Here is a 144,179-nt window from a genome sequence, read left to right as displayed (position 1 = left end):
TATATTTGTCTGTCAGAGAGTCGATTCTGTGTTGCTTTAATCACCAGACACGCTGCATGTATTTTATCAATCTGTTCTGCAGATTTAATTAAACTAAGAAAACTCACAGAGATCTGTTTATCAAGATCAATTCCTCGAGTGTCTCCATATCCTGGAGTGTCAATGATTTTTAAATGGATTGGACTCTCTTGTAGATAAAACCCATAAACAGTGATGATGGATGCCTGAGTGTGAACTGATGTTCGGTCACTCTGATCATCTGTGATCTCAAACCAAACCTTGTCTTCTCTCTGAACACCCAACATGTAGTTGATCATCACATTGATCAGGGTTGTTTTTCCTGTTCCTGTTTCTCCCACCATCAGAATGATTTTATGGGGTTTGTTTCTGTCTCTCTGTCCAAAGGTCATTTTTCTGTATGGTTTAGAGTCATCATAAGAATATGTTGTTTTTTGCAGAAGGTATAGAGCAGTAATTCCATCGTTCATTAACATGCTTTTCTTGATGAGGTCATTTTTGTTCTGTATGTAAAACATAAAATAAACAACAATAAAGATGGTCATGTGTAAATGTTGTACAATGTTATGTTTTGAAATCATTAACAAATTACCAATATCCTCGATATAATAAATATATAATAATAAAAAAAAATAACAGCCCTTTCACATTAACTCAACAAAGAAAAGGATTAACATTATAAATGTATTTTGTCAATTTCCTCTCATATGCTAAATGTCAGTTTACAATTGTATTGTTTTCTGTTTTAAAACTTTCTGTTTTGTACAGTTTTGTAAGTCTTTTTGCATCCCACATCTTTCAGTGAGTCTAGCTGACCTTGTTACCTAACCTTAAATTGCCCTTTAATGAGATGCTATCAGCAATGATTTAATGTCATCATCAGATCAGTGATTGTGTTTGAGGTTCAAGTCATGTGAAAAGGCCTCAAGATTAGAATAACAGTGTTTAATGGTGTAAGAATAAATCCTATAGCTGATATTTCATGAACAATCATCATACCTTTGTGATAACTGTGGTGACATCAGATTCAGTGATGTAGTTGAGTTTTCCCACTGCTGCACATTTAATATTGTACTCAGTATCTGGTCTGAGATCAGTCAGAGTAACTGTATTCTGGTTCTTTGACACAGTTTGAGATCTCCAGTCTTCCTCTTCCTTCATTTTGTACAGTAGTTTGAGCTCCTCTGTAGCAGGACACGGTGGAGACACTTTCAGAACCACTTGAGTACATCTGACATCTTCAATGATTGGACAGTCTGGTTTTGATGGAGAAGTGAAGCAAACAGCTTCATTAGATCCATTTGTATACAGAAGAATGCAGGAACCTGGATTATTTTCATGGTCTTTTATGGAAACCATAAATTTAGTGCTTTTGTTGTTATATGAAGTCATCAGCTCTTTAAATGTTTTCAGATGTTCTCTCATTTTCTCCCTGATTCTTTCAGTGAGCCATGATTGAGACGCCACACCAGATTTCTTCTGTAGATTTCCCATCATTCGAGGATTCATGTAATTTTCTTGCTCATTAAGAAACTCATCCGGCTGCTCAAGAGAACTGAAAGTGTAACAAAACACGTTCTCCACCTGAATATCTGACAGATATGAGTCCAAACTTCTGTTCACTTCGGCTCCAAAGTCCATTAACTGACGAAGAAACTCATTAACTGTGTTCAATTCTTTTTCTTTCACTGTGATCCACTCTTTCAGACTCTTTTCATTGAATGGAGACTCATCATGAGCTTGTAGAAGATCCTTCAGAGCACAAGACTCTTTTTCACAATCTTTAACTGACTGGATCACAGATTTGATTCGGTCACTGAATTCTTGTCTGTATATTTGGCAGTTTTGCTGCATATCTTGTATTTTCTTATAAAGTGCACTTAAAGTTGTTTTTCTGGTGTTTTCCAGAAGTTCACTGCACTTGTTTTCAGTCCAGTTTAGATTTTCGATAGCAGACTCTTTGGCCTTGATGAGATTCTGGTTTATGACTGTGAGACGCGTCACATCACTGTCTACGGTGTAGTTGAGTTTTCCCACTGCTGCACATTTAATATTGTACTCAGTATCTGGTCTGAGATCAGTCAGAGTAACTGTATTCTGGTTCTTTGACACAGTTTGAGATCTCCAGTCTTCCTCTTCCTTCATTTTGTACAGTAGCTTGAGCTCCTCTGTAGCAGGACACGGTGGAGACACTTTCAAAACCACTTGAGTACATCTGACATCTTCAATGATTGGACAGTCTGGTTTTGATGGAGGAGTGAAGCAAACAGCTTCATTAGATTCATTTTCATACAGCAGTATGCAGGATCCTGGATTATTTTCCATTTCTTTTGATGCAACAATGAATTTGGCTGATGTGCAATCATTTAAATAAATCAAGTTTATAAATACCCTCAAGTTGTTTCTCATTGTCTTTTGGATGTCAGGTGCGAGCCAAGTCTTGTGTTCAGATTCAGAGCTTTTCTGTTCATTTTTTCCTTTTGTTGAAGGACTCAGGAAGGCCTTTTGTTTAGAAAGCAGCAGATCTGTCCAGCTCAAAGATGTGAAAGTGTAGCTGACCAAATGTTTAACTTCCAGATTCATCAAATTTTTATTGAGGTTGATTTCTACCATTGCTCCTGAGTCATTCAGTTGTGTGAGCAATGTTTTAATGATGTCAGATTCTTCCTCTTTCTCTTTCAGCCATTGTTCAAGAGCGCTTCTTTCAAATGGAGATTCCTCATGTTCTTGAAGAAGATCAATCAATGCTGAATCCTCTATGAATTTTCCACGGATCTTTGGTAAGAGAGAGCCAAGTTTCTTCACGAGACTCAATCTGCACTGGTAGCAGTTTTTCTTCATGTCATTGATTTTGTCATGAAATGCAGTAAATGTCGAAGCAGGCTTGTCTGTCAGAAGATCACTGCATTTCATCTCAGTCGTACTTAAACTCTCAATAACAGATTCAATGTCTGTGCTTAAACCTGTGCTGATTTCATGTTGAAACTTTACAACTCTTGAGAAAAGTTTGTCCAAAGGATAAAGCCAAACTCTCAGAGGAACCGCAAGCTCTTTGTTTTCTCCCAGAAGTTTCGGAAGATCTTCAAAAACCTTCATGGCTTCTTCAAAAGAGGTCGGGTTACATGGTAGCTGGAAGTCGCCATAAAATTTACAACTGAATTTTTGGACAGCAGTCTTCAGATTGTCATTTAGTCTCATACTTGCTCCAGCTGAAATGCCTTTTAACTGCTCTAATGCAGCTTTTACTTCTCCTGCTACCTCCATTTTGTCTTCATCTGAAGAAACTTCTCTGTCAAAAACAAAGCAGGCATCTGCTCCGTACAGCACTGCTGTCACTACATGTGTGGCTACATCATTCTCATAGTGAGCCATGTCTCCAGAAGCAAAGTGGTTTATGATCAGCTCTTCAAACTTAGTGGTTGAATGATAATGTAATGTGAGTCTCTGTTGACTGAATGATTTCTTGGTGTCTTTGAGAAAATTTGCAGCTCCACTTACACCGATGAGTCCACCTAAAATACTCAGTTTCAGACAACTATCAATATTCAGCAATCTAGATTTTTCTTCAATTGAGTCTAAAGATGTGACTGTGAAATCTGTATTAATTTGGGGTTTAATGCTTATGTTCTGCTGCAGCTGCTCTTTACTCCAAAGTCTGATTCCTGTAATGGAGAAAAATTAATAATTTATATCTAAATACTTTAGCCCCTTTGGAAAAGACAACCTTCATTTTCTCTCAGCCAAACAACACATTATTTTTTGTTTCTTGCCCCATTGACCATTCTCTTCCACTTATTTTTATATTTATTTACATAAATGTCAGGTGAATCGCTAAATATAAGAAACATCAGTAGATTATCACATCAATGTCATATCATAATGCAGAGCTACCAACTAGTTCAAATAATTTAAATAAACCAGAGTTTAAAAAATCAGAGTAAAAATAAAATAAAATAAATGAAAATCAGAAATACAGAAAAAAGACAATTCAACTAATAATACAATCTCATATATTGTATAACATGTCTGTCACAAGTGGTTGCAGGAAGAAGTATCTTGTATTGAATACGAAAGCGAATAATAGGCGTAATGTGGGAAGATTGCTTTTTATATGTGAGGACCCTATAGCTGCAGAGAGTCCAGATTAAACTTAAATGAACCTCAAGGACTGACTCTGAAATCGCCCCTATACCCTTCAATAGGGCATTATTTGAGGGAACAGCCATTTAATGTCCAAAACCATAGTGGAGATTATCGAGTGCACTCACTCTATCCCACATTTGACCGCAATAACGAGTGTACAGCCCATGTAACAGCTGTCTGAATTCACTCACTTCTTTTCATTAACACCTTCAAGTGAACTGTGTTAGTGAAGTAACGTAGAGAATAGTTATTGAGGGCTTATGGGACGATTTCAGATTCAGCCACGGACTTAAATACACAAATCAAACCATTAAGGATGAACATCTGAACAGAATGACAAAATCAAATTAGTAACTATAAAGACAAACTAAGGCGGGAAAACACAGGTTAAACAACACAGAACCGTGACAATGTCTGGTAAAATAGTATTATATTCGCAATGAGGACTTAAAGGTGCTAAAGAGGATGTTTTGTTTTATACATTTTTGCAATATTACTTGAAACTGTCTTTACTAACTGATAAAAGACTATTTATTAGGTGCACTGAAAGTAATAATATTAATATACATCATCTGTGCACGAGGTAGGGCCTTAAAAACATCAGCCAATCGTTTACGCGATCATCGCGTAAACGATTGGCCCTCTGGCTTGTCAATCACTGCCGTGACGTTCCTTGTGAGAGACGTGCGGCTGTGTGCTCCAATAACTTTCCACACTCCACAGGCGCCGCATGCAATGTTTTTGTCAGGAGACAGGAGTAACAACTGCAGATTATGAGTCACCTGCGGTGAGTCCGACATAATGAATCCACTAACACGACACAGCGAATGCCGGTGGTAAACACTCGTGTTCCAATACTCGTGCACAATTTTTGGGAGGCGTTCCTTTGAAATGGAGGGGGGCTGTTCTTACGCATGCGCTCATTTCAAAAACTCAGTAACAGTCTTTGGATTCTCAGTCGACGAAAAAATCCTCTCTATCACCTTTAAAGGCCATAAGACCTGAAAGAATGTTGAGAAAACTTTTAATTTAGGGCTGTAATAGTTTAATATTGCTAATTATTTTTATATTGTAAGTTCTTAAAGTCCCCCTGAAATCAAAATTTTAGTTTTTTTGTATGTTAGCCTTAATGTTATGAATAAGCTGTTCCAAAACAATGACAAAATTCACATTTAGGAGATATAAGCATTGTCTCTCACTTCCGCTAAAATGGATCACGGATTTTCACACTTTAGTTTCTCGTAAAATCTTCTGTCCAATCAAATGCTCTCTAGAATCTGAGGTCCCGCCTCCTCCTATGCTCGAAATTGGTGACTTGCTCACACATTTACTACTAGTTTCTACATGCTGTATGGCACATAATGAACTATATAGAGAATAGGGAACAATTCTTAAAGTGTAAATCTGCTTTCCTTTGACGAGAATGATGTCCGTTTTTGCTTTAGTGTCACATGAACCGCAGCAGCACAAGCACATGTGTTTAGCTTTACTATTTAATAGTCAATTTATTTTCAGCAGTCATCAAGCTTGTACACACTGGTCAGTGGACACAGAAGATAAATGAAGGTCTTACGGGTGTGGAAGACACGCAGAAACGAAGATAAACCTTTGATTTCTCCATGCTGGTTGCTCACTAAAAACCTGCGCAGTCATCATGTTTTAAGGTCATTTCGAGTTTGATTTTGACATGACATAAAGCAGGGAAATCTAAGTGACAGTTGTTTACTTTCTAATTAGTCTTCCCATTAACGCCATCACTGTCTTCATTCAGGCCGATTCGATGAAAATGCGCATGAAAACAAAAAAAGCAGGATTTATTGCACGAACCAATCATGTCCAACCATAATGGATCATATCCAATCATAGCGCAGTAAGGGTTCACGCTCTAAGGGTTCTGCTTTATTTCTGTGTGATCAAGGGAGGCACAGACTCACTGCTGTAACTTCACTTGCAGGTGTCGCTATTGGACAATGGTTTTTATTTAGAAAAAACAAGTGACTTTTACACTTTTTAATGTCAAATTTGGTAATATTTTCATTGTTTTATTTTTGTAAAATCAATTATTTTCTCATTCAGTTTTTTTTGTCTCCTCGGAGGAAACGCCCCTGTTCCACACCCGTAAGACCTTCGTTCATCTTCAGAACACAAATTAAGATCATTTTGATGCAGTCTGAGAGGTTTCTGTCTCTCCATAGAGATCCAACACATCAACCACTCTAAGGTCCGGAAAGGTAGGAAAAAAACATCAATAAAGTGTGACCCAGTGACTAACTCAATTGTATGAAGCAACGTGAGTGCTTTGTTTGTGCAAAAAAAAATTACCACTTTATTTACAAAATAATATTATCCAAAGCGCATACATTGTGAAGCTCCCATGAACCTACACTGCAGATCAATATTTTTCTAAGTGGTAAATTATGTTTTTATGCAAGCAAAGCACATTTCATAAAATTGAGTTTAAGACACTGGAGTACTTTAATGATGTCTTTTTCCTACTGTTCTGGACCTTTCTGGAGTAGCCTAGTAGTTGCATTGGATCTCTATGGAGAGACAGAAACCTCTCAGAAGATCTCAATTTGTGTTGATGAACGGAGGTCTTATGGATGTGGAATGATATGAGGGAGAGTAACAAATATTAGAATTTTCATTTTTTTTGTGAATTAACCATTTAAACACAATTTCATTCAAATAATAGAAGTTATTTTACTCTAATCATTCATTCATGACTGTACATATTTGGCCCGTTCATCACCTGGTATGAGAGCATCTCTCCTGCAGTCATACAGCATCCCCAGCTGGAAGGGTCTCCCTAGAGCTGCAGTTTCTATTGAATTCACTCCCACTGGATCCATGCTAGACAAAACACAGAAAAGAAGAGATCAACCACTGAGATTACTGATAGAGGTTTGACCTTTTTTTTAAGAGATATTCATAGCTATCAAATCGGAAGTTGGTTCTTGAATATCAGCATTAGCGCCATCTGGTGGGCATCTAAAATTAGCACATTGCCTTGAAATTCCTCAAAACTTTTGCAATACAGCCCGAATTCAGTCTATTTTTGTTTTTGGTGGAAAAAAGGTGAATTTAAAACATATTTAGCCTACATAAGGCATGATTGAATGGTTAGTCAAACTAACAAAACAATTAAATGCAGACAGAATTTACATATTATGAATAATAATGTAGTCTTGTCTTACCCTTTCTGAGACAGTTGAGTATCTGTCATGACTGATTCCACACATATGGAGTCTGTAGGTTGTGAAGCAATGAGTTCAGAGCTCGACGTGGGAAGCACTTTTATTTTTCCACTTCTGTTCAGTAAACGTAAATAAATTATTATTTTCACAAATTACACAAAGTCTATTGAAGACCTAACCAAATTGTTAACATATAGATGAAAAAAGGTCTTCATTATTAAGTTTCAGCTGAGGGACACGCAGAGATTTGTCATATTTGACATATTCAGTCGCGCCAATGAAATATGCGGATGTACAAATATGAGGAAGTACAGAATCACGAGAACAAAGGCATATTGACAAATGAAACAAATACGATTATGACAACGTATGATTTGTCTGTGTTTATCAAGCACTTTCGAACTCTCGACTTTTTAAAGAATAATGTATTGTAGCATTACTCACAAATCTTTAAATATATTATCTCTCAATCTGTGATGATCCACATCGGATCGCAATCGCATGTCATTTCAAACACTCGTCAGTGATTTATGAGTTGAGAAAATTGATTAAAATATCTTAAATGTTGACGCTAACTGAAATGAAACTGATATGAAAAGGTGAAATGTCATCTGTGTTGATTCAGTTCCCTTTCGTTACTTTGTGGTTGGGTCTTCACAGCAATCATAATTAAACTGAATCCACTTACTGGTTTTAGGACCCTTCCAGTTCCAGATGACTTTAAACTCTTGCAGGCAAATAAATCAACAGATGTATTTACAGTATAGAGGGAAACACCCTCATGGTCACGTGATTTATAAAATATGCTGTTTAGTGACATTTGCAGAACAACTGAATTCATTTCCCTTTGAAAAACTCAGAACAGATTCACAAATGTTGTGTCTTATTTCAGTTTTTACATGTTCTGAAATTGTAACACTGCAGTTGAGTATTGGCAATAACCTTTCACTGTATATCTGTTGAAGAATAAAAAATAATAACTTAATGACCAAAACATGCATTGCAAAAATGGCATTCAAAAATGATCTCTACTATATTATGCAAATAAACAATGTCTAAAAGCAAGAATAAAACAAATGTTAGGCTATATATATATATATATATATATATATATATATATACAGTACAGTCCAAAAGTTTGGAACCACTAAGATTTTTAATGTTTTTAAAAGAAGTTTCGTCTGCTCACCAAGGCTACATTTATTTAATTAAAAATACAGTAAAAACAGTAATATTGTGAAATATTATTACAATTTAAAATAACTGTGTACTATTTGAATATATTTCACAAAGTAATTTATTCCTGTTATGGCAAAGCTGAATTTTCAGCATCATTACTCCAGTCTTCAGTGTCACATGATCCTTCAGAAATCATTCTAATATGCTGATCTGCTGCTCAAGAAACATTTAATGTGTACAATTGTACAAAATATTTGTGTACAATATTTTTTTTCAGGATTATTTGATGAATAGAAAGTTCAAAAGAACAGTGTTTATCTGAAATCTAATCTTTTGTAACATTATAAATGTCTTTACTGCCACTTTTGATTGATTTAATGCATCCTTGCTGAATAAAAGTATTCATTTCTTTAATTTCTTTTCAAAAAAATAAAAATAAAAATTCTTACTGACCCCAAACTTTTGAACGGTAGTGTATAATGCTACAGAAGCTTTGTATTTCAGATAAATGCTGTTCTTTTGAACTTTCTATTCGTCAAGGAATCCTGAAAAAAAAAAGTACACAACTGTTTTCAACATTGAAAATAATCATAAATGTTTATTGAGCAGCAAATCAGCATATTAGAATGATTTCTGAAGGATCATGTGACACTGAAGACTGGAGTAACGATGCTGAAAATTCAGCTTTGCATCACAGGAATAAATAACTTTGTCAAATATATTTAAATAGTACACAGTTATTTTAAATTGTAATAATATTTCACAATATTACTGTTTTTTACTGTATTTTTAATTAAATAAATGTAGCCTTGGTGAGCAGACGAAACTTCTTTTAAAAACATTAAAAATCTTAGTGGTTCCAAACCACTTAGTGGTTTTGGACTGTACTATATATATATATATATATATATATATATATATAAATATATATATTTATATTTTTTTTTCTAACCAGTGTGAAAGAGACTCAAAATACTCTGTCAATGTTGTACATACAATTAAGAGCTATACACCATTTTAATCTGTGGAATATCTTCTTTTATTTGTGTACACTCAGAGTGAAAACTCTCGTCTCCCTCTGAACGAAGTCCAATCTGATAGTTCTCAGAAAATGAACTGTAACTTAGTGAATACTAATCACAAAAAAATTAGACTTATGTCTAAAGAAACGTTGACATGTCAGGTTTTAAATCGTGTAAGTCAAATCGAAAACAAATATTCTGTGTTTATGTAATCTGTATGAAAAGAGACACATGTCAGAAGTCCGTGATTCAGCTCATTATCCGCTAATGCGGCCACGCCCACGGAGCCAGCGCTATTCAGAGGCAAATTCAGAGGCAATACTTGTATGCATTGTCTCAATCGTGTATTTATTGTCCTGAAAAGTGTTTATCTGGATGTTAAAGCCATGGTTAGCGAACTCTAGAAGACATGGCGTTAGTTCCTGGTTCCTTTTCTTCTTTATATGAATTTGTGGACTAAAGGTGCACAGAGCGCCCTCCGGCTGCAAGTATGAATTGAAAACACAGTATCCAGCACTCATAGTGATGACAATAAATCCTGAATATTACTCCTCTGTATAGAAAATTGACAAACATATGAGAATCCATCAATATTTCTCCAAATGTGCATGCTTTTAAGCTAAAAGCCTACATGAAATGCCATAGAGGTAACATAACTGTTCAGGCACTTTGCATCACAGAAATACATTATATTTTAAAGAATATAATAGACTACTTTTATTTTAAATTGTAATAATATTTCACAGTATTGCTGTTTTTTCTGTATGTTTGATTTACACCATGATGAGCTTGAGACATGATCAACAGAAGGTTTTTTCACAGCCTACCTGTCTGAAAGAGCTCATTAATATGCAGCTCATTAGAGCTCTTTATGCGATTCTTTTGTCTTCTCAGGTGTAAATGACCCATTATTCACGATGATTCACGCCTCCACGCATACTGTGTTTCTTGACCAAAGATGTTTTAGAAAATTTAAATCTCTCTATTGTTTTATATGAACAAGCAGGCAGCATAATTTTTACCTCATTTTGAAGCAAAAACTCTAGTCTACAACCTCCAATACCCAGAAGTCTTGTGAACGCAGATTTAATATATATTTTTTGGCTTTATTTCAGTGACTTAAGTTTTTTGTTTTCTCAATAACCACGCATAAACGTTATTCCTTCAAAAACACAAACATGTACATACATGTTCCTCACATATTATTGTAGCCTAGTTTGTGCTGAATACAGTGTAATGACACTTTTTCCATTAATATGTTTATGAACAACTGAAAAAAGCACAAATGTCAGGGCATGTCAAACCTTCTCCAGGCCCCAAAAATCCTCAGACCCCAGAGGGTTAACACTGCTTCAGTGGGTGGAATGAAAAATATGGCAGGACTTCTACTTTCTGACCCCTGGACTATACACCTCTGCATAAAACAAGGGTAGGCAATATGAGTGCTTAATTGTGTGTTTTGATGATCAGTGGCAGGTGTGGGTGATGGCTGACTGAGTGCAGGTGAGAACCAGGAGAGATGATGGGAAATGGAGTCCAGAGTGTGTTTGAGGGAAGGAGAACCAGTGCACTTGTGACAAAAATGGCTTACAAAGTGTTTGTGTTTTTTGGCATATTGAGGGTTGACTATATTTTATATATGATGTAAAAAAAAAAATTGCACATCATACATTACCTATGTGATAACTGTGGTGACATCAGATTCAGTGATGTAGTTGAGTTTTCTCACTGCTGCACATTTAATATTGTACTCAGTATCTGGTCTGAGATCAGTCAGAGTAACTGTATTCTGGTTCTTTGACACAGTTTAAGAGCTCCAGTCTTCCTCTTCTTTCATTTTGTAACAGTAGTTTGAGCTCCTCTGTAGCAGGACACGGTGGAGACACTTTCAGAACCACTTGCCTGTCTGACCTGTTGGACTGTGATTGGACAGTCTGGTTTTGATGGAGTACTGAAGTAAACAGCTTCATTTGATCCATTTGTATACAGAAGAATGCAGGAACCTGGATGCTTTTCATGGTCTTTTACGGAAACCATAAATTTATCAGCTTCATCATCAAATTCATCATCAGCTCTTTAAATGTTTTCAGATGTTCTCTCATTTTCTCCCTGATGCTTCCAGTGAGCCATGATTGAGACGCCACACCAGGTTTCTTCTGTGGATTTCTCATCATTTGAGCATTCATGTAATTTTCTTGTTCATTAAGAAACTCATCCGGCTGCTCCAGAGAACTGAAAGTGTAACAAAACACGTTCTCCACCTGATTATCTGACAGATATGAGTCCAAACTTCTGTTCACTTCGGCTCCAAAGTCCATTAACTGTCGAAGAAAACTGTGTTCAATTCTTTTTCTTTCACTGTGATCCACTCTTTCAGACTCTTTTCATTGAATGGAGACTCATCATGAGCTTGTAGAAGATCCTTCAGAGCACAAGACTTTTTTTCACAATCTTTAACTGACTGGATCACAGATTTGATTCGTTCGCTGAATTCTTGTCTGTATATTTGGCAGTTTTGCTGCATATCTTGTATTTTCTTATGAAGTGCACTAAAAGTTGTTTCTCTGGTGTTTTCCAGAAGTTCACTGCACTTGTTTTCAGTCCAGTTTAGATTTTCGATAGCAGACTCTTTTGCCTTGATGAGATTCTGGTTTATGACTGTGAGACGCGTCACATCACTGTCTACGGTGTAGTTGAGTTTTCCCACTGCTGCACATTTAATATTGTACTCAGTATCTGGTCTGAGATCAGTCAGAGTAACTGTATTCTGGTTCTTTGACACAGTTTGAGATCTCCAGTCTTCCTCTTCCTTCATTTTGTACAGTAGCTTGAGCTCCTCTGTAGCAGGACACGGTGGAGACACTTTCAAAACCACTTGAGTACATCTGACATCTTCAATGATTGGACAGTCTGGTTTTGATGGAGGAGTGAAGCAAACAGCTTCATTAGATTCATTTTCATACAGCAGTATGCAGGAACCTGGATTATTTTTAATTTCTTTTGATGCAACAATGAATTTGGCTGATGTGCAATCATTTAAATCAATCAAGTTTTTAAAAACCCTCAAGTTGTTCCTCATTGTTTTTTGAATGTCAGGTGTAAGCCAAGTCTTATTTTCTTCATTTTCTCCTTTTGTTGAAAGACTCAGGAAGGCCTTTTGTTTAGAAAGCAGCAGATCTGGCCAGTCCAATGATGTGAAAGTGTAGCTGACCAAATGTTTAACTTCCAGATTCATCAAATTTTTATTGAGGTTGATTTCTACCATTGCTCCTGACTCATTCAGTTGTGTGAGCAATGTTTTAATGATGTCAGATTCTTCCTCTTTCTCTTTCAGCCATTGTTCAAGAGCGCTTCTTTCAAATGGAGATTCCTCATGTTCATGTAGAAGATCGATCAATGCTGAATCCTCTATAAATTTTCCACGGATCTTTGGTAAGAGAGAGCCGAGTTTATCCACAAGACTCAGCCTGAACTGGTAGCAGTTTTTCTTCATGTCATTGACTTTGTCATGAAATGCAGTAAATGTCAAAGCAGGCGTGTCTGTCAGAAGGTCACTGCATTTCATCTCAGTCGTACTTAAACTCTCAATAACAGATTCAATGTCTGTGCTTAAACCTGTGCTGATTTCATGTTGAAATTTTACAACTCTTGAGAAAAGTTTGTCCAAAGGATAAAGCCAAACTCTCAGAGGAACCGCAAGCTCTTTTTTTTTCCCCAGCAGTTTCGGAAGATCTTCAAAAACCTTCATGGCTTCTTCAAAAGAGGTCGGGTTACATGGTAGCTGGAAGTCGCCATAAAATTTACAACTGAATTTTTGGGCAACAGTCTTCAGATTGTCATTCAGATTAATGTTTGCTCCAACTGAAATGCCTTTTAGCAGCTCGAATGCAGCTTTTACATCTCCAGCTATATCCATTTTGTCTTCATCTGAAGAAACTTCTCTGTCAAAAACAAAGCAGGCATCTGCTCCGTACAGCACTGCTGTCACTACATGTGTGGCTACATCATTCTCATAGTGAGCCATGTCTCCAGAAGCAAAGTGGTTTATGATCAGCTCTTCAAACTTAGTGGTTGAATGATAATGTAATGTCAGTCTCTGTTGACTGAATGATTTCTTGGTGTCCTTGAGAAAATTTGCAGCTCCACTTACATTGATGAGTCCACCTAAAAGACTCAGTTTCAGACAACTATCAATATTCAGCAATCTAGATTTTTCTTCAATTGAGTCTAAAGATGTGACTTTGAAATCTGTATTAATTTGGGGTTTAATGCTTATGTTCTGCTGCAGCTGCTCTTTACTCCAAAGTCTGATTCCTGTAATGGAGAAAAATTAATAATGTATATCTAAATATTTTAGCCCCTTTGGAAAAGACAACCTTAATTTTCTCTCAGCCAAACAGCACATTATTTTTTGTTTCTTGCCCCACTGACCATTCTCTTCCATTTATTTTTATATTTATTTAAATAAATGTCATGTGAATCGTTAAATATAAGAAACATAAGTGGATTATCACATCAATGTCATATCATAATGTAGAGTAACCAACTAGTTCAAATAATTTAAAGCTGCAGTCCGCGATTTTTCCTCTTTGTCTCCATCTCTTGTTTGAAACCTGCGATTGCAGTCATATGCGGAACAGTTATCTGTTCGTGCGTTAGCTCGTCAGCGCGGATGAATCTAATGTTTGCTGTCAGTCAGTGCACCGGTGTGGATACTGAACTTCAGAATCACAGATTCTACGTCTTGAAAGTATCACTAATATAAGAATTTCCACTGGAAAATATCATCTGAACAAGTAAGTAACATGTCTGCCACTTTTGTTCTGACCAACTGAGGAAAAAAGTATTAGGCCTACAATAAATCATGCTGTCGATGATTAAATCTAACGATCGCTTAGCTCGGATCATGCCAAACCGTGCAAATTATTATTACTGTTATACTTTGTTCTCAAATCCTTATCAGCATTACTATGACTATGTGTATATTAGCATTACCTGTAGATTTCAATTTCTGTATCCACTTTACAGTCCAAAGTCTTTTGCTTTTTTGAATCTCGGCTGAATCTCCAGTTGTCACTGATGACTGTCATTTGGATCTTTCTGGATTACAATCCATCATCAAATGATAAGTTTAATTATTTCAGCTGCTGTGAGAAAAGGCTATAAATGATCTGCTACCAGCTGCGTCCTCACGTGATAAAACCGACTTGCTTGGACTCCTTCCTTTCTGTTTACGGACGTGACGTAATGACGCACAGAGGAACTGCTGCATGCTCAAATTTCCTGTGGAAATCCACCAGGTCGCTCTTATTATAAAACATTATTACAAGCTTACCGATGTGAATCGAGCTAAGATAATGAGATAGTTTTGAACACTGGCTGGTTATGTACTTGCTCAAAAATTGATTTTGGATAATTTTTAACCAAAAAAAGTTACGGACTGCAGCTTTAAATAAACTAGAGTTATACAAATCAAAGAGAAAAAAAAAAATGATTAATGAAAATCAGAAATACAGAAAAAAGACACAATTCAACTAATAATAAAATCTTATATATTGTATAACATATCTGTCACAAGTGGTTGTGGGAAGAAGTACAACGATGAAGAATCAGATGAAAACAGTCTTTATCAACAGTTAATAAAACAACAGGCAGACAAGAAAACACAAATGGACTAAACTACACAGATCAAACAGGATGATTAAGGAAGAACAGCTGACATGGTGACAAACTAAGGCAGGAAAATGAAGTTCAAGACTGTGAAGTGCTTTTAATGTGATAAGAAGTATCTTGTATTGAATACGAAAGTGAATAATGTAATGTGGAAAGATTGCTTTGTATATGTGAGGACCCTATAGCTGCAGAGAGTCTATTACATATGAGACCAGATTAAACTTAAATGAACCTCAAGGACTGACTCTGAAATCACCCTTATACCCTTAAATAGGGCATTATTTGAGGGAACAGACATTTGTAGTGGTGTCTGAAACCATAGTGGAGATTATCGAGCACACTCACTCTATCCCACATTCGACCACAATAATGAGTGTACAGCCCATGTAACAGCTGTCTGAATTCACTCACTCATTTTCATTAACACCTTCAAGTGAACTGTGTTAGTGAAGCAACATAGGGAATAGTTATTGAGGGCTATTTCTTTTCGACTGAAAAAAGAAAGACATGGACATCTTGGGTGACATGGGGGTGAGTAAATTATCAGGAAATTTTAATTTGAAAGTGAACTAATATTTTAAAGGGTTACATCCACATCCATAGGACCTTCGTTCATCTTCAGAACACAAATTACGGTCTTTTTGATGAAGTCAGAGGTTTCTGTCCCTCCATAGAGATCCAAAGCAACTACTACTCAAAAGTCCAGAAAGGTAGGAAAAATCTCCATGTGACTCCAGTGACTTAAACTCATTTCTCTTTATTTTTAAAATAATATTATCCAAAGCATGTTCACCCAACAGTGCCAGCTCTCACGTGAACACAACACGTATGCGTCGTGAAGCTCTCATGAACGCGCATTGCAGATCAATATTTTTGTAAGTAAAGTGGTAAATTATGTTTTTCTTTTTTCTTTTTTTTTGCACAAACAAAGTACTCGCGTCACTTCATAAAACTGAATTTAAATTACTGGAGTCACGTGGAGTACTTTATTGATGTGTTTTTCCTACCTTTCTGGACCTTGGAGTGGTAGATGTGTTGGATCTTTATCTTCATCAAAAAGGTCGTAATGAAGATGAGTGGATGTGGAACGACACAAGGGTGAGTAATTAATGACAGAATTTTCCTTTTTGGTTGAACTAACCCTTTAACTACAATCTCATGAGTTATTTTACTCTAATCATTCATTTAAAGCTTCACAGATTTGGGTCAACAGCCGTTCATCACCTGGTACAAGAGCATCTCTCCTGCAGTCATCAGAGGTGGAAAGTCCAGGGGTCAGAAAGTAAAAGTCCTGCCATATTTTTATTCCACCCACTGAAGCATTAATGAGATAAATAAGTGATTAATTGAGTGATGATTGAGCATTATTGAAGACACCTGATGATAACAAGCAGAATCACCAAAGGAGAAAATCACAATTTTTAAGTTACCATCATCGAGGTCAGGGTTTGTTTTAGTTGAGCTCTTGACCCTTGACTATTTAATATTAGATTTTGTTTGGACAATTTTAACTGTATTAAAACCAACCAGACAAGCAAAGATAAAAGATTATCAGGTGGTGTTGGTTATGTTTTCACATAATCATTATTTGATCTGAATCACTGAACTCATTTAGAGCCCAATCTCTGAGTTAGATTTACATTATTGATTACAGCAGCACTGTGACACAAGATCAACTTTATCAATACAAAAACATTTTTTTTTTTAAAAGTTCTGATTTAAAAAAAAAAAAAATCACTTAAACACAGACATCAAGAATCAGTCTGTGAATATCAACAGTGGTGAGAATAATAAAGCATGTTGCAGTGCATTCTGGGTGCCACCAATCAAAATTCATCCATGATTCCCATCATGCATTGCTGCATGAATAAATTATGAGCTGAATTGTCTTAGTAATTTTCTTTATTCTCACTATTTAAATTTTGCTGTTTTCCTGTGACTTTTTAGTAGCTTGTTTTCTAATGTTCAGAGTTGATCTGTTTATCAGAATATGTTGCTTGTCACCGTTGTTGAGATTTATACGCTGATTCTTGATGTCTGTGTGTGCCTAAGTTTTTTTTTTTTGTGGTAAAGACAACTTTTAAAAAATATTTTTATTAATAAAGTTGATCTTGTGCTGTAATCAATAATGTAAATCTAACTCAGAGATTGGGCTCTAAATGAGTTCAGATCAAATAATGATTATGTGAAAACATAACCAACACCACCTGATCATCTTTTAACTTTGCTTGTCTGGTTAGTTTTAATGCAGTTAAAACTGCCCAAACAAAACCTAATGTTAAAAAGTCAAGGGTCAAGAGCTCAACTAAAACAAACCCTGACCTCGATGATGGTAACTTAAAAATTGTGATTTTCTCCTTTGGTGATTCTGCTTGTTATCATCAGGTGTCTTCAATAATGCTCAATCATCACTCAAATTAATCACTTATTTATCTCATTAATGCTTCAGTGGGTGGAATAAAAATATGGCAGGACTTTTACTCTCTGACCCCTGGATTACCCACCTCTGTGCGCAAGTTCCAGAGAACGTTGCCTTCTATGTGGGTTCTGCCATCATCATGTGACTGCTTCACAACAGGTACAGGTGGTCATTGAACCACAATGGAGTTCTTGTAATCTCAACTTTCTTTGATATCACATGATTGTTAGTATAAAAAGACTTTTGACCTTTTAATGTTAACACTCTGGGTTACACCGTTTTTATAATCATGTTATTTAAAAGAAATCTTCCCAGATAAGATAAAATGTCACCTTTGGTCGATGATCCACACAAATCCCTGTCTCAGAGTGCTGAAAATATATTTTCCCTGAATACTATGATGGTCCATGCAGCAAAAACACAGCGAAGTGTTTCACATATAATATTGTTATAAAGTGAATCACTTTTACAACAGGTCTGACCATGTTAATTTTGGGATAACTGTAACAGACCAGTTGATTACACTTGAATTACTTTTAAATGTTTAATTTCTAAAATGTTTGTTATATGAGTTTAAATGTCAAATTAATTCAATATTTTTGAGTGAAAAATTTCACAAAAAAATGTAGTAAATCATAATAAAAGTTTTTAGAGTGTAGGCAAGTGTTAGATTTAAACTCATTCAGGGTTCATGAAACCACCAGACAATTGAGAACTTTTTGGACAAAAAATCCTTGAACTGACCTTACACTACTCCTTTAACAAGGGTCAAGAACTCAACTAAAGCCAACAATTACCACCATAATGATTACTTCAAGCTAAAAATTAAAAAGCTTTAACAGCTAAGCCTCCATTAACTTAAGAAAAAAAACAAACAACAAAAAACAGATCAGTTGAAATTCTGTTTCTTTTTGACAAATGAGCACTATATATTTAAAATAATATTTAATATTTAAAAAACTAGAATGAAAAATCAATGTGGTTGCAACTTATGCCCCGTTTATACTAGTGCATTTTCGTTTTAAAACACACAAGATTTGCTATGGTTACACCTTTCTTTTACACTACGCCGGCATTTTCGAACCTCAAAAACAAGAGACTTTCGAAAACGTTGGCATGTTATGAATAGTTTTAATTTTAAAACAAAAAAATGCACTAGTGTAAATGGGGCCTTACATGAGTGGTATAAAGTTCTATTAAACAAATGCAGCTGTTAGTTTTCTGTGTGTTGGTTTATATGCATATGTTGGTATGTACAGTGTAAACTTGTGGCATGTGCATGTATAGGAATAATTTTTTGATTATATGTACAATTATGTAAATATAGTTAATAACTGCAGAATGAATTATAACGTGGTTAATTTTTTGTTTGCATAAGAAAAATTGAGGATTTTGTTTTGTTTTGTCAGAATGCATTAACATTTTGAACAGAGATCATGTTTCAAACAAGCAAAAACTGTGAATTTTTTTCATTGGCTCTTGAGAAATTCTGAGACATCAACACATATCCAGAGGTGGGTAATCCAGGGGTCAGAGAGTAAAAGTCCTGCCATATTTTTATTCCACCCACTGAAGCATTAATGAGATAAATAAGTGATTAATTGAGTGATGATTGAGCATTATTGAAGACACCTGATGATAACAAGCAGAATCACCAAAGGAGAAAATCACAATTTTTAAGTTACCATCATCGAGGTCAGGGTTTGTTTTAGTTGAGCTCTTGACCCTTGACTTTTTAATATTAGATTTTGTTTGGGCAGTTTTAACTGCATTAAAACCAACCAGACAAGCAAGTTAAAAGATGGTCAGGTGGTGTTGGTTATGTTTTCACATAATCCTTATTTGATCTGAATCACTGAACTCATTTAGAGCCCAATCTCTGAGTTAGATTTACATTATTGATTAGATCAACTTTATAAATACAAACATTTTTTAAAAATTGTCCTTATCACAAAAAAAAAAAAATTAGGCACACACAGACATCAAGAATCAGCGTATAAATCTCAACAACGGTGACAAGCAACATATTCTGATCAACAGATCAACTCTGAACATTAGAAAACAAGCTACTAAAAAGTCACAGAAAAACAGCAAAATTTAAATAGTGAGAATAAAGGAAATTACTAAGACAATTCAACTCATAATTTATTCATGCAGCAATGCATGATGGGAGGCATGGATGAATTTGGATTGGTGGCTCCCAGAATGCACTGCAACATGCTTTATGATGGCCACCACTGTTGAGATTCACAGGATGATTCTTGATGTCTGTGTTTAAATGAACTTTTTTTTTTTTTTTAATTGTTCTGATTTAAAAAAAAAAGTTTGTATTAATAAGGTTGATCTTGTGCTGTAGAATCACAGTGCTGCTGTAATCAATAATGTAAATCTAACTCAGAGATTGGGCTCTAAATGAGTTCAGTGATTCAGATCAAATAATGATTATGTGAAACCATAACCAACACCTGATCATCTTTTAACTTTGCTTGCCTGGTTGGTTTTAATGCAGTTAAAACTGCTCTAACAAAATCTAATACTAAAAAGGCAAGGATCAAGAGCTCAACTAAAACAAACCCTGACCTCGATGATGGTAACTTAAAAATTGTGATTTTCTCCTTTGGTGATTCTGCTTGTTATCATCAGGTGTCTTCAATAATGCTCAATCATCACTCAATTAATCACTTATTTATCTCATTAATGCTTCAGTGGGTGGAATAAAAATATGGCAGGACTTTTACTCTCTGACCCCTGGATTACCCACCTCTGCACATATCATACAAAGAAACCTCAACAATAGTGACAATAATAATAATAAAAGATTCACATAAACAAATCAACTGTGTTGTTGCATCATGTTGTTGGAAATGCAAAATGTAAATGTAATAATCACAAAACATTTAATATCAATAATTAGACTTTAAATTAGATCATTGAATCAGAATGAAACCCACAAGAAAATCAAAGGAAAACCAAAGCAAAAAGTCAAGTTAGGAGCCCAACTGAAGCAAACACGGATCACCATAATGTTTCAAACCAAAATGTAATAGTATTGTTTACTTAGAAAACTTGAGGAAATGGATTGCCTTAAATTTAGCAAGTAAATTAGCTCATCATTTTCAGTTGATAAAACTTACTACCACTTTGTACAAAATATGTTGACCCAGGAACGCATCTAACTCAGCAATATCAGGACGTGCTTGATGTTACATTGAATAAAATAATAAAGTTTGAAGTCACCGTTCTGGTGGTCAGTACTTGCTTTAGTTGAGATCTTGACCCTTGACACTTTAACATTAGTGTTTCTCAGATTGCTTTAACTGTGTGTTTCTGATACATGTTTGTTATAGCTAAAAAGATATTCAGATCAGATGATGTTGGTCACATTTTAACTGATGATAATCACCATAAAGTGATCTGACTCACTGATAACAGAGTCTGTTTTCTAACTAAATTTTTTTTAATGTCAGTTGTAATTTAAAATGCCAAAGCTTATGCAGTGCTGTAATACTATAAACATTTATGCATAAAATGTTCTGTGAAGGTCATGCAGACTCACGCAAACATCAAGAATCAGTGTATGAATCTCAACAACTCACAATGTCACAAAACAAGCTACTAAAGTCACAAAAAAGCTTTGTTGATTGACCATTTTTTTACGCTTTTAAAGTGAAGGTATTTGATCGTAATAATTCAGGAAATACCTGTAAAAGTTTTTCGGTTTATTTAAATAGGATATTTTTCTTTAATTCTACAGGTTTTTTGGCTGCCATTCATTTGACCGTTTTACCATTTAACTGTTTTGTTACTGTTTAATTACTGATTATTTTTGTAATTTTACATACATTTGTTTGTAATTTAAGAAAACAGAAAAAAATACTGTATAAAACAGTAAAGTTTCAGTAAAAAATGTGAATTACTGTAATTTTTCATTAATGTCATAACACAAAATAACAGCAGAGTTGTTAATTTACATACATTGTTTGTAATTTTGTGGACTTTTAAGTATAATTTAAAATAAAAGAAAAAAAAATCTTTATTTTCCATAAAATTAGGATTTTTTTTTTTTTTTTTACAGTTTAGGAGCCATACAATTTACTGATGACTTAATTAAAAAAAAAAAAAATATATATATATATATATATATATATATATATATATATATATATATATATATATATGTTGGACTATTGGACTAACAAGGAAGTTTTCAGCTCTAAAACTTACAGGATATTCTTATAGCATGATGACCTCTTATATATCAAAAGCTCAAGGAAAATTTGATTTCTCAGTTCATCACCCCTTTAATGATGACATCATCCTGTAATGACCTGATTCATTTATGTCATTCAGAATCTAAATGTCTGACTATATGCTTGATTTGTAACTTTAGCATTAACGATTGTGATTTTATAGCTTGAACTCCAAAAACAATAGGAACAATTTCAAAAATACATTATGCACTAAAGTTTCAGCGTTTAAACACACATAGACATCAAGAGTCAGCATATGATTCTCAAGAACGGTGATGATAAATAAATACAAAATACTGACAAACAGATCAACTCTGAACATCACAAAACAAGCTACTGTCACAACAAAACAACAGAAAAATAAAGCAAACATGAACAATCTACGAAAATTACAGGACAGTTTCAAAATTCATCCATGAACTGCAACATGAAGCACTTTGTTTGATTGTCACCATTGTTGAGGTTCATATGCTGATTCTTGATGTCTGTGTGTGTTTGTTTTTTTTGAAAACTTCTGATTACAAAATCACTGTTGGATTTCAAGTGGTAACATCAGAGATTCACTGTAACAAATAAATATAATATTTATTTAATACGGTTGGATGTGATTCTGGCCATTACGCAATAATAATGTCTTGATCAAAACACAACCATCATCACCTAACCTGTGTTTCCCAAAACATCATAAGCCAAAGTTGATCATCAACTCATGCTTACGATGCTTTTGGGAAACACAGCCCAAGTTACTTTTTTTTTACCATAACAAATGACCAGAGAAAAACTAATATTATGTAAGGTAGTTATAGTTGTTGTGTCTCTCTCTTTTTCTCTTTTTGTTGTCTTTCTTTCCTTCAATGATTCTGCTTATTATCATCACTCAATCATCAATCAATTATCTCATTAACTTTAACACTGCTTCAGTGTTACTTTTTAACACCCGGTAAGATGGACTCATATGTACACTTTGGGTGTTAATTTAACACCCGGGATTTTACTGTGCACACAAATATAAATAAATGTTAATATTTTGTTTTTAAATCAAAATGTAACATTCAACTTTAGCATTATAGTGTGTATGTTTATGACATTGTCATCCATTTGAAGCACATTGTGTATTAATTGAATGCGATACAGTCCCACAGGGTTACTGTAGTATTTCACAGTTGAATCAACACAAAAAGACATAAATGCTGCTCCAAAATTGATTAAATGAATTTATTGATACAAGAGAAGACAAGTGAAAGCATTTCATATTTTCTTAGCATGCTCTTATTCATAAGACAATTGTTAGCATGTTTTTAAAAAGAGATTAAACAAATTAAACATGTTTAGATGATAAACAGGTTTCTCCATAGATGCCAGTGCTTAATAAAACAATTACAAACAGTCTCTGAACAGTCAATATAGTATTTTTGTACAGGGTAAGTTACTTTAGCAGATCATTTTTTCCAAAGAAAGAGCTTTATTCACCCCCACAAAAAAAAAGATAGAAAAATTATTCATAAAATATTAATGAACCATTACAATTAATGGTAAAATTGCTAAACACCACCACAAATGCAGAAAAAAATCACACAGCAGTGAAGGGGTGACTCTAAAATATTAAGAAATAGACACTCCACTCATAATTATTGCATAATATTACATAGTGCCATAAAATTATCTCAAAATACAAACAAAACAAAAAAAATATGACATTGATTTTACTGAAACTAAAAGGTTAAATTTCAGGTGTTCTGTCACTTTTGACCGTTTACAACAAGTGTGACTCTCAAATGAACAACACCTGAAGGTTAATAAACTATTTTCTCATATATCCCACTGCTCCTAGTTTTTATTTTCTCCTGCTCTCTTCTTCATGTTTTCCAGTGTTTCAGCCTTTTCAGGCTCTTTTATTTCCTTCATCTTCTCAATCAGAAAATCAATGTGCTGAAGTATGTACCGAGAATCAGTGTTGAGTGCAATCTTCCGCAGAGTTTCCACATAGTGAAAAGCTTTATTCACCAGCTTTATTTTCTTTATCTCTAATTCTTGCCCTTGTTTTTCCAGCACAACTTCATTTTTGAGTTTTTTTTTTAACTCTTCATATGTCTTCTTCTCTTTCTTTATCTTTGTTACATATATTTTTGCTGTTTTGATGTGTTTGCTATAGTGGCATTTATTTGTACACACTCTGCAGTGACCATCTTTCATCACACTGCACCGTGAGAGACCACTGATCCTCCAACATCCTGGATAATGACAGTTCTCCTCACAGACGGTGCAGCACACCGCCACTCTGGCTAGAGAAGGATCAATATCAACCCATTCTTTGTAGGGCACTTCAACTTCATACTCAAAGTTCTTATTTTCTTCTACATCTTTCTTGTTCTTCTCCAGAGCTTCTTGAGTTTGTTTCAGCTCATTTTGCTTTAGTTCTGTAATGTAAACACATGACTGTAGATTATTGATATATGCCTCCAACTGCTTCCGTTTCTGCAACACTTCTCGAGTCATCCTCAGGGATTTTGGTAGTATTGTGTCAAGAAACTTAAACAGCTGTGCCATTCCTTTAAAACTGCGATTCCATGATTGATTTAGCCTCTGTTCATCTTCATCGTCATCTTCATCAGCAGCTTCTGACTGACAGTTGTCAAACAGGAAATACACTGGCTGATTCTCGTCATTCACTGCACACTTGATTTTAGCCACTTTAACAGCCGTCAGGGCATTTTTAGGTGGAGCTCCAGTTGAGTGTGTGAAGAGAAAGACAATGTTTTCAGCAATATCTCTTCCAAATAAAGACTGAACAGCATCAAATATGTATTGTTGTCTGTCAGAGAGTCTGTTTTGAGTTGCTTTAATCACCAGACACACTGTGTGTATTTCATGAATCTCTTCTTCAGATTCACTTAAACTAAGAAAACTCTCAGCGATCTCTTTATCAAGATCAATTCCTCGAGTGTCTCCATATCCTGGAGTGTCGATGATTGTTAAATGGATTGGACTTTCTTGTAGATAAAACTCATAAACAGTGATGATGGAGGTCTGACTGTGAACTGATGTTCGGTCACTCTGATCATCTGTGATCTCAAACCAAACCTTGTCTTCTCTCTGAACACCCAACATGTAGTTGATCATCACATTGATCAGGGTTGTTTTTCCTGTTCCTGTTTCTCCCACCATCAGAATGGTTTTATGAGGTTTGTTTGTGTCTCTCTGCCCAAAGGTCATTTTTCTGTATAGTTCAGATCGATTCAAATTGTCTGAACTTGTTTGCAGATGGCATCGAGCAGGATTTCCATCTTCAATTACACTTTGCTCAATGATATTGGCCAATTCTGGTTGTAAACTATTCATATTTTGTCTGTAACATAAAGAAAAGGGAAAAAATAAGCACAATGATTTATGAATGCAAATGTGTATAAGACTTATTTTATTTTACCAAATGAGGCAAAATTATGCATGCATTTCAATATTATTTGGTAAACATTCAAGAAAACAATTATTGTACTGTATATAATTGAAGCAAATTTTCTTTACATAAATCATAGTAATTGGTAAAGTGTGCATTCACTATAATCAATATGATTTAACAAGTAAAATGCAGTCTTACACTTTAGTAGATTCAGTGGATGCAGACATTAATTCTGAAAGACAGTAAACAGTTCTGTTAACACAACTTGTATTGTTAAAAAAGATATCCTTTTCTTCTACTTCTGTATTTATAAGTAAGTATTAGAAAATAGTATTCTGTGTAGTGTGTACAATATGAGGCCCATAAGAGCAAAGTTGACTTACAATATTCCTGGTTTGCAACAGTGATTCTTTCTCCAACTCACTTCAGGAACTTAGAGACCGAAAGATCTACAGGTGTATTTATACTGAGCCAACACCTATTTTTAAACATCACATGATTTGCAAGAAACCATTTGTTTCAACAGGTTTCAAATATGCAATTCCCACAGAAAAAAAAAAAAAAAGATTATGAAAAAAACGATAAATGTTACTCAATATTAGTTATTGTTTATTGAACTATTTTTCTGAATAACAGAACAACTTTGATTAAATATATCCATTCTTTACATAGAAATAAACATTTAGGCACAATTAAATTTCTTGAAGATCAAGTGATTTATAAGAAAGTAACAAATGATTTTATTTCCCTTTATTGAAGGATCACATGAAATCTCCATAAAAGGAGCCTCAACAGTTTGCGTGATACACACCCAGCCAGCAGAGCCATGTGGGGCCCAAATGGGTTTGACCTGGGCTATCTAACTGGGACCCAGCCAGTTTTGCACCCAGTTTCCATGTAGGCCCCACATGGATTTGCCCAGATGAAATGAACACTGCTTAGTGTGCACACTACAGGCTGTTTAATGTAACACTTAATCAGTGTTGGAGGTAATGAGATAATTAAGTGATTGAATAATCATTTTGTATTAGTGAAGAACACCTGCTGTTAACAAGCATAATCACTGAAGGAAAGAGAAACACAAGAACTACTTCCAGCCACAGCCTTGGATGAAATCAACTGAAGATAAAATACATTACATCTCTCAAGATCTGATTAAACAACTCCACAAACAACATTAGCTTCACTTATTACTAACCAGACTGACTTTATTTCTGTCAGACATCTACAGAAGTTCGTATTAAGAATTAAGAAGAGGCTTAGATGTTGATTACTTATTTGAAAGTAATAGTTTGATTTGATGTTACCATTGTGGCGATCAGTGTGTGCTTTAGTCAGGCTCTTGACTTTTTAACATTAGTTTTTCTCTTGACAGCTGTGTCTGTTTGTTATGGCGAGAATTCTGAGTGCATCATACGAAACTTATCCATGGCTCCCAGAATGCATTGCACCATGAAGCATGTCACCATTGTTTTATGAATTAATAACATACTACCCATATAAACCTCCCACATAACATCAATGAGTTAAGCCAATATATGATGATTATATTCTTATCATCAATCAGCTTATAGCATCTGATTATATTTTCTCTTGCTGTTCTCGCCATAACAAACAGACACAGCTGTCAAGAGAAAAACTAATGTTAAAAAGTCAAGAGCCTGACTAAAGCACACACTGATCGCCACAATGGTAACATCAAATCAAACTATTACTTTCAAATAAGTAATCAACATCTAAGCCTCTTCTTAATTCTTAATACGAACTTCTGTAGATGTGTGACAGAAATAAAGTCAGTCTGGTTAGTAATAAGTGAAGCTAATGTTGTTTGTGGAGTTGTTTAATCAGATCTTGAGAGATGTAATGTATTTTATCTTCAGTTGATTTCATCCAAGGCTGTGGCTGGAAGTAGTTCTTGTGTTTCTCTTTCCTTCAGTGATTATGCTTGTTAACAGCAGGTGTTCTTCACTAATACAAAATGATTATTCAATCACTTAATTATCTCATTACCTCCAACACTGATTAAGTGTTACATTAAACAGCCTGTAGTGTGCACACTAAGCAGTGTTCATTTCTGAAAACTGGCTGGGTCCCAGTTAGATAGCCCAGGTCAAACCCATTTGGGCCCCACATGGCTCTGCTGGCTGGGTACAGTGCTTGAGTATTGTTGTCTTTTACTGCATATGATAATTCATACTCAGAAAGTAGAACTGAAATGACATTCATTACAAGATGATTAGTTAAAACATTTCAAATACACCTGCAGACTATTTTTTCTAGTTGTGTATTTCGCCATCTTGTCTCGTCTCGTGAACTCAATCTCGAGTCTCGTCACACCCCTAATAGTTTATATAGAATTAAGTTAGCATTAGCAGAGTTGTGTGTTTTGCAGCACTGAGCAGTTATTTTACATAACTTTATCATAAAAAAGTACAAAAGCAAGCCACGCCCCTCCATAAGCCCCTCCCCCATAACAAAGCCCCACCCCCAAGGTAAGTGCACGTATAGTTTCCTGCTTTTTTGTCCTTTGCCAATCACAGCTATGGTTTTAGTTGAGCTCTTGACCCTTTTTTTTTTTTAGTATTTGATTTTGTTTGGGCAGATTTAACTGCATTAAAACCAACCAGACAAGCAAAGTTAAAAGATGATCAGGTGGTGTTGGTTATGTTTTCACATAATCATTATTTGATCTGAATCACTGAACTCATTTAGAGCCCAATCTCTGAGTTAGATTGACATTATTGATTACAGCAGCACTGTGATTCTACAGCATAAGATCAACTTTATCATTACAAACATTTTTTTTTTTAAAAGTTGTTCTGATTTAAAAAAAAAAAAAAAAAAAAATCATTTAAACACACAGACACACGTGAACATCTCTGGGACACGTTGGAGACACTTTCAGAACCACTTGAGAACATCTGATATCTTCAATTATTGGAGTTGAGTTCATCTCTCCTGCAGTCAAACAGCATCCCATAGCAGCAAATTTACCAATTTTGGTTAACTTTGTATTGTAGGTATTAAAACATGTGCAATTAATTCAGCACAAATTTAGTTTTTTTTTTTTGTTTTGTTAAACAAAATGTGAATTTAAAACATATTTACATAGGCACAATTAAATACAGACTCAATTTCAGGGGGCGGATCAACCGGGGTGGCACGGGGTGGTAACTGCCACCCTAAGAAAAAGCTTTTCCACCCCAAAATTATCACAGAATAAAATATAAATGTAAGCAGTGTTTCAATGTGCAGTTCAATGTGATGACCTAAAAAAATTCAGTGTAACGCAAAATAATGGCAAGAAAACACGTGCATGATGGTTGCACGGGCACGCAGCGTGCTCAGTGTAATCCGCTTCATCAACAACTGACTCTTATGAACCGGTTCTTTGAGAGTCAAAAACACAGCACAGCCAAGTTCACGTATGATTTTTTCCCATATTTGTACATGAATCGGACAATTACTGCTTCCCGGAAGTCCTGTGAGAAATGTGATTCCATCTGAATATGTCTGAGATTAATTTTCCTCATTTTTTGGCGAGCCGATTCAGCGCCCGCTCCACTTTCATCATGAATAAAAGTCATTTTGTTGTCAACGAAACAATAACATGAAATCAATAAGAAGATCCCGATCACAGAAAATAATAGCAGAGTTAGGTAAGAATCTAAATGTATTTTAGCTTTTCTCGATTACTAACACAAGTGATTCAGTTGGTCCAGTTTCCCAAACCAGTTCTTAAAACAAAGACAGGGTCAAAAAAAGTCAAGGGTCAAGAGCTCAACTAAAGCAAACCCTGATCTCCATGATGGTGATTTAAACAATTTAATTTTCTCCTTTGGTGATTCTGCTTGTTATCATCAGGTGTTTTCAATAACAGTCAATCGTCACTCAATTAAATACTAATAATTATTTCATTAACTTTAACACTGATTCAGTGGGTGGAATAAAAGTATGACATGACTTTTACTTTCTGACCCTTGGACTTGAAAGGACCACCTCTGGTGATTGCTAAAGTGTTGCTAGGCTAGGTGGTTGCTAGGAGATTCTGGGTGGTTGCTAGGCTCTTCCTATGCAGTTGCTGGGGTGTTGCTAGAGTATGTGGTTGATAGGGTGTTCTGGGTGAACACACAGACATTCCCACCTCTGTTAATAACTGAAACTCAAAAATTGTTTTGTTGCTCTTTAACTTGCACTAAAACATGTGATTTATACCATCAAAGTAGCCTGTGTAATATTAATATATATATATATATATATATATATATATATATATATATATATATACAGAGGTGGAGATTCCAGGGGTCAGAAAGTAAAAGTCCTGCCATATTTTTATTCCACCCACTGAAGCATTAATGAGATAAATAAGAGATTAATTGAGTGATGATTGAGCATTATTGAAGACACCTGATGATAACAAGCAGAATCACCAAAGGAGACAATCACAATTTTTAAGTTACCATCATCGAGGTCAGGGTTTGTTTTAGTTGAGCTCTTGACCCTTGATATTTTAATATTAGATTTTGTTAGGGCAGTCTTAGCTGCATTAAAACCAACCAGACAAGCAAAGTTCAAAGATGATCAGGTGGTGTTGGTTATGTTTTCACATAATCATTATTGATTACAGCAGCACTGTAATTCTACAGCAGAAGATCAGCTTTATCAATACAATCTGAAAGATTTCTTAAAAGTTGTTCTGATCAAAAGAAAAAACTCTTTCTCTTAGGCACACACAGACATCAAGAATCAGCCTGTGAATCTCAACAATGGTGACAAGCAACATATTCTGATCAACTCTGAACATTAGAAAACAAGCTACTAAAAAGTCACAGAAAAACAGCAAAAAATAAAATAGTGAGAATAAAGAAATTACTAAGACAATTCAGCTCATAATTTATTCATGCAGCAATGCATGATGGGAGCCGTGGATGAATTTTGATTGGTGGCTCCCAGAATGCATTGCAACATTCTTTTTGACGGTCACCACTGTTGAGATTCACAGACAGATTCTTGATGTCTGTGTGTCTAAAAGAGAGCCATTTTTAGAACTTTTGATAAATCCTTTGAATTGTATTGATAAAGTTGATCTTCTGCTGTAGAATCACATTGCTGCTGTAATCAATAATGTAAATCTAACTCAGAGATTGGGCTCTAAATGAGTTCAGTGATTCAGATCAAATAATGATTATGTGAAAACATAACCAACACCACCTGATCATCTTTTCTCTTTGCTTGACTAACTATTACAACAGCCCAAACTAAAACTAATATTAAAATATCAAGGGTCAAGAGCTCAACTAAAACAAACCCTGACCTCGATGATGGTAACTTAAAAATTGTGATTTTCTCCTTTGGCGATTCTGCTTGTTATCATCAGGTGTCTTCAATAATGCTCAATCATCACTCAATTAAACACTTTTTTATCTCATTAATGCTTCAGTGGGTGGAATAAAAATATGGCAGGACTTTTACTTTCTGACCCCTGGACTTTCCACCTCTGTATATATCAGGGATGGACAACTCCGGTCCTGGAGGGCCGGTGTCCAGCAGAGTTTAGCTCCAACCCTAATCAAACACACCTGAACCAGCTAATCAAGGTCTTTAGGATTAGTACACAGCAAAAACTGCAGTGTTAAATTAACTCTCCTGGGAGTACATGTGAGACCATACTCAAGAGTGTTAAAGTGTTAAAATAAGAGTGTTAAAAGAACACTGAAAAGTGTTAAAGTTAATAAGATAATTAAGTGATTAATTGAGTAATGATTGACCATTATTGAAGACACCTGATGATAACAAGCAGAATCACCAAAGGAGAAAATCACAATTTTTAAGCCACCATCGTGGAGATGAGGGTTTGCTTTAGTTGGGCTCTTGTCCCTTGACTTTTTAAAATAATATTTAGTTTGGGCTGTTTTAACTGAGTTATGACATCCAGACAAACAAATGGCAAACATGATCAGGTGGTGTTGGTTATGTTTTCACATAATCATTATTTGACCTAAATCACTGAACTCATTTAGAGCCCAATCTCTGAGTTAGATTGACATTATTGATTACAGCAGCACTGTGATTCTACAGCAGATCAGCTTTATCAATATAATCTGAAGGATTTCACAAACAGTTCTGAGCAAAAAAAAATGTTTCTCTTAGGCACACACAGACATCAAGTATCAGCCTGTGAATCTCAACAGTGGTGAGAATAATAAAGCATGTTGCAGTGTATTCTGGGAGCCACCAATCAAAATTCATCCATGGCTCCCATCATGCATTGCTGAATGAATAAATTATGAGCTGAATAAATTATGAGCTGAATTGTCTTAGTAATTTCCTTTATTCTCATATTTTATTTTGTTCCGTTTATGCGACTTTTTAGTAGCTTGTTTTCTAATGTTCAGAGTTGATCTGTTGATCAGAATATGTTGCTTGTCACCGTCATTGAGATTCACAGGCTGATTCTTGATGTCTGTGTGTGCCTAAGAGAAAGATTCTTTTTTTTTTTTTTGCTCAGAACAACTGTTTGTGAAATCCTTCAGATTATATTGATAGAGCTGATCTTGTGCTGTAGAATCACAGTTCTGCTGTAATCAATAATTTAAATCTAACTCAGAGATTGGGCTCTAAATGAGTTCAGATATTCAGACCAAATAATGATTATGTGAAAACATAACCAACACCACCTGATCATTTTTTCCATTTGTTTGTCTGGATGTCATAACTCAGTTAAAACAGCCCAAACTAAATATCATTTTAAAAAGTCAAGGGACAAGAGCCCAACTAAAGCAAACCCTCATCTCCACGATGGTGGCTTAAAAATTGTGATTTTCTCCTTTGGGGATTCTTCTTGTTATCATCAGATGTCTTCAATAATGGTCAATCATTACTCAATTAATCACTTAATTATCTTATTAACTTTAACACTTTTCAGTGTTCTTTTAACACTCTTATTTTAACACTTTAACACTCTTGAGTATGGTCTCACATGTACTCCCAGGAGAGTTAATTTAACACTGCAGTTTTTGCTGTGTACTAATCCTAAAGACCTTGATTAGCTGGTTCAGGTGTGTTTGATTAGGGTTGGAGCTAAACTCTGCTGGACACCGGCCCTCCAGGACCGGAGTTGTCCATCCCTGGTATATATGAATGAATGAAAGTGTAAATGTGCTAAATGTGTTAAATGTTCAAATGTGAATAGCCTTTATATATTTTGTTGTGTTTGTTTTATGTTTGGTCTAAGAATAGAAATCAAACAGATCAGATGTCTGGATGATCTGGTCTTGTTGTGCCCTCATATATGTTCAGTTAGTTTGCATGTTTTCTTCAGTCGTGTCAGTTCAGTCCTCAGCATTAACTGTTCCAGTCTCTCAGGATTTGTTCCACATCAACCTCACCAATAAAATATAGGGATGTTGATATTGATTTAATATTATTCAAACAATCTATTTATTCCCTTTTACTGTATTTGATTTATTTAGAAAATATTTTTAATTGAAAGTATTTAGTTTTTGTGTTAAAAAAGTTTGAATTCAACATGATTTACTGCACTATACATTCAGGAAATTTTACACATGTGTTTCTTCACACTCTAACCCAAAGATGAAAATAAAGCTTTAACTTATACTTTTTCTTAAGTAACATTCTGTCTGAAAAGTGCTGCTGTGAGCACAAAAGATCAACTGTATATTTATTATTTGCAATCTTCATACTTACTGTAATTTATGTTGACTGCTGTAGAATTGTGTTGCTTCATCCTCATTCATTGTAGCATATTATTGTTTTTAATAAACCTCCCAGTGTGTAATAAGTGTTTAGTTTGTTTATTAGAGTCATTTATCAATCTCTACACTAAAGAAATGTTTTGAGTTTTGAGAAATATGATAGATTTAAGTAAAAATGTCTTTTCAATACAAAAATGTAATTTTGATTTACTGTAGTATTTTACATTTGAATTAACAGATACACAAAACGATGCAACAAAATCAACTGATTTATTGATATAAGCAAGATAAGTGGAAGCATTTCATATTCTCTCAGTCTGCATATTTCATTCATAAAACATCTTTTTATCACCATTTCAAAGAGAGCAATATTTCAATAAAGCAATAAACATATCAGCCATAAAATGTCATTGAAGATGAACAGCAGAATACAGATTGTCTCTTTTATCTGAAGGATTCAGGAACATTTTCTCATATCGGCCTCTAGATGGACGTGCTTAATAATACAAACTGTCTCTAAACTGCCTCTTACATGACATCATTTTATGATAAATTACATTATTGTGGCTGCTTGTTGCCTTTACAGTATCACTGCTATATTTTTAATAGTTTCTTACTGTAAACTTTACATGATGCTGCTGTCAGGAAAATACTTCTAGTGATTATACATTAATTCATATAGCAGATGCTGTTTAACCAAAGCAACTTACAATTGAGAAAATATAAGCATTTGATGATATAATAATGTTGAATTCATAAAACACACAAAGCAATTACAACCAATAGCTTTACATCATATGAAGGACATGTGTTTGAAAGCAGAAATATATGGATCCTGTTTTCAGTAGGGTTTGAAGTAATCATGTATCCTAATGCTCCTAGTTTTTCTTCTCCTGCTTTCTTGATTTTTTTTCCATTGTTTCGTATTTATTTAATGATCAGTGAATCAGTGAATCGGTCTTGAGTGCAATCTTCTCCAGAGTTTCCACACAGTGACAAGCTTCATTTACCAGTTTTATTTTCTTTCTTACTCTTGAAACTCTTCTTTCATCTTCTTGATCATAGACATATTGACCAAACCTTGCATTATATTCATTGTTTAATATTCTGTAATAATGTTTGAGTTAATTTTGCTTTTGTTCCATCATTTTAACCTATGCTCAAAAACTGGAGATATTTGCTTCCAACTGCTTCTGTTGTTATTATACATCTCGAGTCATCTAAAAGGTTTTTGGATTTATGTTGTCAAGAAACTTGAAGAATCTTGCCATTCCTCTAAAACTGAGAATCCATGATTGATCCGTAACTTCATCATCTTCATCATCAGCGTCTGACTGACAGTTGTCAAACAGGAAATACACTGGCTGATTCTTGTCATTCACTGCACACTTGATTTTAGCCTCTTCAACAGCCATCAGGGCATCTTTAGGTGTCCTTCCATTTGAGTATGTGAAGAGCAAGACAATGTTTTCAGCAATATCTCTCCCAAATAAAGACTGAACAGCATCAAATATTTGTCTGTCAGAGAGACAGGTTTGTGTTGCTTTAATCACCAGACACACTGCATCTATTTCATTGATCCTTTCTGCAGATTCAAATAATCTATGCAAACTCTCAGAGACCTCTTTATCAAGATCAACTCCACGAGTGTTTCCATATCCTGGAGTGTCGATGATTGTTAAATCAATTGGACTCTCTTGTGAATAAAACCCATAAACAAATGATGGAGGTCCGACTCTGATCTGATGTTCGGTCACTCTGATCATCTGTGATCTCAAACCAAACCCTGTCTTCTCTCTGAACACCCAACATGTAGTTGATCATCACATTGATCAGGGTTGTTTTTCCTGTTCCTGTTTCTCCTACCATCAGAATGGTTTTATGGGGTTTGTTTTTGTCTCTCTCTCCGAAGGTTATTTTTCTATATGGTTTCAGATTGATCCAGATTGTCCATCATTTTTTTGCATACGGTATCGAGCAGGAATTCCATCCCTAATTAACCCTCTGGAGTCTAATCCCGCAGCGGCGCGTTATGCAGGTTTTTCACATTGCAGCAAATCAGACTTAAAATACTCCGTCATTTTTATGTCTTTTGACATACGTAATATATCAATTGAAACTATAGAATGTCTTCTTTTATTTGAGTACACTCAGAGTAAAAACAAAATGTTGTGCTTTTTGTAAAATAAAGAAAACAAACATGATGCGTGATCTCTCATCTCCCTCTGAACAAAGTCCAATCTGATAGTTCTCAGAAAATGAACTGTAACTTAGTGAATACTAATCCCAAAAAAATCATACTTATGTCTAAAAAAACGTTGAAATGTCAGGTTCAAAAACAAACATTCTATGTTTATGTAATTTGTATGAAAAGAGAGCCATACCAGAAGTCCGTGATTCAGCTCATTATCCACTAATGCGGCCACGCCCACGGAGCGAGAGCTATTCAGATGCAATTCTCAAGTCAATACAGGCATACATCGTCTCAGTCATGTATTTATTGTCTTGAAAAGTGTTTATCTGGATGTAAAAGTCATGGTTAGCGAACTCTGGAAGACATGCAGTTATTTCCTGTTTTCTTTTCTTCTAAAGATGTATTTTAGATGAGTTTTTGTTTCTTTAGCGCCCTCCGGCTGCAGTATGAATTGAAAACACCATTCATGGAATAGCCTCTTCTTCTTTAGATGTATTTGTGGACTAAAGGTGTTCAGAGCGCCCTCCGGCTGCAAGTATGAATTGAAAACACCAGCGCTCATAGTGAAGACAATGAATATTAAAAAAATATAACTCCTCTGTATAGAAAATTGACATAAACATATGAGAATCCAATATTTCTCCAAATGTGCATGCTTTTAAACTAAAAGCCTATATTCAGACTCTTTGCATCACAGAAATACATTATATTTTAAAGTATAATATAAAACCATTATTTTATATTGTAATAATATTTTCCTGTATGTTTCATATACCATGATGAGCTTGAGCATCACAGAAGGTTTTTTTCACAGCCTACCTGACTGAAAGGCCTCATTAATATGCAAGTCATTTCAGCTCATTATTATGCAATTATTTTGTCTTCTCAGGTGTAAATGGCCCATTATTCAGTGGTGATTCACGCCTCCACGCATACTGTTTCTCTTGGCAAAAAGTGTCTTACAAAAACTAAATCAATATATTGTTTTTTATGAACAAGTAGGAAGGATAATTTTTTTTATAATTTTAAAGCAAAAACTCTACTCTACAACATACGATACCCTAAAGTATTTTAAACACAGATTTAATATACTTTTTTTGGCCTTATTTCAGTGACTTAAGTTTTTTGTTTTTTCAATAACCACGCATAAACGTTATTCCTTCAAAAACACAAACATGTACATACATGTTCCTCACATATTATGGTAGCCTAGTTTGTGCTGAATACAGTGTAATGACACTCATGTCATTAATATGTTTATGAACAACTGAAAAAGCACAAAATATCAGGGCATGTCAAAACTTCTCCAGGCCCCAAATCAGCCTCAGACTCCAGAGGGTTAAGATGCTTTTCTTGATGAGATCTTTTTTGTCCTGTAATAAGCAAGATGAACATATGTTATAATATTAACATCCCTGTAAACAATAAAAGCCCTTTCACATAAATCAATCTTAAAATCATCTAAAATCAATTTTAAATGTATTTTTGTCTCAATGTTAGGCTGAATGTTAACCAATATCACCATTCACTTTCATTGTGGATGCATTCAAAAGTTTTTAACTGAGGTTTGTGTTCCCTTGTGGATCTACAGTACATGAGGGTACATATGAAACTTTTTTTTAGTTTTGGGTGAACTATCCCTTAAGATTCCTGTGTGACAAAATCAGAAAACAAGGGTACGCAATATGAGTGCTTAATTGTGTGTTTTGATGATCAGTGGCAGGTGTGTGTGATGGCTGAGTGAGTGCAGGTGAGAACCAGGAGACATTATGGGAAATGGAGTCCAGAGTGTGTTTGAGGGAAGGGGGACCAGTGCACTTGTGACAAAAAAGGCTTACAATGTATTTGTGTTTTTTGGAATATTGAGGGTTGACTATATTTTATATATGATGTAAAAAAAAATTGCACATCATACATTACCTTTGTGATAACTGTGGTGACATCAGATTTAATATTGTACTCAGTATCTGGTCTGAGATCAGTCAGAGTAACTGTATTCTGGTTCTTTGACACAGTTTGAGATCTCCAGTCTTCCTCTTCCTTCATTTTGTACAGTAGTTTGAGCTCCTCTGTAGCAGGACACGGTGGAGACACTTTCAGAACCACTTGAGTACATCTGACATCTTCAATGATTGGACAGTCTGGTTTTGATGGAGGAGTGAAGCAAACAGCTTCATTAGATTCATTTGTATACAGAAGAATGCAGGAACCTGGATGCTTTTCATGGTCTTTTTTGGAAACCATAAATTTAGTGCTTTCACTCCTACATGACACCATCAGCTCTTTAAATGTTTTCAGATGTTCTCTCATTTTCTCCCTGATTCTTTCAGTGAGCCATGATTGAGACGCCACACCAGATTTCTTCTGTGGATTTCTCCTCTTTTGAGGATTAATGTAATTTTCTTGTTCATTAAGAAACTCATCTGGCTTCTCAAGAGAACTGAAAGTGTAACAAAACACGTTCTCCACCTGAATATCTGACAGATATGAGTCCAAACTTCTGTTCACTTCGGCTCCAGAGTCCTTTAACTGTCGAAGAAACTCATTAACAGTGTTCAATTCTTTTTCTTTCACTGTGATCCACTCTTTCAGACTCTTTTCATTGAATGGAGACTCATCATGAGCTTGTAGAAGATCCTTCAGAGCACAAGACTCTTTTTCACAATCTTTAACTGACTGGATCACAGATTTGATTCGGTCACTGAATTCTTGTCGGTACATTTGGCAGTTTTGCTGCATATCTTGTATTTTCTTATGAAGTGCACTAAAAGTTGTTTCTCTGGTGTTTTCCAGAAGTTCACTGCACTTGTTTTCAGTCCAGTTTAGATTTTCGATAGCAGACTCTTTGGCCTTGATGAGATTCTGGTTTATGACTGTGAGATGCGTCACTTCACTGTCTACGGTGTAATTGAGTTTTCCCACTGCTGCACATTTAATATTGTACTCAGTATCTGGTCTGAGATCAGTCAGAGTAACTGTATTCTGGTTCTTTGACACATGAGATCTCCAGTCTTCCTCTTCCTTCATTTTGTACAGTAGTTTGAGCTCCTCTGTAGCAGGACACGGTGGAGACACTTTCAGAACCACTTGAGAACATCTGACATCTTCAATGATTGGACAGTCTGGTTTTGATGGAGGAGTGAAGCAAACAGCTTCATTAGATTCATTTTCATACAGCAGTATGCAGGAACCTGGATTATTTTTCATTTCTTTTGATGCAACAATGAATTTGGCTGATGTGCAATCATTTACATCAATCAAGTTTTTAAAAACCCTCAAGTTGTTCCTCATTGTCTTTTGGATGTCAGGTGCGAGCCAAGTCTTGTGTTCGGTTTTCTCCTTATCTTTTCCTTTTGTTGAAGGACTCAGGAAGGCCTTTTGTTCAGAAAGCAGCACATCTGTCCAGCTCAATGATGTGAAAGTGTAGCTGACCAAATTTTTAACTTCCAGATTCATTACATTTTTACTGAGGTTGATTTCTACCTTTGCTCCTGAGTCATTCAGTTGTATGAGCAATGTTTTAATGATGTCAGATTCTTCCTCTTTCTCTTCCAACCATTGTTCAAGAGCGCTTCTTTCAAATGGAGATTCCTCATGTTCATGTAGAAGATCGATCAATGCTGAATCCTCTATGAATTTTCCACGGATCTTTGGTAAGAGAGAGCCGAGTTTCTTCACGAGACTCAATCTGCACTGGTAGCAGTTTTTCTTCATGTCATTGATTTTGTCATGAAATGCAGTAAATGTCGAAGCAGACGTGTCTGTCAGAAGATCACTGCATTTCATTTCAGTCGTACTTAAACTCTCAATAACAGATTCAATGTCTGTGCTTAAACCTGTGCTGATTTCATGCTGAAACTTCACAACTCTTGAGAAAAGTATGTCCAAAGGATAAAGCCAAACTCTCAGAGGAACTGCAAGCTCTTTGTTTTCTCCCAGAAGTTTCGGAAGATCTTCAAAAACCTTCATAGCATCTTCAAAAGAGGTCGGGTTACATGGTAGCTGGAAGTCGCCATAAAATGTACACTTGAATTTTTGGGCAGCAGTCTTCTGATTGTCATTCAGTTTAATATTTGCTCCAGTTGAAATGCTGATTAACTTCCCAAAGACAGTTTCTACATCTCCAGCTATTGCCCTTTTGTCCTCATCTGATAAAACTTTTCTATCGAAAACAAAGCAGGCATCTGCTCCGTACAGCACTGCTGTCACTACATGTGTGGCTACATCATTCTCATAGTGAGCCATTTCTCCAGAAGCAAAGTGGTTTATGATCAGCTCTTCAAACTTAGTGGTTGAATGATAATGTAATGTGAGTCTCTGTTGATTGAATGATTTCTTGGTGTCCTTGAGAAAATTGGCAGCACCACTTACATTGATGAGTCCACCTAAAATACTCAGTTTCAGACATCCATCAATACTCAGCAATCTAGATTTGTCTTCAATCGAATCTGAAGCTGTGACTGTGAAATCTGTATTAATTTGGGGTTTAGTGCTTATGTTCTGCTGCAGCTCTTTACTCCAAAGCCTGATTCCGGTAATGGAGAAAAAAGAATTATTTATATCTAAATACTTTATGCATTCATAAAACAATTTAATCAGCCCCTTAACAAAAGACAACCTTCATTTCCTTCCAACAGAGAAACACCACATTATTTTTTGTTTTTTGCCCCCATTGGTCATTCTCTTCCATTTATTTGTATATTTATTTACATAAATGACATAAATCACTACATATAAGATACATTTGTGGATTATCACATTAATGCCATATTATAATGAACTTCCAACAAGTTCAAATAAATGAAACCAAAGAAAACCAGAAAAAAACACAATTCAAATAACAATAAAATCTATATATATCTAATATATCATATTGTCACAGGTGGTTGCAGGCAAACAGATGAAGACAATGATTAAAGTTCCAACAATACTTTTAATAACAATAATCCTTGACAAGCAGACAGGCAAACACACACTATGGCAGGCACAACACACACTATACATAACAGTGATTGGACAGGGAATGATTGTGAGGGACTAACTTATAAAGCAAACACAAATGAGAATGATTAAGGACCACAGCTGATACATATGAACTAATGATGACTGTAACCAGGTAGACAGACGAGTGGTGGGAAACTGAACAAAGGAACATGTGACAAATGAAAAGCAAGTCAAAGTAAATGAAAACAACACTAAACTGAACACAATGTGGGCGAGGATGAGGTGAAGGGATGGTGGCAGACAGACGATGAGACCCTGGTGGCGATGATGGAGGAGGGTGTCTGGTGGCACAGACCCAGAGTTCCCCAGTGCCGACAGCCCACAGGGGAATCGATGGAGGGAGAAGCCAAGGTGGTATAGTGACTGACGACAGCTGGGAGATGAGAACGAAGCGTCCATAGGCGCAGACGGAAGACCGATGGTACTGAGTGAAGTAACTAACACTGGAGACCAAGGCGCAGTCGTGGCGACGAGTGATGGAGGTGGAGCTGGAGATCCCAAGGGCAGAGGCGAAGCCGGTGTGACAGAGGACAGAGGCAACGCCGAGGGATAGGAGGAACCCATTGCAGTTGTAGGGGTGGAATGCAACTGACAACCCGCAAGTCCGTGGAGGAAGAGGTGGGATGACTGACCCCACCTCGTCCCCCGACTCGTCTCTGTGTGACTCCTTAGCGGTCATCTGTGGTGGAATTTGCTCTGGGTCTGGCTGTGTTCCAGATCAAGATGCGACGCTCTCCAGACCCCAGGTGATTGTTTCCCTTCAGTCTGGGAGGTCGATGGACTGGTTGAGTGTAGCCATATTCAAGGGAGCTGGTTATAGTTAACCGTACAAACTTCCTTTTGAACTCCAAAAAAATATTGGTTCTCCTAGGTATGAACTTTGCCGGTTTGTCCACAACTGAACCCAACTCTGACACATATAATATGTTTGTCACAAGTGGTTGCAGGAAGATGCACACTGATGAATCAGATGCAAACAGTCTTTAATAGAATCCGCAGGTAATAATACAACAGGCAGACAAGGAAACAATGCCGTAATATAAGTGAGACCAGACAAAACTCAAATGACCCACAAGATCTTGAATACACAGATCAAACAAGGTGATTAAGAATGAACAGCTGAACAGAATGATGCAATCAAATTAGCAACTATGGTGACAAATTAAGACAGGAAAACCGCAAACAAAGATTAAACTACATAGAATGGTGACATTACGCCCCCTTCCGATGAGTTTTTATGTGCTGATAGAGGAAGAGGCTCTGGTGGAGGAACGGGAATCCAGGAGGGGTGACGACTGATAAAATCAAGGTGTTGTAGATGGTAGGAGGAGCCAGGGATAAACATGGAGAAGGGGAAACCAGGTGGAATCCCAGAGTCTAGCCAGGATGGAAACCCACAGCGGTGTCGAAGGAGGGAGGAGGAATCCCTTGACGTGGCCATGGCGACAATCGATGGTGACAGAGCCAATGGTTGTGGAGCCCTAGGTACAGACAGAGAGCTGATGTTCCATAATGACACCGTAGGCTTCAGAGGCATGGGATCAGGGGGGGCAGGGAATCATTCTCTACAAAATCAAAACAACAGTTCAAAAAGTCGAACAACAATTCACTCACAGTGGCGGGAGTGTGGGCAGGGCTCCAATACATTCCCTCGAACTTTACTAAAACTCCCATGGAGATGGACGATGTGGCCGGCTCACACACCTGGTCAGATGTGTCCTCAGACTCAGTCACTCCTTCTGGCGCTGGTTCTCCATCTGTGGTGGGCTCAGGGGTTGTGTCCTCCTCTTGTGGTGGTGTTTGGCTGGACTCAGGACTCAGGACTTGGGCTGGTATCCTTCTTGGGGCAGACGGTGAAAACCAGTCCATTCATCACCAACACCCACTCCACGTACGCAGCAAAATACCCCCAAAGACCATTCACTGACAGGCGTTCCTTCGCCTGCTCACTCAGATGGGTGTAGTAAAATTTGCTGAGTGAGTCATTGGTGCACACCAGTTTGAGGAAATCCTGTGTGTGATCCATAAGCGAACGGGGGTATGAAGTGCTTTGAATGTGATAAGGGGTATCTTGTATTGAATACAAAAGCAAACGGGTCTGTGTAGAATAGGAGTAATGTGGGAAGATTGCTTGACCCAACAAATTGTTATTCTGAGCAAATTGATGTAATTTTGCTCAAGCCCCTCCCATGACTGCTGACATATTAGCAAAGACCCCTCCCTGAGCAAGCTATACACAGTCTGCCATTTTCTCCAGGCTGGAGCAGCTGTAGTGACAAGAATGTCTCATAAGCGATTGAGGTGTTTTGTTGTTGGATGTAAGAATGAACATAAACAGTCTCAATGTACTCCTGTCCTGACATCAGAGCCGCTTTACAGATCTAAAGCTTACCAGTTTATTAAGCACCCCCCGAAAAGACATAAGGTCTGTATATATTTGTTTACTGTTAATTGTAACGGGGGTTTCTGTGCAGTTCGCTGTGTATGTTGATGATAATGCAAGGGAGAGAGAACGTTTATGGATAAGACTTTAATACGCACTTCTTGCCCTGTTTTATTAAAGGGTTAGTTCACCCAAAAATGAAAATTCTGTAATTTATTACTTATGCCATTCCACACCAGTAAGACCTTTGTTAATCTTCAGAACACAAATTAAGATAATTTTGTTGAAATCCGATGACTCAGTGAGGCCTGCATAGGGAGCAATGACATTTCCTCTCTCAAGATCCATAAAGGTACTAAAATTGATTCATTATGCTCCAAAGCTTCCTGAAGCAGTGTTTTGAAATCGGCCATCACTAAATAAGTCGGGGGTTTTTTTGGCGCACCAAAAATATTCTCGTCGCTTTATAATATTAATATTGAACCACTGTACTCACATGAACTGATTTAGATGTGTTTTTAGCACAATAATGGATCTTGAGAGCGGAAATGGCTATGCAGGCCTCATGGATCCATCAAATTTCAACAAAAACATCTTAATTTGTGTTCTGAAGATTAATGAAGGTCTTACGGGTGTGGAACGGCATGAGGGTGAGTAATAAATGACAGAATTTTAATTTTTGGGTGAACTAACCCTTTAAGCACTTACAGTGATTTTCTGGAGTGAAAACAGATGCCTCATCCTTTGTGTGAAGTACAATAAGCATTATAAAACTCATCAGTAAACTTTTGGCCAGAGGTGGAGATTCCAGGGGTCAGAAAGTAAAAGTCCTGCCATATTTTTATTCCACCCACTGAAGCATTAATGAGATAAATAAGTGATTAATTGAGTGATGATTGAGCATTATTGAAGACACCTGATGATAACAAGCAGAATCACCAAAGGAGAAAATCACAATTTTTAAGTTACCATCATCGAGGTCAGGGTTTGTTTTAGTTGAGCTCTTGACCCTTGCCTTTTTAGTATTAGATTTTGTTTGGGCAGTTTTAACTGCATTAAAACCAACCAGACAAGCAAAGTTAAAAGATGATGAGGTGTTGGTTATGTTTTCTCAAAATCATTATTTGATTTGAATCACTGAACTCATTTAGAGCCCAATCTCTGAGTTAGTTTTACATTTTTGATTACAGCAGCACTGTGATTCTGCAGAAGATCAGCTTATACAATACAGATTTTTTTTTTTTTTTTTAAAGTTGTCCTTATCACAAAAAAAAAAAAAAAATTTGTTTAGGCACACACAAACATCAAGTATCAGCCTGTGAATCTCAACAACGGTGACAAGCAACATATTCTGATCAACAGATCAACTCTGAACATTAGAAAACAAGCTACTAAAAAGTCACAGAAAAACAGCAAAATTTTAATAGTGAGAATAAATGAAATTACTAAGACAATTAAGCTCATAATTTATTCATGCAGCAATGCATGATGGGAGCCATGGATGAATTTTGATTGGTGGCTCCCAGAATGCACTGCAGCATGCTTTATGATGGCCACTACTATTGAGATTCACAGAATGATTCTTGATGTCTGTGTGTTTAAATGTTCTTTTTTTTTTTAAATCAGAACTCTTCAATCAATAATGTAAATCTAACTCAAAGATTGGGCTCTAAATGAGTTCAGTGACTCAGATCAAATAATGATTATGTGAAATCATAACCAACAACACCTGATCATCTTTTAACTTTGCTTGTCTGGTTGGTTTTAATGCAGTTAAAACTGCCCAAACAAAATCTAATATTAAAAGTCAAGGATCAAGAGCTCAACTAAAACAAACCCTGACCTCGATGATGGTAACTTAAAAATTGTGATTTTCTCCTTTGGTGATTCTGCTTGTTATCATCAGGTGTCTTCAATAATGCTCAATCATCACTCAATTAATCACTTATTTATCTCATTAATGCTTCAGTGGGTGGAATAAAAATATGGCAGGACTTTTACTTTCTGACCCCTGGAATCTCCACCTCTGCTTTTGGCCATTATTCAGACGGGGTCTGGTACAACAGGCTGGTACTAATAACAGAGGTGGAAAGTCCAGGGGTCAGAAAGTAAAAGTCCTGCCATATTTTTATTCCACCCACTGAAGCATTAATGAGATAAATAAGTGATTAATTGAGTGATGATTGAGCATTATTGAAGACACCTGATGATAACAAGCAGAATCACCAAAGGAGAAAATCACAATTTTTAAGTTACCATCATCGTGGTCAGGGTTTGTTTTAGTTGAGCTCTTGACCCTTGACTTTTCAATGTTAAATTTTGTTTGGGCAGTTTTAATTGCATTAAAACCAAGCAGACAAGCAAAGTTAAAAGATGATCAGGTGGTGTTGGTTATGGTTTCACATAATCATTATTTGATCTGAATCACTGAACTCATTGAGAGCCCAATCTCTGAGTTATTTACATTATTGATTACAGCAGCACTGTGATTCTACAGCAGAAGATCAGCTTTATCAATACAATTTTTTTTTTGCGCAAGAAAGCGCAACATTTCAGAAAATTTACTTTTCTTTCCATTATTTCTCATTTACTTCAAATTTCCTACTAAAATATTTTTATACCTATACTATAAATATCTTATTTACCATACTAAATGTAAACAGCAGTGTCTCTCTCATTGTTACAGAGTGTAATATAATTATATAATACTATTACTTATGTAATACTACTAATATACTACTATAATACTACTAATATAATACTATTAATTGAAATAGTCTGGTGCGACTTCTCACATCCAACAAGATATATGGAATAAAAAATCAGTAATTTAGGAACAAAACCAGCAACACTTGTGACGTGGAGGGGTCAGAAATAAACAAAAAAACTGGAGCTTTATATCAACTTTATTTTGCCAAAAAAATAAAAATCTCTCATTGTTACATACATTATTAGTTTTATCTAGTGGAAGTATTTTCCCTTACTTTATGTTAGCTTAAATAACATTAAAATCTTGCACTGAACAACACTGTACTGAACAAATACAATCCCTGAATACATTTGTACAGTCCTCTGTTTCTTTCTCATGGTTGCATAGCAACGACAGACGCCACTGGAGCGAAAGCGCACTGGAAAGAAGGAGAATGCGGCGCGGCCGCTTATATGACGCGATATGTGAATATGCCCCCATAGAACGGCGACTTTTTCTTTGCATATCAGACAGGTAGCAACTAGAGAATAATAATAATAATAATTTAGCGGGCCGGATTATGTTTTATTTTTGAGATCAGTTGCGGGCCGGGTAGAGGGGGTGGGCGGGCCATAAATGGCCCGCGGGCCGGCAGTTTGAGACCACTGGTTTATGGGTTTTATCTACAAGAGAGTCCAATTGATTTAACAATCATCGACACTCCAGGATATGGAGACACTCGTGGAGTTGATCTTGATAAAGAGATCTCTGAGAGTTTGCTTAGTTTAAGTAAATCTGCTGAAGGGATTCATGAAATACATGCAGTTTGTCTGGTGATTAAAGCAACACAGAATCGACTCTCTGACAGACAAATATACATATTTTATGCTGTTCAGTCTTTCTTCAGAAGAGATATTGCTGAAAACATTGTCCTGCTCTTCACACACTCATCTGAATTTACACCTAGAAAAGCCCTGAAGGTTGTTAAAGAGGCTAAAATCAAGTGTGCAGTGAATGATGAGAATCAGCCAGTGTATTTTCAGTTTAATGTGATTCAGATCAAATAATGATTTTGAGAAAACATAAACAACAGCTGATCATCTTTTAACTTTGCTTGTCTGGTTGGTTTTAATGCAGTTAAATCTGCCCAAACAAAATCTAATATTAAAAAGTCAAGGGTCAAGAGCTCAATTAAAACAAACCCTGACCTTGATGATGGTAACTTAAAAATTGTGATTTTCTTCTTTGGTGATTCTGCTTGTTATCATCAGGTGTCTTCAATAATGCTCAATCATCACTCAATTAATCACTTATTTATCTCATTAATGCTTCAGTGGGTGGAATAAAAATATGGCAGGACTTTAACTTTCTGATCCCTGGACTATACACCTCTGGTGATCGACTACAATGTTCATCTCTGCAACCTTTCATGCCACGATCTAAATATAACACCATAGATCCAAATGTAATGCAACACTTTTCATGATTAGTTAACCTCGAGAGCTGTAATAGTAAAAACGCACTAAAAGAGAGAATAATACTTGACCATTTCATATGCAAAGATGTTAGCCAATCACAGCAGTGGGCGTTTGCACTGAAGTCTCACAGCAGACACGCTGCTTAAAACAAAGCATAATTTATGTCATTATTTATAAATTATGACAATTTTGGATGTAAAAACCATACTAACATTATAAGTGCACCCCAGGAAACATTATAAACAATAAACCAACACAGTTCATGACCCCTTTAAGTCATTAGCTTAATGTGACATATGGCACTAAAACTTCAAGCTCAACCTCAAGCTCTTTTCCCTTCCTCTTTTGTTGCTTCCTTTTTTCAGCATACAAAACCAATTGGGCATATAGACTTTTTGAAGTGTATTTATATATTTATTTATTAATGTTAATAATCTCGAGACAACATATGTATGAAATATATGAAACTATTACATTAAACATGAGTGTCAATAAATTAAATAAATTGATTTCTGTTCATCGTACTTTTTTGTGCATTTATTATTGTACATTTCTGATACAAACAGCAAATCCCGCAGGATTTTTACTTTAATGTTTAAGCTATGTTTTTTGAATATTCAAGACTTCTGAAACATTAAACATGTAAATCTTTAACAACTTAAGCTGTTTTTCTGTTTTAAAATGACAGGGGGAAAATATGACAACTTTATGTCAAGAAGTTAAAATTGCTGTAATCATCAAGAACAGCACATTAACAGAAGATGGAAATCCTGCTCGATACAGTCTGCAAAAAAAGACAGACAATATAAAACAATCTGCACCATATAGGAAAATCACCTTTGGAGAGAGAGACAAAAACAAACCCCATAAAATCATTCTGATGGTGGGAGAAACAGGAACAGGAAAAACAACCCTGATCAATGTGATGATCAACTACATGTTGGGTGTTCAGAGAGAAGACAAGGTTTGGTTTGAGATCACAGATGATCAGAGTAAGCAATCATTAGCTCACAGTCAGACCTCCATCATCACTGTTTATGGGTTTTATCTACAAGAGAGTAAAACTGATTTAACAATCATCGACACTCCAGGATATGGAGACACTCGTGGAGTTGATCTTGATAAACAGATCGCTGTGAGTTTTCTTAGTTTATGTAAATCTGAAGAAGGGATCCATGAAATACATGCAGTGTGTCTGGTGATTAAAGCAACACAGAATCGACTCTCTGACAGACAAATATACATATTTGATGCTGTTCAGTCTTTATTTGGGAAAGATACTGCTGAAAACATTGTCCTGCTCTTCACACACTCAACTGGAGCTCCACCTAAAAATGCCCTGACGGCTGTTAAAGAGGCTAAAATCAAGTGTGCAGAGAATGACAAGAAGAAGCCAGTGTTTTTCCTGTTTGACAACTGTCAGTCAGACACTGATGATGAAGAAGATGATGATGATGAAGATGAAGACCGTAAACTGAGGCTGAATCAATCATGGGATCGCAGTTTTAAAGGAATGGCAAAATTGTTCAAGTTTCTTGACACAATACAACCAAAATCCCTGAGGATGACTGTAGATGTGTTACAGAATCGGAAGCAGTTGGAGGCAAATATCTCTAATCTACAGTCACGTGTTCAAACAACAGAACTAAAGCAAAATGAGCTGAAACAAACTCAAGAAGCTCTGGAGAAGAACAAGAAAGATGTAGAAGAAAATAAAGACTTTGAGTATGAAGTTGATGTTCCCTACAAAGAATGGGTTGATATTGATCGCTCTAAAGCTAGCATGGCAATGACCTGCAGTGTCTGTAAGGAGAACTGTCATTATCCAGGATGCTGGTGGGTCAGTAATCTCACATGGTGCAGCATGATTACAAATGATAGCTGTACAGTGTGCACAAATAAATGCTCTTACACAAAACACGTCAAAGCAGCAAAAATATATGTAACAAAGACAATGAAAGAGAAGAGGACATATGAAGACTTAAAGAAGAAATATGAGGACAAAATTGGAGAAGGTGTGTCTTTGGTCAAGACAGTGTCTTTGGTGGAGGAAGAACTACATGAATTAGAGAAAGAGAAAATAAAGCTGGTGAATGAAGCTTTTCACTGTGTGGAAGCTCTGGAGAAGATCGCACTCAACATTGATTCTGTGTTCACACTTCAGCACATTGATGTTCTGATTGAGAAGATGAAGGAAATAAATGAGCCTGAAAAGGCCAAAACACTGGAAAACATCAAGAAGAGAGCAGGAGAAGAAAAACAAGGAGCAGTGGGATACATTACAAGATTTTTTAGAAAAATGCCAATCATGCCTTGGCTCAATGAGTAAAGGAAATAATCAACTCAAAAATGCGATAGAAATGTTTTGGGAACGCTTTAGATTACAGCCCGGAAAGTACTGCGTAATTACAACAAATTTACAGTGTAACTTTCGATAATTATAGTGTACTTACACAGTAAGTAGGTGTAAGTATAGGGGAACAATAAGTAATATGTAAAGGAATAAAGGGGTAACAACAAGGAAAAAATCAAATTATTTATACTGTAAGTATTTTAGAACTAAGGGGTACTTACAGTGTTATTATAGACAACAATCTTACACTGTAAAATATGTACTGTTGAATTTACAGGAATTTACTGGCAAAAAAGTTGCCAATAAAATCCTGTAAAATAGTTGTTCATGGCTGTAAAATGGATTACAGTATAATTCTCTTATTCAATTTACAGTGTATTGTTGTTTGTGGAATACAGTATTTTTTTGTTTTTTTTACAGGATTATAAAATTGAACTTGTAGTAAAATGATACTTTAACTCAAGTCAATTATGGTCAGTGGTCCACACAACCAACTTAGTTTTTATTAACATTAAAGGTTTTATTTTAAAATAAAATAAATAAAAAGCAAAATAAATTAAATTGTTATCATATACGTTGAATTTTACAATTAATTCTTGTTTAATTGTATGATTTACATAACTTTTGTGATGTTCTGTGTTGGCAACCCAGATGTGATACTGGATTCATCCTAAATTGTCTTATCCAATAACATTGTAAATTGATCATGACTCTATTGGTAGTAATGATTCTACAATCAACATAGGCTTACAAGGCTTTTGGGAAAGGCAATCCCAATCACTACCATAAAGATTACTTTATTATTAAAGTAATTTGAAATTTTGTTAGCAGGTCCTCAACCCAACACTTCACCACAATGGTAACCCCAAAACTATTAATTAACAGAAACTTTTAAATACCAACATAATAGAACAGTAAACATAAAAAGGTCTTTTCTCATCTTCCTAAAAAACTGCTTAAAATAACACTTTATTTCAACATTTACACTCCTAGTTCAGCCCCTTTGCAAAGCATGATGGGAAGTGAAAATCCTGTTTGATTGAGTCCTGGTTGGGTTTGCTTGATTGAAACATGTTATTTTAATATGAAAAAAAAAATCAAATTAATTAAAAAAGTAATTGTTTCAACTTAATTTAACATGAAGCAATTGAATGTGAACCAGAAACCTAATACAATGGTGTTGAATCAAAATAAGTTGTTTAAATAAAGTGAACAGAATTGAACTTGTAGTATACATTACATTAATATAATTGTAACAAATCGCTGTAGTTTTTACAGCAAAATTCTACAGAAACTTGCTGTTTTACCATTTTACAAGTTATTACTGTATTTTGCAATGCATTATGGGTCAAAAAGAGTATTGTTAACAGCATTTTTCCAGGTCAACTGTAAATTAATTTACAGTTAAGAGGTGTTTTCGCTGTAGCTCATACGTTTTTACATACGTTTTTGCTCTCAAGATAGTATTTTTAGAGCATTTGCAGTTTGGAAGACATTACATATTGACGCTCGTGAGACAAAACTACTTATAGGCTAACGTGTGCAGTTAGGTTTGTTGATGAACAACATTAGAATATATGGTATTAATATCGTTGGATGCTGCGATTTTCTCATTTATTTCACCAGTTTGGATTTCTTATTGAGAGCATGTAAACCCAATTTTTAACAAAGGCCTGCAACTGAATTGAACGCAAAACTGTTTGAGCGAATGATGTAACGTTAGGGGTGCTTCGACTTTGCTCGCCACTGCCAGGGAGTATTGTTTAGAGCAGTGGTTCCCAAAGTGGGGGTCGCGAGACAGCGAGGGAGGGGTCGCGAGATGATTTCCAGAAATAAAAATAAAAAAATAAAAATAATATAATAATAATAATAAAAATTAAAGATTAAGAAATAGCACATTTTATCAATAATTGTAACAAAATACTAAAAATAGTTCATAAAATAAAATAAATAAATAAATAAAATCAAAAACCATGCAAAAAAAAGCCATCAACCTTTCCATTTTCCTTCCCCTCAATCATAACTCCTGAGGTGATTATGACAAATTAACGACGTACCCAGCCAACATAGCATGGTGGGGCCGAGATGGGTGTCACCTGGGCAGCCTAACTGGGGCCCAGACATTTTTGTCCACGGTTTCCATGGAGGCCCCACATGGGTTAGCCCAGATGAACTGAACACTGCTCAGTGTGCACACTACAGGCTGTTAAATGTAACACAGAAACATGCTGGAGTTAATGAGATAATTAAGTGATAATGAGCAGAATCGCTGAAGGACAGAGAAACAACTATGACTTACTTCAACCACAACCTTCGATGAAATCCATTGAAGATAAAAGACATTAAATCATTCAAGATCTGATTAAACAACTCCACAAACAGCATTACCAGCTTCACTTATTACTAACCAGACTGACTTTATTTCTGACATTCATCTACAAAAGTTGTTATTGAGAATTACCAGAGGTTTAGATGTTGATGGTTTGTTGAAAATATGTTTGGTTTGATGTCACCGTGATCGAGGTCAGCGCTTACTTCAGTTAGGCAGTTTGCCTCTTGATTATTTTAGTGTTTTTCTGGCTGTTCTTGCTGTTTGTTATGGCAAGAAAAACAAGAGACAATGTGGTCATTTAGTGGCTTTATTCACTGATCTAATGACTGAGCTTTTTATGAGCAAAATGTGATTAACTTTGTACTGGATCTTTTCTTGAATTGCAACAATAAAAATGTTTTATTCAGAACGTTTGAAAAATATATTGTTCACTAAACACTTCAAACCTCCTGCAAGATGGACTTACACACAGACATCAAGAATCAGCGTATGAATCTCAACAATGCTTGCTTCATGCTGCAATGCATTCTGGGAGCCATGGATGAGTTTTGTATGAGGCACCCAGAATGCATTGCAGCATAAAGCATGTCACCATTGTTGAGAATCATACGCTGATTCTTGATGTCTGTGTGTGAATAAATTTTGCAGGTGTTTTAAAGGATTTAATGTACATTGTATTTTTCAGATTTATTCTTCTGCTCTGATTTTTGTAACTTTTTTTTTTGTTATTCTGGAAAAGATCCAGCACAAAGTTAATAACATTTTTTGCATATAAAGCTCAGTCATTAGATCAGTGAACATAGCCATAACATGATGACAATTATATTCTTATCATCAAACAACTGATAACAGCTAGAAATATTAGCTCTTGTTTTTCTTGCCATAACAAACAGCAAAAGCAGCCAAAGAAACATTATTACTAAAACAGTCAAGAGTCAAACTGCCTAACTGAAGTAAGCGCTGACCTCAATCACGGTGACATCAAACCAAACTTATTTTCAACAAATCATCAACATCTAAACCTCTGGTAATTCTCAATAACAACTTTTGTAGATGAATGTCAGAAATAAAGTCAATCTGGTTAGTAATAAGTGAAGCTGGTAATGCTGTTTGTGGAGATGTTTAATCAGATCTTGAATGATTTAATGTCTTTTATCTTCAGTTGATTTCATCAAAGGCTGTGGCTGAAGTCGTAGTTCTTGTTGTTTCTCTGTCCTTCTGTGATTCTGCTCGTTATCACCTAATTATCTTATTAACTCCAGCATGTTTCTGTGTTACATTTAACAGCCTGTAGTGTGCACACTGAGCAGTGTTCAGTTCATCTGGGCTAACCCATGTGGGGCCAGGTGACACCCATCTGGTGACACCCATCTGGGCCCCACCATGCTATGTTGGCTGGGTAGTAGCAACAGCAGCAGGTCAGTTTACAGCACCATGTTAAACATTCAGACACGTGCACGTAGGTAATTCTTTAGGCTTTAAGCTTTGGATATTATTTTTGTCGAAATGAAAAGTTGGTTAATATATCGACCAAAAAAGACAACGCAGGGAGGCCAGCAGAGGAAAGTGGAGAAGCACCACCGCTACATATGCACTACATATGCAGCACACGCTATTGTGCTTTCACTTATGCCGCGTTTGCAGCGCGCAACTTATCCATGGCTGTATATCACAAACAAACACAACATTTACTTATTTCTATTTCAAATCCAAAAGTTGTTACTGAATATGGCTGGTCAGCATTGCGATTCTCTTTGTATATAGTCTACTAAACCAGGGATTCCCAAACTTTTCAGCCCACGACCCCCAAAATAAAGATGCCAGTGACTCGTGACCCCCACTATCCTCAGAGGTGGTTAAAGTATACAAACGTTGTGCGCAATGGCGCACACGCAAAAACGGCTGTTTCACACATACTCTGTTTGCAGTGCGCACACAGCAAAATCCCCAGTGTTAAATTAACACCCAAAGTGTATGGTTAATGGGAGCAGATGTTCTAATTGAGAAGATGAAGGAAATAAATGAGCCTGAAAAGGCTGAAACACTGGAAAACATCAAGAAGAGAGCAGGAGAAGAAAAACTAGGAGCTCTGGGATACATTACAAGATTATTTAGAATAATAAACACCAATCATTGGCTCAAAATCTGAAACAATGACAATCTGAAAATAGGATCCTGATAATGGTTGTGCCAAAGCACGTCCTTCATGTGATGTAAAGCTATATTGTCGTTGACCGTAACTCCAATGTTAAATGAATCTAACATTTTTCTATCTTCACACTTGCTTGTATTTTCCATTTGTAAGTTGCTTTGATCAACTGGATCTGCTAAATTAAATAATGTAGAATACTTTTTCTAGAATACAGCATATACTGATACTATAAAAGTCACAAATAGCCACAGAATATTTGTAAAATCGTAGGCATGTAATCATTGTCACTAAGAGGTTGTTTATGGCAATTTTCCACTGCATGGTACGGTTCGGTATGGCTCAATATGGCTCACTTTTTGGCACTTTTCCACTGCAAGGGACAATCAGAATCTAAATGTGACATGTAAACACTGCAGATCAATGATTGGTCAGAGAGAATCATCATTACCAGCATCAATGGATTTGAAACACGAGACACTGAACCCACTATATTTAAATAGTCAGAAACAGCCACCGCAGTATCATTTGTTTGTGAAACGACTTGCTTTAAACGACCGTCACACTCAACTTGAAAAAAGAAATGGCTGTATTATGGTCAGTGCATGAGGTGCAGACTCTTTGGCAGATGAGGAGCGGATTCACAGCAGTAGAGGCGGTGCAACTATACGATCAGTCTTACACCGTGTCTACACACTGCTTGCGTCCAGTGTAGAAACGGTGTTAATCCCACCCACTTTGAAGCGGTACTAACTGTAGTGGAAAAGCAAACTAAAAATGAAGTGACATGTGGCCAAGTATGGTAACCCATATTCAGAATTTGTGCTCTGCATTTAACCCATCCAAGTGCGCACACACACCGAGAACACAGTGGGTGGCCAATGCTGCAGCACCCAGGGAGCAGTTGGGGGTACGGTGCCTTGCTCAAGGGTCTCACTTCAGTCGTGGTACTGAGGGTGGAGAGAGTGCTGGACATTCACTCCCCTCACCGACAATCACTGCCAGATCTGAGACTCGAACCCATGACCTTTGGGTTACAAGACCGACTCTCTATCCATTAGGCCACGACTGCCCCAAAAATTTAAAGCGAGCCGTGCCATGCCAATTCAAGCCGAGTAGTACTAGGGAGTGGAAAAGCACTATCAGAGAGTTTTTATGTGTATTATCAAGCACTGCCATCTAGAGGCCATATGAGAAAATGTTGCATATCATCTAACGTGAAAAACTTGATATAGGCCACATTTCTAAGCTCTGCTTTATTATAAATCTGGACTCTGCTGTTCATTTTCTGTGATATTTTTGGGCTTTGATATTTATTACTTCATGCTTCATGTGTTTATTGAGAATATACCAAGAGATTATGCAGGGGTTATCCTTTTACTTGTATACCGGTACATCAATAAATTCATTTAACCAGCAGTTTTTTTGTTGTTGTTTTTGTTGTGTTTACGTATACATGTGTTCATTTAACTGTGAAATGCAGCAACCCTGTTGGAATCAACATTACAGTTTTTCCAAGAAGGACCTGGCTGCACCGTGCAGATCAGAGATGCAGGTCACCCCTGCCCCATACCTCTGATTGGTTTCATCACCTTTCATAGGCATACATGATAGAAAGTGTGTTCGTAGTCAGTGTAGGAAGGAGTAGGCCTATGTCATTTAAAAAAACCTGAAAAACCTCTTCAGTTTCACAAAGCCTTCATCAGGGTCGGAGCTTATAAACATTCGGGGGCTTATGCTGCCTTCACGTGCTATCAGAAATTTCATAATTCCCACTTCTGAAGTCGTGCTTGTTGCATTCAAGTGCTTGTTGTCAGAATAAGCAGGAATCATGGAGGACACCTGGTTTATTCTTGACTATTTATTGGGAAAATCTTATTAAAACCAAAATTATATTTAGTGTATCATGCACTGACAGAGGTGGAGATTCCAGGGGTCAGAAAGTAAAAGTCCTGCCATATTTTTATTCCACCCACTGAAGCATTAATGAGATAAATAAGTGATTAATTGAGTGATGATTGAGCATTATTGAAGACACCTGATGATAACAAGCAGAATCACCAAAGGAGAAAATCACAATTTTTAAGTTACCATCATCGAGGTCAGGGTTTGTTTTAGTTGAGCTCTTGACCCTTGCCTTTTTAGTATTAGATTTTGTTTGGGCAGTTTTAACTGCATTAAAACCAACCAGACAAGCAAAGTTAAAAGATGATCAGGTGTTGGTTATGTTTTCTCAAAATCATTATTTGATCTGAATCACTTAACTCATTTAGAGCCCAATCTCTGAGTTAGATTTACATTATTACATTAAAAACATTAAAAAATAAATGTATTGTAAAAGCTGATCTTGTGCTGTAGAATCACAGTTCTGCTGTAATCAATAATGTAAATCTAACTCAGAGATTGGGCTCTAAATGAGTTCAGTGATTCAGATCAAATAATGTTTATGTAAAAACATAACAAACAACACCTGATCATCTTTTAACTTTGCTTGTCTGTTTGGTTTTAACGCAGTTAAAACTGCCCAAACAAAATCTAATATTAAAAAGTCAAGGATCAAGAGCTCAACTAAAACAAACCCTGACCTCGATGATGGTAACTTAAAAATTGTGATTTTCTCCTTTGGTGATTCTGCTTGTTATCATCAGGTGTCTTCAATAATGCTCAATCATCACTCAATTAATCACTTATTTATCTCATTAATGCTTCAGTGGGTGGAATAAAAATATGGCAGGACTTTTACTTTCTGACCCCTGGAATCTCCACCTCTGTCCAGAAAACAGGCATTGCCTTCAGTATAAATACACTTTCCAGTCATTTTGTTGGTGTGTTCTTAGCATCAGCTGAAGAGTGAAGAGTGTCTAACACAGATCACATTGTAAGCGTGAATTTTATTGATTTTTTTTAACTCATTATGAACTGAATTAGTTTTTAGATTGAATTATCTCTGATGACTGACAACAAGACATTTTGCAAATGTCACTAAATGATTAATTAAATATCACAACAAAGTATATTTAGTTTATAAGTACATTGTATGCTAATAAGTCATAGAAGACAAAAGAGCTCAAATAATGCCTCATATACTGAAAATACAATGCTGAAAATATTTCTGCTCTTTCAGAAATATGTCCTTCAGGTGATGCAAATCATTGATTGTAACCACAGTGTTTTATGAATCAATTTTATTTCATTACTCTTGTTTGTAATTTTCTCATTTCAACAGCATCTCTTAAAATAACTGACATAAAATAGTATATTGATTACAGTAATTATTAATACAACACAAATCAATAGCAGCATAATGTAAACAGTTTCTACTGTAAGATACTATTGAAAATACAGCAATAATATTGTGAAATCGTCAAAAAGGAAGAATTTTTGTTATAAGGGTGTGCATATGATTGTCATTAAGAGGCTGTTTAGAGACTTTTGTATTACACTGCCACCTAGAGGCCATAAGAGAAGATGACGAGTAACATCCTTCAGGTGAAAAAAGAGACATTTGACACTGCATGAAAAGTGGGATTTTCGTCAGTAAGCGGTACTGTAGATTGTTGTGGAAGTTCAGGTTTACGACTGCACACGGCAATTTGCAGGCAACACCGAAAACTGCCGTGAATTGTCAGAAATTGATGTGGGCCTTGCTTGGCAGTTGTCCCCCCATGGCCCCCTTCCTCTAATTCCAGGGGAGGCTTAAACATGTAAATGAAAATGCTGTGAGCTATACAAATGCAAATGCAAATTCTCTCAAAATCGACTAATTTTGAGAGAAATGTCTGCAGGTATCCATCTGCTACTTCCAGTCTATTGATGGATATGACTCTGGAGCAGAATATGATACAAGCCTGCACAAAGTCAAGTTTTTATAATTCCTAAGACAAAGGAAATGTTGAGTTTAAATCAGTCATGAATCCAGAATGAAACATGGTTGTTTTAGGATACAGAGTGTATTTGAAACCTAAGAGATCTCAGAAAACAAAATCAACAAAATCAGTAAAATCACCTAGAACAAACACAAGCCAAATGTGCTGAAGTGTGAACACAGAATCAGCATTGAGTGCAATTTTCTCCAGAGTTTCCACACAGTCAAAAGCTTCAAACACCAGCTTTATTTTCTCTCTCTCTAATTCTTGCAGATCTTCTTCCAGCTGCTTGACCAAAGACTCATCGTTCCTAATCTTACCATCATATTTCTTCTTTAACTCTTCATATGTCCTCTTCTCTTTCTTTGTCTTTATTACATATATTTTTGGTGCTTTGACATGTTCTGTGTAAAGGCATTTATTTGTGCAGACTGTGCAGCGATAATTTGTAATCACGCTGCACCATGAGAGATTACTGACCCACCAGCATCCTGGATAATGACAGTTCTCCTTACAGACGCTCCCAGATAGCAACACTGTGTCGGCCCAGATCCGGCCCACATCTGGCACATGCGGGATGATGATCTGGCCCACATGTGGCAGGAATGATGGCACTTGGGCGGACCGCTCCTGTTTGCCAGATCTGGACCACAAGCAGGCCATAGAAATGCCAAATGTCAGCCAAGAGCAAAGAACTGGACCTTATCTGATCCACAAAATATTGATAAATTATTTATAGAGTCATCTCAGCATTAACAATCCTGTTATCAAGCAGAATCACTGAAGGAAAGAGGGAAACAGAAAAAAAGAGATGAGCAGAAACACAAGAACTACAACTGACTTCAGCCACAGCCTTCGATGAAATCAACTAAAGATAAAAGACATTAAATCACTGAAGATCTGATTAAACATCTCCACAAACAGCATTATCAGCTTCACTTATTACTAACCTGACTGACTTTATTTCTGCCAGACGTCTACAGAAGATCTTATTGAGAATTAACAGAAGTTTAACTCTCATGTTTGTTTCATTTAAGGTTACCATGATGGTGATTGGTGTTTCCATTAGTTGGCCTCTTAACTTTTAACATATATATTTGTCTTCTCTGGCTGCTGTAGTAGTGGTTTTGTCGAACACATTAGTGGTAGTAAAATAAACTGAAGTATGATCATGTGATCATTGTTAACTATTGATGATTTTGTAATCATCATGAAATAGACTGCTTCACTGAAGTCATAATAATTGAATATAAATGTTACTGCAAAAAGAAATTCAGATGTATTGCAGAAATCAGACAGAAGATGAAAATAAATAAAAACACTAAAAGCAAAACTACCTTGACAAACACAGATATCAGTAATCAGCATATGTGTCTCAACGATGGTGAGAATAAACAAAATATTTAGACAATCAGATCAGCTGCATAATGCTCTGATGCATTCTGGGAGTTTTATACTATAGTACCCAGCATGCATTGCGGTACATGATGCTTTTGATTGTCACCATAGTTGAGAATCATGTGCTGATTCTTGATGTCTTAGTGTGTCATCTCAAAGTGCCTTTTTAAAAAAAAAATAATAAAAATTTCTGCAATACAGCTCAAGCCACAGAAACACATTGTTTGTAATGTTAGTGTATTAATAGCGCAAAACCGTTTTTTTCATCTAAACAACATCTTTGATTCACGATGATAGTAAAATCATCAACAGCTAACAGCCACACCTGATCTCATTTCAATTTTTATTGCTTCTGCTGCTGTTGCTAATGTGTTTGATAAACAAACCATCACAGCAGTCAGAAAATACGGTTATATATGTATAAGTTAAGAGGCCAACTAATGGAAACATCAATCACCATCATGGTAACCTTAAATGAAACAAACATGAGAGTTAAACTTCTGGTAATTCTCAATAAGATCTTCTGTAGACATCTGGCAGAAATAAAGTCAGTCTGGTTAGTAATAAGTGAAGCTGGTAATGCTGTTTGTGGAGTTGTTCAATCAGATCTTCAGAGATTTAATGTCTTTTATCTTTAGTTGATTTCATCGAAGGCTGTGACTGAAGTCAGTTGTAGTTCTTGTGTTTCTGCTCATCTCTTTTCTCTTTTTTTCTTCTTTCCTTCAGTGATTCTGCTTGATAACAGGATTGTTAATGCTGAGATGACTCTATAAATAATTTATCAATATTTTGTGGATCAGATAAGGTCCAGTTCTTTGCTCTTGGCTGACATTTGGCATTTCTATGTGGTCCAGATCTGGCAAACAGGAGCGGTCCGCCCAAGTGCCATCATTCCTGCCACATGTGGGCCAGATCATCATCCCGCATGTGCCAGATGTGGGCCGGATCTGGGCCGACACAGTGTTGCTATCTGGGCTGCAGCTCATCGCCATGTAGGCTTTAGAGCAATCAATATCAACCCATTCTTTGTAGGGAGCATCAACTTCATACTCGAAGTCTTTATTTTCTTCTACATCTTTCTTGTTCTTCTCCAGAGCTTCCTGAGTTTGTTTCAGCTCATTTTGCTTTAGTTCTGTCATGTGAACACGTGATTGTAGATTAATGATATTTGCCTCCAACTGCTTCCGTTTCTGCAACACTTCTCGAGTCATCTTCAGGGATTTTGGTTGGATTATGTCAAGAAACTTAAACAATCGTTTCATTCCTGTAAAACTGAGATTCCATGATTGATTCAGCCTCTGTTCACGGTTTTCCTCAGCTTCATCATCATCTTCATCAGCAGCGTCTGACTGGCAGTTCTCAAACAGGAAATACACTGGCTTCTTCTTGTCACTCACTGCACACTTGATTTTAGCCTCTTTAACAGCCGTCAGGGCATTTTTAGGAGGAGCTCCAGTTGAGTGTGTGAAGAGCAGGACAATGTTTTCAGCAATATCTCTTCCAAATAAAGACTGAACAGAATCAAATATGTATATTTGTCTGTCAGAGAGTCGATTTTGGGTTGCTTTAATCACCAGACACACTGTGACATGACAGTAAGTGGATTGATTGTGTTCTGAAAGATTATTTTAGGATATTTAAAATGTATTTTAATATTTAAAATATATTTTAATATTTAAAATTAAAAACTTGTTCTGGTTACTCTTCTAAAGTGTATGTTAATATTAGTTATTGTTTATTGAACTATTGTTCTGAATATCAGAACAACTTTGCTTAGAAATAATAGTTTAGGCCCAATTAAATTTCCTTGAAGATCATGTGATTTACAAGAAAGTTACGAATGATTTTTATTTGAAGGGATCACAAAAAAATCTACATAAAACAAGTTCTACAGTTTCATGCATGCAAGGTGAATAGTTTGAGTTCTGTTCATTGTTATTCCAGCCTTTCACAAGTATGTGGCGGAAAGGCTTGTAATACTGAAATACTGCTGGAGAACAAAATATAAAGACTGGGAAGGGATGCAGGTTTGGAACAACTTGAGGGTGAGCAAATGATGACAGAATCTTCATTTTTGGCTGAACTATCCCTTTAAATGTTTATAGTTCATAAAATTCATTGTTATAGAATAAGAACATGTAATCAAATATATAAGCAATGACATTAATTTCAAAACCTCCAGTTTTCACAAGTTTTAAAGTAAATAACTGTTCATCTTATAATAACGTTCATCTTAAGATCAGTGTTACAAAATAGCATACAAACGTTTTTTTTTCTGAGTAACCTGTGCTTTGCAACTATCAAACCTAGCAAACAGTCTTTAGTAATGCTCACTTTCAGTAAGAAGTCAACCTATTTGTAATTTTATCACACAGACTCTAGGTGGCAGTGTTTCCAAATGCAATTCAACAATGCCTTGCAGTTTGTGAGAATTGATTAGAAAAAGTGTTCATCCTGTCTTTGCTCCTGCATTGACCTTTTTCTGTTTAGATTTAATCTCCAGTGTTGATTAATACAAAAAGTATCTTTGGAGAAACATTTAACTGATGCATACCATATCATGTGGTGATTGTAGGAACCTAAATACCTGGAAACTATTACAGACACTTATTTGTGGCCTAAACACCATTATTAGGGTATGTGTATGTGTGTGTTTGTGTTTCAAGGGAAATTTTTTAGAGCCTCCCAAACAGAGCTTCAGTTGTGATTTTTAGGTGAGTTTTAGGAACAGAAGCCCTATAAGGCAGATTATCCTCCATCACTATAGGCCTCATAAACATTCACTCTAAAAGACAAACTAGACAAATAAATGTTTTGTCTAAATGTGACGAAAATTCAGAACCTTTACAGAACATTCGGGACGTTCCTAAAACGTCCTCTGTTGGTAATGAAAGTGCTGCAGTTTAAGGTTCCTTATGTGACTGTAGGGGGACGTTCCATTTTGGTTATTTTATGGTCACATAAGAACGTTACAAAGAGAATATTTGGGAAATTAACAGAACGTTCCCACACGGGCCTCTGTTATTCATTTAATAACATTCCTGATATGAGTTTAGGGGGACGTTCCATTTTGGTTATTTTATGGTCGTTCGAGAACGTTACAAAGAGGACATTTGGGAAGTTAATAGAACGTCCTATAGTAATGGTCCCCTAAACATTCCCAGAACGTTCTGAATGTTCCCTGAAGGACCACCAAATAATGTTCCCCAAACCTTAAAAGAACTCCACATCGTGACCGTCTCTGAACATTTTGGGAATGTTACCAGGTTACAAGTTAGATGTTGATTATTTATATAAAATAATACATTTTTAAGTCACTGTTATGGAGGTGAGTGTTTGCATTAGATGGGCTCTTGATTCTTGACATATTATCTTTGAAGATTTTCTCTGGCTGCTTTAACTGTGTTTCCAAAATCAGTGAATGTTCTGAGAACGTAAAGTTTCTAGGGGGGAACAGCCTCTTATTACTGACCATGTGGCGATAGAAAAATATTAGATTCATATAACATTGTTATGTGCAATGATAGCTTAACATCACATGAAGGACATGCTTTTGAACAAAAAAGAATCATTTTCAAGATCCTATTTTCAGATTGTCAGAGTTTCAGCATCATTTGAGCTGAGGCATGATTTGTGTTTATTTTTTCAATAATCTTGTAAAGTATCCCAGAGCTCCTTGATTTCCTTCTCCTGCTCTCTTCTTGATGTTTTCCAGTGTTTTCACCTTTTCATGCTCATTTATTTCCCTCAGCTTCTCATCAGAAAATCAGTGTGCTGATGTGTGATCAGTGAATCAGTGTTTAGTGTGATCATCTCCACACTCCATTCACCACATTCATTTTCTCCATCTGCAATTCTTGTAGTTCTTCTTCCAGCTTCTTGACCACAAACACAGTCTGCAACACATCAAATAACACTTAATCCCTAAATGTACTCTCGTTATACAGTCCTTTGCAAAGCATGCTGAACTACAGATCCACAGGACTGCAAAAATGTAAAAAAAATAAAATAAAAAAATAGACAGTCAGTCACCGCCTATTTTTGGACATCACATGATTTGCAAAAAACCATTTGTTTTTAACAGGTTTCAGATGTGCAATTCCCACAGAAACAAATATAGGCCTAGATGATGTAAAACACAACATTATGCATCATCAGTGAACCTTTGGAATGATTTTAGGGGCCCACATGTCCAGGGGTCCCACTAAATTTCTGAATTTTATTTTTAAAAGAGTAAAGGACAAATGAAGGTTAAAGGAAATATGCAGAACGTTATTAATGCAGAACATTATTATTTCTCACATTTTGGAGACACATTATGAGTAATCAAGCAAATATTGCGACAGATTGTTATTTTAGGATATGAAATCATATTTTGGTTCCTCTTCTGTGTCTAAAACATGTTACTCAATATTAGCTTCTTGTTTTTTGAAGTATTGTTCTGAATATCAGAACAAAATCTCCATAATAGGAAGCTATTAATTTTTTTCTTGATACACATGATTAAGTGAAAAGTTATGAATAGTTTCAGTTCTGTTCATTATTCCAGTCTTACACAATTATGTGTGAACGGTATAGTTGTTTTTCTACAATGTGAAAAACAATATGAACTGCAAACATGTCAGTGCAAACCTGACACACTGTAAAACTTGAAAAAAGTAGGCTTACTTAAGAAATACTGCAGATAATTATAACCAGAAAGTGCATTTATAATGTGCATTATCTGCTTAATGAGAGTTGTCAATAATTTAACGTTAATGTTTTTTTTAATAATAACTGCTTTTAGGTGTGCAACAGAGAAAATCATTTAAATTTGTGACAGAGGTCTGTCTGCAGTCAACATAATAACAGAATTAGCTAAAATTTTTCTGCAAGATGTAACAATCACCAAATATACACTAAAACGGTGAATTTCACTAAATTAAACAAGTTCACTTTACTTAAAACTTTTAAAAAAATTAATTCAACTTAACAAATCTTGTAATGTGAACTCAAAAATGTATTATATTAAGCAGAACTCAATCTAAATATCTTAAACTTGAATGGTTTAAGTTACAGAAATTAATTTAATCTAGTAGCTTACGTTTATAAATAAATAAATACTATCAAATAAACACACAAACAATAATAAATACTTTAATTTATCTCATATTAAGTCTACATTAATCATTTTTTAAAGTAATTACATTTACTCATGTGAAAAAACTATCCCAGTGCGTTGCTGAGGCAACAAAAACCGCGCCATTTTCCCTCCTTCAGTCACAACAGGACGGGCTCGCGACGCGCAACGGTCAAGAAAAATAACAGGTAAGCATTTCGAACTACTTTATTCATATTTGTGGCACTTTTGAACGTTTTTTGTTTTATTCGCGTACCTATTTAGCTAAAGATTAACCAGCTCAGTAATACTAATTTGTTTAACGTTTGCTAGCAAACAATCGAGGCGCCAGGCCGCCAGCCAACACACTATCCAGGTTATCGACTGCAGGTGATATGCTGTGTTTTTTACACCCCAGTTTGTCTGTGGTAACTTAAGAAATATTGTTGTGCTTTCTCCCAGTCGGACTCAGATAACGCGACTTTTATGTTTGGAGACGGTCGGCAGACCATCTTCCACATCCCTCTCGCGCGGCGCCACAGAAACTACAGCAACCGGTAATGTAAACCACCCATTCCCTATATTACAATCATTAAGTTACAATCATTAAACTTTTTTTGTTAATAGTTATTTATGACCCGTTTCTTAAGTTTCATCTATATTCTTGTAATGCTAATTCGAGGATCGTTTATGATGGCTGTTTTGCTAACGTTAGTTAAAATTTAAGACTGTTATTTTCTCTAAACGTTTTCTAATTTGAAACTCATAATAACAATTTATGCTTTTGCAATGAATCTTTGCAGAGAAAAGACGTCGAAGGTTGGTGTGATATCAATAGACTACAATAATATAAGTAGAATTCACATTGAACAAATCGATGGGCTTTAGTATGTTACGAAATGCAAATTGTCACGTTATGAACCAGTGTTGCCAGATTGGAAATGTCCAATTATCGTACCAGAAGTTTAAAATGATCGTATTTGGAAGAAAATGATCGTACACGACTTTTTAGTATAGGTAAATGAACTAAATGAATAACTAATGATTTTTACAACGGAAAGAATCAATACTGAACTAACTTAAGCTAGACAGTCACACTATTTTAGCTGCTGTACAGCCAAAATTATGTTCCCTCTATCTCTGTAAAGCTATACTTTGACACAATCTGCATTGTAAAAAGAGCTGTATAAATAAAGGTGACATGACGAGTCAAACGTACAGAATACAGCTATTTATCTATTAGACCAGTGGTTCTTTGTATTTAATGATAATAACGAGCAAGAATGCAATTGTTCCCAAATATCCACATGGCTGCAAACATGACATTATTATACAACAGGTCAAAAAACAAAACGTAAATTTTAAACACAGTACTGTCAGTATTTAGTCTATTTTGCAATTAAATAATAGTTTTAACGAAAACCACAGCAGAACTACAAGACACATCTGTGTTTTGCAAACGATTCTGTGGCTTTGAACGAATCGAGAGAGTCAATGATTCAATGATTCATTCACAGCCACTTGCTTCGTTACTGAATAAATGACTTTGACTCACTCATAAAAACAGTGACTTGCTGCCACCTACTGATGGTTTTTAAAAGTTTTACTTAGTTTTACAATCGTTGCATATTTCTCTATTGAACATTTTTATATAAACTTTATTTATTTTATAAAGTTATTCATAAAGGTAAAAATATGGACAGGACAATCAATTTAGGGGGCAAATATTGTTCCTTAATGGTAAAGGTGTGACTGCAGTCGAAGTGGAAGAGAGGGGGTACGCAGAAGGATGGTAATCCCTTCAGGTGGTACTCCAAACTAAAAAGTTTGTGAACCACTGTATTAGACCAACAACTTTTTGACATGAACTGCAAATCACAATACATAAATAATTAGGCGTACCTTAGTGGAAAATAACTGACCTTAACTTGAGCTGGTGAGAGAGAGTCATTCTCCACAATGATTGGCCGAGAAGACGTAACATGAGATGAGATGGAACACGTGCCTAACAAAGTTCAAGTTCTCCTTACAATCATGACGTAGAGCAGTGTTTCTCAACTCCAGTCCTCGGGACCCACTGCTCTGCACATTTTGTATGTATCCCTTATTTAACACACCTGATTTAGATCATCAGCTCATTAGGAGAGTCTGCATGAACTGAATTGAGTGTGTCATATAAGAGAGACATACAAAATGTGCAGAGCAGTGGGTCCCGAGGACTGGAGTTGAGAACCACTGACGTAGAGGATCCACACATCTAGATCAATGAGCCGATTATTACGACCATCATTTGAAGTGTTGCAAAATACTTAAATTATCGTACATTATGGGATTTTCTCATTATTGATCGTACATCGTACAGAGGTCAAAATTAACGTACAAATACAATAATTATCGTGCGTCTGGCAACACTGTTATGAACAGTTGTTTAAATACATCTTTCTTAAATTTAAATTTTTGGATAAATTGCTAATTTTGCAAATGTAATGATGGCCAGAAATTTCTTGCAGCACAAATGGTAAGTTTTCTGAAGCAATACAATATTTGTTTTTGCAATTTATTAGAAAGAAATTTAAATCTAAACATATTGATCAATACATACACAGCCCACATGAAAAATAACACAAACCTCAACCAACATCAAGCGATATTGGTTCTTGCACACCACATGAATGGCATCATGACATCCAACAACTTAAATACATCCATAACAACTTAAATTTCACTCTGTTTGGTCATGTTGTATTGCTTTAGTGTTTCCCACAGGTTTGAAATATACTTGCGGTGGTGAAAATTCCTCCTAATATTACCCACAGCACAAAAATGGTCTATTACATGTGACAAACAAATAATGTGTGATTTTTAACAGTATTATTCTTTATTGAAATTAATTTTAATTACATGGCATACTATTACATTTAATTACATACTAATATTATGCATCATTATTCATTGTAAATTATGCAAAATTACAGCATTTTAATTGTTCTCCTTTTCCTATGTTCTCCTTGCTGTCATATAGTGTCTCTCTCAGTGAATGGGACACAGATTTTACTAGTAAAATGTATATAATGAATAATATATAAGTGTCAAATAATGTTCTTAGTCTTTCTTCCTGTGGGGAGACTACAATAATTTATTATGAATTAAATGGAAATCAAATTAAATACAATTTATTGTGTAACCAATATATCAATAATGCCCAGAAGAAGAAAAAACGTTTAATTATAAACAGCCTGAAATACACCAGGACTCTTATTTTGTAATGGCTACACAATTGCAGGCTGATACTTCAGATTCTTACAACCATCTAAAACATTTTATATAAAGGCCATAAAGTAGACATTGTAATAATTCATCAACTTGAGGTAATTAGCAATCGCTTGGCATAAATCTGTGTTTTTTTATTGATTGAGAATCACTTTGAAGCAGTCTGAAGAGCTGTTACGCGAGCCTGTAGAAAGCACATGTGACGCCTTGTGACTTTGCAACATGCAGCGCTCTTTGTGAAATATACATCTCTGGGTAAACAGTTCTGATGCACTCATAACAAGCAGGTACGAAACACTTAGGGCAAGGAGAGATTCTCCACTAGTTAATCGATCATGGATAGTTTTAGTATCTTGGGCGGATCCAAAAGTAGGATAAAAATAATAAAAGCATAAATGTGTCTCCAAATATTGGGTGGCCGTTAATATACCTGGGTCGGCCCGCCCAAGTAATGTCTATGTGTGAGAAGCACTGATACTCGTTAAGTATTAAAAGCTCTGGTTATAGCTAACTTTCTATGGAATATGGAAAGAAAAATTATCTTTCGTGTTATATTTTCACTGGCACTTATCCTGAAGTTACCTTGGGTTTGTATAAAGGTGTCAAGTCATTGCTAATACTGGGTTGCAGTGATTGAAAGTTGTCTTATCATGAATCATAAAAATAAACTGCCTATAAATGTTGCTTAATTGTGAGTTAAAGTATCTTAATTTTGTGTTTTGTCTTCAAGGACCACATTTTTTGGGCTTTGATGTCATTTGAACTACGATCCTGGTGAGTCTATCTGAAAAGAAGAGTCTGACGATGTTTTTAAGACACAAGGTAGGACACATGTCAAAACAACATATTTATTTTTTCACACGGATGTGAAAAAAATATAAAACACTACTTTCTTGTGTCTTGCTTGTTCAGTGTGCAGTGGAGTGTATAGGAGTTTGTCATAGCACTCACACATACATGTACTGTATGTGCACAAATACACTGTATCATTACCTGTTTGAATAATAACTGAACTGATTTAACACTGAACTGACTTGAGCTGTATAATGACACCACTGGCTTGTTAGAGCTGCTCTACAGCAGAATTTGAATTTGTTACTATTGTGAAGACACATATAAAGCAATCTGTATTGTATAAAGCGCTATTGAAATAGAGGTGACTTGACTTGAATGCATATTCAGTATACAAAATAAACAGAATTGCAAGGGTGAAAAATGTATTTTCAATTATCAAATTAGGTATTTTTACACTTTAAACAGAAATGCATGGGAGTAAAAATTATTTCTGTCTCAAAACATTGAGTTTTGATTTCTAAGTGAACAAATTATGTAAATGTTTTCACACATGATCGGTAGGTGAATTGTTATTGGTAATTGGTAAATGAGTATGGTATTTACACTAATTTATCGTAGAGAACTGTTGAGCATTTCGCAAAAAGTTACAAACTGAGTGTAAATCATATAATGTTCCTGCAGTTTTGCATACTTGGTCTGAAGATTAGGTACATGAGTAAATGGATTCACTGAGTGGGCCTCAAGTACCACTTTTTTAGTTTGTAAGTAATTTTAAAAACTGCGTTTACATGTTTATCAGAGCCATTTGTTGGTTGGTAACAACATTGGTAATGTTTAAGTGAAAGTGCCTTAGCAATAGAAAAACTGTAATATTGATTCCTGCATTGTTACTGTAGTATTTCACAGTTGAATGAACACAAAATTCTGCGACAAAATCAACTTTATTTATTGATATAAGCATAAGTGAAAGCATTTCATATTCTCTCAGTCTGCATATTTTCATTCATATGACAACTTTTTATAACAATTTCAAAGACGGCAATATTTCAATAAAGCAATAAACAAGTGAGCCCCAAAAATGTCATAGAAGATGAACAGCAGAATCCAGATGGGATTCAGGGACTCAACATTTTCTCACATCAGCCTCTAGGCGGCCGTACTTAATAATACAATTGCAAACAGTCTTTAAACTGCCTCTTACACATGAACATAATTTTCAGAAAATTTGTTTCAATTTGTTGCTTTTACAGTATCACTGCTATATTTTCTATATTTTACTGCTATAGTATCTTAGTGTAAACTTGATGATGCTGTCAGTTTTCCTGCATTCCAGTACTGAATCTGTATTTCAGGAAAATAATCAATATTGTATTTTACATCAGTTAATATAGCAGATGCTGTTATTACAAAGCTACTTACAATTGAAAAAAATGCAAACATTTGATTATATAATAATGTGGGTTTCAAAATTACAATTACAATCATATCAACATCATCTGAAGGACATTTTGTAAGAAGCAGAAACATTTTCGGGATCCTGTCTTTAGAGTTCTGTCTGTAGAGTTCTTTAATCATCACAATCTTGTAATGTATACCAGTACTCCTACTTTTTTTCTCCTGCTCTCTTTTTGATGTTTTCCAGTGTTTCTGCTTTTTCAGGTTCATTTATTTCCTTCAGCTTCTCAATCAGAAAATCAATGTGCTGAAGAGTGAGTAGAGAATCAGTGTTGAGAGCGATCATTTCCAGAGTTTCCACATGGTCAAAAGCTTCAATCACCAGCTTTATTTTCTCTTTCTTTAATTCTTGCAGTTCTTTTTCCAGATTCATGACCACCAAAGAATCAATCTTACATTTCTTTTTTAATTGTTCTTGAGTTTGTTTCAGCTCATTTTGCTTTAGTTTCACCAATTGAACATGTGATCGTAAATTGGAGATATTTGCCTCCAACTGCTTCCGTTTCAGCAAAACATCTTGAGTCATTTTGAGGGGTTTTGGTTTCATATTGTCAAGAAACTTGAACAAACTTGCCATACCTCTAAAACTGAGATTCCATGATTGAGCCAGCCACTGTACATCATCTTCATCAGCCTCTTCTGATTGACAGTTGTCAAACAGGAAAAACACTGGCTGATTCTCATCATTCACTGCACACTTGATTTTATTCTTTTCAACAGCCGTCAGGACATTTTTAGGGATAGCTCCACGTGAGTGTGTGAAGAGCAGGACAATGTTTTCAGCAATATCTCTTCCGAATAAAGACTGAACAGCATCAAATATGTATATTTGTCTGTCAGAGAGTCGATTCTGAGTTGCTTTAATCACCAGACACACTGCATCTATTTCCTGAATTCCTTCTTCAGATGTACTTAAACTAAGCAAACTCTCAGCGATCTCTTTATCATTCTGAATATCACATGTGTTTCCATATCCTGGAGTGTCGATGATTGTTAAATGGATTGGACTCTCTTGTAGATAAAACTCATAAACAGTGATGTTGGAGGTCTGACTGTGATGTTGTGTTCGGTTACTCTGATCATCTGTGATCTCAAACCAAACCTTGTCTTCTCTCTGAACACCCAACATGTAGTTGATCATCACATTGATCAGGGTTGTTTTTCCTGTTCCTGTTTCTCCCACCATAAGAATAGTTTTATTGGGTTTGTTTGTGTCTCTCTCTCTGAAGGTCATTTTTTTATACAGTTTAGATTGATTCAAATTGACTGAACTTGTTTGTAGACTGTATCGAGCAGGATTTCCATCTTCAATTAAAATGCTTTTCTTAATGAGATCATTTATGTTCTGTAACGAGAAGCATAACTCAACAGTAAAGATGGTCATGCATAAATGTTGTACAATGTTAGGCCTATAGTTTGAAATAATCATCAAATTGTAAAATGTGCACCAACATTGTATAATAAAAACCTTTTATCTTGTTACCGAGCAACCTTGTAAATCAGAATCAGTGATTGTGTTTGAGGGTACAATTCATGTGAAAGGGCCTCAAGATTAGAATAACAGTGTTTAATGGTGTAAGAATAAACTCTATAGCTGATAATTCATGAATGAGCATCATACCTTTGTAATGATTGTGGTGACATCAGATTCAGTGATGTAGTTGAGTTTTCTCACTGCTGCACATTTAATATTGTACTCAGTATCTGGTCTGAGATCAGTCAGAGTAACTGTATTCTGGTTCTTTGACACAGTTTGAGATCTCCAGTCTTCCTCTTCCTTCATTTTGTACAGTAGTTTGAGCTCCTCTGTAGCAGGACACGGTGGAGACACTTTCAGAACAACTTGCCTATGTCTGACCTGTTGGACTGTGATTGGACAGTCTGGTTTTGGTGGAGAAGTGAAGTAAACAGCTTCATTAGATCCATTTGTATACAGAAGAATGCAGGAACCTGGATGCTTTTCATGGTCTTTTATGGAAACCATAAATTTAGTGCTTTCACTCCTACATGACACCATCAGCTCTTTAAATGTTTTCAGATGTTCTCTCATTTTCTCCCTGATTCTTTCAGTAAGCCATGATTGGGACGCCACACCAGATTTCTTCTGTGGATTTCCCATCATTCGAGGATTCATGTAATTTTCTTGTTCATTAAGAAACTCATCCATCTGCTCCAGAGAACTGAAAGTGTAACAAAACACGTTCTCCACCTGAATATCTGACAGATATGAGTCCAAACTTCTGTTCACTTCGGCTCCAAAGTCCATTAACTGTCGAAGAAACTCATTAACAGTGTTCAATTCTTTTTCTTTCACTGTGATCCACTCTTTCAGACTCTTTTCATTGAATGGAGACTCATCATGAGCTTGTAGAAGATCCTTCAGAGCACAAGACTCTTTTTCACAATCTTTAACTGACTGGATCACAGATTTGATTCGGTCACTGAATTCTTGTCGGTACATTTGGCAGTTTTGCTGCATATTTTGTATTTTCTTATGAAGTGTACTAAACATTGTTTCCCTGGTGTTTTCCAGAAGTTCACTGCACTTGTTTTCAGTCCAGATTAGATTTTTGATAGCAGACTCTTTTGCCTTGATGAGATTCTGGTTTATGACTGTGAGACGCGTCACATCACTGTCTACGGTGTAGTTGAGTTTTCCCACTGCTGCACATTTAATATTGTACTCAGTATCTGGTCTGAGATCAGTCAGAGTAACTGTATTCTGGTTCTTTGACACAGTTTGAGATCTCCAGTCTTCCTCTTCCTTCATTTTGTACAGTAGTTTGAGCTCCTCTGTAGCAGGACACGGTGGAGACACTTTCAGAACCACTTGAGTACATCTGACATCTTCAATGATTGGACAGTCTGGTTTTGATGGAGGAGTGAAGCAAACAGCTTCATTAGATTCATTTTCATACAGCAGTATGCAGGAACCTGGATTATTTTTAATTTCTTTTGATGCAACAATGAATTTGGCTGATGTGCAATCATTTACATCAATCAAGTTTTTAAAAACCTTCAAGTTGTTCCTCATTGTTTTTTGAATGTCAGGTGTAAGCCAAGTCTTATTTTCTTCATTTTTTCCTGTTGTTGAAGGAGTCAGGAAGGCCTTTTGTTTAGAAAGCAGCAGATCTGGCCAGTCCAATGATGTGAAAGTGTAGCTGACCAAATGTTTAACTTCCAGATTCATCAAATTTTTATTGAGGTTGATTTCTACCATTGCTCCTGAGTCATTCAGTTGTGTGAGCAATGTTTTAATGATGTCAGATTCTTCCTCTTTCTCTTTCAGCCATTGTTCAAGAGCGCTTCTTTCAAATGGAGATTCCACATGATAATTTAGAAGATCGATCAATGCTGAATCCTCTATAAATTTTCCACGGATCTTTGGTAAGAGAGAGCCAAGTTTATCCACAAGACTCAGCCTGAACTGGTAGCAGTTTTTCTTCATGTCATTGATTTTGTCATGAAATGCAGTAAATGTCGAAGCAGGTGTGTCTCTCAGAAGATCACTGCATTTCATCTCAGTTGTACTTAAACTCTCAATAACAGATTCAATGTCTGTGCTTAAACCTGTGCTGATTTCATGTTGAAATTTTACAACTCTTGAGAAAAGTTTGTCCAAAGGATAAAGCCAAACTCTCAGTGGAACCGCAAGCTCTTTTTTTTCCCCCAGCAGTTTTGGAAGATCTTCAAAAACCTTCATGGCATCTTCAAAAGAGGTCGGGTTACATGGTAGCTGGAAGTCGCCATAAAATTTACAACTGAATTTTTGGGCAACAGTCTTCTGATTGTCATTCAGATTAATGTTTGCTCCAACTGAAATACCTTTTAGCAGCTCGAATGCAGCTTTTACTTCTCCTGCTAACACTCTTTTGTCTTCATCTGAAGAAACTTCTCTATCAAAAACAAAGCAGGCATCTGCTCCGTACAGCACTGCTGTCACTACATGTGTGGCTACATCATTCTCATAGTGAGCCATGTCTCCAGAAGCAAAGTGGTTTATGATCAGCTCTTCAAACTTAGTGGTTGTATGATAATGTAATGTCAGTCTCTGTTGATTGAAAGATGTCTTGGTGTCCTTGAGATAATTGGCAGCTCCACTTACATCGATGAGTCCACCAAAAAGACTCAGTTTCAGACAACCACCAATATTCAGCAATCTAGATTTTTCTTTAATTGAGTCTAAAGATGTGACTTTGAAATCTGTATTAATTTGGGGTTTAGTGATTATGTTCTGCTGAAGCTGTTTTTTACTCCAAAGTCTGATTCCTGTAATGGAGAAAAATTTATAAGCTGTCTAAATGCTTTATTCATTATTTAAACGGCTGATTAATCAGCACTTTACACAGCACAACCTTTTTCTCCCAACAGCACACCACCACATTATTTTTTGTTTCTTGCCCCCAGTGACCATTCTCTTTAATTTATGTTTATATTTATTTACATAAATGTCAGGTGAATCAATAAATATAAGACACAACTGTAGATTTTCACATTAATGCCATATCATAATGCAGAGCTACCAATAAGCTTAAATAATTCAAAAACCATAGTTATAAAAAAAAGAGTAAAAAGAGAATACTAGACATGTCTGTGTGATTGCATCTGGACCAGGAAGCTATAAAGCACACCCAGACCTAACATTTTCAGCTTCTAATAGGCCAAGGTGTTCCCTTTTAATAGGCTGAGATGTTCCCTTTCGAGGGAACTTGCATTGTATCATTGTCATTGATGCTTTAGGAACCAGAATACCCAAATTGCCAGACTTCCAAATGTCTGTCTGTGTGAATCACTGTGAGCACACTAAAGCCGCGTACACACTTAATGATTGTAAGGCCGATTATGAATGTAAATTGATACTTATGACTGATCACGCTCAAACACGTCCAGTCAGAGCCAGTTGCGTTCAGTCTGCGATTACAGTCCATGTTTAAATTCCATGTGTAAATATATAAATCTGCTTCAGTCGCAGGAAACGATCGCAGTGTGTTGAGCACAGTCTTAGAATGTTTTAGCTAGTCGTTAAATGTGTGCCAGGCTTAAGAAGAAATCACCTGTGAACCTGGTGTAGCACGCATGTCCAAGTAGAATCTCTCACAATGCACACAGTCAGCCCCCTCAAGTGCTGACCATGCATGGTCCGCTCCCAAATAAATTACGCACAAATCATGTGTATCCCCACCTGTGATGTAGTGAGGGCAGGGAGAAACACACAATTTAAATGTCTTTGCTTGCCATATCTTCATGACAAACAGCACTCAATAAAACAAACAATTTCACACAGAGCGGTTGCTGAGGCACAGGGGCTGACACTGTTTGGTCTGGGTGTGCTTTATAGCTTCCTGGACTTGATGTCACCTGTAACGTTCTGTCATGCCATTGGACTGATTTCACACACATGCTTCAGACGCAATTACACAGAGGCATTCCTGGAATCTCATATCATGTTTGGTAAAAATAGTGTTATATTTTCTATGGGGATTTAAAGGCCATAAGATCTGAATGAATCCTGAGAAATATTTCTAAATTTTAGGGCTGTAATACACTGAACAAAATTATAAATGCAACACTTTTGTTTTTGCCCCCATTTTTCATGATCTGAACTCAAAGATCTAAGACTTATTCTATGTACACAAAAGGCAATATTTCTCTCAAATATTGTGCACAAATCTGTCTAAATCTTTGTTTGTGAGCACTTCACCTTTGCCGATCCATCCACCTTGTAGGATTATTCCCGAACAAAGCTCACCAAATTACCACAAACTCCACATTCCAAAGATCAAAGAGTCAACTCATTCCCTTACTGAACCATTTGTGAGCCATAAAGTTGGATCTGGAAACTAAAATGGCTGATCGAAGATGGCCCCTCAATGTCTGCTTAATTACAAATGCATTTGATTGTAGTAACAGAGCAAAAGATCAAAGAGACTCTCTTTTGCTGTGTTGACTTTAAGAAAACAGATGGATCAGCAAACACCAAGGTGTAAATTCACGGTTATCAGAAAACTTGGCCCTGCGACACATCTTGAGGTGAAGATCACAGCAGGGCACCATGGGAATCACCCACAAGAAACTTTCCCTCTGCCCAGCTTTGCATTTCAAAAGACATTCCAAAGTTTCAGAGACAATTTAGAAAAATACTGCCAGAGATATGAACTTATCACCAAAAGCAGTCTCTAACATATCATATGTATTAAGCATGTTTTATTTTGTTCATGGAATGTACGTAATTCTTTCTGTGTGTTTTAAATATTGATTACTGGTAAATTTGAAGAAAATCTACCTCAATTACAGAAAGTGTGTACTGTTTGGTATGGTTGTGATGGATGAATGCTTTCCAGTATTTTGATGCAAAATTGATTTATGTAAGATGTATGACTTTTGAACCAGCAAAATTAACTTCTCAAAGTTCTGACCAAAATCCCTAAGTTTGAGAACAAAGGACTGTAAGGACAGTATGCTAATTGCATACAAGGACAGGAGAACTGGGCGTGGGACCCCGCCCAAAACAGGACCTGATTGGCTAAAACAATCGGAAAGGCGGAACCAACAAACCGTTCAAAACTCAATACCGCGCATTGTGAATGTGCTTGCTTGCTTTTTGCTTTTTTGCTTTTTGCTTTCGGCTTTTGCACTTCGTCTTGGCATTCGCTGAGGCGGCGGACCGAACATCGTCCTGCCTGCAAGCCAAACCATTTCAAGACTCACTCAAACCCCTGCAAGAAACTTCGTTGAATTTCGCAGCTGAGGACTCACCAAAAGTCCTTTGTTCCAGCAACTCCTTGAGACGCAGAGAGACAGTCACGCAGCAACGCGTAAACCCTGCTATCCAAAGAAGACTCCATTTTCTGCAAAGCCAACTTCTTCCCCACGGACGTCGTCCTTCAGAACTCTTGACCGAGCCACGCGCTTCCTTCAACTCCGTCACGAAGGGAACACGCGCTTAAAGGAGCAGCCAACGCAAGTAACACAGGTCTCCTAATTTTGCTGAGCTGGTGCAATTTTATTAAGCAAATGAAACTATGGTTGAATTGCTAGTGTATTAATTCTCTCAGGTTACGGTCAGAGAAACTTGTTAAAAGCTAAACAACTGGGGAATCCATTCACCTCCAAACAATAACCTCACCATTTCCCTGTAACTGAATGAATGAATGTGTGTGTGTGTGTGTGTGTGTGTGTGTGTGTGAGTATATGTTTTTCGTTAGATTAGTTTGTGCGTAGTAGATTTAGTTCAATAAAGTCTTGTTTGATTTCCATACATACAGTGTCTTGTGCTGTGCTTACCAAATTGCTGTCTTAAACAAAGATCATGCTACTTGCTCATAATCATAATCATAATTATTAATCATAACAAAATATTATTACTGTTGGCCACAGAATAATAATTTTGTCCAGAATTGGTAAAAATACTGTAACCTCAATTTTTCGGTGGACGAATAATTGATAAAGTGTTAAATATTGACTCTGAATCATTCACGGTGAATCCGGTTCTTATTAAATGTAATTTAATTACATTTTGATTCGATATTTGGGTTTAATTCCTACAACCTCACAGGTGTGGCATATCAAGATTCTGATTAGACAGCATGATTATTGCAGAGGTGTACCTTAGGCTGGCCACAATAAATGGCCACTCTAAAATGTGCAGTTTTATCACACACCACAGTGCCACAGATGTCAGAAGTTTTGAGGGAGCGTGCTGATTGCAGAAATGTCCACCAGAGCTGTTGTCCATGAATTGAATGTTCATTTCTCTACCATAAGCTGTCTCCAAAGGCGTTTCAGAGAATTTGGCAGTACATCCAATTGGCCTCACAACCGCAGACACGTGTAACCACACCAGCCCAGGACCTCCACATCCAGCATCTTCACCTTCAAGATCATCTGAGACCAGCCACCTGGACAGCTGCTGCAACAATCGGTTTGCATAACCAAAGAATTTCTGCACAAACTGTCAGAAACCGTCGTAACAAAGAAACAACACAACCATACATAAAGCAAACATAAGAACGGACAAGGAGTGCAGGGAAGGGAGTCCATTTAAAGGCAGTGATAACGATGAGGTCCAGGTGCGAAGAATCCGTGGTGATGGGGAGTTGATTAGGAAGTTTGTGCAGGGGAGGCAACCGGGGAGGCAACCGGGGAGGCAACCGGGGAGGGGGGGTGGGTGCCCTGGAGACCTACACGTAGGTGAGGGCGGTGCAGGCAGGTACGGAGGTCTCCAGGGCGGATCTAGGACATCGGGAAGCCCTGGCGGGTCCGGAGACTCAGGCGGCCATGGCGGGTCAGAGGCAGTGGGTGGCCATAACGGGTCAGGAGCCCCAGCGACGAGTTCCCCACCCAAAAAAAAATTCTTGGGGGATTCAGTGGGGGCAGGAAGGGATACGTGGGCTGGAATGTGTTGGTGGGCTGGAGCTGGCTCGTGGAAGGCTGGAGCTGGCTCGTGGAAGGCTGGAGCTGGCTCGTGGAAGGCTGGAGCGGGCTCATGGGCTGCTGGAGCAGACTCGTGGGCAACTGGAGCTACTGGCTCCGCACAAAAGTCTAAGAGCCAATCGTCCTCTCTTGGTGAGGGCTCAGGCTTGGTGGCAGGCTTCACTGGAGGCTCTGGTGAGGCAGCGGCCATTTTCTTAGACCGTCTGGGTCTCGTGGTGGCTCTCCTCTTGGGCGGTCTGGGCTTTGGGTCAGGCAGGACCACAGGGGAATACCCACTGGAGGGGTATATGGAGGAAACAGGTGGTTGGCGAACTGGCCAGGCCGCTTGTCTTTCTGAGGGGACCGGACGAGGAGTATACGATTCTTTTTGAACCTCTTCAATTTCAAAATCAGAACCATTTAGAAAGAGAATCAGATTAATATACTCGACTAGGGAAAAGAAACATGCAGGTGCAATATAGCGAATCGTGTCCTCGTCCAAGCCCTTCAGAAAACAGGAGTTAAGTGGAGCATCTGGCCAGTTCACCAAGCAAGAAAGCTCAGAGAATTCCTCCACGTACCTCTTCAGTGGGCGACCGTCCTGCCTAAGAGTCCACAGACGGTCCACCGCTGAGACCTTGGTTCTGCGGATCGTTGGAGGGATTGGGACTAGAAATATCCCCATCTCTTTGCTGAAGTTCTCACTGTATTGGTCCGTTCTTCTGTTGTAGTAGGTTGTAGTAGTGAATGCACGGGAACTTCAACACAACCATTCATAAAGCAAACATAAGAACAGACAAGGAGTACAGGGAAGTGAGTCCATTTAAAGGCAGTGATAACGATGAGGTCCAGGTGCGAGGAATCCGTGGTAATGGGGAGTTGATTAGGAAGTGCATGCAGGTGTGTGACAGGGTGGATGATGGAAGATGGAGTCTGGGACAGAAAGGAGCTGTGACAGCGTGTTCCAGTTCCTGCCAATATCCATCAACTTTGCACAGCCATTGAAGAGGAACGGGCCAACATTCAACAGGCCACAATCAACAACCTGATCAACTCTATGAGAAGGAGATGGGTTGCACTGTGTGAGCAAACTGTGGTCACACCAGACTGGTTTTTGGACCCCCCACCAATAAAGTAAAACTGCACATTTTAGAGTGGCCTTTTATTGTGGCCAGCCTAAGGCACCTGTGCAATAATCATGCTGTCTAATCAGCATCTTGATATGTCACACCTGTGAGGTGGATGGATTATGTCGGCAAAGGAGAAGTGCTCACTAACACAGATTGACAGATTTGTGCACAATATTTGACAGAAATAGGCATTTTGTGTACATAGAAAAAAACTTAGATCTTTGAGTTCAGCTCATGAAAAATGGGGGCAAAAGTGTTGCATTTGTAATTTTGTTCAGTGTAGATTCATATTGCCATGATTAAGTACACCTTTATATTGTTTTATTTTACTCCATTTATTTGTGTGCCTTTAAAACATTCAAGGCTTCACAGATTTGGGTCAACAGCCCGTTCATCACCTGGTACGATTTTCTCTCTCCTGCAGTCATACAGCATCCCCAGCTGGAAGGGTCTCCCTAGAGCTGCAGTCTCTATGGAATTCACTCCAACTGGATCCATGCTAGACAAAACACAGAAAAGAAGAAATCAACCAATTAAGTTATTGATAGAGGTTTGACCATTTTTTTAAAGATATTCATAGTTGTCATTCAATTTGGAACTTGGTTCTGAAATTTGAGCTTTAGCGCTGTCTGACGAAAATAGTGCACTGCCTTGAAGATCTGCACATTTTAATTAAGGTTTGTATCGTATTCTAAGGATTATACTTTCTGCAATTAATTCATTCCAAATTCTGCTTATTTTTGTTTCGTTAAACAAAGTGTGAATTTAAAGCATAATGTACATGAGGCATGATTGAATGGTTTCTCTAACAGACAAATGAACAAAACATCAAATACAGACTCAATTTAATGTTTATTATAATGTAATCTTACCTTTTTGAAGACATTTGTGTATCTTTTGTGACTGGTTGATCGCATGGGGAGTATTTCAGCTTACAAAGCAATGTGTTGCTAGATAAAATTCAAAATAAATAATTATAAATTATTATATTATTTTTATATCCTCTGTATCATTGTGCATTTTCACTATCAGGCCAGCGTAATCAGCAGGGTAGGACCAACAACAGCGAGGCCAGAATTACTGTGTTTTCACTGTCAGTGCGAAAGTCCCACAGTGCAAACTATTTTTAATTGATCAACTGCACAAAACAATTAACCTGTGTTGGTCCAAAAATGCACACGTAAAGTTTATCGTGTTTTTGTCTCGTGAATTAACACGTTCAGATGAGTTTAAAAGCGGAAGAAGAGGTGAAAATCGGGACTCGAGAGCTGTTATCTGTGCACACAGCCTCATCATTTGGATATTGCTGGATACTGGCAGCAACATCTTGCTATCTTGGTACTCCAGTTGCTCCCTTGAGAACCAGACCAAAAATGTTATGTGCACCCCTGAGAAATATATATATTTTCCATCATCTTTTGTGTATTTGAACCCTTTCCAGCAGTGACTGTATGATTTTGAGATCCGTCTTTTCACACTGAGGACAACTGAGGGACTCAAACACAACTATTAAAAAAGGTTCAAACATTCACTGATGCTCCAGAAGGAAACATTATGCATTAAGAACTGGGGGTGAAAACCTTTTGAATTTGAAGATCAAGTAATATTGCCCTTACTTTGTCTTCTAGCAAACATTTAAGTGTCTTAACAAAATAAGAAAAAATTAAACATCTTTATGCTGTTCGAAGGTTTTCATCCCCCCACTCTTAATGCATTGTGTTTCCTTCTGAAGCATCAGTGAATGTTTGAACCTTTATTTAATAGTTGTGTTTGAGTCCCTCACTTGTCTTCAGTGTGAAAACATGGATCTCAAAATCATACAGTCACTGCTGGAAAGGGTTCAAATATGGAAATCTGAAGAATTTTCGGGATCTAGAGGATTTTTCTGAAGAATATTGGGCAGTTTAACTGCTCAAAACAAACAAGGGACTCATGAACAACCATAACAAAACAAAAAGTCGTAGATCCAGTTAAAGGTGGTAAAGAGGATGTTTTGTTTTATACATTTTTGCAATATTACTTGAAACTGTGTTTACTAAGTGATAAAAGACTATTTATTAGGTGCACTGAAAGGAATATTATTAATATACATCATCTGTGCACGAGGTAGGGCCTTAAAAACATCAGCCAATCGTTTACGCGATCATCGCGTAAACGATTGGCCCTCTGGCTTGTCAATCACTGCCATTGTGAGAGACATGCGCGGATTGGCCCTCTGGCTTGTCTATCACTGCCATGACGTTCCTTGTGAGAGACGCGCGGCTGCGCGCTCTATAGTAACTTTCCACACTATATGCGCCGCATGCAATGTTTTTGTCAGGAGACAGGAGTAACAACTGCAGATTATTAGGTGAGTCCGACATAATGAATCCACTATGTGTGCGCGGCTTAACGATTGTAAGGCCGATTATGAATGTAAATTGATACTTAGGACTGATCGCGCCCAAACACGTCCAGTCAGAGCCAGTTGCGTTCAGTCTGCGATTACAGTCGGTGTTCAAATTCCATGTGAAAGTATATAAATCTGCTTCAGGAGCAGGAAACTATCGCTGTATGTTGAGCTCAGTCAGAATGTTTTAGCTAGTCATAAAATGTATCATTTCAAACGCTCATTTCAAAAACTCAGTTGACGAAAACATCCTCTGTACCACCTTTAACCACACACAGTATTGAGAATCAAGGGTTAACATACTTTTGAGTGGGTCGTTTTTATAAATTCAGCAAATTTTTTTTGTTTTTTTTTTTTTGTCTTGTGGACCGTATTTAAACCTTATGTAAAATATCTTACTCAGGACAGTACTAAATAAAAGAAATAATGTGCATATTGTGTAATCCCTCTTATTTTCAGAGGTTCTGCAAATGGTTCACAAATGTTCAAGCAGCACTAATATATATATATATCAGCTGGACAGAACATTTATCTCAAAGCCGTATTGACAACACCCATGCCTTTTGCACTGATGTGTCACAATGATTTTAATATTGGATATGGTGCGAAAAATGACATTACTCAGCACATTAAATCACAATGGCACAATCACGCAGCGGAGGCACAGAAAGGCACACTGGCCATTTCGGCCTTCAAAGTAATGTTAATGTACAATGTTAAATACATGAAATACATATGTTGTTGTTACATGTTAAAAAGAAACACAAGTCCTGTTATTATCTTAATGTTAATAATTAAAAATAATTATAATTGTATTTTGCCTGCCTCTGCCATCCCATTCCCAGGCACACTGACAGATGAAACATTCAAATAAATTCACGATTATGTCAATATGTGATTTGTCTGTGTTCATCAAGCAATATGCTATTTTTTATGAGTAACGTATAAGAATAAATTGCATCGCACATATATTTCTGCCTCAGTCTGTGATCAGAATCAACTTCAGTTCGTAATTGTATGATATTTAAAACACTCTTTGGTGAGTTTTGAGCTGAGAAAAAGGTTTAAAATTTTTAAAATTAGCTGATTGATATGAAAAAGGGAAATCCTGTCCTCTTATCGTGCATAAAATAGTATGTCTTTCATTACTTTTTAATGGGTGGATTTCAACAGTAATCAGGCAATAAATAAAGTGCATCTACTTACTGTTTTTATGGTCCTTCCAGTTCCAGACAACCTTAAACACTGGCAGGCGAATAGATCAACAGTTGTATTTATAGGAGACATGTGAGGACACATATAAGGGGAAACCCTTATGGTCATGTGATTTATAAAAAATATGCAGCTTAATGACATTTGAAGAACAACTGAATTCCTTTCCGATTGAACACTCAGAATCGATTGATTACAATCTTTGTGCTTCTGAAATTGTAACTGTGCTTGTGTATCAGCAAGTACCTTTCACTGATATATATCTGTAGTAGAATCAAGCAGAATCACTCCTAAACCAAAGCATGTGTTGCAAAATGACCCTCTAAAATGATCTCTACATGCTAGTTGCACATTTTGAACCTCTAACAGTGTCTAAAAACAAGACTAAAACCGATGTCATATAAAAACAAATGAACAATACATAGTCTATAAACAAGAAATGTGGTATAAAGCAGGACAGAATCCATATAATGTAAATCATCAGAGGCCAGAGATTCTTTGCACTGGACTAGAGCAACAAAACCTTCGTCTGTGGAATGTAAAGAATTCAACTTCACTAAACTCAACTTATAGATCAACTTGAAAATATATATATTTTTTTTATCTAAAATGCAGAATAAAACTGTAAGCTGTCTTGCACTCAACTGCGCATCATGACTGAAGTGAAACAAGCTTAATGCAAAAGCATGGTAGTGCATTTATCTGTCAAGCTATCAGAAATGGCTGTCGCACAAATGGTTTGCCAGAGCGAAGCACATCTGTTGACAAGCACAGGTTAATTCTTACACTTTAATAGCAATTTATAGCTCTTAGCTTAGTAAATCAGGCTGTGACTATGAGTAATGATTGCCTCAAAATGTATGCAGGTTTGAGGGACTCGCAGGTAATTTTGACCCTAAATTAATTAGTTAATTATTTTAAAAAATATATCAGGTGACCATCTGAGTAGTATACAACATTGAAAGGGTTAGTTCTGTCATTCTGTCTGAATTAATTTGAATAAATGAATTAATTTAACATTTTTACAAATATTGATTATTATTATTTTTTGTATTTCTTAATATATATATATATATATATATATATATATATATATATATCTTATATTCTTAATATAAGATATCTAAATGAAGTATGACTTCAGCCACAGCCTTAGATTAAATCAACTGAAGATAAAAGACATTAAATCTCTCAAGATCTGATTAAACATCTCCACAAACAGCTTCACTTATTATTAACCAGATTGACTTTATTTCTGACATACATCTACAAAAGTTATTATGGAGAATTAACAGAGGTTTAGTTGTTGATGATTTGTTGAAAATAAAAGTTTGGTTTGATGTCACCATGATCAAAGTCAGTCTTTGCTTTAGTTAGGCAGTTTAACTCTTGAGTTTTTAAATGTTCTAATCTGGTTGCTGTAGCTGTTTATGGCATTAAAGGCAAGAGATGTGATAAGCTGTTATGAGCTTTTTGATAAGAATATACTCATCATGTAGTGACTTAAAGAATTAGTTCGCTTTCAAATTAAAATTTCCTGATAATTTACTCACCCCCATGTCATCCAAGATGTCCATGTCCTTCTTTCTTCAGTTGAAAAGAAATTAAGGTTTTTGATGAAAACATTCCAGGATTTTTCTCCTTATAGTGGACTTCAATGGCCTCCAAACGGTTGAAGGTCAAAATTACAGTTTCAGTGCAGCTACAAAACGTTCTAGAGTTCTAAATTCTTTTTTAAAATTATATACGTTTTAACCATAAATGCTCATCTTGAACTTGCTCTCTTTAAATGACTAAATTGTCATATACGATATGCTAGTGCAAGTATATAACAATTTAGTTCAAACTTTGACCTGTGGAGGGCAGTAATACACTTAGCAGTGTCTAGATGAGCATTTATGGTTAAAACGTATAATATATATATATATATATATATATATATATATATATAAGACCCTTATTCCTCATCTGGGATCATGTAGAACGCTTTGAAGCTGCAATGAAACTGTAATTTTGACCTTCAACCGTTTGGAGGCCATTGAAGTCCACTATAAGGAGAATAATCCTGGAATGTTTTCATCAAAAACCTTAATTTCTTTTCGACTGAAGAGAGAAGGACATGAACATCTTGGATGACATGGGGGTGAGTAAATTATCAGGAAATTTTAATATAAAAGTGAACTAATCCTTTAATTCACTGATCTAATGACTAGAGATTTATATGAGCAAAATATTAAGTTTGTGTTGAATCTCTTCTAGAAATACAACAATAAAAAAGTTTTAATCAGAAAAGCTCAATGAGTTTTAAAACACATTGTACACTAAACACTTTAAAACTCCTGCAAAACTTCCTCACACACAGACATCTAGAATCAGTGTATGAATCTCAACAATGGTCACATGCTTCATGCCACAATGCATTCTGGGTGCATCATGCAAAAATCATCCATGGCCCCCAGAATGCATTGCGGCATTATGCATGTCACCATTGTTGAGATTTATAGGCTGATTCTTGACACAATCTGTTTTAAAACTCTTTAAGATTTTCTGATTTAAAATCTTGTTGGATATTTTCTAAAATCACAGTAAAACAAAGTTAGTAAGATATTGCTCACATTAAATTCAGTCATAAGATCAATGAGCTAAGCCATCTCAAAATTATTATATTCTTATCATGAAACATCTTGCCATAACAAACTCAGTTACAAGAGCCAGAGAAACTCTAACATAAAGTCAAATCAAACTACCCAACTAAAGAAAACACTGATCACCATGATGGTGACATTAAAATAATAATAATAAATCTATAATAATAAATCAAAATATAATATTAATTAGAATCTGGAAGATGTTAATATATATCCTTAAGCTTGTGCTCTGAGGATTTCATGACCTCTTTGACATGTTTTTTCCTGGGTCTGAAATGGTCTTCGATGGTGGCGGACAACGAACACAGTCATCCACAGTCCACAAAGTACCCTACCCATGTAAACTGTGAGCCCAGTGCTGACAGTAAATACAAAATAAATGCTAAGAAACATTTTGTAATATTAACTTATCCTATTTATTCGTGAAATAAAAATAATCACTGTCAGGACAGATCAGAAAACAAAGTGCTTAGAACTATTTTATATTTAACTTGTTAAACTGTAAACTGTACATTTAAATGTAAAAATTGTCTGATTTGAAAGTTAGTATGCCCAATATAATGAATGACAAAATAATACATTACACAAAGTGGCAAGTCTATTTATTTTGCATTGACACTCCAAGACTTCATGCACAGATCATTTGACATACAGTATCAGATTGGGTTTTATTTTTCATCCATTGCTATGGTTATCAGTGTCTAGTGGATTTAATCATGCACTTAAATACAGTTCTCAATCCAGACACTTTGCAATGTATAGTTAGCAGTATGAAAAATATTTATTATATACAGAAAGGGAGCAAAGCTGTTAATTATAACACAAGGTAATCAAAATCCTTCAAAAATAAAAAGGATGCACAGGAAAAAATAGACTGGCATGACTGATAAATGATGAACACAACAAATACAACAAGATGTGGTAAAAACAATTAACAAGAGTGAGGCAGGAAATTAAAGATAACCAATGGTGTACTCACACTAGGCACGGTTGCCTTGAACCGAGCACAATTGTCCCCAATCCCCCGGTGGCCTGCACTCACATTGCACTTAACTTTCCAGGCTGAAGCATGCTTACGTCATATACAATGCAACTTTTTGAATGGAAGAAAACATGCAGTATCTGTGAATTTCTTTCTAATATATTTATCATTTATGCCGCACAGCGATTTTAACTTGCACGAAAATTACAGTAAAGCTTTACTGGCAAACTATAATTTCTGTTCATCAATAAGGTGAGAATCAGACACGTTATAAACCCACTTACACTTGAATTAATTACATGAATTGATAAGTGTACTATCAGAGAAGTAATAAAGATGTTTGCCGTCATAATGAGTAGTAGCTGTTCCATGCTCAGGCACGGTTTGCGCTCACGCTGCCGGCTAAATGAACCACACCAGGGCACGGAACGGAGCACTCACACTTTGAGGGCTTTGAGGGTCAAAAGCGCTCAGGCACGGTTCAGAGCGCCTAGTGCGAGTACACCCTAAAATATATGAACAAGCCCTGGAAATACTGGAGTACAGCACACTGATCGGATTGTGTGTGTGACAGCATCCCGAGAGAGACTTTCAATATCCCTATATATTATAGAGGACAAAATACTAATATATTGATATTTAAATGTGATTTATTGTCTTAGCACAAATATCCATGAATATAAATAAGATTTAGCAAATCTTTAATCAATCAAAATAGAATTCTCACAAAATATGAACATATCCATATCTTATTATTGCTTGGTAATACAGCATTAAATCACTTTCAATATGCAATTTTCTTATTTTCTTTAGCTAGATGATGGATTTTTAAAAATGTTATTTATAAAACATTTTCATGTATTCCAGCGCTTGTTTTTTTTCTTCTCCTGCTCTCTCTTTGATCTTTTCCAGTGTTTCAGCCTTTTCAGGTTCATTTATTTCCTTCAGCCTCTCAATCAGAAAATCAACGTGCTGAAGTATGATCAAAGAATCTGTGTTGAGTGTGATCATCTCTAGAGCTTGAACAGAGTCAAATGTTTCAATCACCAGCTTTATTTTCTTTATCTTTAATTCATTCAGCTCTACATCCAGCTTATTGATCAAAGACATAACGCCTACAATCTTATCTTCATATTGTTTCTTTAAATCTTTATCTGTCCTCTTCTCTGTTTTTGTCTTTGTTTCATATATTTTTGCCTCTTTGACGTGTTTGCTGTGGTGGCATTTATTTGTGCACACTGTACAGTTACCTTTTTTCATCACACTACACTGTGAGAGATTACTGACCCACCAGCATCCTGGATAATGACAGTTCTCCTCACAGACGGTGCAGCACGTCGCCTCTTTGGCTAAAGAAAGATCAATATCAACCTTCTCTTTGTATTCCACTTCAACTTCACACTCAAAGTTTTTATCGTTCTTGACATATTCTAGAATTTCTTGATGTTGTTTCAGCTCATTTTGCTTTGATTCCATCTTTCGAATTTGTGATTGTATATTGGTGATATTTGCCTCCAATTTCTCCCGTTGTCGCAGCACATCTTGTGTCATCTTCAGGGTTTTTGATTTTATATTGTCAAGTAATTTGAAAAATCCTGTCATTCCTTTAAAACTGAGATTCCATGATTGCTCTTGGACTATCTGATATTCTTCATGAAATGTCTCTCCTTGGCAGTTGTCAAACAGGAAATACACTGGCTGATTCTTGTCATTTTTAGCACACTGGAATTTAGCCTCTTCAACAGCCGTCAGGACATTTTTAGGATGAGCACCATGCGAGTATGTGACGAGTAAGGCAATGTTTTCAACAATATCTTTCCCAAATAAAGACTGAACAGCATCAAATATGTATATTTGTCTGTCAGAGAGTCTGTTTTGGCTTGCTTTAACCACCAGACAAACTGCATCTATTTTATGGACCCAGTCATTACATTTGCTTAAACTTAGTAAACTCTTGGCGATCTCTTTATCATTCTCAATTCCACGAGTGTCTCCATATCCTGGTGTGTCGATGATTGTTAAATCAGTTTTACTCTCTTGTAGATAAAACCCATAAACAGTGATTCTGGAAGTCTGACTGTGAGCTGATGTTCGGTCACTCTGATCATCTGTGAACTCAAACCAAACCTTGTCTTCTCTCTGAACACCCAACATGTAGTTGATCATCGCATTGATTAGCTTTGTTTTTCCTGTTCCAGTTTCTCCCACCATCAGAATGGTTTTATGGGGTTTGTTTTTGTCTCTCTCTCCAAAGGTCGTTTTTCTAAAAGGCTCAGATTCATCATGAGAGTCTGTTGTTGGTTTCAGACGGTATCGAGTAGGAGTCCCCTTCTCTATTACACTACTTTGATCGATGATTGCAGCAAATTTGTGTAATTCTGTTCCTAAACTGACCATGTTCTGTCTGCAATGTAAAGCAGAAAACAACATAACAAAAAGACATTTAGGAACAACATATGGTCGCTTGATCAGGAGCCCTTGGTTCCTATTACTTTTTAACTCACATGTTCTAACCTAATTTTTCAACATTCAGGGTACTCCATTGCTTTTAGTTGTTTGCCAATTCTTTGCATGCATTTGCAAAATTAGAAATGATTTTATAAATATTTATACTTTAATACAGTGGTTCTCAACTGGTTTGGTCATGTTTACTAAACATACATCATTTTTTTTAAGAATATGACTAATACTGATGAATAAACACTTTAAGGGAAGACTAGCAGTCCTAATACAGTAAATTTAAAAATTTACAAAATAACACAAAGTGTAAATAAAGTGGTATTTTGGGGTTACAGTTACCATGGTAAATACACAAGATGAACTGTTAATAAAACATAGAAACTGATCCTGATCAGTTCATTCATGCATGCAAATACATGGTGTAACAGTTACACTGTAAAAAATGCTGTTCTTACTTAGAATTTTTGTCTTGTTTTTAGTCAAAATATCTTAAAGTTCTTAAATCAAGAAGCATTTTCTTGACAAGTAAAAATTATTTTCTTGTTTTCAGGAAAAATAAGTCAAAATTAAGTACGTTTTTCCAATGGGGTAAGCAAAATAATCTTATTTCAAACCAAGAATAAGATATATAATCTTGTTTTCAGTTTGGACTAAGATTATTTTTCTTACCCCATTGGCAGATTATTTTGCTTGTTTTAAGGAAAAACTTAATTTTGACTTATTTTTCCTGAAAACAAGAAAATAATTTTTACTTGTCAAGAAAATGCTTCTTGATTTAAGAACTTTAAGATATTTTGACTAAAAACAAGACAAAAATTCTAAGTAAGAACAGCATTTTTTGCAGTGTATGTAATTTACTGGTACTTTTTGGTAAATTCATGATTTACCATTTGACAACGTAACTAAGCCGTTGCATGCTCGTAATTTATTTTGCGCTTTATTTATAATAACGTGACATATAGCTCGCAAGGTCACATTTGCACGTGCCATTAAAGAGTGCGACCTACTGCTGATAGGACAGGAAAGTTTGCTTTTCTGAGGTGAGAGACCTTTTATTTCGTAACAAGTTACGAAAATATTTTTAGAATAATGACAGAGATATAGCTTTATCTCATCTGACCACAGATACTGAACCCGGACAATGATTTTCTTTTTGGCACTTTTTTACTTGAACTGCTTCTGACAGAATAGTCAACTGCTTTCATGCACATCTTTCAAAATACAAGTCTCACATCAGAAAAATATAGAATTACATTTATTGTCATTTCTTTGACTACACAATCTGCGACCCTCTCAAAATGGTCTTGCGACCCACTAGTTGAGAAACACTGCTTTAATAGATATTTTGGATTTGCATCAAACCCCACCCCCCTACCCAAAACCTAACTTCTCAACAACACAAAACATGTAACAGGTAAATAAAAGTACAGTCACAGGTATTTTTTGCAAACACTGACCAAAAAACAGTATAAAAATATTAATAATAATCCGATTGCTGGGGTCTTAAAGAAATGCCACTGAAAATCTCAAGATCCATAAAGGTACTAAAAACATATTTAAATCAGTTCATGTGAGTTCAGTGGTTCACTTTCAAATTAACTTTTCCTGATAAATTTACTCACCCCCATGTCATCCAAGATGTTCATGTCTTTCTTTCTTCAGTCAAAAAGAAATGAAGGTTTTTGATGAAGGTTTTTCTCCTTATAGTGGACTTCAATGGACTTCAATGGACTCCAAACGGATGAAGGTCAAAATTACAGTTTCAGTGCAGCTTTCTGTATTCTTCAAAAAGCTTACGCTGTATGTCCTTTCACCTTCCCTATTCAAATTATGGACAAAATGGAACTGGTGCCACAGCATAAGCTTTTTGAAGAATACAGAAGGTGGTCTGGCAGAAGCACTTGCGAGGCGATCATATATGTTTATAAAGCATAAACAATTTTATTTACTTTTTTTAGAAAATTGCTGATCGTTTCGCTAGATAAGACCCTTATTCCTCGTCTGGTATCATTTAAAGCCCTTTGAAGCTGCACTGAAACTGTAATTTTGACCTTCACCCATTTGGAGGCCATTGAAGTCCACTAGAAGGAGAATAATCCTGGAATGTTTTCACCACAATCCTTAATTTCTTTTCGACTGAAGAAATAAAGACATGAACATCTTGGATGACATGGGGGTGAGTAAATTATCAGGAAATTATCAGGTGAGTAAATTATCAGAAATTTTAATTTGAAAGTCAACTAATCCTTTAACATTATAAAGTGACAAGAATATTTTTGTGTGCCAAAAGAACAAAATAACGACTTTTAAACAATATCTAGTGATGGCCGATTTTAAAACACTGCTTCGGAGCTTTACGAATCGAATCAGTGGATTGGAGCACCAAAGTCACGTGATTTCAGCAGTTTGGCCGTTTGATAAGAGATCCGAATCAATGATTCAAAACAAAAGAATCGCAAAGCAGTGTTTTGAAATCGGCCATCACTAGATATTGTTGAAGAGTCGTTTGGTGCACAGAAAGTATTCTTGTCACTATATAATATTAAGGTAGAACCACTGTACTCACATGAACTGTTTTAAGATATGTTTTAGTACCTTTATGGATCTTGAGATTTTTAGTGGTATTGCTGGCTATGCAGGCCTCACTGAGCCATCGGATTTAATCAAAAATATCTTAATTTGTGTTCCAAAGATGAACAAAGGTCTTACAGGTGTAGAACAACATGAGGGTGAGTAATAAATGACATTATTTTCATTTTTGGGTGAACTAACCCTTTAAGGTTTTAATCTCTGAAAATGATTCCGTGTCATGAACACATGCAGTCATATATCATTTAAAAGATACACCCACATTTTAACATGACGCAATAAGCCATGAAACTCATGAGAGCCAATGTTACGAGAGACGTGTTGTGTTTTTGGGGGGGTAGAGGGATTGCAGTAGCCTGGTAATACCAGACTCTGCTACTTCACTTTGCTTCGTAGACAGAGTCTGGAATGGCATAATAGAGAAGTGTTTTCTCTCTCGCTAGGGGACGCTTGTCTGAAGTTTAAAATCATTGGTTACCCGTAAGCCAATCAGATACGTTTAGTTATGACGTATGTTATCCGCCTGTACAGCCGCATCGAAGCACAGACATCATGCATCTAACTCAAATCTATGATTGAACTTCCACTGTAAACCTGTTGTAAACACGATGATGTGAGCGAAATACCGGAGTGAACATGGCTGTAAACGACTTTTGCAGATTATGCAAAGTTAATGCATCCCGAAGTTTGCATCCCGTGTCTCGTTTCCCATTTCCGCGGTCGTTTCGGTTTTCGATTTCTCTAACCTACAATGTAAAACTCGGCGCTTAGCATCTACGTCACGGCTCTCAGCCCGCCCTCTGTTCGTTGATTGGCCCGGCTGTTTCCAGACCGGTGGCAAACACAAAGCTATGACGCTGTATCAGACTGAGTACAGAAGCGAAATGAAATTGAGCGGAAGTAGGAAGTCTGACGTAGTCAGGCTAGGATTGCAGGGCATAACCTAACACTTTGTGTAAATCCACTTGGGGTTCAGAGTATTTATTTTTTCCCATATTAATTTCACACGTCTAGTACAATTATGTGGCTGTGTTTCATTAATACAGTGTATACTATTTTCTTTATTTACCCTGAAAGAATGGAAGTGAAATATGACAACATGCCCCATAGGTGGGGTACATTGTAACATGACCATATGACAGCTTAAAATGTTATCTGATCTAAAATACAATTATTAACTTTTTTTTTTTTTGTAAAATAATTACATTTTTAATAATTAACACACCACAAAACATAATAATAATTCATAATTTCTAAACATTGACTCTTTATTCTTTAATGACAATTAAGTCTTTATTCACCTCCTTCTCATGGTTTCTAAATAGAATTCATAAAAGTTGTTAATGTGAATTATATCACTATCATCATAGAAAAGCATAGGGGGCACATTGTAACGCAGTTAAATAACAGATTGGAGATTAAAATAATAGCAGGTGTGTCATTTTATATAAACACTAAAAAAACTGAGATAAAAAAATAACTTCAGGTAGAAATTTACTTTTACTCTGGTTAAATAAATGTGTTTTTTTGGTTTTTGGTTTTTTGGTGCAGTTCTTTTCTCTGTATAGTGTTGCTATGGCAACTAGTACAATTTTGTCTTGCTGGCTTGTATAGAGACTTTTAAACTGTCTGTTACAACTAGCCCCGCTTTAGGTTGTGCCCCGCTCACCCTTATTTTTTTTCTTTTGATAAATTATTATGACTGCACTTATATGTGCATGACCAGCCTAACAGGAATTTAATTTCAAATAAACACGTGATCTGTAAATATAAAATGTCAGTGAGTACAGTGTTCTTACGTTTTGGTAGAATCTGTCATGACTGTTTCCATGTCTGTGAGTCCTCCGAATTTTTCTTCTTTAAAAATAAATAAATAAATAATAATAATTATTGCATGTATTTTCACAACAGACACCAGTAAACATAGACATAAATTAAACAAATCTGTAAACAGAATATATTTTGAATATATTTCTGAATATACACACTGGATATTACAATACAAGAAGATGATTTACAATATTACCTTGTACAAGTGCTTCTTTCTCTGACTCAGGTATTTGCAGATAGGACGATCTGCAGCAGTATTTATACATGAGCAAACCCCCATTTATGAAGGTCACATGATTTTCAAGAAAGTGTCAAATCAGTTGTTCCTTATATTTGGAAATATTAGATTAGTTGTCAAACATGGCTCAGTTTTATATAATGATAATAAAATGATAATTTTAACATTTACTAATACAATTTTAGGTTAAAAAATTGTATCTGTTAACATGCACAATGCACTACCATGTAAGCCTACATGAACATTTTTATTAACTTAACATTAACAAAGATTAATAAATGCTGTAAAAATATATTAGTCATTGTTAGTTTATGATAGTTAATGCATTAACTAATGTTAACAAATGAGACCTTATTGTATGAGACCTTAACTTAGTGTGACCAGAAACACCAAATTTTGTATCATTAAATCATTTTGTAGAGTATTCCAGTCCAGGGCAGCATACGTTTGCTTCCCTGGTTTAGTTTTAATTGAGAGAGCAAAAAGCAGGGCTAATCCTGACCCTGAAGTTCTACCTTCTTGTAGTTTAGTTTTAACCCTGATTTAACACATGTCTGTAATTATCAAGTGTTCCTGAATATCTTAATTAGCTGGTTAAGGTGAGTTTGGTTAGAGTTGAAGCTGAACTTTGCAGGAAGGTATATAGAATTTATACCTTCCTTCATTTCCCTGGTAAATGAACACATGCTTGTGTTTCAGGATGCAAACAAGAAATCTTATTGTAGCTATGGCTCTGCACAGCAATGCACACTACAATCTGCTGTTTAACTAAAATAATAACTGAACAGCAATTTAAATGTTAAGGCAGTGGCCCACCATTGAAAAGGCTTTGGTTTTATGCAGTTGTTGCATTTACACAGCCTTTATGTATATTATTGTAATCTGCATATAATAATCATCAATCTTTATACAGCTATTAGTTGTGGTCTTCCAACATTCGTCGAGTGGTAATGCAAGAATGCTGACATTCATTGCTTCTCTGAAGGAGAGATGTCTTATTGTCACGTTACACCACACAGCCGTCCACATAAGGAGGTTCAGTTGCTGTGAAACAAACATATAAGTGAACAACCCCAATGCAAGTAGTTTCAGTTCCGTTCACTTTTATTCCAGTCTGATGAAAGTAGTGGAAAAGTTTTTTTATTTTTGTTTATTACTGAAAACATAACTGTGCAATGATGACCAGTAAGCTGGAAATACAGTTAAAACTATAAAACTTTTTTTTTTTTTAACTCTTTATGTATTCCTTTTGGAATTTTGCACTGTGCATTGATGTAATTGTTACTCGACTACAGATGTTTCTAACTAAATTTTTATGGCTGCCAATCTTGGCCAGGACACTTTTGTTAAAAGAGATTCTTAGGGTGTGTTCACACTTGGCAGGTTTGGTTCGATTAAAATGAACTCTGGTGCGATTGCTCTGTCAGTGCGGTTCATTTGAACAAGTGTGAACGCTGCCGTCCAAACCCTGGTGTGCTTTCAAACAAACTGGTGCAGTTCGACTGAAATATGAACACCACACGGAGCAAAAACATGCAAACGAATTAAAAACAGGACATGTTGTCACAAGATACGACCCTAAAAAGGACAAATAACTCAAGTATACCTGTTTTTTCTTGTCATAGTCGCAGTGTTTCCCATCACAGTTCCGTACAGGCATCAGAACCAGAGGGATTCTTGCTACTGTTTTGACTCCTTTACACATTTCATAACCTCTTCATGTGTTTTCAGCTCCATCATGTATGCACAATTATCCCAGCACACAGCATTGCTTTAGAAGTTCTGTCACAAAATATACGTCATAAAAGCCTTTTTTTATTTTTAGGTTCAGTGTTAAAAATGACAGTGTGAACACTAAGAAAACCAGGACTAAATGTATCATTTTCTTTTTTTTTGTTCCAGATAAAAAGAACTAAGAGAAGTATGAACACCCTAAATCTGAGTAAAATTGTATTCCAGGTTAAATAAAGGTCAAATAAGCATTCTCTATATCTTTACTGGATCCATGTTTGAAACAAATCTCAATTTTCAACCATTAGAAAATGATTTGATTTGACACTGAAGATGATTTGACACTTTCTTGGAAATCATGTGACCTTCATAAATGGGTGTTGCTCATGGATAAATACTACTGCAGATCATCCTGTTTGCAAATACATGAAGTGTGTCAGAGAAAGAAGCACATGTAAAAGGTAATATTGTAAATCAACTTCTATTGCTCTTCTGTAGCCTCTGTGATTTTGTGATATTTAGTATCTCACTAGTATGTAGATATTTAGTAATAACCGGTGCTTATAAATACAGAAACGATAAAAAGGGGAAGAACAGATTTAATGTACCCACTGAAGAAAAAAAAAAAACAACAAACAACATTTTTAACAATATAAATTGTTTAAACTTTTTACAATTTTCCTGTCTTTGTCTTTCTGTTCTGAAAAAAAAAAAAAGAAATTTAAAAATAATTTAACATGTATTTACTTTAGCAACAATTTCTTGGTCAACTTGAAGATTCTAAGACTCGGAACCAGTCATGGCAGATTCTACTGAAGGGTAGGACTACTTTCTGTCAATTTATTCTTTAAATCTTAATTTCAATAAGGCTGTTAAAACACATTTTACTAATTAAATATGATTCTAAAATTTTGCTTAGAAATATTCTAAAATGAACATTAAACAAACAGTACTATTTACAGTACACCCCTTCGTACCCTTTGATTATTTCATGCCCATTTAGTTTGTCTTTCTTTTTTAAATGACAGCTCAAAGGGGAGCTTCAAAATAAAGTGTTACCTTATATTTTTAATGTTTCAAGATGAACATTTAAACTGAGGCAGCTTAAGTTTACTTGATTATCCATAGATTTTTAGAATTGTCATGTTAAAACTAAATTTATATATATATTTGTCCTGCATCAATATTAACTTTAAAATATTTGGCAAAATGCCATATAATATAGTTTTAACTATTTTTCCAGCTTATTGGTCATCATTGCACAGTTATGTTTTCAGTTATGGGAACTAAAAAGTTCCCAATAACTTTATTAGCATTACAGTATGTGTCCACTGCAAAAACTGAATTCTGCTCATTGTCACTTAAAACGCCTCCAATTGAGGTGTGTATTTCGAGTATGTATAGCCTTATCTATGGCTGTTTTCAGTACACACCTAATATAATATACAGTTGGAAAGATGCAAATTTTGTTTATTTGTCCAAAGTAATGGCCCAAACAAGCTGGGCCATTTGCCTATATAAGTCAGCACTGAATGCCATTTCATCAGAATCTTTCAGCTGAGGAACAACAAACGATGCCTTAACTGCAAGATATGCAATGCTTGTTTTGTCTCAGGGAACTAAGGTTACATTAGTAACAAAAGCGTTCTCTTTCAATACTGAAATGAGACACTCCACTCGACCATGCTCAGGTGGAGGCCATTCACCTGGTGGAGTGGGCTCTCACTCCAACAGGACATTGAAAGCCCAAGGAAGTGTATAGGCCAGTGCTATTGCATTCACTATCCACCGCAATAGTCTTTGCTTCGTAACTAGCAGCCCCTCCGAACCACACGAAAAGCTGTTCTGATTGCCGTAATTGGCTACAGCACTCACCATGAGGGCCTGGACCAGGCAAAGTAGGTGTAAGAACTGCTCATCCTCTGAAATGGGGAGAGCAGAAAGAGGTATGACCTGTGGCACATGCCTTGGCTTAAGGACGGCTTTATAGTCGTTTGCCTAAACTCAAGACAGGATGCATTCACCAAGAGTGCCTGCAGGTCACCAACTTGCTTGACCGATGTCACCCCTCATTCAGCAGCTCCTGCAGAGAGCACACTATTCTTGACATTCAGCCTTAACCCCAACTTTCTCAAAGGGGTGAGGACGACCTCTCTATGCTGAACCTGTACCCCCAGGTTTTACACATTCTATTGCCTCCTTGCCCAGCAAAGCTTTTACCTCATGTTCCATGACCAGAGCCTGCTCGGGGCCTACCATTGTGGGTAGGACCCCACTGAACCTGGGCGGGCGAGACCCGGACTGAATTCTGTAACCCTTTTCCACTGTCTGCAGGATCCATTGAGATATATTTGGCAGCAGTTTCCATTCTGCCAAAAAATCTACTAAGGGAACTAGTCTCTCGTGGCTGGTCTCTGGTGTAATTTCAAGCAGCCAGCTCAATGCCCTGAAGTGGTAAACCGGCAGGGAACGACAGATCTGCTGTCAATCCCACATTCCACTGTGCTAGCATGTTGCTCAGCTCTCATATGAATGAATTGAAAATGCCCACTTCACTAGTGCACACGGTTTCCTTCAGACTGTGGAACTCAATGTGATTGATCATTTAGGCTTTTCCAAAGAGCGGTATAAATGTGACAAATACAGAGTGCCAATGAGCAGCCACATTCTCCAGCTCCATCTGTATAGAATTATTTCAATCCTAAATATCCAAATTATTTAAAAAAGCACTTTGTCTGAGAAAAAAAAAATACAACTTGCAGCAGATTGTGGTTTAAATTTTTTTGATTGATACAAAAATTACATCTCTGAAATCCTAGAGGGAAAAACAAGGTGACAAAAACATTTGTGTATTAGGCCCCAGTTGTCAAAGCCCATGCAGATCACATTTCTGAAGTAAAATTTTTTCCCATTTTAAAAATACATCATCTTTCATCATGAGGCCACTATACGGTTGTGACGGTTTAACATTTCAGTCTCCAGACATTTTCTCTTCTTTATGCTTTATTCAGGGAAAGAATGCTTATTGATGAAGAAATACATAATTATTCCTCAATATCATTAGGCAGAACAAGTTAACTAGTAATAATTACCATTTTGCTTTCTTAATTGTCTTACATTCCTTCCGTTTACATTGCAGACAGAACATGGCCAGTTTAGGACCAGAATTACTCAAACATACATCAATCATCAAACAAAGTAGTGTAATAGCGGAGGGGACTCCTACTCGATACCGTCTGAAACCAACAACAGACTCTCATGATGAATCTGAGCCTTATAGAAAAATGACCTTTGGACAGAGAGACAGAAACAAACCCCATAAAATCATTCTGATGGTGGGAGAAACAGGAACAGGAAAAACAACCCTGATCAATGTGATGATCAACTACATGTTGGGTGTTCAGAGAGAAGACAAGGTTTGGTTTGAGATCACAGATGATCAGAGTGACCGAACATCAGTTCACAGTCAGACCTCCAGAATCACTGTTTATGGGTTTTATCTACAAGAGAGTCCAGTCGATTTAACAATCATTGACACACCAGGGTATGAAGACATCCATCTTGATAAAGAGATCGCTACAGGTTTGCTTAGTTTAAGTGATTCTGATGAAGGGATTCATGAAATAGATGCAGTGTGTCTGGTGGTTAAAGCAACTCAGACTCGACTCTCTGACAGACAAATGTACATATTTGATGCTGTTCAGTCTTTATTTGGAAGAGATTTTGCTGAAAACATTGTCCTGCTCTTCACACACTCACGTGGAGCTATTCCTAAAAATGTCATGACGGCTGTTGAAGAGGCTAAAATCAAGTGTGCAGTGAATGACAAGAATCAGCCAGTGTATTTCCTGTTTGACAACTGTCAGTCAGAAGCTGCTGCTGAAGAATATGAAATACTGGAACAGCCATGGAATCTCAGTTTTAAAGGAATGACAGGATTTTTCAAATTTCTTGACAACATAAAACCAAAAACCCTGAAGATGACTCGAGATGTTTTGCTACAACGGAAGCAGATGGAGGCAAATATTTCCAGTTTACAATCACATGTTCAAAAGATGGAACTAAAGAAAAATGAGCTGAAACAAACTCAAGAAGCTCTGGAGCAGAAGAAGGAATATGTCAAGAACAATAAGAACTTTGAATATGAAGTTGAAGTGGTCTATAAAGAGAAGGTTGATATTGATCCGTCTGTATCTAGCATGGCGATGTGCTGCACCGTCTGTGAGGAGAACTGTCATTATCCAGGATGCTGGTGGATCAGTGGTCTCTCAAATTGCAGCATGATAAAAGACAATCACTGTACAGTGTGTCCAAATAAATGCCACTATAAAGAACATGTCAAAGGAGCAAAAATATATAAAACAAAGACAAAGATAGAGAAGAGGGCAAACGAAGATTTAAATAAGGAATATTGTGGTAAGATTGGTGACAATGTGTCTTTGGTCAAAGAGCTGGAAGAAGAACTTCAAGAATTAGAGATAAAGAAAATAAAGCTGGTGATCGAAACGTTTGACTATGTGGAAACTCTGCAGATGATCGCAATCAATGCTGATTCTGTGTTCACACTTCAGCACATTGATTTTCTGATTGAGGAGATGAAGGAAATAAATGAACCTGAAAAGGCTGAAACACTGAAGAACATCAAAGAGAGAGCAGGAGGAGTGCTGGAATACATGAAGAAATGCAGAAAATCAGAACATCAGAACATTTTACCCTGAATATGTCTTATGTGATAAAATACTATATTATCATTGTATTCAATGTGTACATATATGCATAATTTGTGAGTTTGACACAAATTTTTGTGATGTTCACAGAATATTTGTTACTAATTTGCCTCTTGAATATTGAAAGTCTCTCTTGAAAGGCTGTCGCACAATATTTTAACAATGTTGTAAATTGCTTTTATTGCATCTTGTGTTTTTGCTCACTATAGACATATGGGCAGTATTTCAATTAAATGTATTTAAAATATGTATTACTTTTGAGTATATTGTAATTTGTATTTTGCTGGAAAAAAACATAATCAGATGTAATTTGTAATTAATTACTTTGAGAGACTGTCTTTTGTATTTGAAATACTTAAAATACTTAAATATGCCATTTTATTTTCAAATAATACAATAATTTTCTTCACCCAAAAATGAAAGTTTTGTCATTAATTACTCACCCTCATGTCGTTCCAAAACCATAAGACTTTCATTCATCTTCGGAACATAAATGAAGATCTTTTTGATGAAATCTGAGAGCTTTCTGTCCCTCCATACACAGCTACACAACTGACACTTTGATGCTTAAAAAAGTTCATAAAGAGATCTTAAAATTAATCCACATGAATTGAGCGGTTTAGTCGAAATTTTCTGAAGAGACTCGATCGTTTTGTATTATTAACAGATTAAATGTAGGCTTTTTTCACATGTAAAAGTGAACAATCTGTTGGAAGAAATACTGATCAATATATTGGATCTGTCTTAAAGTGGCAGTAGCCTAATATACCTTCTGCTGTATCCTACAATATCCTTAATTTTAATAAAAAAATTAAAGACAGAGAAAATCACTCACTTCTTTTGACTGAATAACTTTAGTAGCTTTAATAAGGATCAATCTATAATTGACAGTAAAGACTACAGTGTTTTATTTGACATTTGATTATTGAATTTCTGTATTATTTCTTACTTGAATGCTATTGTTAAATATACTACTGTATCTGGAAAATGTAAAACACTATTTCATTTATATCTTCCTTATATTTTATTTGTCCTGTTAGTTAATTATCTTAGTTCTTAGTTTTCATAACAAAGATAAAATAAAATAAATCATAACTATATTGTGATATAAATCGTTAAAAAATAAAATTTTGGTCATATTGCCACCTCTTGAGTTTTCTATATCTGTGGAAGGTTAGTTTTTATTGTGTCTTTTGAAACTAAATGTTTTATAATATGAACAATAATTAATTAAATCAAAATTGAAAAGATTCTGGCTAATTGCATAACAAATTCTTTAGTGGTTAGAGTTAGAGATTATGTTGTTTTATAAGTTGTTTAAGAAGTGAAAAGCACTTCTCTGCACTGTTACTAAATGTGATATATCTTGTTAGTCCTGAACAGTTCCATCTCTTTGGTAAATATAAGGTGTCTTATTGTCTTCCTTCACAGTATAACATGCTCCACATCCACTAAAAATGCCCTATGTTTGTGTAACACATGCGGTATTAACTTTTGCATGTTAGTAAAGTTAACTAAAGTCACCAAATAAGGATCACAAATGTACTGTCATGTTTCGATGAAGGGAGATTTTTGATGAGGGTCTTATGTGTTTTGTCTGTTTATACATTAAATTAGCTGTCAGTTAGCAGTCCATTTTTTACTCTTCACATTCCACATTGATGCTACAAGTTATATGCTATAATTGTAAAAAAAAAAAAAAAAAAAAAAAACATTTATGATCACAATAATAATTTAGGAAATGTTATTTACAATAAATGCTTTACATCTCGTAAACAAGAAGTTACAACAAGTTTACATCTCACAATTCTGACCTTTTTTTCTCAGAATTGGTAGTTATAAAGTCACTCAGAATTGTGAGATATAAACTCGAGTAGCTGTGCGATATGGCTGTATATCGGCACGGCTGTGATTTCTTTTATTTATTTTCCATGAAATTAGGATTTGTTTTTACAGTGTATTTATGCCTATGAGTCAATGCCTATTTTTGAAGATCACATGATTTGCAAGAAAGCATTTTTAGCATAGGTTTCAAATGTACAATTCCCACAGAAAAATGTAGATGATGTAAAACACAACATGATGCATCATCAGAGTTAAACTTTTGGAGTGAACCACTGGAATGATTTTACGGACCCACTAGTTCTGTTTCCTCTTCTGTGTCTAAAATATATGTTACTCAATAATAGCTTCTTGTTTGTTGAACTCTTGTTCAACTTTGCTTAAAAATATCCATTCTTTACATAGAAAGAATCGTTTAGGCCCAATTACATTTTTTTTTGCTCCCTTGGTACAATTTTCACAAGTAATGAGTACATTTTCAAAACTACACCGATCACACTTCTAACACAGCTAGTCATTCTTTTAAAACCTGATCTCATGCTTTCATTATATACACATTTTCAGTCCACATAATCATTTCAAGCACAAGATCATTGTAATATGCAATGAGAACATTTGGTTTAATCACTGAAACACAACAGTATGATCTTTTCAATTTAGTACTTTTAAAAATCATTTCATTTGATAGCAAACAATGCAAGATACATGTTTCAAATCACCCTTGTTGCTGAAATAATTACAGTAACACAGGCTACAGATGACACATTAGAAAATACATTTACATAACCTAATTTACTTAACATTAAATCCATATTGTTTGTAATAGTATCTATTTAGTTATAAAAAGGTGTGATGACACAGTCATGAGGTTTTGTGTTGAACTGAGTTTGCTGCCAATACAGTAAATCTTCTCACTGTACCATATGACTGAATATACTGTAGTTGACCTTTATAAGGGTGACTTACAGAAATGTGGCAGTCTCTGCCATGGTAGTCTGTTTACAGTATCACATGGCCTACATAATGTAAAATGCTGTAATTGATGCCATCTGTCTCCTTTCTGATGCAATCTGATATTACATTAACTTCATTGACACACACACACACACACACACACTTTGAACATAGTTGTTTATATTAAAATAACTCATTGCATTTGGTTAACCATATCAGAAATCGCAAAGTAGAAACTATAGAGTCTTTATCTATAGAAATCTATAGATAATAGACCAAATAATTCACTGATAAACCATTAAGATCGGTTGAATCAAAAAAACTGAAACTGAACTACAAGAGAAGCAAATGAAAAGTTTGATATTGATAAGGCAGTTAATGTGGATGAAATGTTCATATAGATAAAACACATATTTTGTGTTGTGATAAGGATACTTTGATTTTGTACTAACAAAATTGAAAACATGCTGAAATGCAATATTGTGAGTTTTGAAAATGTAACGCTTGTGAAAATTGCACCAAACCAATTTAAAAAACTGTACATTTCTTGAAGATCAAGTGATTAACAATAAAGTTACAAATTATTTCCTTTATTGAAGGGATAAATCTCCATAAAAGGAAGCTCTACATTTATCATGATACACATGCTGATGAAGTGAATAGTTTCAGTTCTGTTCATTATTCCAGTCTTACACAAGTATGTGGTGGATTATTGTTTTTCCCTCTCTCTCCTTTCCACCTGATTCGAGTCACTGAAAGTTCACCGAGAATGTCCATATAAAACATATAATGTATCTTCTGAATATTTTGTTTTTTCTCTTTCATTTTTGGTATCATTTTAAAGGTATCAGTGCAAATGGTAAAATGGTCTCAATTTCACAGCATTCACTTGTATTACGAGTAAGACGGAAAATATAGGAGAATTCTGTTATCCTGTTGTGGGTGATGTCTCTTCAAGATCTGATGTGTGATTTATTCTGTATTCTTCTGAAATCATTATCACCAGTAGATTAAGTGGAGTCTGGCGTGACTGCAAATCTGAGCTCAGAATAGATCAAACATGGCCCAATGAACAGAGCATAGAGCACATCATCTGGGACCTTTTGATTTCTCTCTGTCACTGACTTAGCAAGTTGCAGCATCAAGAAAACTATTTTTGTATGAACAAGCATGGAGCAGTTTGACTCAAATGTCTTAGTAAACCCTGTAGAAGTCCTGTGCAACTCCACAAATGAGCTCAAGTATCATAAAAGCAACACATGTGAGACTCAAAAATCACATAGATAATGAACAACACAGTCCAGATTTTTATAAAGCAGAGCTTTCATGACTTAAGAAATGTGGAAAATACATTTTAGAGAAAAAACTTGATTCCAAACAGGGTCACTCACTGCACAATGAACACATATATACAGAAAAAAAACATCATAAACAAACTACTGGTTAAATAAATGTATTGATATAAGTGAGAAAGCATTTTATAATCTCTCTGTATATTCTAATACACACGTGAAGCAAGAGGCAATATAAGGCCCAAAAATGTCACAGCGAATTAACTAAACATGCAGTCCACATTTAGAAAAGCAGAGCTTAGAAATGTACTGTATCTAATGTTTTTCACCTGTTGAATGATTCTCAACATTTTCTCATGTGGCCTCTAGATGGCAGTGCTTGATAATACAGTTAAAACACCTACTAAGCAAAGTTATGTCCAGAAGATGTATTTTCAACATCTTTGTCACAAAAGTCGTTCCTGAAACCTCTGTACAAGGTTAAAAAAAAAAAAAAACCTCAGCCATGGATTCATCCATAAGCAGTAAAACTCATGTTCACAAGGTGGATAAAAAGCATGAGCACAAGATGTTTGAGCGAGTGTATCATGTAGTCACACACAGACATCAAGATTTTGGATATGATTCACAACAATGGTATTGGTGCCAATACTGCAGTTTCACAATGTTGGTGACTATACATGCTAACCCTCTGGAGTCTGAGGCTGATTTGGGGCCTGGAGAAGTTTTGACATGCCCTGACATTTGTGCTTTTTTCAGTTGTTCATGAACATATTAATGACAAAAGTGTCATTACACTGTATTCAGCACAAACTAGGCTACCATAATATGTGAGGAACATGTGTGTACATGTTTGTGTTTTTGAAGGAATAACGTTTATGCGTGGTTACTGAAAAAACAAAAAACTTAAGTCACTGATATAAGGCCAATAAAAGTATATTAAATCTGTGTTCACAAGACTTTTGGGTATTGAAGGTTGTAGACTAGAGTTTTTGCTTCAAAATTATGTAAAAATTATGCTGACTACTCTTTCATTTATAACAATATACTGATTTAGTTTTTGTAAGACACTTTTTGCCAAGAAACACGGTATGCGAGGAGGCGTGAATCTCCATGAATAATGGCTCATTCTCACCTGTGAAGACAAAAGAATTGAATAGTAATGACCTGAAAAGACTTGCATATTAATGAGGCATTTCAGTCAGGTAGGCTGTGAAAAAAAACTTCTGTGATGTCTCAAGCTCATCATGGTATATGAAACATACAGAAAAATTTTATTACAATATAAAATAATGGTTTTATATTATACTTTAAAATATAATGTATTTCTGTGATGCAAAGAGTCTGAATATAGGCTTTTAGTTTAAAAGCATGCACATTTGGAGAAATATAGGATTCTCATATGTTTATGTCAATTTTCTATACAGAGGAGTTATTTTTTATTTAATATTCATTGTTATCTCTATGAGCGCTGGTGTTTGCAATTCATACTGCAGCCGGAGGGCGCTCTGTGCATTTTAGTCCACAAATTCACCTAAGAAGAAGACGATATTCCATGAATGGTGTTTACCAATTCATACTACAGCCGGAGGGCGCTAAAGAAACAAAAACTCACTTAAAACTTATCAATAGAAGAAAACAAACAGGAATTTACTGAATGTCTTCCAGAGATCGCTAACCATGGCTTTTTCATCCAGATAAACAATTTTCAAGGCAATAAATACACGATTGAGATGATGAATGCATGTGTTGTCTCTGAATTTGCCTGTGAATAGCGCTGGCTCCGTGGGTGTGGCCGCATTAGTGGGTAATGAGCTGAATCACGGACTTCTGACATGGCTCTCTTTTCATACAGATTACATAAACAGAGAATATTTGTTTTCGATTTGACTTGCACGATTTAAAACCTGACATTTCAACGTTTTGTTAGACATAAGTATGAATTTTTTGTGATTAGTATTCACTAAGTTACAGTTCATTTTCTGAGAACTATCAGATTGGACTTCGTTCAGAGGGAGATGAGAGGTCACGCATCATGTTAGTTTTCTTTATTTTACAAAAAGCACAACATTTTGTTTTTACTCTGAGTGTATACAAATAAAAGGAGATATTCTATAGTTTCAATTGATGTATTACTTATGTTTCTATGACAAAAAATGACAGAGTATTTTAAGTCTGTTTTGCTGCAATGTGAAAAAAAACCTGCAAAACGCGCCGGCGCGTTTTTAGACCTCAGAGTGCTAAATATAAACACAAAATTAAAAACAGAACATTAAATGCTTGTTGTGTGATCAAGAGCCCAACTAACGCACACACTGATCACCATAATGGTGACTGAATGAAACAATCATCAACATCTAAACCTCAGAAATGAAGTCAGTCTGGTTAGTAATAAGTGAAGCTGGTAATGCTGTTTGTGGAGTTGTTTAATCCTCCTCTGCTGAGATCTTGAGAGATTTAATGTTTTTTTCTTGCAGTTAATTTTACCAAATTCTCAACCATCACCATCTTTTAACATGGTGTAGATTGGACTCATATAAACATATATACTGTGTATGTTGTACATTTCAGCATCTATCAAACAAAGTTTTGTACCTGTATGTTTTTATTTATTTATATATATATATATATATATATATATATATATATATATATATATATCTTCCCTGCATCTTCCCTTCTTATAATACATTGTGGCCAATGAGAGGTACTGTCTAAAACCTCCTCGAAAAGTACCTCTTATCGCACAACGTTGTCCTGAGGCAACGAAAAGAAAAACTGAATATCTGAACATGCAAAATAAAAAAAACTTCATAACCTGACAAAAGGCTTCTCTACACCTTCATACACACACATATTTTTTATGTACAGTTCATGTCGTTTTAAATAAGATTACTAAAGCAAATAATATTGCCTTCTTCTCACACCATGTGCTCCTGTGACCATGTGTCAGAACAGGACGTCCCACCTTTAAATGGTGCTTAATATTGACTCCAACACCTTACTGGACTGTTATTTGGTACTTTCTCGACCTTTCTAATTGGTTGTAATCATTTAAAGAAAAATTTACTAAACATAGGGCTTAAGAAAACTTTCCGTTGCCTGAGGGCAACGCTGTGCTGTAGAGGGTTAAAGTCACCAAAAAAGTTTTTTTTGTTTATTGTCACCACTGATGAGGTTCATACACTGATTCTTGATGTTTGTATAAGTCTAGAAGACGCTGATCAAGACAGTTTTTAATGAATAGCATATCAGAATCAGTTAACCTAATGACAGTTAGAAGACTCTGTTAGTTACTGTGGAAATGTTTCAGATTTTCTGTGAGTATACTTCTTGATTAACATACTATACTATTAAAAGGACACTTCACCCAAAGAAAAATGCTGTTGTTTGCTCACAATCTTGCCATTCTAATCTGTATGCATTTTCATTTTGCTCCAGAACTCAAGTTTGTTTCAGCTCCATTTAAAACCCATGAAGCAATAAACATGAGGCCCAAAAATCACATAGTCCAGATTTATAGTAAAGCAGAGCTTTGTGTAAAATATTTAAGGAAATGTGTCTTAGAGAAAAAAACTGTAATATTGATTCCAATGGGGTTGTTGCATTTCAGAGTTAAATGAACATGTGATCAATCATAAAAATTGCTGGTTAAATTAATTTATTGATATAAGTGAAATGCAAGTATTTCATTATCTCTCTTTATATTCTCAATAATGTGAAGCATGAAGCAATAAATACAATTTATAGTAAAGCAGAGCTCAGAAATGTATATCATATTTTTCACCTGTTGGATGAAACTCAACATTTTCTCATATGGCCACTAGATGACAGTGCTTGATAATTAAGTTAAAACTGTCTCTAAACAGCCTCTTGATGACAATGATTATTACATACACATCATTTTATGATAAATAACAATGTTCTGGTTATTTGTTGCTTTTACAGTATCACTATATTTTAATGGTGTCTCACTGTATAACCAAATATACAGACCTCACAATAATCACTATTTTATATAAGTTAAATGCAGTTTAATCAAAGCAACTTACAAATGGAAAATACAGGCAAGTGTAATAATAGAAAAATGTTAGATTCATATAACACTGCAATTATAATGCATCAAGGACATGATTTATACAAAGCAGTATCCTTTAGTTTCAGGATACTATTTTCAGATTTTTGAATTTCAGCATCATTTGAGCTTAGGCATTATTTGTGCTTTTTACCGTTAATCCTCCTCTGCTGAGATCCTAAGAGATTTAATGTCTTCTTTTATCTTCAGTTGATCTCCTCTAAGGCTGCTGCTAAAGTAAGTTGTAGTTCTAGTGTTTCAATTTTTTCTGTTCTTGTTGTTTCTCTCTCCTTCAGGGATTCTGCTTGTTAAAGGGGTAGTTCACCCAATTTGATGTTTATCTGCTTACCCCCAGCGCATCCAAGATGTAGGTGACTTTGTTTCTTCAGTAGAACACAAATGATGATTTTTAACTCCAACCGTTGCAGTCTGTCAGTCGTATAATGCGGGTCAATGGGAACTTCTTTTATAAGAGTAAATAAAACTTGCTTAGACAAATCCAAATTAAACCCTGCGGCTCGTGACGACACATTGATGTCCTAAGACACGAAACGATTGGTTTGTGTGAGAAACCAAACAGTATTTATATAATTTTTTATCTCTAAAACACCATAATGTCCAACTGCGTTCAGTACTCGTTTAGTGAGGTCTGATCGTGCTCTGACAATGGAAGTGATGTCTCACACTCATTGAAGTGCGAGACATCACTGCCGTTGTCAGAGCGTGATCAGACCTCACTAAATGAGTGCTGAATGCAGTTGGATATAGTGGTGTTCATTTCATCAAGGGTTGTTTATCAATGAACAGTGTTCATTTCATCTGGGTTAAACTATGTGTGGCCAAGCATCCCAACGAGACTGTGACAGTTGAGGTGTTAAATAATCTTTTAATGCATCCCAATGCTCCTTGCTTTCTTTCTCCTGCTCTCTTCTTGATGTTTTCCAGTGTTTCAGCCTTTTCAGGCTCATTTATTTCCTTCAGCTTCTCAATCAGAAAGTCAATGTGCAGAAGAGTGAGCACAGAATCAGTGTTGAGTGCGATCTTCTCCAGAGTTTCCACACAGTGAAAAGCTTCATTCACCAACTTCATTTTCTCTTTCTCTAATTTTTGCAGCTCTTCTTCCAATTTTTTGACCAAAAAAACACCATCTCCAATTTTAGCTTCATAATGTTTTTTTAAATCTTCAAATGTTTTCTTCTCTGTCTTGGTCTTTGTTTCATATATTTTTGCTCCTTTGCCATGTTCTTTATAGTGGCATTTATTTGTACACACCGTACAGTGATCATCTTTCATCACTTCACACCATGAGAGACCACTGATCCACCAGCATCCTGGATAATGACAGTTCTCCTCACAGAAGGTACAGCACATCGCCACACTGGCTAGAGAATAATCAATATCAACCCTTACTTTATAGGGCACTTCAACTTCATACTCAAAGTTCTTATTTTCTTCTACATCTTTCTTGTTCTTCTCCAGAGCTTCTTGAGTTTGTTTCAGCTCATTTTGCTTTAGTTCCATCATGTGAACACGTGATTGTAGATTGGAGATATTTGCCTCCAACTGCCTTCGATGTTGTAACACATCTACAGTCATCTTCAGGGTTTTTGGTTGTATTGTGTCAAGAAACTTGAACAATTGCCTCATTCCTCTAAAACTACGATCCCATGACTGATTCAGCCTCTGTTCATGGTATTCCTCGTCTTCATCATCATCTTCATCATCAGCTTCTGACTGACAGTTGTCAAACAGGAAATACACAGGCTTCTTCTTGTCATTCATTGCACACTTGATTTTAGCCTCTTTAACAGCCGTCAGGGCATTTTTAGGTGGAGCTCCAGTTGAGTATGTGAAGAGCAGGACAATGTTTTCAGCAATATCTCTTCCAAATAAAGACTGAACAGCATCAAATATGTATATGAGTCTGTCAGAGAGTCGATTCTGGGTTGCATTAATCACCAGACACACTGCATCTACTTCATGAATCCCTTCTTTAGATTTACTTAAACTAAGCAAACTCACAGCAATCTGTTTATCAAGATCAATTCCTCGTGTGTCTCCATATCCTGGAGTGTCGATGATTGTTAAATGGATTGGACTCTCTTGTAGATAAAACCCATAAACAGTGATGATGGAGGTCTGACTGTCAGCTGATGATCGGTCACTCTGATCATCTGTGATCTCAAACCAAACCTTGTCTTCTCTCTGAACACCCAACATGTAGTTGATCATCACATTGATCAGGGTTGTTTTTCCTGTTCCTGTTTCTCCCACCATCAGGATGGTTTTATGGGGTTTGTTTTTGCTTCTCTCTCCAAATGTCATTGTTCTATATAGTTCAGACTGATCCATATTGTCTGTACTTGTTTGCAGACGGTATCGAGCAGGATTTCCATCTTCAATTAAGATGTTTTTCTTGATTATTTCATCAAATTTACTTAATTTGTGTTGTACACTTGCCATATTTTTGTCTGTGGTGTTAAAAAAAGAAAATGTTAATTTACACAGATTAAGTTGTTAAAGTTGTTACATTTTTGTAAAATAAACCAAATAACACTACAATATCGATGTGTTTTACTATGAATCCTGAGAGCTGCTGTCTGGTCTTTAAAGGGTTAGTTCACCCAAAAATGAAAAGTCTGTCATTTATTACTCACTCTCATGTCGTTCCACACCCGTAACATTTTCAGAACACAAATTAAGATATTTTAGTTGAAATCCGATGGCTCAGTGAGGCCTTCATAGGGAGCAATGACACTTTTTCTATCAAGATCCATAAAGGTACTAAAAACATATTTAAATCAGTTCATGTGAGTACAGTGGTTCAATGTTAATATTATAAAGCGACGTGAATATTTTTGTTGCGGCAAAAAAACAAAATAACTTATTTAGTGATGGACGATTTCAAAACACTGCTTCACGAAGCTTCGGAGCGTTATGAATCAGTGTATCGAGTCATGATTCGGATCGCGTGTCAAACCGCCAAACGGCTGAAATCACGTGACTTTGGCGCTCCGAACCGCTGATTCGACACAAAAAATTAATTATGCTCCGATGCTTCCTGAAGCAGTGTTTTGAAATCGGTCATCACTAAATAAGTTATTTTGTTTTTTGGCGCACCAAAAATATTCTCGTTGCTTTATAATATTAATATTGAACTACTGTATTCACATGAACTGAGAGGAAATGTCATTGCTCAGGCCTCACTGAGCCATCAGATTTCATCAAAAAATATCTTAATTTGTGTTCTGGAGATTTGGGTGAACTAACCCTTTAAGGTTTATTGTGGAATTTACAGAAAAGATCACGGACAAACAGTGCAGTGACTTACAGGATGGGATTCCTGATGCAGAATATAGAAGAACTGACCTGTGAATCAAAAGGGTGCAGGTTCAAACCTCATGTGAGTTATTACTAGCCACGTAAAATCATTCCGATTAATGAATTCAAACATAGTGTTACATACAGAGGAGGTTGGAGACACAGGTACAGTTTATGATGTTTATTTGAGACCAGAGGTGGGTAATCCAGGGGTCAAAGAGTAAAAGTCCTGCCATATTTTTATTCCACCCACTGAAGCATTAATGAGATAAATAAGTGATTAATTGAGTGATGATTGAGCATTATTGAAGACACCTGATGATAACAAGCAGAATCACCAAAGGAGAAAATCACAATTTTTAAGTTACCATCATCGAGGTCAGGGTTTGTTTTAGTTGAGCTCTTGATCCTTGACTTTTTAATATTAGATTTTGTTTGGGCAGTTTTAACTGCATTAAAACCAACTAGACAAGCAAAGTTAACAGATGATCAGGTGTTGGTTTTGTTTTCACATAATTATTAGATCTGAATCACTGAACTCATTTAGAGCTCAATCTCTGAGTTAGATTTACATTATTGATTACAGCAGCACTGTGATTCTACAGCAGAAGATCAGCTTTTACTATATAGTTTTTTTTTTAAGTTGTCCTTATCACAAAAAAAAAGAAGATATTTGGGCACACACAGACATCAAGAATCAGCGTATGAATCTCAACAACGGTGACAAGCAACATATTCTGATCAACAGGTCAACTCTGAACATTAGAAAACAAGCTACTAAAAAGTCACAGAAAAACAGCAACATTTAAATAGTGAGAATAAAGAAAATTACTAAGACAATTCAGCTCATAATTTATTCATGCAGCAATGCATGATGGGAGGCATGGGTGAATTTTGATTGGTGGCACCCAGAATGCACTGCAACATGCTTTATGATGGCCACCACTGTTGAGATTCACAGGATGATTCTTGATGTCTGTGGGTTTAAATGAGCTCTGTTTTTTGTTTATCAGAACTCTAAAAAAAAAAAAAAAATTGTATTGTAAAAGCTGATCTTCTGCTGTAGAATCACAGTTCTGCTGTTATCAATAATGTAAATCTAACTCAGAGATTGGGCTCTAAATGAGTTCAGATCAAATAATGATTATGTGAAAACATAACCAACACCTGATCATCTTTTTTCTTTGCTTGTCTGGTTGGTTTTAATGCAGTTAAAACTGCCCAAACAAAATCTAATATTAAAAAGGCAAGGGTCAAGAGCTCAACTAAAACAAACCCTGACCTCGATGATGGTAACTTAAAAATTGTGATTTTCTCCTTTGGTGATTCTGCTTTTTATCATCATCAGGTGTCTTCATTAATGCTCAATCATCACTCAATTAATCACTTATTTATTTCATTAATGCTTCAGTGGGTGGAATAAAAATATGGCAGGACTTTTACTTTTTGACCCCTGGACTACCCACCTCTGATTGAGACAACCGGAGCAGTGAGCAGGTGAGTGATAGCAGATGAAGTTCTAGACAGATGGTTTATCAAGACAGTAATACTTGACTTGATCTTCACTCCACAGGATATGATGTCTGAAGACAGACGTGCACAGATGCCACACAGAAACACTCACGGAGGACTGGAGAACACGGATCTAGGAGACACACTGGAGACAGGTAAGTAGTCTGAAAGGTAAGCATACAGGTTAGTATGCATTAACAAGACCAGACAATGACTGAACGACTGTGAGTGTCTTTTATAGTGCTGCTGATTGGATGATGATGAGTGTCAGGTGCGTGTGATCAGAACTTTATCATTGAGTTATTCCAATTGAGGATTACATTGAGCATTTTCAATCAGATTTCAATCAGAGGCATTATGAGATTTTAAACAATTGCAATCGGATTACAATACTCTATGTAAATGCACCTACTGACACACAGTTAAAAAATGTGTCAATGTATTCAGTATCAAAATACTGTGTAATTTTACTAGAAATCAAAGCATATTTGGTTCCTTTGTTTTAAAACACAGCTCTCCAGGGCAACCAGGGTGCATTACTACATGGGCCCAAAATCCCTGAGCAGCGAGTTCCCGGTTGCCATGTGCCATTTGCTGTATGGTCTCATGTACACTGCAGGGCTTGATACCCAATTCTGATTTGTTTTTTTTGTTTTTTTGACTGTCCATTTACACATTCTTTCAGTTGTGCCCCATGTCCGATTCACGTGTTTACACTTGCTATACCATCTGAAACATCGCACATGCTTAAAGGGGGGTTCTTGCACCACACACTAGCCAAGAAGGATGAACGCGAAATATACTTGATGCTAGCTCTGCTATATATGTGAAGTTCGCCAAACATCACCATTGTAACTTCAGCCGTCGACCACTGCCCTGCATTTTCCTCCTCCATAATGTTTCCTGCATTGCTGCTATTTACCGCCTCCACATGTGCTTCCTCCTGATCACATTATTAAACCTTGGAGAAGTACCAAAATGTGCAAGTTTTAATGACATGCAAAACGCAAAGCCTGTTTACATGACAGTCACATTGGCACAGTTCTGATTTATATTTATTTCCACATATGAATGAGGCCTGAAACCGATATCAAGATATCTGAATGCATGCATTTTTTTTTACCTTTTTACACAGTCATAGAACACTTCTGATCTGTGTCACATGAACACAAAATCGGAATTAGAACAACTTGTTTTCTGTCTCTCTCCACTTATACTGTCAAATGAAGGCATAAAATGTCTCTTGCAAGGAGCCATTGTGTGATGTGGGCAATTTTTTTCTCTGTATACATTATAATCAGGGCTTGACTTTAACACCCGCCAAATGTGGGTAGATTTAAACATGCTGATGATGTTTTATTCTTCTATAGAAACTTGCATCGTAGCCTATGAGTCAACAGGTGTCATCATCATTTAGTTGATCAGTTTTACTCTTTGATTTTTTTTTTTTTTTTTTTTTGTGGATTTTGTAACAGTGTTTACTGAAACACGTTTTGTTGCAAAGGTGATCAAAAACAAAGATGATCAAGTGATATAGATTTTATTATCATAAAAAAATATTATTGACTAATCTCATAACTGGCCAAAAGTGATTTGTTGTTAATAGATTTTCACCAACAGTACTTTTTTTTGCCACAGATCAAACATTCTGAATTTTAAATACATTAAAGTTTACACCTGGTCACTTCATGCATTTTCTCTGATCAGATAACTATCTGATTTATCAATACAATGCTATAACGTTATTTAGCATATAACACACTCTCACACCTTTATTTTTTAACATACATTTATTTTATAACAATAGTATAAAACTCATGACTCCCATCTTGTTTTGTGGTATGAAGTATGCCATCATTGTTAAAATTTATATGCTGCATCTTGATGTTTGTGAGTCTAAATTTTTTTCTCAGAATGTATTTAAAAATTAAATTTCAGAAAGTTAAAACTTATACAAAAAAACCCTTATTAGTAACAAGTAACAGCTTCCAGCCAGTAATGAGATTAGTCAATAATTTTTTATTCATGATGTTAAAAGCTATATCACCTGATCATCTTTGTTTCTGGTTTCCTTTGCAACAAATTAAGGGTTTTAGAAAACACTGCTACTAAAACCACAAACTGACAAAAATCAAAGAGAAACACTAAAGGAAACAATTAAAGGAAACACTATTCACCATAATGGTGACCCAAAATGGAAACATTTTCAATAACACAAACCTCTGTTAATTCTCAAAAAGAACTGTAAACATATGACAGAAATGAAGTAAATCTGTTTAGTATTACGAGATATTTAATGTTTTTCAGTTGATTTCATCTAAGGCGGTGGCTGGAAGTCAGTTGTAGTCAGTTGTACTTTTAATACCCTGCTGGTGGTTCCCATATGAACACCAAGCAGTGTTCACTTAACACCAGGGAATTTACTGTGTAGCAACCAAGGCCAATTTGGTTTGCATGAGATGAACATTGTCGACAATTATTTGTAAATATTTCATTAAAGATAAAGAAAAAACCTAACCAAAAAAACTTTGAAAAATCACATTGACCACTTGGTTCGTGCTTTGATCCCTTGCAGCTGGGCATGATCTGGTCGTCATGGAAACATCTCAGACGATACAAAATAAGGATCAGACAATATTCAAACATAGAGAAAAATCATATTTTTGTATAGATTTAGGATCATCTGGGATGAATGCAGAAAAAAATGTATCAGGAATGTTGTCTTACCTTTTTGAAAACAGTTAAGATCCGTTATATCTCTAAGTTGAACTTGCAGTTTATCAAGCAATTTAAGGCTAATAAACCTTAAAAAAATTCAATAAACATTACATCAGAAAAATATATAAATCCATATAAATAGAAAAAAATACTTTAATATGATTTTGTATTTACAGTATTTTGTATTAGCAAGTATCTTAGCTGTAAATAATATATATAAATACTGATATCACAAATCATTTTATTACTCAATTTAATGACAAACTATGTATAAATATAAAAATGGTTATGCATTATGTATATCATTTTATGTTTACTTAAATCACACTGAAGAATATTTTGACGGTCATCAGACATAATTCATAATTCATTAAAAAGGATCTACTCACAAAGTGATGTTTTGATCAGTCTGTCCTTCCTCAGCTCACACTGAGAATCTGCAGACTACTAGATCAGAAAGCCTATTTTAAAAAGAAGGCAACACCCCTTTTCCAAAGGTCATGTGATTTATGGGAACATGTTATTTTTTATACAATTGGTCCAGGTAGACTGGGTGTGATAAACAAAACTCAGCATCCCTAAAGAGGTTATTTAATGATATTAGTAGTACTTTTACATTGCACAAAAGTGTGATGCCAAATATTAAGCATGTATAGACAACTTATTAATATTTTATCATAATTAATAGATATACATTTATGTCAGAGTTTGTATTGCAGTCACTCCTGAAGAAAAGATGAAACGTCTGTTAGATTTAATGTCCCTCCATCCAGATGTAATAATTATTCAATCAACAATTTTCTCGCTTGTCCTCTAGATGGCAGTGTTTCCGAAGACACAGTTTGTGAGAGTTGAACTGAGATTCAAAAATCTTTGCATGTAGTTCAGTGCAATAAATTACTTTACTTGAAAATGTATAGGATTTGTCTGAGCAGATTGAATATTCAGTTTCCTAAATCATAAAATGGACTGACATAATGACTTCAGACAAGTCTCATATACATCTGCTCTGGTCAAGATCAGACAATTCAGTTTCATTAATTAGGCTATTTAATGCACATATAATGCACATAGCCTATTTAATGACAAGAAAATTAATTGTATGTTCATAAAGAGTTATATTGAATCTCTGTGGCGTGAAGTAATACAGTTAGCCTTATATCAAGACATCAACCTGAACCACTAAAAACAAAATTCATTAATAATGGTTGTGCTGTTGTTTTCCCACCTAAAATGATGTCACTTCCTGCAGCATGAAGTCATTACAAAACTGGATTTTTCTAAAGGGATTAAAGGATGCAAAGTAAATTAATTACCAGTTAAAATGATATTCCCATGCACGAAAACATGTTTTAAATGTAATTTTGATTTGAGAAAGAAAGTGCAGATTTAAATGGTCATAATTTATCTTTTAAGTTTGTGCAGATAAAAATGAACATGAGAAATGTGAGAAATTATTCAGCCCTATGTTCAGTTTATTGTGATATTGTGGTTTATGATTTCAGAACTTCTTATTGTGTCGCTGTTCATTTCCTATCAAATACATTATGTACAACATTAACTTCATGGTAAATGAATAAAGAATATATATATATATATATATATATATATATATATATATATATATATATATATATTATATATGTATATACAGTACAGTTCAAAAATTTGGAACCACTAAGATTTTTAATGTTTTTAAAAAAAGTTTCGTCTGCTCACCAAGGCTACATTTATTTAATTAAAAATACAGTAAAAACAGTAATATTGTGAAATATTATTACAATTTAAAATAACTGTGTACTATTTGAATATATTTCACAAAGTAATTTATTCCTGTTATGGCAAAGCTGAATTTTCAGCATCATTACTCCAGTCTTCAGTGTCACATGATCCTTCAGAAATCATTCTAATATGCTGATCTGCTGCTCAAGAAACATTTAATGTGTACAATTGTACAAAATATTTGTGTACAATATATTTTTTTCAGGATTATTTGATGAATAGAAAGTTCAAAAGAACAGTGTTTATCTGAAATCTAATCTTTTGTAACATTATAAATGTTTTTACTGCCACTTTTGATTGATTTAATGCATCCTTGCTGAATAAAAGTATTAATTCTTTAATTTCTTTTCAAAAAAATAAAAAAAATTCTTACTGACCCCAAACTTTTGAACGGTAGTGTATAATGCTACAGAAGCTTTGTATTTCAGATAAATGCTGTTCTTTTGAACTTTCTATTCATCAAGAAATCCTGAAAAAAAAAGTACACAACTGTTTTCAACATTGAAAATAATCATAAATGTTTATTGAGCAGCAAATCAGCATATTAGAATGATTTCTGAAGGATCATGTGACACTGAAGACTGGAGTAATGATGCTGAAAATTCAGCTTTGCATCACAGGAATAAATTACTTTGTCAAATATATTTAAATAGCACACAGTTATTTTAAATTGTAATAATATTTCACAATATTACTGTTTTTTACTGTATTTTTAATTAAATAAATGTAGCCTTGGTGAGCAGATGAAACTTCATTTAAAAACATTAAAAATCTTAGTGGCTCCAAACTTTTGAACTGTACTGTAGGTGAAGTAAACATCAGAGATGCTTTGCCACAAGCTGTATCTGTAGGAACTACGTTAACTATGGTGATGCAGATCTACTTCTGAGGTGGTATTACTGGAGCATCCACATTGTTGGAACCCTTCCGCAGGGATCTCAGGGTCTCCAGTGTTTCGCCCCTTAACCTGAACACCTCACCTGAGTGGGGCAGCAAAGACTGACTAGTCTTCACCTGCAGAAGGGTTCCAACTGTGGGCTCTCTTCAGCCACAGCCATCTTGAACTGGACTCGGCTGCTGCAGCAATGTCCCTGGTGGCTTTCTTCAGTTGTTTAGACTCCAGGCCCACACTATGGAGGAAATAGCGCACCGATTTTGCTGGGAACCCACGGCAGCTGACTTCAATGGGGTAGCTGATTGCATGCCACCCCTTTAGAACAGCTTCATCAACCAGATCTTGGTACTTGGCTTTTTTCAGTTGGTGGGACGTGGCTAGCCTCTCTTCCCAGGGCACAGTGAGCTCAGCAATTATGATGGTTTTCGTGCTCATGGATAACAGGACCATATCTGGTCGGAGGGAGGTCACTGCCACGTCCTGTGGGAAGACAAGCTTCCGCTTCAGGTCTACTCTCAACTCCCACTCAGAAGCTCGTTGCAAAATAGAGGGTGGGTTCTTGGCCACCATGCCGGTCTTATAAGCCTTGTCTCTTTTCCTCACAAAGGTTATGGCTTCGGGCAGATGGACCTGCTTGTTGTTGGCTTTGACACGCTGCTGTTCCATATATATATATATATATATATGTATGTCTGTGAGAGAGATATGTATGTATATATGAAATATATGTATTATGTGTAAAAATGACGCCTGTAATTGTAAGTGAAGGCTTAATAGACCCTGCATAAAAGTTCTTTTTTTTTCCTCCTTCTTGGACAACCAACCAATCACAGTCTTCAAAAGACTGTCATACCTAAAACAGGGTCAGCCCTGCCTCAAATTAAAGTTTTTGTTTTTTCCTCGCTCAGAGTTGCTCTCAGATTGGTCCTGAATCTTTCTTAAGCTAAGACTCCTACGAAGAGGTTTTTAAGCTAAAGTAAGATCTTTCTGAGAGGATTCCTAGAAGCTTTAAGGAAACAGACCCAGGAGTTGACTGTATGTATAATTTTCATACCCTATGAGTTTGAATTGGTTTATCCTCTGAGTTAGAATAGGTTCATGTGGTCTGTATGAAGTCAGTTCTGGAGAGGTGCCAAGAAGTAGTAGCTATTCTGGAGAGGAACCTCCGTAAGGATCCCTTCCTCTGGTCATGTCCTCACACAGTGTTTTCTGTGTTTTCTGTAGTTTTTGTTCGGCTGCCAGTCATTTGGCCTTTTTTTTTTAAGTGTATGTGTGATATATGTATGTGTGTATATATATTAACTTTAGGTGAGAAATGTTTACAATCCAATCCAGTATATAGAGGAAGTTTTTCTGACATATACACATTTTTTTGTTTGTTTGTTTGTTTACATTATCTTATTTTTAATCTATTTTTAGATGTGTTTTTTCTATATATACTGTAAAAATGAAACGATTCTCAGTTTTACACCATTTGGATCCTGATTAGGATTCGGGATTTTTACACATTAGATATCATGATTATTCACATCCAGACCTTTTGTTGAATAGCCTCTAGCTAATGTAGTGGACATATATTATGGGTCCCAAAACAATACCCTAAGGAAAACTGTATATTCAGAAATAGTTTAAAATTAGTGTTAACTTTCATGATCTTATTGTTTTTTAATGTCACAGTGTGTAATGAGTGTTCAGAGTATCTGATGGGTTCCAACAGCCACTTAAAGCTAAAATGGAATTAAGTGTTTGGTCAATTATTTTAGTGTTTTTGAATTTGTAATTATAACTTAAATATGTTAAATATGTCTTAACAACTGAGGGAAAATAAACAAAAAAGCTTTAAAAGTTTAAATGAAAATGACCACAGCATGAATAAAAAAAACATTTATTTCTAATATAAGAGGAAATAAAGGAATCAAAACACACAATTTCATAAAACTGCACCACCCTGGATTTGAACCCACAACCTTTGGGTAAGGTGCTCATAAGGCATCTGGCTTTACACATTGAGCTTCTAAATGCTCATTCACCAGGCTGTTGAAGATAACTTTTAATGTAAGAATAAGCACACAAAAAACATTACTTAGCATGTTAACCAGATTAGCATGTTAAGCTAACTTAATGCTAATGTATCTTATGCTTAACCTGATAGCTGAATTAGATGGAACTGCACCTGGTTAACATATTAAGCAATTAGCATGCTAAGCTAACTAACATTAGACAATAAACACAACCAAGGTCACATTCAGAGACGAATATCTCGGGAACGGTAAGGAATATCAAAAATCCATTCAATCATTTCTGTGCGGCTCGTCCAAAGATCATCTGAGCCTATTTTGGACAAAATTTGTAGGAGGAGTAGCGAAAAAAAAAATTCATTCACTTCAGTATGGTGAACAGGTACATTTAAGGAAAATGACAAATGTCACATTGTTGGATTCGGCATAATAAAATGAATAAAATTTGGACAATGTTTTCAAAAGTTATTAGTCTGGCTATCACCAGACCAAGCTCAACTTAAAATTGAACATTGGTCTGGGTGTCACAGACACGTCAGGCTCCACCGCTCACCAATCACAGCGCACCCAATCACCAGAATACTGATCACCGGCACCTGCACCTCATCAAGCACCTCATCACAGCCAGCATAAAGAGCACTCACACACACTACTCGATGTCTGGTCTTGTTTGCATTAACTTACCTGTATGCTTACCTTAACTCTCTGAGGTCTGAAAACGCGCCGGCGCGTTTTGCAGGATTTTTTTCACATTGCAGCAAAACAGACTTAAAATACTCCCTCATTTTTTGTCATAGAGACATAAGTAATATATCAATTGAAACTATAGAATGTCTTTTATTTGTATACACTCAGAGTAAAAACACAATGTTGTGCTTTTTGTAAAATAAAGAAAACTAACATGATGCGTGATCTCTCCTCTCCCTCTGAACGAACTCCAATCTGATAGTTCTCAGATCATGAACTGTAACTTATGAATACTAATGACAAAAAAAATGACACTTACGTCTAAAGAAACGTTGAAATGTCAGGTTTTAAATCGTGCAAGTCAAATCGAAAACAAACATTCTGTGTTTATGTAATCTGTATGGAAAGAGAGCCATGTCAGAAGTCTGTGATTCAGCTCATTACCCGCTAATGCGTCCACGCCCACGGAGCCAGCGCTATTCAGAAGCAAATTCAGAGGCAATACATGCATACATCGTCTCAATCGTGTATTTATTGTCTTGAAAAGTGTTTATTTGGATGGTAAAGCCATGGTTAGCGATCTCTAGAAGACATGCCGTTAGTTCCTAGTTCCTTTTCTTCTTTATATGAATTTGTGGCCTAAAGGTGTACAGAGAGCGCCCTCCGGCTGCAAGTATGAATTAAAAACACCATTCCTGAAATGTCCTCTTCTTCTTTAGAATAATTTGTGGACTAAATGTGCACAGAGAGCGCCCTCCAGCTGCAAGTATGAATTAAAAACACAGTATCCAGCACTCATAGTGATGACAATAAATATTACTTCTCAGTATAGAAAATTGACATAAATATATAAGAATCCATCAATATTTCTCCAAATGTGCAAGCTTTTAAGCTAAAAGCCTATATGAAATGCCATAGAGGTAACATAATTGTTCAGACACTTTGCATCACAGAAATAAATTATATTTTAAAGAATATAATAGAATACAATTATTTTAAATTGTAATAATATTTCACAGTATTGCTGTTTATGATGAGCTGAGACATGATTACAGAGGATTTTTTTCACAGCCTACCTGACTGAAAGGCCTCATTAATATGCAAGTCATTTCAGGTCATTATTATGCAATTCTTTTGTCTTCTCAGGTGTAAATGGCCTATTATGCATGCAGATTCACGCCTCCACGCATACTGTGTTTCTTGACAAAAAGTGTCTTACAAAAACTAAATCATTATATTGTTTTATATGAAGGAGTAGGCAGCATAATTTTTACATAATTCTGAAGCAAAAACTCTAGTCTACAACCTCCAATAACCAGAAGTCTTGTGAACACAGATTTAATATACTTATTTTGGCCTTATTTCAGTGACTTAAGTTTTTTGTTTTTTCAATAACCACGCATAAACATTATTCCTTCAAAAATACAAACATGTACATACATGTTCCTCACATATTATTGTAGCCTAGTTTGTGCTGAATACAGTGTAATGACACTTTTGTCATTTATATGTTTATGAACAACTGAAAAAAGCACAAATGTCAGGGCATGTCAAAACTTCTCCAAGCCCCAAATCAGCCTCAGACTCCAGAGGGTTAAGGACTCCCCGCAATCTACTTACCTGTCTCCAAGAATCACCTCGTGTGTTCTCTCCTCTCTGTGTGAGTGCTCCGTGTCTCCAGTGTCTCCAGCGTCTTCAGCGTCTCCAGTTCCAAGGTCATCGGTATCTGAAACCACAAAAGAACTCTGTCATCACTCTCCATCTTAAGAACCTGCACAACTTCACCACTCACTCACCTGCACTTCAGCCATTGCTCATACTGGTACTCAATAAAGCTCCATTACCTGTGAAAGTCGGTCTCTGTCCCTTCTGTACTGTAACAGAAGACCGGACCATAACAGCGCAAGGCCAGTATGAGCACCCCGGATCCCTTTCAAGAACTCGTGGATGTTCTCCGACGAACTCTCACCGCCAGCGCACCTCCACCATCACCTGTCAGCACTTCTGCAAACACCGTCACCTCTCCCTCTCCGTCAGCGCACGCCAGTCCCATGGCCAGACCAGCGCCCTACTCAGGATCGGCGGAGGACTGCAGCGGCTTCCTCCTGCAGTGTGCACTGGTCCTGGAGATGCAACCGCACCTCTACCCCAGCGACACATCCAAGGTAGCGTTCATCATTTCCCAGTTGCAAGGCAAGGCGTTACAGTGGGCAGAATCCATCTGGTCTCAAAATGGTCCCGTCATTCGATCATATGCTTCCTTCGTGTCCCACTTCCGGGAGGTGTTTGGTAAACCCTCCTTCGACTCCTCTATTGGTGAGAAACTGTGTAATCTCAAACAAGGTTCCATGACTATTAACGATTATGCATTGCAGTTCAGAACGCTAGCCACTTCCAGTGGATGGAATGAACAAGCCCTCATAACCACCTACCGACAAGGGTTGGATTCTCGGGTGCGGTTGCATCTCGCTGCATACGAGGATTCCATCGGCCTCGAGCACTTCATCCAGCTGTCCATCCGCTTCGCCTCCCGTATGCAGTCGTGTATAGAAGAACACCAGGACCGGTCACTCTTTCATCACCTCCTCCGCCGACCTGAACCCATCAGCCCTCCAGAACCAGCCCACGAACCCATGAACATAGAAAATTCTCGCCTCACTCCTTCCGAGCGCCAAAGACGGCTGACCCTGAACCTCAGGTTACATGTTGCTATTGTGGTTTACCTGGGCACATCATCTCTGCGTGCCCAACTCGTCCACCACGACCGATGATGAGTGCCATTATCCCTTCACTCAATAAGATGAAACCACTCACCACTGTTGTCAACCTTACTGCGGCTGGTGTTTCCCTTCCAGTGGTGGCGCTCCTCGATTCAGGGTCAGTCGGCAACTTCATCTCCGGCGCCCTCTGCCGGCAGCTCAAACTCAAGACCACACCCTCTGCGTCTGTCTATCAGATTCACTCAATCACGGGAAAGCCTCTGAGCCGAAGATGTGTGCGCCGATGTGTGGGTCCCATCCAGTTACGTGTCGGTATACTCCATCTCGAAGACATCCATCTGCTGGTTCTGGAGGAATCCACCTCTGACGTGGTTCTAGGGCGTCCCTGGTTGGAGCAGCACAACCCTACCATCTCTTGGAACACCGGCGAGATCCTGAAGTGGGGCGAAACCTGTTTCTCTAACTGTTTCTCTGACCTTCCAGTTCCTCGAGTATCATCCTCTCATGATCTATCCATCTGTGCCACCTCCATAGAGAGTCCAGTTGAGAAACGTTCCACCGAGATCCCAGCATGCTACGCCCCCTTCAGTGACGTATTCTGCCCGCAAAAGGCCTCCAAGCTGCCTCCACACTGGCCATGGGACTGTGCCATCGATCTGCTTCCGGGTGAGCCAGTGCCAAAGGGTAAGATCTATCCCCTTTCCATCCCGGAGGAGAAGGCCATGGAGGAATACATCAAAGAGGCCCTTGCTCAAGGATACATCTGCCCGTCTACTTCCCCTGCTGCTTCGAGCTTCTTCTTTGTGGCAAAAAAGGCTTGAGGCTGAAGGCCCTGCATAGACTACCGCTCCTTGAACAAAATCACTGTCAAGTTCCGTTATCCCCTTCCTCTCGTCCCAGCGGCCCTGGAACATCTCCGTGGTGCCACTGTGTTCATGAAGTTGGACCTCCACAGCGCGTACAACCTCATCCGGATACGCGAGGGGGACGAGTGGAAGACCGCCTTCATCACACCCACCGGCCACTATGAATACCGGGTTATGCCATATGGCCTGGTCAACGCCCCCTCCGTATTCCAGGATTTCATACATGAGGTGCTCCGGGAGTTCCTCCACAAGTTCATGCTGGTATACATTGACGACATCTTAATATACTCCCGGAGCCTGGCCGAACATCACCACCACATTGCAGAGGTCCTCCAACGACTTCGCCAGTTCCATCTCTTCCTCAAAGCAGAAAAGTGCTCATTCCACCAGTCTTCAGTTCATTTCCTCGGATACATCATAGATCACAGTGGCATCCGGATGGACGAGGGGAAGGTGGACGCCATCAAGACCTGGCCAGTTCCAACATCCATTAAAGAACTCCAACGTTTCCTAGGTTTTGCTAATTTCTATCGACGATTTATCAAGAATTACAGTTCCATAACCCATCCACTCACCAGCCTGCTCCGAAACCAGCCCAAGTCTCTGTCCTGGACACCAGCTGCCACCAACGCCTTCGAAAGCCTCAAAGAAGCCTTCACCACCGCTCCCCTCCTCGTCCACCCTAACCCTCCCTTTCGTCGTGGAGGTGGATGCCTCCACCACAGGAGTGGGAGCCGTCTTGTCTCAGCAGCAGGGGACACCAAGTAGACTCCATCCATGCGCCTTCTTCTCCCGCAAGCTAAACCCGGCGGAGGTCAACTACGACATAGGAAACAGAGAACTCCTAGCCGTGAAGTTGGCTCTAGAAGAGTGGAGGCATTGGTTGGAGGGAGCCAAACATCAGTTCCTTGTGCTAACAGACCATAAGAACCTGGAATATTTACGAGCCGCCAAGAGATTAAATCCTAGACAAGCACGCTGGGCCTTATTCTTCTCCCGATTTGACTTCACCATCTCCTATCGTCCTGGATCAAAGAATGTCAAAGCAGATGCACTGTTCACACAGCCCACTCTTCGCTCAGCACTGGCCACCTGGGGGTCAATGAAACCCTCTCGTTGCTAAGGGAACGCTTCTGGTGGCCGAGTATGGCATCCGATGTCAGAAGGTACGTGCAGGGCTGCAGGGAGTGCGCCATTTCCAAGAGCCCACGCCATCTCCCATCCGGCAAGCTCCATCCTCTGCCTGTTCCTAACCGACCCTGGTCACACCTAGGAGTGGACTTTGTAACAGATCTACCCGCATCCGAGGGCTGTAACTGCATTCTAGTAATCATCGATCGATTCTCCAAGTCATGTCGTCTAGTCCCACTAAGAGGGTTACCCACTGCCATGGAGACAGCCGAACTTATGTTCAATCACGTGTTCAGGTACTTCGGAATACCAGAGGATATCGTCTCAGACAGAGGACCCCAGTTCATCTCCCGAGTGTGGAAAGCCTTCCACTCGCTCCTAGGTGTGACCGTAAGTCTATCATCCGGCTACCATCCACAGTCGAACGGGCAAACGGAAAGAAAGATCCAGTAAATTGGCCGCTTCCTCCGTACCTTCTGCCACGACCACCAGGACTCTTGGAACCAGTATTTGGGTTGGGCCGAGTATGCACAGAACTCCCTGCGTCAACCTTCCACAGGACTCACTCCATTCCAGTGTGTGCTCGGTTACCAACCCCCACTGTTCCCGTGGACCGGGGAACCATCGGACGTGCCAGCTGTGGATTACTAGTTCCGAGAGAGCGAGAGGGTCTGGGACTCAGCACACCACCATCTGCAGAGAGCCCTGCGCAGACGCAGGATGACGGCCGACCTTCGTCGTTCTCACGCTCCCACCTACCAGCCTGGACAGAAGGTGTGGCTATCTACAAGAGACATCCGCCTGCGTCTGCCCTGCAAGAAGCTGAGTCCCAGCTTCATTGGCCCATTCAAGATCATTAAGCAGATCAACCCGGTGACATATCAGCTACAACTTCCCTCACAGTATCGTATACATCCCACCTTTCACGTATCTCTCCTCAAGCCTCACCATCCCTCTGTTCCTCTCTCCACAGGGCCTGACGTGGCAGCCGCCGAACCCCCCCTTCCACTCATCGTGGAAGACGGAGCCACCTATGAGGTACGGGACATCTTGGACTCCCGGCGCTGTGGTGGCCAGTTGGAATACCTGGTGGACTGGGAGGGATATGGCCCTGAAGAGCGCTCTTGGGTCCCCAGGAGTCCCAGACACGTCAGGCTCCACTGCTCACCAATCACAGCGCACCCAATCACCAGAATACTGATCAGCGGCACCTGCACCTCATCAAGCAGCTCATCACAGCCAGCATAAAGAGCACTCACACACACCACTCGATGTCCGGTCTCGTTTGCATTAACTTACCTGTATGCTTACCTTAAGGACTCCCCGCGATCTACTTACCTGTCTCCAAGAATCTCCTCGTGTGTTCTCTCCTCTCTGTGTGAGTGCTCCGTGTCTCCAGTGTCTCCAGCGTCTCCAGCGTCTCCAGTTCCAAGGTCATCGGTATCTGAAACCACAAAAGAACTCTGTCATCACTCTCCATCTCAAGAACCTGCACAACTTCACCGGTCACTCACCTGCACTTCAGCCATTGCTCATACTGGTACTCAATAAAGCTCCATTACCTGTGAAAGTCGGTCTCTGTCCCTTCTGTACTGTAACACTGGGGAGTTTGCTATGTATTTCCTATTGCACAAGAGGAGTGATCAATGAGCATTAGTCACGCAGTTGGATAGTCCTTCAACCAATCAGATCAACGATCCGGGTGATGTACTTTGCAGAGCGATGCGAAAACTCCAGGCAGGTTTACCGTGTGTCTCAATCAGCTCCCTAGTTCAGTAGTCAGGGCACTGATCAGGGAGTCAGCCACATTCACATGCATGATATACTGATTCACGACCTAGGGAACTAGGGAGCTGATTGAGACGCAGGGTTAGTTTGTATTGGTTTGTAGCATTGATCCGCGGTTTGCAGAAGCAGCAATGGCATCGAGTGATTTTTGCAGGTTGTGCAAAAAAACATGAAAGTAATCGTATTTACACCCACTCGAGCAATTTGTTTGCTAACTAAAGAAGTCATTCAGCATCGTCGAGAGTTTAAAAGGCGACTCTGATACTGTTCTGGTTCAGTGTAAATGAACGCGGAATATAGCCGCCCTAAACTACGTCATTGTCATAACAACCAAAAAGAATTCCAGTCAGCTCAGGTGGCGCGAGATTCAAGAAGCAGGGAGACGAAACATATAGAGCAAATAATAAAAATATTGTTTACCATCAAGGGGCATTGAAGTAAGAGTCCTGTAATCACATCGTGAAGCAAACCACCAAAATAACAGCAGAGAATCATTGTGTGTCATTAATCGTTGTTTGTAATCTTCCTATGAAGACACAATCGGCGTCACTGTGATTGTGCATTGTGATTTTGGAGTGATGGTCGTGCGAGAGACGGGTAGATCAGATAGAGTTTGAAAGCTGCTTGCCGTCGCTTCTCTATCGTCATCGTGTTATACCCGCCAATAGCGAGCAAGCTGCTCATTAAGGTTCAGAACCAGCACAGACATGCTTTTCACAAGCAAAACTTAATGTGTGACCACAATTTTAAGTCACTTCTAAAATTACTGAATTCTTTTTATGAATCCCAGAACTCTGTGTTTTTCTTCTCCTGCTCTCTTCTTCATGTCTTCCAGTGTTTTCACCTTTTCAGGCTCATATATTTCCTTCAGCTTCTCAATCAGGAAATCAATGTGCAGAAGTGTGAACAGAGAATCAGTGTTGAGAGCGATCATCTGGAGAGTTTCCACACAGTGAAAAGCTTCATACACCAGCTTCATTTTCTCTTTCTCTAATTTTTGCAGATCTTCTTCCAGCTTCTTGTCCAAAGACTCATCGTTCCTAATCTGATCATTATATTTCTTCTTTAATTCTTCATTTGTCCTCTTCTCCTTCTTTGTCTTTTTTACATATATATTTGTTCCTTTGACATGTTTGCTGTAGTGGCATTTATTTGTGCACATTGTACAGTGATTATTTCTCATCATGCTGCACCACGAGAGACCACTGACCCACCAGCATCCTGGATAATGACAGTTCTCCTTACAGACGGTGCAGCACATCGCCACACTGGCTACAGAAGGATCAATATCAACCTTCTCTTTGTAGGACACTTCAACTTCATACTCAAAGTTCTTATTGTTCTTGACATATTGCTTGTTCTTCTCCAGAGCACCTTGAGATTTTTTAAACTCATTTCGTTTTAGTTCCATCTTTTGAACATGTGATTGTAAATTAGAGATATTTGCTTCCAACTTCTTCCGATTCTGTAACACATCTTGAGTCATCTTAAGGGTTTTTGGTTTTATGTTGTTAAAAAAACTGAACAATCCTGCCATTCCTCTAAAACTGAGATTCCATGAATGCTCTTGGATCATCTGATATTCTTCATCATCAGTGTCTGACTGACAGTTGTCAAACAGGAAAAACACTGGCTGATTCTCATCATTCACTGCACACTTGATTTTATTCTTTTCAACAGCCATCAGGGCATTTTTAGGGATAGCTCCAGATGAGTGTGTGAAGAGCAGGACAATGTTTTCAGCAATATCTCTTCCAAATAAAGACTGAACAGAATCAAATATGTATATGAGTCTGTCAGAGAGTCGGTTATGGATTGCATTAATCACCAGACAAACTGTATCTATTCTATGAATCCCTTCTGCAGATTCACTTAAACTGAACAAACTCTCAGCGATCTCTTTATCCACTTCAATACTCTGAGTGTCTCCATATCCTGGAGTGTCGATGATTGTTAAATGGATTGGACTTTCTTGTAGATAAAACTCATAAACAGTGATGATGGAGGTCTGACTGTGACCTGTAGACTGTTTTTTCTGATCATCTGTGATCTCAAACCAAACCTTGTCTTCTCTCTGAACACCCAACATGTAGTTGATCATCACATTGATCAGGGTTGTTTTTCCTGTTCCTGTTTCTCCCACCATCAGAATGATTTTATGGGGTTTGTTTGTCTCTCTCTCTCCAGATGTCATTTTTCTACATAACTCAGATTGATTCAAATTGTCTGAACTTGTTTGCAGACGTATCAAGCAGGATTTCCATCTTCAATTAAGATGCTTTTCTTGATGAGATCATTTTTGTTCTGTGCGTAAAGCATAAAACACAATAACAATAAAGAGTGATGTGTAAAAGTTGTAAAGTGTTAGGCTTATATTTTGAAATTGTCATCAAATTTTAAAATGTGCACCAACATCCCTGTATAATAACGACCTTAATAACCTTGTATCTTGTTACCAAGCAACCTTATAAGTTTACCCTTTAATGTGATCATCAGATCAGTGATTGTGTTGGAGGAACTCATGTGAAAAGGCCTCAAGATTAGAATAACAGTGTTTAATGATGTAGTGAAACTCTATAGCTGATATTTCATGAATGAGCATTATACCTTTGTAATGATTGTGATGAAATTAGATTCAGTGGTGTAGTTGAGTTTTCTCACTGCTGCACATTTGATATTGTACTCAGTATCTGGTCTGAGATCAGTCAGAGTAACTGTATTCTGGTTCTTTGACACAGTTTGAGATCTCCAGTCTTCCTCTTCCTTCATTTTGTACAGTAGTTTGAGCTCCTCTGTAGCAGGACACGGTGGAGACACTTTCAGAACCACTTGAGTACATCTGACATCTTCAATGATTGGACAGTCTGGTTTTGATGGAGGAGTGAAGCAAACAGCTTAATTAGATTCATTTTCATACAGCAGTATGCAGGAACCTGGATTATTTTCCATTTCTTTTGATGACACAATGAATTTGGCTGATGCGCAATCATTTAAATCAATCAAGTTTTTAAAAATTTCAAATTGTTCCTCATTGTCTTTTGGATATCAGGTGCGACCCAAGTCTTGTGTTCAGATTCAGAGTTTTTTTCCTCATTTTTTCGTTTTGTTGAAGGACTCAGGAAGGCCTTTTGTTTAGAAAGCAGCAGATCTGTCCAGCTCAATGATGTGAAAGTGTAGCTGACCAAATGTTTAACTTCCAGATTCATTAAATTTTTATTGAGTTTGTTTTCTACTATCACTCCTGAGTCATTCAGTTGTGTGAGCAATGTTTTAATGATGTCAGATTCTTCCTCTTTCTCTTTCAGCCATTGTTCAAGAGCGCTTCTTTCAAATGGAGATTCCACATGTTCTTGTAGAAGATCTATCAATGCTGAATCCTCTATCAATTTTCCACATGTCTTTGGTAAGAGAGATCCAAGTTTCTTCACAAGAATCGATCAACAACTAAACCTCTGTTGATTCTCAATAAGAACTGCTGTAGACGTGTGTCAGAAATAAAGTCAGTCTGGGGTGAGTTTCCCGAAAGCATCGTTGGTGAACCATGGTCGTAAGTCCCATTGAACTCTATTGGTAACGACGGAACTTGCGACCATAGTTCGCTTTGGGAAATGCACCCCTGGTTAGTAATAAGTGAAGCTGGTAATGCTGTTTGTGGAGTTGTTTAATCAGATCTTCAGAGATTTAATGTCTTTTATCTTCAGTTCATCTAAGTCTGTGGCTGAAGAAAGTTGTAGTTTGTGTTCTTATTTTTCTTTCTTTCAGTGTTTGTTCGCAGCAGGTGTTTGAATGATTGAAAGAATGTTTCAGGAACATCATACTAACCTTTAAATAACATTCTACTAACATTAAAAGAAACTGGACATTTTATGTTGTTGGAATGTTACAAATCAACGTTCCTACAATGTTGAATTTTAAATCAAAATGAAGGTTAAAGAACGTTTGAGGAACATCATACTTATAAAACACGTTCCTGTAACATCAAGAAAACTGGACGTTTTTTACATTCCCAGAACCAACCCTGAATATTTGGAGAACGTTCTTATAACAAAATTCTGTTAGCTGGAAAGTTGCATTCAAAAATACTTGGGTCATTCTCACGAAACCATTAAAACACCATGGCACTAATGATTTTAAATATTAAACATGCATTTTAGTAATAAATAAAAACATCATAATAAAGGCAATATTGTTCTCTACACTGAACAAAGAGTAATTTCAACATAGGAATGAATTATTTTTGTATTTTACTGCATTTTCAGCTAAAATTCTCATTACCACAATGCATCCAGGTATGTCTGTATGCATGTTATGTTCTAATTTAAACAGAAAAAAATGAAAATATTCTAAAAAAAAAATTGTATATGGATGTTCTAATAGATGTTTTCAAATCACAGAAAAAATATTAATGTATAATATATAACAATAATGTAATAATAGTGGACAAATTAAGTGTCCATGACTGATGTTCTCATCCTCCGCAACATTTTTTAAGGACTCTTTACACACACACACACACACACACACACAATTTTAAATAAATCTTGATTTTAAATTAAGCAACACATGTGCTAGAACCTTAAAGATGGCTACCAGGTAGGCAGATCTCTTTATATTAATCCAGTTAAAAGTAAAAACAAAAAAAAACTTGTTAGACCATGTAAACGACATTGTGATTATCATTACCATAACAGGAAATTTTCGTCATTTAGAAAAACTTTTAATTAACAATTTTCTGTGAAAAATGATCTACTAATCTACTTCATTAATGTCTAATTATGTACATTGAATAAAAGTTGGCTAAATCATCATGGCTTCTCTGAATTTAATAAAATATGCTAAGGTACCGCATCCTCAGCAACACCATTCTCACTTACTGCAACAATTTAAGACCAGTTGCGGTAGAGAGAATTTTTGTTTTGGTAATGAGAATTTAATTATACAGGCTATTTTTAAATATATTGTAACACAGTTTGTATGTACGGGAAGGAGGAGTCGGGAGCCGGCGAACGTTTAAACAAACAAAACAATTCAAAATAAACAAATACAAAACGGAAGCAAAATGCTGGCAGTTCCTCACGGATAACTGCCGGCCACACAAACATAACAAAACATAAAATAAAGTCCAGGTCTGGTCCTCTCTCGTCCTTCACTGTCGTTGCTCCCCATTTATGCTTCCGGAGCTCCTCCGTGAGAGATTCGAGACCAGTGCAACTCGCAGCTGATGCTCGTTATCACTTGTGCCGTTCCCTCACGGCTCTCAACCGCCCTGCTCGTCACATTTATATTATGAGTTATTAAGTTAAATAATATTTTCTAACTGTTGGAAAACTTTAGCAAAGGCTAGGGTGACAAATTTCAGAGAAAAGGTTTACAAAAAAAGAAATCTACAGCAAGTCAAAACAGTATACACAGGGCTTTGTTGCACTATATTAGTAAGAACATACAGACTTCCAGTGTTTTCATATCAGGTTAGTGATATTATGTCCCAATCTGACACCTAACCCTCACAGAAAGCTGATTTGGCCAATTTATGAGCATTTTAAAATAGCGAGCAGGTGTGGACTTTAACCAATAAGTGAGATAAGCGGCTGCTTAGAGCCCTGGGGAATCAGGGGGGCCTTATGATGGCAAAACATTTTGGAAAATGCTCCAGTGGGTATTTGTGTTTGAGCTTTAGAGAGTATGGCCCTTTCAAGGCCCTTTCACATAGGATGCGACAACGGCACCACTACGCTATGAAACCCATTTATTTCAATGAAATTATTCCAACGGGGCATCAAATGACTAGACATATAGAACTCCCGCTAACAGTTTTGAAAACTGATATGTGAAAGGGCCGTTCACATATCATGTCTTCTGCGAATGCAAGTTCGTTATTTCAAATGAAGGCGCGTGGCAAGCATGGTGCGACCACGTTGCTTCTATTATGGGTGCACGTTTATGCTGCGGCGAGATGAAAACATCAACTTTTCAGAATGCCAAAAGAGCACCACAGGTCATGTGACAAGAACCAACCAATCAGCTTCGCCCTTTCCATAACAACATCGAAAGATATGCTGATACTTCCTCGTCATCATGGAGAGCGCAGTTCATGGTTTGCATAGCAACGACAGATGCCATGGGAGCACAAGCACTTGTGGAAAGGAGGAGAAAGACGCGGTTTTAGACGATATGTGAATGGCTCCTTAAAGGTTTCTATTTACAATGCTTTTTGCTGCATTGAGCTCAGTAGCTAATCACAGACATATCTGTTGCTTTCTTGAACGCAATGGTCAATCAGAAGCAAGTTTTTGTTCAGAGTTCTCACGATGTGAATTTCAACTTAATTCACATTTATTCATATAACGCTTGTCACAATACAAATCGTTTCAAAGCAGCTTTACAGAAAATGCATGTGTCTTCATTACAATTTAATTATTCAAAATATTAATAAAAGCCTTGTTTTTCATGCTGCTGAGAGGATTGATGAGGATTGAATTACATGCTGCAAGTATGTAATGACATCCCCATATTAATACAGAATGTTTGAGCTCTTTAAATTTGGTCAAATCTGATTGGTTATCAATGTTTGTTGTTCATCAGCTGGAAGAAAATTGTTTCAAAAGTGATTCCAGCAATATTGTTTTTCTTTGCCATTATCGTTGTGGTGTGGACTCTACTATTCTCTTAAATTTTGAGTATTTTTTAAAACTAATCTGGTAAATGGGTGGTGCATGTTGTATTGTATGCATGTACATTTTTAGCATATGTAAGCCTATATTTCTGAAGCACTGCAAAATCAAACTTCAATCCATGATTGTGTCAGTTTTATCTAATTTATTTTCTACATAAAAGTTTATATTTTTAAACTATACCTCATTCTTAGTATACTTATTATCATTACCGAAATCAGCAACCTCATTTCCATAACCTATATCATTACCGCTACAAGTGTTTTTTTAATATTTGTTTAATAGATGGAAAAATAGTAGTTTGCTTTTAAATGCATGTGCAGAATATACACAATATGTACTTTCAAGTCTGCCACATCATTTTGAAAATATGTCAGGTTTCATTGAAATATTTAAAAAAAAAATAGGTTGTAAATTGTGGAAGGTTTTGCGGAAATGAGAGAAATCAATCAAAATAATAATACAAAAAACTATTATATAATAAATATATAATAAATATTATTTCAGAATTTCAAGTAACTGCCCATGATTGTTAATAATCCATTTTTAAAAATGTGAAAATGTATTTTCTTCTCTAACAGTGATTATATTTTCAGACTGTTGCGGTAATGAGATTTTTAAGGACTTGTTATGGAAATTTTACATTGTCAGTAAAACTTTTAAAATTAATGATCACAAACACTTCAGACCTTGCTCTTAATGTCTAAAAAAGAAATTTGTTGATACAAACATTTTAAAATTTTCATGTTTGAAATTTTTTTCGTGAGAATCACCCACTTGAATGAATTATTAAATTTATGAATCCTAGATCTCTGTGTTTTCTGCTCCTGCTCTCTTCTTGATGTTTTCCAGTATTTCAGCCTTTTCAGGCTCATTTATTTCCTTCATCTTCTCAATCAGAAAATCAACGTGCAGAAGTGTGATCAGTGAATCAGCATTGAGAGCGATCATCTCCAGAGTTTCCACACAGTGAAAAGCTTCATTCACCAGCTTTATTTTCTCTTTCTCTAATTCCTGCAGTTCTTCTTCCAGCTTCTTGACCAAAGACTCACTGTCTCCAATTTTGTCTTCATATTTCACCTTTAATTCTTCATATGACTTCTTCTCCTTCTTTGTCTTTGTTACATATCGTTTTGTTTCTTTGACATGTTTGCTGTAGTGGCATTTATTTGTGCACACTGTACAGTGATCATCTTTCATCACGCTGCACCGTGAGAGAGAGGTGAACCACCAGCAGTCTGGATAATGACAGTTCTCCTCACAGATGGTGCAGCACATCGCCACACTGGCTACAGAAGGATCAATATCAACCTTCTCTTTGTAGGACACATCAACTTCATACTCAAAGTTTTTATTTTCTTCTACATCTTTCTTGTTCTTCTCCAGAGCTTCTTGAGTTTGTTTCAGCTCATTTTGCTTTTGTTCTGTCATTTGAACACCTGCTTTTAAATGTTTGATATTTGCCTTCAACTGCTTCCATTTCTGTAACACATCTCGAGTCATCCTCAGAGATTTTGGCTGTATTGTGTCAAGAAACTTGAACAAACCCATCATTCCTCTAAAACTGCGATCCCATGATTGATCCTGCCTCAGTTCACGGTCTTCCTCATCTTCATCTTCATCAGCAGCGTCTGACTGACAGTTATCAAAAAGGAAATACACTGGCTTCTTCTTGTCATTCTCTGCACACTTGATTTTAGCCTCTTTAACAGCCGTCAGGGCATTTTTAGGTGGAGCTCCAGATGAGTGTGTGAAGAGCAGGACAATGTTTTCAGCAATATCTTTCCCAAATAAAGACTGAACAGCATCAAATATGTATATTTGTCTGTCAGAGAGTCGATTCTGTGTTGCTTTAATCACCAGACACACTGCATCTATTCCATGAACACAGTCATCAAACATGCCTAATCTGAACAAACTCTCAGAGATCTCTTTATCAACATCAACTCCACGAGTGTCTCCATACCCTGGAGTGTCAATGATTGTTAAATGGATTGGACTCTCTTGTGGATAAAACCCATAAACAGTGATTCTGGAGGTCTGACTGTGAGCTGATGTTCGGTCACTCTGATCATCTGTGATCTCAAACCAAACCTTGTCTTCTCTCTGAACACCCAACATGTAGTTGATCATCACATTGATCAGGGTTGTTTTTCCTGTTCCTGTTTCTGCCACCATCAGAATGGTTTTATGGGGTTTGTTTTTGTCTCTCTCTCCAAAGGTCATTTTTCTATATAGTTCAGATTGATCCAAATTGTATGTACTTGTTTGCAGACGGTATCGAGCAGGATTTCCATCTTCAATTAAGATGCTTTTCTTGATGTGATTCTGTAATGCAAAGCATAAAAATGTAATAGCAAACTGGACTTCCAACATGCTACGCATGCTAGCAGTGAATAGCTACATGCTAATAGCAATTAGCTAAGGGTTTAAACATGACACAAACTAGTAAAAATGTGTTAGCATCATGCTAGTGGCATGCTAATCATGTTAGCATCATGCTAGTAGCATGCTAATAATGTTAGCATCATGTTAACAAACATGCTAATCATGTTAGCATCTTGTTAAAAAAATGCTAACAACATGGTAATCATGCTAGCATAATGCTAGCATTATGCTAATCATGTTAGCATGTTACTAGCATAATGCTAACATGATTAGCATCTTGTTAAAAACATGCTAGTAACATGGTAATTATGCTAACATTATGCTAATCATGTTAGCATGTTGCTAGCATTATGCCAACATGATTAGCATCTTGCTAAAAACATGCTAGCAGTATGCTAAGGGTGTTAACATCATGCTAGCAACATGCTAATCAAGAGTGCCGAGTTTTGCCACTGCAAGCACCATTCACATTTTCTTCAGGAAATGTACATTCTAGTTATTATTATTATTATTATTATTATTTATTTATTTATTTTTTACAGGGTAAAATGTTCAGCCATATTTCAGCCACTTTGAATTTTGGCATAAAACACTGTATTTTACCAGTGTTTGCCAAGATATCAATATACCAGTGGCTGGTATCATGCCAAAGGCAAGATTTTATTATCATGCTAACATATTGTGCACATGTACTTTCCACAATGTTGTTGCATAGAAACCTTTACTGCCCAGATAGCAACTTTGTGTTGGCCCAGATCCTGCCCACATCTGGCACATGTGGAATGATGATCTGGGTCACATGTGGCAGGAATAATGGCACATGGGTGGACTGCTCCTGTTTGCCAGATCTGGGCCACAAGCAGGCCATAGAAATGCCACATGTCAGCCAAGAGCAAAGAAATAAACCAGAACTGGATCTTATCTGAGCCACAAAATCTTATATATTATTTATAGAGTCATCTCTATCATTAACAAGCCTGTTATCAAGCAGAATCACTTGACGAAGGAAGAAAAAAAGAGATGAGCAGAAACACAAGAACTACAGCTGACTTCAGCCACAGCCTTAAGATAAAAAGATAAAAGACATTAAACCTCTGAAGATCTGATTAAACAACTCCACAAACAGCATTACCAGCTTCACTTATTACTAACCAGACTGACTTTATTTCTGTCACACGTCTACAGAAGATCTTATTGAGAATTAACAGAAGTTTAACTCTCATGTTTGTTTCATTTGAGGTTACCATGATGGTGATAGGTGTTTCCATTAGTTGGACTCTTAACTTTTTTTTTTCTTTAAACATATGTTTGTCTTCTCTGACTGCTGCGGTAGTGTTTCTGTCAAACACATTTGCAGTAGCAAAGAAAACTAGTGTGATGGTAGTTAGCTATTGATAAATAATATCAGATATCAGTAATCAGCATATGAATCAACAATGGTGACAATAAACAACATATTAAGACAATTATATCAGCTACACATTTTATCCATGCTCTGATGCATTCTGGGAGTTTTGTACGATGGTACCCAGCATGCATTGTGGCTACATGACACTTTTGATTGTCACCATAGTTGAGATTCATGTGTTGATTCTTGATGTTTCATCATTTTTTTTTTTTTTAATTTTCACAATACAGCTGGATCTCATGTCAGAGAAACACAGGGTTTGTAATGTTAATGTATTAATGGCACAAAGCAATTTTTAAATTTAAACAACATCAGTGATTCATGCCATTTCACAATGAGTGTAAAATCATCAGTAGCTAACAACCAACACCTGATCTCATTTCAATTTTCGTTGCTATCGCAAATGTGTTTGACAAAAACAAATGTGTTAAACACTGTCACAGGAGCCAGAGAAAACAAACATGCAATAAATGTTAAGAGTCCATCTAATGGAAACACTAATCACCATCATGGTAACCTCAAATTAAACAAACATGAGAGTTAAACTTCTGTTATTTCTCAATAAGAGCTTCTCAATAGACGTGTGTCAGAAATAAAGTCAGTCTGGTTAGTAATAAGTGAAGCTGGTAATGCTGTTTGTGGAGATGTTTAATCAGATCTTCAGTGATTTAATGTCTTTTATCTTCAGTTGATTTCATCTAAGGCTGTGGCTGAAGTCAGCTGTAGTTCTTGTGTTTCTGATTGTCTCTTTTTTCTGTTTCCTTCTTTCCTTCAGTGATTCTGCTTGATAACAAAGTCAAAGTCAAAGTACCTTTATTGTCCCACAAGGGGAAATTGGATTTGCAGCAAATGCTCCACATAAAACACATAACATACAACAACACTCACCAACAGAGACCAACCAGCAGAGAAGGAATTCACAGTAAAGCCCAAATGTACTTAATGTGCAAATAAATAAATAAATAAATAAATAAATACAGGACACGATCAAGTGCAAAAATGCAACTTGTGCAAGTTATTACAAAGTGCTAAGTGCCATTAAGGTGCCTCACAGCTGACGGAATAAAAGATATTTGCATCCTCTTTGTTTTGCAGCTAGGAACTCGATAGCGCCGCTCAGAGGGCAAAAGCTCAAACTCTGTTCTAAGGGGATGATCCTGTGATTGAGCTATAACTCTAGCTTTCCTCTGGACCTGTTTTATGTATAACTCCCCAGGTTGAGCCTGATTTCTCCTGGAAATCTTGCTCGACACTTTGACCAGACTACCAAGTCTGTTTTTATTTGTCAGGGAGAGGCTACCTGCAAGCAGCTATACAAAAAGATAAAACCGATTCAATAAAAGCATGATAAAACAGAGTCATCATTTCTGAAGAAACATTAAAAGTGTTCATTTTCCTAAGGAAGTACAGTCTTTGTTGGATTTTCTTTGAGACAGCGTCAACCAAAGGTTCAAAACACAGTTTGTTGTCTAAAATGACTCCAAGATATTTGTATGTCTCCACTAGCTCAATGTCCGTGCCTTTAATGACCGTGACTGTAGGCGGAGGCGGTGTCCTACGAAAATCAATGATCATGTCCTTAGTTTTAGATACATTCAGCTGTAAAAAGGAGCTATCGCACCACTCTACAAACTCACTGAGGCCACTGGCCCATGGTCCCGCTCATCCCCTGATAGCAGGCTGACAATGACAGAATCATCAGTGAACTTAAGTATGTATCTGTCCTGGTACAAACTGCGACACTGGTTTGTGTACAGGATGTACAGAAGAGGGGAAAGACAGCAACCTTGGGGGGAACCAGTGGATGTAAAAGTGACTTCAGATAGGGTGCTGTTGGCCCTTACACGCTGGGATCTGTCTGTTAAAAAATCCAATAACCAGCCCACCAAATTCAAATCAAGGTTAAAATCTGCAATCAGTCTCTCAGCGAGCAGGAAGGGCTGAATGGTGTTAAAAGCAGAGTAAAATCAACAAATAAAAGTCTGACATGAGTCTTTGCTCTATCCAGGTGGCTAAAAATAAAGTGCAGTAGTGTGATCACAGCATCCTCCACGCCCCTGCCAGACCTGTATGCAAACTGCAGTGGATCTAACTGATCTCCAACCTGCAGTAGGACAGCCTCTTTGATAATTTTCTCAAAGTTTTTCATAACCAATGAGGTCAAGGCTACAGGTCTAAAATCATTCAAGGATTTTGGGGAGCTGCACTTGGCTATAGGCACAATAATGGAATGCTTCCAACTTCTGGGGACTCTTTGTTGTGACAAGGACAAATTAAAAATGAACTGAAAGATATGACAGAGTTGATCAGCACATGTTCTTAATAATTGCCCACAAATGTCATCTGGCCCTGGACTTTTTGATCTGGTGTGCCTGAAAATGTTAGCCACAGTACTACTGTCAACAGTAATGGATGGAGCTACCTGTGTGATAGATAAATCAAGAATAAAATACATTAAATTCATCAGCCAAATGTTTATCAGATGAAAAACCATCCAGGACAACTCTGTTGGCTTTATCATTAGACCCAATCAATGTTTTCATTCCTCTCCAGGTTTTCTTTAAATTATTACTTCTCAAATCTGCCTCAATTTTTTCCTCGTACCTTAATTTAGCTTTTTGAATTTCAGCCCTGATCTCTTTTCTCAAGCCCTTCTGCATTCAATCACCTTCATTAAAAACAGTTTTTCGTTTGATTAGCAATTCTTTAATGTCCTTGGAGATCCACTGTTTGTTGTTTGGATACACCTTAACTTCCCTATTCGGAAGAACAGAGTCTTTGCAAAAAGAGATATAACTGCAGACAACGTCAGTAAGATCATCAATATCAGAACAGGAGTCCTGAATCACTGTCCAGTCTGTGCACTCGAAGCAGGCTTGTAGCGCTGAAGAGCTATCCTCAGTCCAGACCTTCACCTGTTTTCTGACAGGCTTCTCCCTCCTCAGCACCGAGGTGTAGGCGGGTAAGAGGTGGACAGAGTTGTGGTCAGAGGCGCCCAGCGCTGGCCCCGCCTTGGACGTATATGCGCCTTTAATGGAGCCGTAGCACAGATCAAGAGTTTTATTACGACGTGTGGGGCATGTTACATACATGCTAAAAGCTGTTCAGTGTTTTCTTTAAGTTAAAATGGTTAAAATCGCCGAGAATAAAATTAGGAGCGGCAGGGAAAATAGACTGAAGTTTGTTTACGGTTTTAAAAACAATGTCCGCGGCGGACTTGGCGTCAGCTTTGGGGTGGATATAAGCCACAGTCACAAAAATCTGGGGGAACTCTCTTGGGAGATATACGGCCGTAGTGACACAGGCGACAGTTCAATGTCAGGGTGACAAATCCGCTCTCGCACAGTAATATTGTTGCACCATCTGCGATTTATATACAGACAGACCCCTCCACCCAGCATTTTATGTGTCACCTCACTGTCCCGGTCCAGGCGCAGAGGGGCTCCAAAGCTGCTGATCTCCAGTGTCGAGTCCGAATCCGATTCAGTGAGCCAAGTCTCTGTAAAAGCCATAAGACACGCGTCCCTGTAGTCCTGCAGATGCAAAACATTTGCCCGTAGTTCCTCAGTCTTGTTCCTGAGGGACCGCACATTAGCCAGTATGACTGAAGGCAAAGGGATGCGATTCCTGCTCAGTAGCTTCCTGGTTCGCTGTTTCACACCACCCCTTTTCCCCCACTTCCTGGTTTGGCCTTGTTTTGTAAAGTTAATGTTTCTACCAATAAGTAATTCCAGAGGCAGATTCCCAGTCAGTAAATTGATGTTGAAGTCTGTCACGGCAGGATGGCTCCATTGTAATCCTAATAGGAATTCACGGGTGTATCGGAATGTGTGCTGCTGGTCGCTCCAAACAAAGTTTAAAACAGTCACTAAAAATAGGGCGTAAAAAGTGACTTCCATCCCTCAGATACTCAGCAAATGTTCATAAAACAGACAACATTAAAACAGCACACCACAGAGGGGAATTAAAACCCTAAAAGACATTTAAAACACAATAACACGGACACAAGCTAAAGCTGCTTGTCACCACAGACTTGTTAATGCTGATATAACTCTATAAATAATATATAAGATTTTGTGGCTCAGATAAGGTCCAGTTCTGGTTTATTTCTTTGCTCTTGGCCGACATGTGGCATTGCTATGGCCTGCTTGTGGCCCAGATCTTGCAAACAGGAGCGGTCCGCCCAAAGATGTGGGCCGACACAAAGTTGCTATCTGGGTGAGATATTATCAGCAATGCTTTTCAAGTGGCCATCAGACCAATGCATGATGATTAAGACTAAGATCTTAAGATTAAAATAACAGCAAGTGATAAAAATACATTTTTGGTTGCTATTTCATGACTGACAATCATACCTCTATGGTGACACTGGTCTTGATGAGATTCTGGTTTATGACTGTGAGACGCGTCACATCACTGTCTACGGTGTAGTTGAGTTTTCCCACTGCTGCACATTTAATATTGTACTCAGTATCTGGTCTGAGATCAGTCAGAGTAACTGTATTCTGGTTCTTTGACACAGTTTGAGATCTCCAGTCTTCCTCTTCCTTCATTTTGTACAGTAGTTTGAGTTCCTCTGTAGCAGGACACGGTGGAGACACTTTCAGAACCACTTGAGTACATCTGACATCTTCAATGATTGGACAGTCTGGTTTTGATGGAGGAGTGAAGCAAACAGCTTCATTAGATTCATTTTCATACAGCAGTATGCAGGAACCTGGATTATTTTTCAATTTCTTTTGATGCAACAATGAATTTGGCTGATGTACAATCATTTAAATCAATCAAGTTTTTAAAAACCTTCAAGTTGTTCCTTATTGTCTTTTGGATGTCAGGTGCGACCCAAGTCTTGTGTTCAGTTTCAGAGTTTTTCTCTTCATTTTTTCCTGTTGTTGAAGGACTCAGGAAGGCCTTTTGTTTAGAAAGCAGCTCATCTGTCCAGCTCAATGATGTGAAAGTGTAGCTGACTAAATGTTTAACTTCCAGATTCATTAAATTTTTATTGAGGTTGTTTTCTACTATTGCTCCAAAATTATTCAGTTGTGTGAGCAATGATTTAATGATGTCAGATTCTTCCTCTTTCTCTTTCAGCCATTGTTCAAGAGCGCTTCTTTCAAATGGAGATTCCTTGTGTTCATGTAGAAGATCTATCAATGCTGAATCCTCTATCAATTTTCCACATGTCTTTGGTAAGAGAGATCCAAGTTTCTTCACGAGACTCAATCTGAACTGGTAGCAGTTTTCTTCATGTCATTGACTTTGTCATGAAATGCAGTAAATGTCGAAGCAGGCGTGTCTGTCAGAAGATCACTGCATTTCATCTCAGTCGTACTTAAACTCTCAATAACAGATTCAATGTCTGTGCTTAAACCTGTGCTGATTTCATGTTGAAACTTTACAGCTCTTGAGAAAAGTTTGTCCAAAGGATAAAGCCAAACTCTCAGAGGAACTGCAAACTTATTTTTTTCTCCCAGCAGTTTTGGAAGATCTTCAAAAACCTTCATTGCATCTTCAAAAGAGGTCGGGTTACATGGAAGCTGGAAGTCGCCATAAAATGTACACTTGAATTTTTGGGCAACAGTCTTCAGATTGTCATTCAGATTAATGTTTGCACCAACTGAAATGCCTTTTAGCAGCTCGAATGCAGCTTTTACATCTCCAGCTATCTTCATTTTGTCTTCATCTGAAGAAACTTCTCTGTCAAAAACAAAGCAGGCATCTGCTCCGTACAGCACTGCTGTCACTACATGTGTGGCTACTTCATTCTCATAGTGAGCCATGTCTCCAGAAGCAAAGTGGTTTATGATCAGCTCTTCAAACTTAGTGGTTGAATGATAATGTAATGTCAGTCTCTGTTGACTGAATGATTTCTTGGTGTCCTTGAGATAATTTCCAGCACCTTCTACATTGATGAGTCCACCTAAAAGACTCAGTTTCAGACATCCATCAACTTTCAGTAATCTAGTTTTTTCCTCAATCGAATCTGAAGCTGTGACTGTGAAATCTGTATTAATTTGAGGTTTAGTGATTATGTTCTGCTGCAGCTGCTCTTTACTCCAAAGTCTGATTCCTGTAATGGAGAAAAGATGTTATTTTATAACTTTAAATGTCTAAAAACTCCCAGTTGCTGTACTTTCTCTCAGTATAACAACACCACACTAGTTTTTGTTTCTTGCTCCCACTGGCCATTATCTTCCATGCTTATTTACAGAGGTGGACATTTCAGGGGTCAGAAAGTAAAAGTCCTGCCATATTTTTATTCCACCCACTGAAGCAGTGTTAA

General features: G+C 36.6%; 10 protein-coding genes and 1 long non-coding RNA gene across 23 annotated transcripts in view; 3 read left to right on the top strand and 8 right to left on the bottom strand.

Annotated features, from left to right (window-relative positions):
- The window catches only part of LOC125257818, a 10,154-nt gene extending 2,021 nt beyond the window's left edge, over positions 1–8,133 (bottom strand). The window contains exons 1-5 of one of the 2 annotated variants that reach the window (XM_048174559.1): positions 8,047–8,133; positions 7,359–7,472; positions 6,914–7,014; positions 1,018–3,680; positions 1–521 (exon numbers count right to left, since the gene is read on the bottom strand). The exon at positions 1–521 is cut by the window's left edge and continues 2,021 nt beyond it. In XM_048174559.1, the coding sequence (XP_048030516.1) occupies positions 1–521; positions 1,018–3,680; positions 6,914–7,014; positions 7,359–7,387 (3,314 nt within the window). In that variant the 5' untranslated portion in view covers positions 7,388–7,472; positions 8,047–8,133. Of the gene's footprint in view, positions 522–1,017; positions 3,681–6,913; positions 7,015–7,358; positions 7,714–8,046 lie in introns of those variants that run through there. The other variant, XM_048174560.1, reaches the window with a different exon arrangement.
- Positions 8,134–11,876: 3,743 nt separating this feature from the next.
- LOC125258551 lies at positions 11,877–39,816 on the bottom strand. Its single transcript, XM_048175537.1, has 2 exons — positions 37,178–39,816; positions 11,877–12,295 (listed from the first exon to the last, which is right to left on the bottom strand). Exons 1-2 carry the CDS (start codon positions 39,453–39,455, stop codon positions 11,877–11,879), a joined length of 2,697 nt encoding a protein of 898 aa, XP_048031494.1. The 5' UTR covers positions 39,456–39,816.
- A 7,644-nt stretch (positions 39,817–47,460) lies between these two features.
- LOC125258550 lies at positions 47,461–49,093 on the top strand. Its single transcript, XM_048175536.1, has one exon. It carries the CDS (start codon positions 47,462–47,464, stop codon positions 49,091–49,093), a length of 1,632 nt encoding a protein of 543 aa, XP_048031493.1. The 5' UTR covers position 47,461.
- Positions 49,094–64,083: 14,990 nt separating this feature from the next.
- LOC125257894 lies at positions 64,084–72,867 on the top strand. The gene is made up of 4 exons (XR_007182469.1): positions 64,084–64,169; positions 64,423–64,517; positions 67,961–68,052; positions 72,770–72,867. It is a non-coding gene; the product is annotated as an uncharacterized LOC125257894 (long non-coding RNA).
- Positions 68,603–83,443, bottom strand: LOC125257819. The gene is made up of 5 exons (XM_048174561.1): positions 82,618–83,443; positions 79,895–79,972; positions 79,421–79,521; positions 71,102–73,749; positions 68,603–70,825 (listed from the first exon to the last, which is right to left on the bottom strand). The coding sequence occupies exons 2-5, from the start codon at positions 79,906–79,908 to the stop codon at positions 69,629–69,631; spliced, it is 3,960 nt and encodes a 1,319-aa protein (XP_048030518.1). The 5' UTR covers positions 79,909–79,972; positions 82,618–83,443; the 3' UTR covers positions 68,603–69,628.
- A 1,343-nt stretch (positions 83,444–84,786) lies between these two features.
- On the bottom strand, positions 84,787–93,350 carry LOC125257825. Its single transcript, XM_048174584.1, has 3 exons — positions 93,329–93,350; positions 93,102–93,159; positions 84,787–88,657 (listed from the first exon to the last, which is right to left on the bottom strand). Exons 2-3 carry the CDS (start codon positions 93,131–93,133, stop codon positions 87,091–87,093), a joined length of 1,599 nt encoding a protein of 532 aa, XP_048030541.1. The 5' UTR covers positions 93,134–93,159; positions 93,329–93,350; the 3' UTR covers positions 84,787–87,090.
- A 2,057-nt stretch (positions 93,351–95,407) lies between these two features.
- LOC125257824 lies at positions 95,408–100,137 on the top strand. Its single transcript, XM_048174583.1, has 3 exons — positions 95,408–95,562; positions 95,854–95,920; positions 98,241–100,137. Exons 2-3 carry the CDS (start codon positions 95,901–95,903, stop codon positions 99,817–99,819), a joined length of 1,599 nt encoding a protein of 532 aa, XP_048030540.1. The 5' UTR covers positions 95,408–95,562; positions 95,854–95,900; the 3' UTR covers positions 99,820–100,137.
- An 8,574-nt stretch (positions 100,138–108,711) lies between these two features.
- Positions 108,712–115,981, bottom strand: LOC125257823. 12 transcript variants are annotated; one of them, XM_048174574.1, is made up of 6 exons: positions 115,932–115,972; positions 115,343–115,628; positions 113,672–113,785; positions 112,937–112,988; positions 111,323–111,360; positions 108,713–110,462 (listed from the first exon to the last, which is right to left on the bottom strand). In XM_048174574.1, the coding sequence occupies exon 6, from the start codon at positions 110,452–110,454 to the stop codon at positions 108,802–108,804; it is 1,653 nt and encodes a 550-aa protein (XP_048030531.1). In that variant the 5' UTR covers positions 110,455–110,462; positions 111,323–111,360; positions 112,937–112,988; positions 113,672–113,785; positions 115,343–115,628; positions 115,932–115,972; the 3' UTR covers positions 108,713–108,801. The 12 variants fall into 12 exon arrangements, with proteins under 12 accessions (XP_048030539.1, XP_048030531.1, XP_048030532.1 ...); XM_048174575.1 differs by having other exon boundaries at positions 115,552–115,628; XM_048174578.1 differs by lacking the exon at positions 113,672–113,785 and having other exon boundaries at positions 112,863–112,988; positions 115,552–115,628; positions 115,932–115,981.
- A 12,082-nt stretch (positions 115,982–128,063) lies between these two features.
- LOC125258548 lies at positions 128,064–130,198 on the bottom strand. Its single transcript, XM_048175535.1, has 2 exons — positions 130,113–130,198; positions 128,064–129,693 (listed from the first exon to the last, which is right to left on the bottom strand). The coding sequence occupies exons 1-2, from the start codon at positions 130,196–130,198 to the stop codon at positions 128,193–128,195; spliced, it is 1,587 nt and encodes a 528-aa protein (XP_048031492.1). The 3' UTR covers positions 128,064–128,192.
- A 1,094-nt stretch (positions 130,199–131,292) lies between these two features.
- On the bottom strand, positions 131,293–136,733 carry LOC125257827. Its single transcript, XM_048174588.1, has one exon. The coding sequence runs from the start codon at positions 136,483–136,485 to the stop codon at positions 134,905–134,907; it is 1,581 nt and encodes a 526-aa protein (XP_048030545.1). The 5' UTR covers positions 136,486–136,733; the 3' UTR covers positions 131,293–134,904.
- Positions 136,734–143,115: 6,382 nt separating this feature from the next.
- The window catches only part of LOC125258547 (verrucotoxin subunit beta-like), a 5,884-nt gene continuing 4,820 nt past the window's right edge, over positions 143,116–144,179 (bottom strand). Inside the window, exon 2 of the mRNA XM_048175534.1 lies at positions 143,116–143,966. Within this exon, the coding sequence (XP_048031491.1) occupies positions 143,116–143,966 (851 nt within the window). The remainder of the gene's footprint in view (positions 143,967–144,179) is intronic.

This window comes from Megalobrama amblycephala, linkage group LG22, assembly GCF_018812025.1.
Source record: "Megalobrama amblycephala isolate DHTTF-2021 linkage group LG22, ASM1881202v1, whole genome shotgun sequence".
NCBI classification, from domain to species: Eukaryota; Metazoa; Chordata; class Actinopteri; order Cypriniformes; family Xenocyprididae; genus Megalobrama; species Megalobrama amblycephala.
This window is presented reverse-complemented; position numbering and strand designations above follow the sequence as displayed.

Coding starts and splice junctions, on each gene's coding strand:
- LOC125258551 (XM_048175537.1), bottom strand. CDS start 39,455: ATGGCTCACTATGAGAATGATGTAGCCACACATGTAGTGACAGCAGTG. Junction 12,296..37,177: donor TCTGACTGATCTCAGACCAG/ATACTGAGTACA, acceptor ATCTCAGACCAG/ATACTGAGTACAATATTAAA.
- LOC125258550 (XM_048175536.1), top strand. CDS start 47,462: ATGACAACTTTATGTCAAGAAGTTAAAATTGCTGTAATCATCAAGAAC.
- LOC125257819 (XM_048174561.1), bottom strand. Junction 73,750..79,420: donor GAGAGAGAAAATCGTACCAG/GTGATGAACGGG, acceptor TCTCCATTACAG/GAATCAGACTTTGGAGTAAA. Junction 70,826..71,101: donor TCACCACAATCATTACAAAG/GTATGATGCTCA, acceptor TTCTCGTTACAG/AACATAAATGATCTCATTAA.
- LOC125257825 (XM_048174584.1), bottom strand. CDS start 93,133: ATGGAAACAGTCATGACAGATTCTACCAAAAC. Junction 88,658..93,101: donor ATGACAGATTCTACCAAAAC/GTAAGAACACTG, acceptor TTTACATTGCAG/ACAGAACATGGTCAGTTTAG.
- LOC125257824 (XM_048174583.1), top strand. CDS start 95,901: ATGGCAGATTCTACTGAAGG. Junction 95,921..98,240: donor ATGGCAGATTCTACTGAAGG/GTAGGACTACTT, acceptor TTTACATTGCAG/ACAGAACATGGCCAGTTTAG.
- LOC125257823 (XM_048174570.1), bottom strand. CDS start 113,019: ATGCATACTAACCTGTATGCTTACCTTTCAGACTACTTACCTGTCTCC. Junction 111,361..112,936: donor TCCGTGTTCTCCAGTCCTCC/GTGAGTGTTTCT, acceptor TTTGATTCACAG/GTCAGTTCTTCTATATTCTG. Junction 110,463..111,322: donor TGCATCAGGAATCCCATCCT/GTAAGTCACTGC, acceptor TTAACACCACAG/ACAAAAATATGGCAAGTGTA.
- LOC125258548 (XM_048175535.1), bottom strand. CDS start 130,198: ATGAAGGAAGAGGAAGACTGGAGATCTCAAACTGTGTCAAAGAACCAG. Junction 129,694..130,112: donor GATCTCAGACCAGATACTGA/GTACAATATCAA, acceptor TCTTAATTGAAG/ATGGAAATCCTGCTTGATAC.
- LOC125257827 (XM_048174588.1), bottom strand. CDS start 136,485: ATGCGTAGCATGTTGGAAGTCCAGTTTGCTATTACATTTTTATGCTTT.